Below are 144179 nucleotides of genomic sequence, written 5' to 3' on the forward strand. Positions count from 1 at the left end.
TATGAATGTGTATGCTTTCTGAAAACTCACAAGGCATTTTCAACATTAAATAATCAGGTTCATAACCATGAAGCAAGGAACAGGGATGATTTTCACAGAGACACCCATAAAGGAACACTCTGGCAAACAAGTGTAAACTACCAGCCCAAAATACTTTTTAGTGCATTGCCTTCTACAATAAAGAAAATTAAAGAATTTCATAAATTTGATGTAGGTCTTAAACAATTTTTACTAACACAGTTTTTATAACATTGAACAATATCTGAATTTGAAAAAGTAATATTATTTGTATATATTAATATAAAATATTTGTATTTATTATCCAAGTTCTTGAAACAAATTAAATATAAGAAACTATACTGTAATTGACTCTCATCCATACAATGTATATTGTTAACGGATGAATTTAATTTTCAGAGTTCTTCTGTAACACTACATCTCAAATGATGTGATTCTTTTTTTTCCATTATTACCACGGTCCACAATTCACTTCCAAACATACATGCTAATGTGCTTCTTACATTCTCCTTGCTTCTTCTGTCATGTATCATTATGCATCCAAGGTAACACAATTCCTTTACTTGATCTACTATGTGGCCCACAATTTCATATTTATCACTCATTCATTTTTGATACTTCTTGATACTTTGACCTTTCTTTGGTTGACTCTCATTCCACACTCTAATCTCAACTGACTGTCCATCCCATTGTGTGGGACCTGTGTTTCTTCCTCATTTTAATAGAGGCCAGGAATGTCATCAGTGACTCTTGTCATTGATGTTCTTCCACCCTGAATTTTAATCCCACTTCTGAAATTTTCTTTTCATTCCAGAAGAAAACAGGAAAGAAAGATTGTTTAAGAATTGACCACGATGTGTATGGGAGTTCTCCTACCCTAAGTGTTTGTATTTTCATCTTGGTCCATGTTCGAAAACACATGATGTTGTCACACTGTAGTATTATCATCTAGAAATGATTGCTACCAAATGGATATCTATCACTAACATAGTTTGTGTCACAACACTGTGCTTTGTTCACACAGCTGAGAGCTACAGAGCTTGCTCATTTTCAGCAAGAGTGTTCTTCCTACTACTGTGCCACTGTATTGTAGTATCTCAAAAGTATATGATTTCTCTAAATGCATCTGATTTTTTTGTTGACTAAGGACTGGAAGAAGACATGATGGTGGAGGGAGCAAACAAAAAGTTTGAGTGGGATACGTGATTTGCTTGCCCCTCCAACCACTACTTTTGCTGCTCAAGATTTAACTGATATGATCTGCCTTGTAAATTAAAAATAGTTTAAGAATAAGCTTTGAATGCCTGATTAATAATATTACAGGAGTTGATACTTATTGTGCCTCTAGACAGCTCTGCTCTGTTCATCTATGTTGAATCCTTATGTAAATCTATGGTCTGTCAGTGGTCATCGGCTGCATTTCTCAAGCTGTTAAGCTTGATTTTGGACTTCAGTGACATAATCAGTGAGTTTGATTCACTCAAAACAAGGGAATCCAAGTAAAATTGCAATAAAAATACAATTCCTCATAGTTATAGCAGTTTTATTCCTAATTAATAAGTTTTGCAGTATTAATAATTTATGAGGAGTGCATTATAATCTGTTATTTTTTGTGTCTCATTTATACAATAGTTGCTGTAAATAACAAGATATAAATTTTGTTTTTAATTTCACTTTCTTTAGGAAGTTTGGCCAGTTTGTAATTTATTTAATACAATGCTATGTTTAATACGATGTGTGCAATACTTTTCATCAACATTGTTTCTTTATGTATTATTTTTTAATAACACTTCATTTCTCTTAACCTTAATTATAAAATTATAATATTTGCTATATCTGCTAACAAATAATTGCAAAATGGTCATTTTATTGTGGAGAAGCAGCTTTGGCATTTATCATAGTGGCTCAGGAGCATCTTGAAAATGCTCTGCCTTATGCCCTTTGTAATGCAAGCACATATTTCCATGTTCATTATTCCTTCTTGGTTCTCATATACATTGCATATTACATTCCCTTTTCTGTAGTGTGTGCCCCTACGTATTTTCTGGTTATTTCAAACATCTTTCACCACCTGATTTTGTCATAAGCTTTGTCTAGGACAATATATTCTACAAAAGTGTCTTTATTTTTCTCAAATCTTGCTCCCATTATCAAGTATAACATGAGAACTGTCTCTCTGATGCCCTTACATTTCCCAAAGCTAATTTAATTGTCCTCAATTTTATTTTCCATTCTTCTGTACAGTTTTTTGTCAGCAATTTGAAAGCATGAGCTGTCAAGATGTGTGTATGATAATTCTCAAATTTCTCTGCCCTCGTTATCTTTGGATTTTCTATAAGTCATATGGGATGTCTCCAGACCTATAGATCCTACATATTAAATTTAAACATTTGGCTGCCACTTTCCACAATGATTGCTGAAATTCTGAATGTATGCTATTTATGTATCCTGTATTATTTGACTATAAGTCTTCCAGGCTCTTTCATTCTCTGACTCTACTCCTGTACATGCTCCAAATTGACTCTCATTTCATCTTCTACTGTGCCATTAGATTATGTCTCCTTCTCACTGTAGGTACTCTTTCCACTTATCTTCAAACTCCTTTTTGTTTAAGATGGAAATCACTTTTGGACTCTCATTGTTGGCACATTTACCTATATACTCTCCAAAAGCTGTAGTTGTAATGATGGAACAAAAATACCCTCAGGAATCTCCAGAAGTTAATTTGGCTTTTCTATATCCAGGATTTGTTCTTCTGACAACCTTTTCCTTGTCAATTTGACATGTTTTTAGCACTCATTTTGCTTTGACAGCCGCACTCTTCCAATTGCTTTTTTTTCCTAAGTGATGTATATTGCTGTATTAGTTTCTTTTCCTGAGTATTTGTGTAATTCCTTCTTTTTCTGATCAGTTGAAGTATTTCTCCTAAGCTCAACTACTTAGTGTGATATTCAGCATTGTGATAAGCACAGCCTCACACAACTTTATGCACACATCATTACTTAGTACTTTAGTTCAACACACAAGCTGCCAAAGTGGCATCAACTAAAAGCACTTGCATCAGGAGACTGATCTACCCAATGGGAGGTTCTAGCCACAAACATGTAAGTATGGCAATATCCCACTTCATCATATATTATTCAGATGATTCTCTTAAACTTTGCCCTTAAACTTCGTCATTGCTAAATTGTTATATGCCCTTGATAAGCCTAACAACTGAGTATCTGTTTTTTTTTATCTCTGCCTTACCATGGAGTATGCCAGCTGGTTTCTTGCAGTGTCACTTGGCCTTTTTCAATTACACTGCTTCCTCTCATAAATTTTGAACACAATATTTTATATTGTAACTGAAATTTATTACAGAACTCAAGGGATCTTATTCCTCTGTCATTCCTGTCACTGAGCCAACATTCTTCTATAACTCTGCTTTCTGTTCATTCCTCTACTACAATGATGCAATCCCTCACAATTATTAGATTTTTATCTCCCTTTATATTTGAAGCACTAGTGTCCCCAAACCACTGAGATGTGGACTTTTCCTCCAACATATCCTCTCATTCTGCACTGTCCCTCCTCCTTTCCCAGTTTCTGTTAGCATTTATCCCACCTAACTTTTATATATGGCACCTGTTGAAATGATAACAATTACTTGTTTATATACCTTTCTTTCTGCCTTTTTTATGTTTCTCTTCCACTTCTCTTTCTATTCCTTAATTACATTATTTATTTCCACGTTTTATTTGCCCTTCCTCTTGAACACTGCTTTACTTCTAACTCTGCCTGTTCTATCACCTGCAAACTGAAGCTGACACTGTGCTTTTATCTACTTACTCTTACTGATACTTTTTCATTTATTCTTGCCTCTCTGCCTCCACATAACCTCCTCTGAATCACATGACCTCTCACCCCATTGCAACCTCAACAAAACAATACCTTTTACCTCTCTGAAGAAAGAAAATACTGTTCTGATATTTAGAGCAGTTCGGTATTTGAAGTGTTTCTACTGGAAGTTGTTCCTACTGAAAACAATTTTTTGCAGGTTTCTAGAAATATAATTTGCAAGATATGGGCTAGATCTTATCTTTTAAAAATCAGCTGTGTGTAACTGAAATGTCAAGGAAGTCCAAGTATTCTTAACTGTATAATTTTATTTTGCTTTGGGAAAATGCAGAAAACAGTTGAAAATTATTGATTAAATATAAAATATGGCTATTTTTAGGGAGCCTTCCATCATTTCCTAAGGATAACCTATTATGTTACAGTGCTGCTAATGTGAGTACAAATGTAGGTTGATAGCCATGCTTTCCTTGTGCAGATTTTATAGTAGTTATGTGAATTAATTTGTTTTCTTCCTATGTTGTTTTCATTTTACTATTATGTACACTTGTTTTTTAGTTATACTGGAGGTAAATTTATACCAGTGTCACACATTGTTGCTGAAAGTGAATTGAAGATACTGAAAATTGAAGTTAGTTCATGAGAGTATGATCTTTAAATACAATCTGTTTTTGTGTTCAGATGGTACTTAAGAAAAACTGAGTACAGAGTGTGCATGTGCCTATGAGAACGTAGAGCTCATCAACCATTTGTCAGCATTAAATTTCACATTTTCCTTATCTTCTTAGATGCAAGGCAGATAAGAATGGGTCTTATCTGAAGGGCAAATCTGCTGTTGCCCTATCAGCAGGCACTATCTCTGCAACTGGTCAGTAGCTGCTCAGCTGTTGTGTAGAGCAGTCAGTTCTGTTGCCAGCACACAGCGATCCACTCCTTCCCACCATGGAGTGCACAATACCACCGCCAGACAGGCTCTGCAAACCACTGATTATCCCATACAAGTATATGATGAGTGCTGGCCCTGCAAACTGCACTCCACGTGTCCTTCATGCTCTCTCTCAGGCTACAATTGGTCCTCTTCATAAGGAAGCATATGAGGTAAGTGTAATGTACAACACAGTAAAATTAGGCAGTAGAATTGCTTATTATAGAGTAGAGTTCATGCAAATAGTATATTGTAGCTTTTTGAAACATGTAACTGATAAGTAATTTAAAACTGCATCACTTTTGCTCAGTATGTCTTTTTCCATATGTTTGACTCATTTTTAAAATGATGATAATAATCTTCATTTTCCCATAATAATATGTACAATCTTGCACTTTATCATCTTTTTTGTATATTTATGTTAGTTAAATGTAAAAAAATACCACATTACATACCATTAAATAAATATTTACTACCAGTAATGTACTGTAACTGAATAAAATGCAAAATTAGTACTTTAGAAATGAAGTTAAGAAATCTTGGAGAAATTATAAAAATCTATTAATTAATAACTATTTCAATTTGTCCTTAAATACTTCTCTGGTGTTGCTTTGTATCATTAGGCCACCTGTTAAAGAAATGTCTTGCAGAAACAAGTGGGCTGTGATTTCTAGCTTTTTCATAACTCTGATATATTATGATGATCATATCTTGTTCATGTATTGTGATAATTAATGTTACTATTCATTTTTTATGTGATACATTCTCTTTTACAAACATATTTATCCTAAAAACATATAAATAGTACACAGTTTGTAAATTACACTTAATCGAATAGTTCTTAGCAATTCTAACAACCATCTTTTGGGGCTTGAGACAGTAGACTGCCAGTGCCCTACCTCAAATCTTAGTCTCAAATTGCAAATGTAAGTGTGTTCTTTGGCAGTAGATTTGTTTTTGGACAGGAAGAATTATTATGGTTGTCAGACATTTTAATAAGTAAATATTGCAGCTGATATTTTTACAGGTGCTCTGTTCATTTACTGTATGATGTCAATCATTGCAATGCCTAGAAATGTATGTCAATAATTTTTTCGAAGAGGATGATTTGATATTTACACACACTTGGGAGGGATTATAATGTAAAATTTATTTAATCAGAGATGTTGTATCCTTATTCAGTGTGAATTTATTCATGGTAAAATATACTGTGATTGGACCAAAGGTTTCTTTACTGTTTTGAATTGCTAACTGTTCAGTACAGTTCTAAGTATGAAAGAAGATATTATCAGCATAGTTTATTAATTTTGAGTTTTGTGGCTTTGTCACATCACTAATACTAATACTAATGGCAATGGCTCAAGAAAGCTCTCATATGGGACTGTATAAATGAAAAACTGAATATTGATTTCACTGTTCAGTTATACTTTTAAGTTTTATAAATATCACATATCTGGGTAGAATGTAAATAAATTAGCAGTAAATATGACCACTCACCAAATAGCAGAAATGCTAAATTGTGGACATGCACACAAAAAAGAATGAAAACTTCACTAGCTTTCTGATGAATCCTTTTTCAAGCTAGAGGTAGAGGTTACATCCCACTGTATGAGTTATTAGGGTTCCTTCTTATTCCATTCACTTCCATTCACATACAGAGTGCAGGAGGAATGATTTTTTGAATGTCTGTGTGTGCAGCAATTAATCTAATCTTATCCTCATGATCCCTTTGTGAGCAATTAGGGGATTATAGTATATTCCTAGAGTCATCATTTAAAGCTGGTTCTTAAAACTTTATTAACAGACTTTTTTGTGATACTTTATGTCCTATCTTCAAGAGTCTTCCAATTCAGTTCCACACACTCAAGCAATATTCTAGAACCAGTCATATGAATGATTTCTAACCAATCTACTTTGTGGACTCATTGCACTTCCCCAGTATTCTACCAATAAACCAAATTCTGCCACCTGACTTACCCATGACTTAGCCTATGTGATCAGTCCACTTCATATCCCTACAAACTGTTACACTCATGTATCTGTATGAGTTGGCCGATTCCAACAGTGACTCATTGATATTATAGTCATCTTCGAGAGTCTGCCAGTTCAGTTTCTTCAGCATCTCTGTGAAACTCTCCTGTGTGTCAAACAAATCTGAATATATTTGTGCTGCCCTTCTCTGTATTTTATCAATACTCCTTGTTAGTACTATTTGACACATGTCCCGAACACTTGAATAATATCACAGGTTGGGTTGCATGAGTGGTTTTTAGGCACTCTCCTTTGTAGAATGATTGCATTTCCATAGTATTCCACCAATAAACTGAAGTCTGCCACCTGCTGTTTTGTGACTGAGCCTATGTAATTGCTCCACTTCATATCCCTAACCCAGGTGTTTTTATGAGTTGGCTGATAACAGCTGTGAGTTGTTGATACCAAATTACACATTTTTATGTTCGTGAAAAGTTAAAGTAAGTTGCCAATCCTTGCACCACTTTGAAATCTTATGAAGGTATGAATGAATAAGTATGCAGCTTTTCTTAGATAATAGGCTACTTCATTATAGAAAACTCCTGCATGTTACTATTAATGTTGTCCACAAAATCACTGATATACAATATGAACAGCAAGGATCCCAGCACACTTCCCTGGGCCACACTGGAAGTTACTTCTCCATCCGTTGATGATTTCCCATCCAAGATAACATGCTGCATCACCCCTGACAAAAAATCCAGTCACCAATTTTGCTTGCTACCTCATATGACCATACTTTCAATAACAAGTGTAGATGGGGGTATTCTGTCAAATGCTGTTTGAAAACTGAGAAATATTGCATCTACTTGATTGTCTTGGTCCATGGTATTCAGGTTGTAATGAGAAAAATATGAGTTGTGTGTCACAAGATCTTTGTTTTTGTAATCTATGCTGGCTGGTATGAAGATCATTTTGTTCAAGACATCTCATGACATTTGACCTCAGAATTTGTTCTAAGATTCTACAACAAATGGATGTCAAGGACAATGTACAGTAGCTTTGTGAATCACTTCTACTACCCTTTTTGTATACTGGAGTGACTTGTGCTTTCTTCCCACTACTAGGCACAGGTTTTTGTTTGAGGGATCTACAGAGGATATGGTTAAAAGGAGAGATAACTCAGCTTCAAATCTGATAGTGAGCCAGTCAAATCACGGATATTTGTTTAGTTTTAATGATTTCTACTGTTTCTCAACACCATTGGCACTAATCTCTATGTCATTCACCTTTTCAGAGGTGTGTGAATTAAACTGGGGCAATATCCTTGGATTTTCATTTGTAAAGAAACACTTGAAAACAGAGTTAGGCATTTCTGCTTTTTATTTTCTACCTTCAGTTTCAGTCCCTCTCTTGCCCATGATGTGTCTGGACATCAAATCTGCCACAACGAATAGCTTTTACAAACAACCACAATTTTTTGGGTTTTGTGAAAGAGATCCTTCAATAATATTCCACTATGGTAGTCATTGAAGGCTTCATGCATTGCTTTCATGGCAGCCAAATGTGTTTCATTTGGCGTCTCCCTATGTCATGATTTACATCTATTCTGTAGTAGCCTCTCCTTCTTTAGAATTTTCTTTGCAGTGTATATCATGAACTATTCTGTTAGGTACATATCAATCAAGTGCATGTTCAACTACTTTTCTAAATCTGATCCATGGTTCTACTACATGATAAGTGTTGTGATTTTCTTGCTGGCAGATAAACTGGTACTCCTCCCACATCTAGTTTGTTGAAAATATGAATCCTTCTATTTGTTTTAGTTGCTTTTCATACCTTTGTAATCATTACCGCTACAACTGCATCATGCTCACTGATGCCAGATACACGTGGAAATCCACAAAGAGGTCAGGTCTATGTGTTGCTATTAGATAAAATACATGAACTGTGGCAATTAAATAATGAGACTGATGTCAGGAGATAAAATACATGAACTGTGGCAGTTAAATAATGAGACTGATGTCAGGAATGTGACATATTGCAAACAGATTTACAATTAGCTTTTATCTTCTTTGACATACACCATTGTGCTATCTATAAACTGCTGCATACATCTCTTCCATTGTTCAAAGCAATGCTGTAGGTCATCCATTCTCACTCCCTTTGACAACTCTACTATTTTTGTTTTTGCCTATTCAACAAAATGAAAATGCATTCTCTTCAATGCACTTTTCATTTTTCGGAACAGATAAACGTCACAGGTGTATCTGGTGGATACACAGGATGTCTGAGCACAGGAATACACTTGTCTGCTAAAAACTGTTCCACAGATATGGCACTATGGGCTGGTGTGTGGTCCTGATTCAGAATGCAAGCCTTATTCTTCCACAAATCTGGACTTTCTACTTCTACATCTACATCTACATAGATACTCCGCAAGCCACGGTACAGTGTGTAGCAAAGTGTACCCTGTACCCTTACTTTTCATTTCCTTTCCTGTTTCCCTCGTGAATAGAGCAAGGGAAAAATGACTGTCTGTATGCCTCCATATGAGCCCTAATTTCTCAATCTTATCTTCATGGTCCTTACCCACAATGTACGTTGGCAGCAGTAAAATCATTTGGCAATCAGCTTCAGATGACAGGTCTCTAAATTTTCTCAATAATGTTTCTCAAAACGTTGTTTACCTTCCCTCCAGGGATTCCCTTTTGAGTTCCTAAAGCATCTCTATAACACTTACACGTTGTTCTTACCTGCTGGTAACAAATCTAGCTGCGCACTTCTGGACTGTTTCGATGTTTTCCTTCAATCAGACCTGGTATGAGCCCCAAACACTCAAGCAATACTCAAGAATAGGTTGCACCAGTGTTCCATATGTGGTCTCCTTTACAGGTGAACTACTCTTTCCTAAAATTCTCCCAATAAACCAAAGTTGAGCATTCACCTTCACCTACCATAGTTCTCACATGCTTGTTTCATCTGATATCACTTTGCAGTGTTATGCACAGATATTTGAATGACTTGACTGTGTCAAGCACGTCACTAGTGATACTGTATCCAAACATTATATGTTTGATCTTCCTACTCATTCACATTAACTTACATTTTTCCACATTTAGGGCTGGCTGCCATTCATCACACCAACTGGAAATTTGGTCTAAGTTATCTTGTACCTTCCTGCAGTCACTCAGCTTCAACACCTTATTGTACACCATGGCATCATCATCAAACAATCACAGATTGCTGCCCATCCTATCTGCCAAATCATTTATGTATACAGAGACAACAGCAGTCCTACCACAGTTCCCTGGGGCACCCCTGACAATGGCCTTGTCTCTGTGTTAGGACTTCCTAGTAGTATTTCTGATTAATGGTTTGACCTCAGGCACCCATTCAATCATGATAACTTTCCTGATATAAGAAAAAACTACCAGCATTGCCTTAGTTTCAAGTTGCTCATCTGTGCTTTTTTCATTCTTGGCAATGTGGGAGTCTTCCAATGCATTGATTGACACTTTGTTTCTGGGACATACTGGAAGATCCATGTTTCATTACATATCATGACATGTGTGAGCATGTCTACCACCTGGGAGTAGGTTGGTATTGGAATGCAGTTGACCTTGAACCTTCAAGCTCAATCACCATCTGTTTCATCTTTATATTTGATTTAGTTTGCTTTTGAGCCTTGTTTGTATAGGATGTTGTTTTGTAGTAGTCTGTGAGAATGGTGAACTTAAAAACTGAACAGTGCATTAACTTCAAATGTGCATGTCTACTTCTCCATTGAACTATTCTGTGACACCAGAGCAAATATTCTTCTAATAGTAGTCTTTTTGTTCCTGATAAAGGTTTTTCAGAACCAATTTTGTGCAAACTTTTGTCATGTGTGATTCATCATACAAAATTGGTCTTGCTGTGTCTTTGATTTTGTTCAGCAGGTCCACAATCATCTGAATGCTCAGATGTCAGTCATTCCACAGAATTTCATTAGTTTTATGAACATTTGCTACAGTTCTTGAACTCTCAGATTGAATGGAATGTTTATCATCTTTCAATCCCTCCGCAACCTTGTGAAAATCATTTGTGCAATTCAAAAACCCAAGGATTATTACCAAACACCTCCTTTAAAATAGAAAACATACTGCTGGTGACTTATAATTTCATGAGGAATTTGAAGTTAATGCACTGTTCAGTTTTTAAGTTCACCATTCTCACAGACTACTACAAAACAACATCCTATACAAACAAGGCTCAAAAGCAAACTAAATCAAATATAAAGATGAAACAGATGGTGATTGAGCTTGAAGGTTCAAGGTCAACTGCATTCCAATACCAACCTACTCCCAGGTGGTTACATTATTGGAAGTGGGAAATTTTGTTATTTAATTGCCACTTCTTGTTTTTCCATCAAGAGTGGGCTTTTAACACTTTCTTGATGGAACCCGAGTGTGACTTGGGCTTATTGGTAATGCTGAGTGTCCAGAGCCCAAGTGTGACTCGGATGGCAGTCAGCTGCAGAATTTTCACTGCCTTCTAATTTGGTAGAGTTCCCATTGCACGTTATTGTGTTCATTGAGCTTCCTGAATCATGTGCTGCCATCTGTTGAGTGTTTCTTACACTTTTTGCATGCGTGTAGCATGAATTTTGACCTCAAAAGTTCCTGCATTTTTCGCATTTGTATCTACAAATACAAATGCAAATGTTTTATTCCACTGTTGAGCATACTTACATGCAATTAGTGTCATCAGTATTAACATACTTATATTAACAATAATAATAATATAAACTTTGACATGACAAATGTTATTAACTGTAATATAATAATCCAAGATGGATACAATACATATTTGTGAAAATGTCAATAACAACAAGAAGTTTCCTAGTAGATCAATTACAAGATAAATGAACCACAGAGTTCAGTGAATGGCAAATAAATAATCAAACAGATAATTAATAATAAGTACATGAAACAGTAATAAAATAGTTGCACAGTGTGGCATATGTATAGTTTGCAGTTAATTTATAGTTCATTCTCATAAGGAAAGTGGGCTATTTGTCACATACTCAAGGAACTCTTGAGCAGAGTAAATTACTTTACTTTTGATCCACCTCAAAAAACTACTTTTAAGTTTATTTAGTGGCACTGTATAGGCATTTTCAGGTAATTTTTTGAAGTAGACAGGACGAAGATATTTGTAACTGTTATGTGTCTTTGCAAGCCTACCATATGGCATATTAATTGTATGTCCACTTCTTATGGTCATGAATTGTTCTGCTTAAGTCAAATTTACTCAGATTCTCTTTAACGAAGACAAGGCAGTTGCAAATATGCAGGCTAGGCACTGTCATTACATTTAGTTTCTTAAAATAATCTCGACATGATTCATATGGGCTAAGTTCTGCTATGCATCTTATGGTTTTCTTTTGCCATTTAAACACTAATTTTGAGGTTATGGAAATGCCCCATAATAGTATATGAATGCAAGAATGCAAAATATGCATATACCATAACAGAAGTTCTTTACTGACACTGCTCCTCAACTTGTACAGAGTATATATGTCATGTGCCAATTTGCCATGTATCTTCCCTGTGTGGGTATCCCAGCTGAGCTTTTGATCTATCTGAAAACCTAATAATTTTACTGTTTCATTATCATGACTGGGAACATTCAGATTGAATACAATAGTTTCAGTTTTGGTTCAAATGGCTCTGAGCACTATGGGACTCAACATCTTAGGTCATAAGTCCCCTAGAACTTAGAACTACTTAAACCTAACTAACCTAAGGACATCACACACACCCATGCCCGAGGCAGGATTTGAACCTGCGGCCGTAGCAGTCCCGCAGTTCCGGACTGCAGCGCCAGAACCGCTAGACCACCGCGGCCGGCAGTTTCAGTTTTACTATCATTCTTCTGCAGTACATTTGCCTCAAACCAAGTAGTGCACCTCACCATTGCCACTGCCATGATGTGTTGCACATTTTCAGGATTTGTATCACATGTGATGAGTGTTGTGTCATCAGCATATAGCACTGCATCACCTGGTACAACTGCAGGTAAATCATTTATATAAATAATGAAAAGGAAAGGTCCAAGAACAGATCCTTGAGTTATGCCCTTTACAACTGGGAGACATTCTTACATTTGATTATTTACCTTAACTAACTGTTTTCTGTTATCCAAGTATGACTACATTAGGCATAGAGCATTCTCTCTCACTCCGTAGTGGTAGAGTTTTTCTATGAGAATATTGTGAGAGACCATGTCAAAAAGCTTTCCTTAGGTTCAATGGTGTTGCACAGATAATATCTTTATTTTCAAAACAATTGTATATTTTTGCTACCATTATCTCAACTGCTTTGACTGTAGAAATGCTGTATCTGAAACCATACTGTGAGGAGGTGAGTATATCATTATGTTCAAAGTATTGACTCATCTGTTTATGCATGCAGTATTCTATTATTTTTGATGTCATGGATATAAGTGATATTGGTCAATATTTATCTGGTGATGCTATATCTCCTTTTTTATGTACTGGTTTAACTACAGATATTTTTAAATATTCTCGATAATTACCTTCATTTAAAATTTTGTTGATTATTTTAGTCAGTGGTGTTACAATATGGTTTCTGTAATTTGAAAGACAATAGTAACCCTCTGCTCTAGAATTACTGAGCTTAGCTGTTGATTCATTGACAATCTTCTCAATTACACAAGTCCAGTGAAAGCTGTTTGTCTGCTTATTGTTCATTTCTGGCAGCAGTGCCTCTGCCTTACTCACATTCTCCATTATGCTGTTACCTGATTGAGGACTGACAAAATGAACATTTAGAATATCAGGTGGAATTGATGTCAAATCTCAAAATTGGTTCAAATGGTTCAAATGGCTCTGAGCACTATGGGACTTAACTTCTGTGGTCATCAGTCCCCTAGAACTTAGAACTAATTAAACCTAACTAACCTAAGGACATCACACACATCCATGCCCGAGGCAGGATTCGAACCTGCGGCCGTAGCAGTCCCGCGGCTCCGGACTGCGCGCCTAGAACCACTAGACCACCGCGGCCGGCTCAAAATTGGTAATAACTACATCTCTCAAATAAAAGAATTTAAATATTTAGGAGAATGGATTGCAGAAAATTGTAATGAAAAGAAATCTGTCACATCAAGAGACCAGAAAATGGAGATGGCATTTCAGTTAACAAAAAACATTTACAACAAAAGAGTCTCTTGTGGAACTGCAAAATACAATACTACACAACAGTAATTAAACCCAAAGCTCTCTACACATCTGAGACACTAAAACTTCAACACAGAACACTAAAAGGGGAATTAGAAGTGAAATAATGTAAAATAATGAGGAAAATCCTAGGACCGAGAACTAAAGATGGTGTGCATTATCCAAAAACCAATGTAGAAATATATAAAATTATCTCCAAAATAACAGACACAATGTGCATGAGAAGAATCCAATTCATGGGGCATTTAGAAAGAATGGACTCAAACAAGTTAACACACAAAATCCATACATTTTTAAAGAACAAAACTACAAGACCAAACTGGTACAAACAGATGGAAAAAGACCTGAGAGATCTACATGACAGAAATGAAATCAGAAAAATCACAAACATACGGGGTTTTGAGGAAGAAGAGAGAAAAACTAACCGACATACGTGGTCTACGCAATGAAAGCTAGCCCATTCGTTGCTTATGAAGGAATACTGGATGAAAAGGAAGGCCAACAAATGTTGATTACGCGTTGTCCTAAGTGATCCATCCATGAAGAAGAAGAAGAAGAAATCAATCAAAACTGAAACTAATAGATATGCAACAAGTATCTTCAATAAAATGAGAAGAAATAACTCTTTAAATACTAACAGTTTATTTGCTAAGTGGCAGCCTGTGAAGCTGAATGACATTTATTCTTTTCTTGCCATTATTTTACACATCTTTCTTGTGAAAAAGTCATCATTGCATGATTACATGCTTTCTTCATCCTTTGTTCCTAGCATAATGAGCATGGACAGATTCAAAGCAATTCTGTCACACTTGCACTTGAACCACAATGAAAATTACAAACCCAAAGGGCAACAGAATTATGACCCACTATTCAAAATTAGAATGTTTTATGACAGTATGGTTCGATCATGTCAGTTATCATATGCTTCCTTCCAACAATTGACTATTGATTAAGGTATGTGCGGGTTCAGAGGAAGAGAGTTTATATGAGAAATAAACCTGATAACTAGGGTGTGAAATTATTTATGGTATGTGATGCAAAGACTGGCTATTGCTTGAACTTATAAGTGTACATGGGAAAAGGATCTGAAGAGAGTGGTGTTATACCACTCTTAGACAGACTACTTTCAAAATATTTCGGTAAAGGCCATACTGTCTTCAAGGACAGATATTAACTCTCCTGCAGTACTTGAACACCTGTGGAACAAGAATATCACTGCAGTGGGGACATAGATGCCTAACAGGACAGACCTTCCCAAAGATACCATTGTTAAAAAGAAGATAAAGAGAGGGGAAATGATTTTTATGAGGCGAGAACACTTAACTTTGCTTGAAGTGGAAATATACAAGGGATGTGTTGATGCTTTCAACTTGTCACAAAGCCATGATGTCAGAAGTGTCAGTGCATACTAAACAGGGCTGCATCAACAAAATGAAACCAGATGTAGTGTTGGACTACAATACTTACAAAACAGAAGTGGATCAATCCGATCAGATGGTTGCTTACTATCCATTTGGCAGGAAGCAGTTCAAATGGTGGAAAAAGTTGTTTTTTGACTTGTTTGTGATGTGTCTCACAAATGCTTATGTATTGTACCAGCAGACAAGAAATGCTGAAGACAGGAAAAAAAAATGTAGTCTGAAGATATTTCTTCTTCAGGTTGGCAAGTCTCTTGTGAAAAGAGCACACAAGGAAACTGAGCCTGTAAATAGTCCAATCAATGACAGACTGTAGGGAAGGCATTTTGTATAGAAGATCCCAGTGATGGAGAAGAAAGCAAATCCTGCACAGGTTTGTAAAATTTGTTCAGAAGGGATCAAAGCGCAGACTGACAAGTGAGAAAGGAAAGAGCCATGTTGGTGGTGTCAAGCGGGTAATATCACTTGATGTATACCAGAGTGTTTCAGGGAATACCACACAAAAACACATTATGTGTCTTACATTCAATGTTTGACATTTTTCAAAATCTGAAAATATATAGTAATATTTTTTGGTATCAAAAATTTGTTTCTTTCTTTTGCCTGCCACAACCTATTTCTTCAAAAAGATGACACATTAGTCTGTAAAAGGATAAAAAGTTTTTGCCTCTAGCATTACAGCTTAAAAATTATTGGATTCTAAAAATAATGAAAAATGCTCAGCTTGCTGGGCACACGGGTCTGCATTGGGCTCAGGTGTGAAAGTGTTAAACAATCTGTTCTAGGTAGTTCTCAGAGAAATCATTCAATAATGGTTTACATGACATATTGCCATTCCCACTACTTACAAAATTGTAATTTTTTCAGTTAATTGTTTGATGATTAAAGTTTCCTCCCATGATGACAGTATGATTGGGGAACTAACTTACTAGTGAACCTAGTTTCCCTCTAAAGTTTTTGGTTACATCTGGAACTGAGTCTGCTGGTCAATAAGAAGTTTTGACTATAAGTGTATGACCACTCTTGATGCTAAGTGTGCATGCCATTTCAATTTCAGTTTTGGTAGATTTGAGATTCTCATTTACTGCAAGAAAAATACCACCTCCATTTACCATTTACCATTAGCCATTTCAATATACACTTAAATTTTCCCCCAAAATCTCACTGCTTTCAATTTTGGATTCCAAATATCTTTTTGTAGTTAGTATAATGTGAGCTTCATAGTTTTTCAGGGCACTTCAAATTCTGACACTTTTGCAAATGCTTAGGCAGTTAATCAGTAGAATTTTAATGCTCTGCCCTGTAGGGGACTTTTCTTTGCACTTTGCACTTATACATCCTGGTCCTCTGCTGATATTATTATCTGGACTGGAATGAGAGTCACCTATTCTAAAAAGCCCTTGTGTACACCTCATACAAAGTGAGCTATCTGGGTAGCATTACTGTCATCTATCACTAAGGAAAGAATATAAGAACCCAGTGCTATTTCTCTGATGCCATGAGTATCTTCATTGCATAAGAGTACTGAACGATTCATAGAATCAAAGATTTTAGACAGATCTAAAAAAGTGCCAATAACTTTGTTTACCATACGTGATCTGTTCAAAGTTGCCACTGCTGTTTCTGTAGATCACTGTTTTCGGAAATCATGTTACAAGTTGTTTACTATGCAACATTTACAGAATATAGGTTCCATTTGCTCAAGAATTTTGCTTTCAACTAACCTGCCAAATGTTGACTTCATTTAAATTGGTCTCCAATTCTTTGTGTTTGTAGTTTCTCTCCCTTTATTCACTGGTCACATATTAATGATTTTTAAGAGGTCAAGGAAAGTTTTCTGGGCAATTGAACTGTTTGTTAAATGTGATAATTGTTTTTTTTCTTCATTTACTTATTGTTTAAGAAATGTAGATCACATGCTGTGATGGTGATTCGTTCATTTCTTCCCTGCATACCTTGCTAAATAGTTCTATGCATTCATTCATTCTCTCTAGAACCCCTAGGAGGTGAAAAGAATGATGTCATACATTAACAGACAGAAACAGTCACTGCAGGCAACTTCTGTAAAGATTACAAGAAACAGATTCAGAGTAGTGCTAGTCTACTCACTGATAATTATGAGAATTGCTTTACACATGTTTATGTATAATATGTGGAAACAGACACTGTGAAGAAGAAAAAGGCACTGTTCCTCTTTCTTTAACACTCAGCTGCAGTTTTTATCAAATAATTCAAATAAAATATTAATGTAGCTGTATATAGGACACTATCAACTATCTGTGTTGAGGTCTTCAGTCCAGAGATTGGTTTGATGCAATTCTCCATGCTATTCTATACTCTGGAAGAGTCTTCATCTCCAAATAACTACTGCAACCTACATCCTTTTGAATCTGCTTATTGTATTCATCTCTATGATTTTTACCCTCCATGCTTCCCTCCAATACTAATTTGGTGATCCCTTGATGCCTCAGAATGTGTCCTACAAATCAATCCCTTCTTTTAGTCAGCTTAAGCCACAAATTCCTCTTCTCCCCAATTCTATTCAGTACCTCCTCATTATTTATGAGATCTACCCATCTATTCTTCAGCATTCTTCTGTAGCACCATATTTCAAAAGCTTCTATTCTCTTCTTGTCTAAACTGTTTATTGTCATGTTTCAATCCCATACATGGCTACACTCCATACAAGTGCTTTCAGAGAAGACTTCCTGACACTTAAATCTATACTTGGTGTTAACAAATTTCTCTTCTTCAGAAACACTTTCCTTGCCATTGCCAGTCTACATTTTATATCCTCTCTACTTCAACAATCATCAGTTATTTTGCTCCCCAAATAGCAAAACTCCTTTACTACTTTAAGTTTCTCATTTCCTAATCTAATTTCCTCAGCATCACCCGACTTAATTCGACTACATTCCATGATCCTCGTTTTACTTTTGTTGATGTTCAGCTTATATCCTCCTTCCAAGACACTGTCCTTTCCGCTTAGCTGCTCTTCCAGGCCCTTTGCTGTCTCAGACAGAATTAATATGTCATTGGCAAACCTCAAAGTTTTTATTTCTTCTCCATGGGTTTTAATTCCTACTCCAAATTTTTTGTTTGTTTCATTTACAGCTTGCTCAATATACAAACTGAATACCATCAGGGATAGGCTACAAGCCTGTCTCACTCCCTTCTCAATCAATACTTCCCTTTCATGCCCCTTGACTCTTATAACTGCCACCTAGTTTCTGAACAAATTGTAAATAGCCTTTTACTCCCTGTATTTTACCCATGCTACCTTCAAAATTTGAAAGAGAGTATTCCAGTTGACATTGTCCAAAGCTATCTCTAAGTCTACAAATGTGAGAACTATAGGTTTGCCTTTCCTTAATCTATTTTCTAAGATATGTTGTAGGGCCATTATTGCCTCATGTGTACCAACATTTCTACAGAATCCAAACTGATCTTCCATGAGGTCAGCTTCTACCAGTTTTTCCATTCACCTGTAAAGAATTTGTGTTAGTATCTTGCAGCCATGACTTATTAAGCTTATAGTTCAGTGATGTTCATACCTGTTGACACCTGTTTTCTTTAGGATTGGAATTATTATATTCTTCTTGAAGTCTTAAGGTATTTTGCCTGCCTCATACATCTTGCTCATCAGATGGTAGAGTTTTGTTGTGGCAATCTTTCTCAAGGCTATCAGTTGTTCTAACGAGACGTTGTCTCTCCCGGGGCCTCGTCTTGACTTAGGTCTTTCAGTGCTCTGTCAAACTCTTCACGTTGTATCATATCTCCCATTTTATCTTCATCTACGTCCTCTTCCATAATATTACCCTCAAGTACATCACCCTAGTATAGAATCTCTATATACTCCTTCCACCTTTCTACTTTCCCTTCTTTGCTCAGGACTGGTTTTCCATCTGAGCTCTTGATATTCATAAAGGTTGTTCTCTTTTCTCCAAAGGTCTCTATAATTTTCCTGTAGGCAATATCTATCTTACCCCTAATGATATATACCTCTACATCTTTACATTTGTCCTCGAGCCATCCTTGCCTAGCCATTTTGCACATCCTGTCGATCTCATTTTTGAGACTTTGTCTTTTCACCTGCTTCATTTACTGCATTTTTATGTTTTCTCCTTTCATCAATTAAATTCAATATCTCTTCTGACCCAAGGATTTCTACTAGCCCTCTTCTTTTTACCTACTTGATCCTCTGCTGCCTTCACTATTGCATCTCTCAAAGCTATCCATTCTTCTTCTACTGTATTTCTTTCCCCTGTATTTGTCAATCATTCACTTATGCTCTCTCTGAAACTTTCTACAACCTCTGGTTCTTTGAGTTTATCCAGGTCCCATCTCCTTAAATTCCTAGATTTTTGTAGTTTCTTCAGTTTTAATCTACAGTTCATAACCAATAGATTGTGGTTGAGTCCACATCTTATTCCTAAATCTCTGTCTTACCATTATATAATCTGTCTGGAACCTGTCAGTATTTCCAGGCTTCTTTCATGTGTATGACCTTCTTTTATGATTCTTGAACCAAGTGTTAGTTATGATTAAGTTATGCTCTGCACAAAATTCTCCCAGGCAGTTTCCTCTTTCATTCCTTACCCCCCCAGCCCACATTCACCTACTACTTTTCCTTCTCTTCCTTTTCCTACCATCAAATTCCAGTCCCTCATTACTATCTGAATAATTTTTTTATCACATCATACATTTCTTCAATCTCTTCATCATCTGCAGAGCTAGTTGGCATATAAACTTGTACTGCTGTGGTAGGCGTGGGCTTCATGTATATCTTGACTACAGTAATGCATTCACTATGCTGTTCATAGTAGCTTATCTGCACTCCTGTTTGTTTATTCATTATTAAATCTACTCCTGCATTACTCCTATTGGATTTTGTAATTGTAATCCTGTATTCCCCTGACCAGAGGTCTTGTTCCTCCTGCCACTGAACTTCACTAATTCCCACTATATCTAACTTTAACCTGTCCATTTCCCTTTTTAAATTTTCTAACCTACCTGCCAGATTATGGGATCTGCCATTCACATTCCAATCTGTAGAATGCCAGTTTTGTTTCTCCTGCTAATGATGTCCTCCTGAGTAATCCCCACCCAGAGGTCCAAATGAGGGACTATTTTACCTCTGGAATATTTTACTCAAGAAGATGCCATCATCATTTAACATACAGTAAAGCTGCATGCCCTTGGGAAAAATTATGGCTGTAGTTTCCCTTGCTTTCAGCTGTTTGCAATACCAGCATAGCAAAACTGTTTTGGTTAATGTTACAAGGCCAGATCAGTCAACCATCCAGACTATTGCCCCTGCAACTGCTGAAAAGGCTGTTGTCCCTCTTCAGGAACCACATGTTTGTCTGGTGTCTCAACAGATACCCTTCAATTTAGGTTGCACATACAGTACTGCTATCTGTATCATTCCACTTGGGAACTGTGGAAGGTAAATTAGCTTATTTGTTTCAGTTGTAAGTATTTGTCATGTATTATTATTTTTCTGACATGTTCTACATCATGGACGACCTCCTCACGACGGATCAATTGGAATGAAAGTGAATCTAATCTAATCTAGTCCTTTGTACACCGGTACATGTTCTACATCCTGGAGGACCTCCTCACTATGGATCAATTGGAATGAAAGTAAATATAATTTAATCTAATCTAGTCCTTTGTACACTGGTAGACTCTGCTGCCAGAACCGCATCATAGTCACTGATATCATTTTCATTGTGGATGTCCTCAAAGAGATCAGATCTTTCTATTGCCACTAGATCTAATGTATCTCCATCATGAGTGGGGTTCATAACTGTTCTAGGTAGTTTTCAGAGAAGGTATTTAGTAAAGTTTCACATGATGTCTTATCACACCTGCCACTAACAAAACTGATTTCCCCAATTAACTGTTGGATGGTTAAAGTTTCTGTTATATCCTAGCCAGTAATGCCAACCGAGCCCGCTGCCAAAAGGTTGGCAGCATCAAAGTCCGGACGCCGTCCGCATAAGCAGTGCCAGCGATACAGGAAATCACCGGAAGTCTGCGCGCGCCACCGCTGGCTTCTGGCTTCTTAAGCACTGGAGTCGCGAGCACTAGGACAGTTCTGTATTCACCACTCAGTTGTATACTCGCCACCGATTTGTGTACTTGCTAGTCAGTTGTGTTTTCATCGCAGCAGAGTTGTTGTTTGTCGTCAGCCAACGCTGACCTAGCCGCTCCGACTCGAACTAGACAGATTTCTGTAGACACGGAGTTCACTACTGTGTTTCTGTATCTTCGTTAATAAAGATAAGTACCAACTTTTATTTAATCAGAGTGTTTGGGTTTTCATCTTTCTGTTCGCTGTTCCACCGGACCGGTCGGTCCGCTATTAAAAGTGTGGCGGTGACTTCGTAAGCCGTTTCTACAGCGAAGTGTTTGTCGCTATGAACGCCGCCACAAAAGTTTCTACCAATGATTGCAGTATGATTGGGAAACTTTCATAAAGTGAACTGAGGTTTTCTTTAAAGTTTTTGGTTACATCAGGAGATGAGTCTGGTGGGCGATAGAAAGATCAAATTATCACTTTATGCCCACCTCTGATACTGAGTTTTGCCAAAACAATCTCATATGCAGCTTCAATCTGTACCTTGGTGGATCTGAGTTTCTTGTCTACTGTGACAATTGCACCCATTTGCCTGTCCTTTCCATATACACTTAAATTTTCCCCAAAAAGGTCACTTGTATCAATTTCAGGTTTCAGTCAGCTTTTTATAACTAGATTTATGTGTATACTTTAAAGTAGGCTAACAACCAATCACAAATAGTGCTAATCTACTCACTTTGATAATTATATGTCTTTCTTGCAGATTACTTTATTAACATACGAATTACTTCAAACTAAGCATTTATGTAATTTTACATAAAACGCAATCACTGTTAAACACTAACATTACTTTTAATCAGAATTTACATCCCTGAGTCCAAATATTCTGATACATTACAAAAGGAATGATATAAAGATACCCTTTTACTTTAGTTTTGAATGTCTGGTGATTTCCCACTTCCTGTTTGATTTCATGTAGCAGTTTCTTAATGACTTTTGTGCCAGAATACAGAATTTCCTTCTGGATCCTAGAGAAGAATGTATAGTTCATATGGAAATTATTTTTATTTCTAGTATTGTGTGCTGGTGAATACGGCAGTTCATCCTAAATTCACCCTTAATGTTAACTACTGATACAGTTAGGGAGTAAATTATTGATATATTAGCATAAGATTCAAAAGTTCCTACAAAAGGCTTCTGCAAGATGTTCCTGCATTGCACTTTTGTAGAATAAACACTACTATGACCTGCATTGCGTCAGAAGATTATGCCATAACACTGTACTGAGTGAAAAAAAATGCAAATTACGCCAACAATTCTGCCTGTAACTTAACATTTAGATTGCTAACTAGTGCAAAGCAGGCAGAACTGAGCTGTTCAGTTAATTTACCTACCTTCTCTGCCCCTCAGTATGTTAACTATCCATGTAAATGACTAGAAACTTCACATGTGAAATGTCATAAAATATTTGCTCATTGACTGCTTGTGAAACCTATAAGTTATTTTGGTTTGTTTGGAATTGCATACTACGAGTCGTTATAAGAAGAATAAGAGTTAAGCTGTTTTGGTGTGAACCTATTTCAGTCTGTCCCTGACCATATCTGGTGTGAATTCATTTTGGTCCTTTACCAATATATTTCTAGAATTAGAAAGTATCATGGTCTTTTAGAGAACTCTTCAATACATTTGGTAAATCATTTGTGTAGTTTGTAAGATAATGTGGATGCTGGCCAATATATTTCTAGAATTAGAAAGTATCACTGTCTTTTGGAGAATTTTCAATACATTTGATAATCATTTGTGTAGTTTATAAGATAGTGTGGGTGCTGGTGAGTTGTCAGCTGAAGCAGAATTACTGAAATACAAGTGTCACCACGGCTGGGGTTGAGATGAGGCAGGCTATGCTGGAAACTATTCAAGGGCTGGGCAGCTGCAGTTGCTGGTGAGAGGCAAGTGGAAATGAATGGTCTGAAAGCACAGATAGAGTGAGAAAATATATGTTGTATTTGTGAACTGTATATATTTTTAATGGTGGTCCATTTTCTATATTTTGCGATCTTTCTAAAAATGTAGTGGCATACAAGGATGTGCAAATGGCAGCTCCTGATAATTCTGCTCCAGGCTGTCATTCTATTCCAGGCAGTCATTGGGGAAATTTTAATGTTGGAGAAGGACTTGGAACTTGTAAAGTGATAGGTTCTAGGTAGCAAGTGACCATGCAAATACTTTAACTTTTGTTCAAACTTAGGAGAAAAGCAAGCTAAGTTGAACTTATAACCTGTGAGATTGTTGGGGCTTTAACATTTCAAAAGTGTCTGGTGACATGCAGCTTTGGACAGCGAGTTTTTTTTTTCTTTTTGGTTGCATTTTAGTATCGTTATTGGTTAGACTATTAATATATGTATGATTACATGCATTTAGATATGTTAGTTGCTATATTGAAATCTAATTATTTCTGGCTTGTGAACTGTTTAGTAAAATGGGACTTAGTATTTGAGGACCACAGATGTTTCATTAACTTATGGATATGCATGTATCCAATCTTTTCTACTACTATTTATTATTGTTATTTTGTTTCATGGCCGCACACACATTTGCAGGACCACCATTTCCATTGTTTATGCATTTTAACTAATGAATAAATCATTTGTTACTTAAATCTGAATTCTTTGGTGTTGTCTACTGTCAGTTATCTTAGATTAGATTAGATTAGATTTACTTTCATTCCAATTGATCCATAGTGAGGAGGTCCTCTAGGATGTGGAACATGTCAGAAAACCAACAATACATGACAAATATTTACAACTAAAACAAATAAGCTAATGTATCATTCCACAGGTCCCAAGTGGAATGATCGTCATTTTTTAATGAACACTAAGAGTCATTTTACAAATACTAATGCACTGAATTTAAAATAAAAAAGTTTTTTATTTATTTATAAGGTAATAAACATGTAATACAACTACTGTAATACTTATTTACAATGAACACATTACTGCACTGAAATGGTGCAGAAGTTAGATTATACTTACACACACACACACACACACACACACACACACACACACACACACACACACACACAAATTTTCAATGAACACATTACTGCACTGAAATTGTGCAGAAGTTATGTTGTACTTATATACAAATCAGTTGGTTTTACTAAGAAATTCATCAATGGAGTAGAAGGAGTTGGCCACCAATAAATCCTTTAGGCTTCTCTTAAACTGAATTTCATTGGTTGTTAAGCTTTTTATGGCTGCTGGCAAGTTATTGAAAATGGGTGTTCCTGAATAATGCACACCTTTTTGTACAAGACTAAGTGACTTTAAATCCTTGTGAAGATTATTCTTATTTCTAGTATTAATTCCATGAATTGAGCTGTTGGTTTGAAAAAGTGATATATTTTTACTGACAAATTTCATTAAGGAATAAATATATTGGGAAGCAGTAGTTAGTATCCCTAGTTCCCTAAACAGGCTTCTGCAGGATGTTCTTGAGTTCACACCACATATAACTCTTACTGCACGTTTTTGTGGCCGGAAAACTTTAGCTTGGCTTGATGAATTACCCCAAAAAATAATCCCATATGACATTATGGAATGAAAGTAAGTATAGTATGCCAGCTTTTTCATTTTTATATCCCCTATGTCTGACAAAATTCGCATTGCAAACAGAGATTTGTTAAGACGCTTCAGCAGTTCTGTGGTGTGATCCTCCCAGTTGAATTTATTATCAAGCTGTAATCCCAAGAATTTAACACTGTCCACTTCTTCTATCTTCTTGTCATTGTATGTTAGACGTATACTCTTGGGACACCCCTTACAAGTTCTGAACTGCATGTAGTGTGTTTTTTCAAAGTTTAGCGACAAAGAATTGGCTAGGAACCAGTGATTAATGTTCATAAATATTGGCTGATCTTTCTAAGACTACACTTGATTTGCTATTTATTGCAATGTTTGTATCATCGGCAAACAAAACAAACTTGGCATCTGGTAATGTTACTGATGAAAGATCATTGATATACACAAGAAAAAGTAAGGGCCCCAAAATGGAACCTTGTGGGACCCCACATGTAATTAGTTCCCAGTTGGATGATGCCTGATAGTTTGATACATGTCTCTTTCCTAATAACACCCTTTGTTTCCTGCCAGAGATATAAGATTTGAACCATTTTGCAGTATTTCCTGTTACACTATAATATTCTAGTTTACTTAAAAGGATATTGTGATTTACACAGTCAAATGCCTTTGACAGATCACAAAATATGCCAGTTACCTGCAATTTTTTGTCTAATGAATTAAGCACATTTTCACTGTAAGTGTAGATAGCCTTCTCAATATCAGAACCTTTTAGAAATCCAAACTGTGACTTTGACAGTATGTTATTTGAGATAAGATGGTTATAAAGATGACTGTACATTACTTTTTCGAAAATTTTTGAGAATGCTGGCAACAGTGAAATTGGACGGAAATTTGAAGCTATTTCTTTATCTCCCTTCTTAAACAGTGGCTTAACTTCAGCATATTTCAGCCATTCAGGAAATATTCCACTGATAAACGACTGGTTACACAGATAGCTTAATATGTTACTTAGCTCAGAATCACATTCTTTAATTAACTTTGTTGATATTTCATCATACCCACTAGATGTTTTTGATTTTAAAGATTTTATGATGGACATTATTTCTGTTGGGGTAGTGAGGGTCAAATTCATATTATGGAAGTTACTTGAAATGTCTGGCTGAAGGTAATCCATAGCAGCATCTACCGAACCTGACAACCCCATCTTTTCAGTAACAGTTATAAAATGTTTGTTAAAAAGTTCTGCAACACTATACACATCCGTCACCAATGTATCATTTACTCTTATGCTATTTGTTCCTCTTCACGTCTGGTTCTACCGGTCTCCTCCTTCACTATATCCCAAATTGTCTTTATTTTGTTATCTGATATGACTATCTTTTCCTTGTAATATATTTGCTTTGACATCCGTATTACAGTCTTTAATATTTGGCAGTATTTCTTATAATCTACATCTACATCTACATCTACATTTATACTCTGCAAGCCACCCAACGGTGTGTGGCGGAGGGCACTTTACATGCCACTGTCATTACCTCCCTTTCCTGTTCCAGTCGCATATGGTTCGCGGGAAAAACTACTGTCTGAAAGCCTCCGTGCGCGCTCTAATCTCTCTAATTTTACATTCGTGATCTCCTCGGGAGGTATAAGTAGGGGGAAGCAATACATTCGATACCTCATCCAGAAACGCACCCTCTCAAAACCTGGCGAGCAAGCTACACCGCGATGCAGAGCGCCTCTCTTGCAGAGTCTGCCACTTGAGTTTGTTAAACATCTCCATAACGCTATCACGATTACCAAATAACCCTGTGACGAAACGCGCCGCTCTTCTTTGGATCTTCTCTATCTCCTCCGTCAACCCGATCTGGTATGGATCCCACACTGAAGAGCAATACTCAAGTATAGGTCGAACGAGTGTTTTGTAAGCCACCTCCTTTGTTGATGGACTACATTTTCTAAGGACTCTCCCAATGAATCTCAACCTGGTACCCGCCTTACCAACAATTAATTTTGTATGATCATTCCACTTCAAATCGTTCCGCACGCATACTCCCAGATATTTTACAGAAGTAACTGCTACCAGTGTTTGTTCCACTATCATATAATCATACAATAAAGGATCCTTCTTTCTATGTATTCACAATACATTACATTTGTCTATGTTAAGGGTCAGTTGCCACTCCCTGCACCAAGTGCCTATCCGCTGCAGATCTTCCGTCATTTCGCTACAATTTTCTAATGCTGCAACTTCTCTGTATATTACAGCATCATCCACGAAAAGCCGCATGGAACTTCCAACACTATCTACTAGGTCATTTATATATATTGTGAAAAGCAATGCTCCCATAACACTCCCCTGTGGCACGCCAGAGGTTACTTTAATGTCTGTAGACGTCTCTCCATTTATAACAACATGCTGTGTTCTGTTTGCTAAAAACTCTTCAATCCAGCCACACAGCTGGTCTGATATTCCGTAGATCTTACTTTGTTTATCAGGCAACAGTGCAGAACTGTATCGAATGCCTTCCGGAAGTCAAGAAAAATAGCATCTACCTGGGAGCCTGTATGTAATATTTTCTGGGCCTCATGAACAAATAAAGCGAGTTGGTTGCACATCTGCTCGACAACCCTTCTTGAAAACTGGAACTACCTGTGCTCTTTTCCAATCATTTGGAACCTTCCGTTCCTCTAGAGACTTGCGGTACATGGCTGTTAGAAGGGGGGCAAGTTCTTTCGTGTACTCTGTGTAGAATCGAATTGGTATCCCGTCAGGTCCAGTGGACTTTCCTCTGTTGAGTGATTCCAGTTGCTTTTCTATTCCTTGGACACTTATTTTGATGTCAGCCATTTTTTCTTTTGTGCGAGAATTTAGAGAAGGAACTGCAGAGCGGTCCTCCTCTGTGAAACAGCTTTGGAAAAAGGTGTTTAGTATTTCAGCTTTACGCGTGTCATCCTCCGTTTCAATGCCTTCATCATCCCGGAGTGTCTAGATATGCTGTTTCGAGCCACTTACTGATTTAACGTAAGACCAGAACTTCCTAGGATTTTCTGTCAAGTCGGTACATAGAATTGTACTTTCGAATTCACTGAACGCTTCACACATAACCCTCCTTATGCTAACTTTGACATCGTTTAGCTTCTGTTTATCTGAGAGGTTTTGGCTGCATTTAAACTTGGAGTGAAGCTCTCTTTGCTTTTGCAGTAGTTTCCTAACTTTGTTGTTGTACCATGGTGGGTTTTTCCTGTCCCTCACAGTTTTACTCAGCACGTACCTGTCTAAAACGCATTTTACGATTGCCTTGAACTTTTTCCATAAACACTCAACATTGTCAGTGTCGGAACAGAAATTTTCATTTTGATCTGTTAGGTAGTCTGAAATCTGCCTTCTATTACTCTTGCTAAACAGATAAACCTTCCTCCCTTTTTTTATATTCCTATTTTCTTCCATATTCAGGGATGCTGCAACGGCCTTATGATCACTGATTCCCTGTTCCGCACATACAGAGTCGAAAAGTTCGGGTCTGTTTGTTATCAGTAGGTCCAAGATGTTATCTCCACGAGTCGGTTCCCTGTTTAATTGCTCGAGGTAATAGTGCGCTCAGTATAATGTCACTCGATGCTCTGCCCCTACCACCTATCCTAAACATCTGAGTGTTCCATTCTATATCTGGTAAATTGAAATCTCCACCTAAGACTATAACATGCTGAGAAAATTTATGTGAAATGTATTCCAAATTTTCTCTCAGTTGTTCTGCCACTAATGCTGCTGAGTCGGGAGGTCAGTAAAAGGAGCCAATTATTATAATGTGCTATAGCATCAACATTGGAAATGTTTCGGATTGACAGATACAGTTTTCTTTTTGTTTTACAAGATACCCCTATTCCTCGAGTAATCCATGGCTTCTTTGTAGACTTTGCTCTAACCTTGGTAAGTTTTGGGGGAAAGCAGTGTTCAAATAAGGTAAGCACTTTATTAGCAAAAATGTTATATTTTTCATTCATGCCATGAGCACTGTAAACATCAGTCCAGTGAATGTCTCTGAGGAGTGTCCTAAAATAATCAATTTTTGGCTTACTGATTACCCTCTTGAGCTCAGATTTAACAGATTTTATATCCTGTTCAGTATTAACATTTAACAGAAGGAACTGCATGTCATGGTCTGAGAGGCCATTGACTATTGGTTTTGTAATATAATTTTGTTCATTGGACTTTTCTATAAATATATTATCAATGGCTGTTTGTGAGCAAGTGGCTATCCTAGTGGGGAACTTTACAGTGGGAATTAAGTTGAATGATAGTGTTACTAACTCAAATAAGTTCTTATTGGGAGAGTCTTTAAGGAAATCTACATTGAAATCACCAGCAACCATCATTTCTTTGTTTTTGGTTGTTAAATGGGCCAGTACAGCTTCAAGGTGGTTTACAAACAGATTAAAGTTGCCAGCAGGTGCTCAATATACACTTAATATTATGAAGGATTTTTTGTGAAATTCTAATTCTGTTGCACATGCTTCCATATGCTGTTCTAGACAAAATTTATGAATGTCTACGTTCTTAAATTTATGACAGTTCCTGATGAATGTGGCAACTCCTCCTTTCTCCATTTCTGATCTACAAAAGTGAGATGCTAACCTAAACCCTGTAACACTTAAAAGTTCTATACCAGTGGTCACATGATGTTCAGAGAGGCAGATTATGTCAGCTGGGTTTGAAGACTCTAATTCATCTATGCAGATAGTTAATTCATTAATTTTATTTCTCAGTCCTCGAATATTTTGATGCAATAAAGATAGATGACATTTCACATTGACTGAGTCAACATTGGGTGGAATTAAAATATCTGCTGACAGTTGAAAATTCTTAACCAATGGCTGTTTATGCTGATGTATGCTGTTTATGCTGATGTATCTGAAAGGATAAAACATTTAATCAATTATTTTCTCTGTTTGTTTCACCCTACTTTTGGGTACAATGAATCAATCAATTTTTGATGTTCTGTACTTTTCTGTTGATGCATTATTGTTTCATTCTTTCTGATCTTGCTTTCCTTTCCTCTTCAGAGATTTAGATTGTTTGTTTGGTTTTCATTTTGAATTGGAACCTCTCTTTCTTGTCTTAAGTTTTTTTTTTCAGTTTTATCTATGAGCATATTTTCTATGACTTGGGGCTCTCTTAAGTCCTTCTCCATTGCCTTAAACTGATTTGGTTTTTTTTCCCTAAGAGGAAGTAGTCAAAATTATTTACTGATCTATCTGGGTTCATACCAAGGACGTACCCATAAAAATCAGTTCTCCTTTTCCTCAATGCATCTAAAAGTTTATTGGTCATGTGGTAAGGGCTTCATATTTGGCAACTTGGAAGACCAGTTCAATTTTACTTTTGCTAGATTTCATTGCTTTTTCTTAAGGGCATTCCAGCTGATCCATTCTCCAAGATATTTGAATTCTTTGACAATGTCTGTTATTTGTTCTCCCACTTTACAATGTTTTGCTGTTTTTTATGTTTGTCATTATCTTGGTCTTTTGATGCGAGATTTTGAGACCTATTGTTACAGCTTGTTTTCAAAGTTTGAGTATCTGTTCTTTGGTTTCTTCTCAGGTCTTGGCTAGAAGGGTGCAATGCCCCACTAGCTCTACCCTTATATGGATCAGTTTTTGCCTATAAATCACTGTGGTTGGCGATTGGACTTGTAATTATAATGGGCAGACACTTGCATGCAAGATCTCTGTGTTCACTAATTGCTCTAAGCACTGCAGAGCTAAACTCTTACCACAATCTCTAATTTTGAATAATTGGAACTGATGTAATAACTTAATGAGGAAACAAGGGGGAGGAGAGCACACAATATGTCATAATCACTTTAAAATAGCAACATACCCTGGATATGGACAGTATGGATCCTACACATGTATTATTTTCTTTACCACACCAAAAGACACTTTCATCAGAACAGAATAAATCTATTTTAAACTTGATACAACTTCATGTAAAATAACACTGAAATGTTGAGTGAAAAGACCCTGCTAAGCTTTGAAGATGCATAGCTACTGTGGTGTTATTATTTGTGATTTTTGTAACTAGTAAACATCTTTCTTTAACATTTTCTTTACACAGAATTGACCACTGACTGAAAATGAGTTTTTACACTGATTTTTCCTGATAATTTTCAATGTGAAGAATTTTTGAACTGATAGTACCTCAATGCAACATAACAAAAACACTTTCCTGCACTTTAGTTGATACATAATTTAGTTTGTCACATGCTATGAATCAATAAAATCATATGCCCTGAACACCACAGTAATAATCTTTTTTGTAGTACTGAAAATGCATTCAATACCTTTTGTTGTCTTCCGCAACTGCTTTCATTACGCTTGTCAATGTAATAAAAGAGCTGGTACTATATAGGCCTACATATAAACAGCTTATGCTCTGAAAATGTTGCTGATTAAATATCACAGTATGTGAAAAGGACACACTAAGTATGTACTGAAATAACAACAGTGTGATAAAGTTTGTTGCTTTTAAACACATAACTTGTACAAGGAGACAATGAGGACAATGAGTCATGACTCTCACACTGTGAGAAATAGAATATACTGAACTTCACCATGGAAATAAATACTTCAGTCCTTTTGTGGTGTTGAGCAGCATACTGCGGCCTCTTGTGAGATTTTGCTACTGATCGATGGTTTAGCAGCTTTTACAAAGTAGCTTCAAAGTTATAATTCCCATCGTAATATTTGGCCAGTGCAGCGGGTAATGCTGCAATATAATGTCTGCCTCCTTCCCAGCAAACAATTACTTTCCTCCAGCCCTTGTAATAACATTGCCACTTCTATATCTTGCTTTGTTGACAAATAGCTGCATAATACAGTAGAATTATGTGTAGCAATAATATCCCATCCACACGAGGCTGTTTAACAATGATCATGCTCATTATAATCACCACACAATACAGTATGTGGGCATTGCACCACACACTACTACACCACCCTTCTGACTCACAAAGAGAACTGTTCTGGAACTTCCTGTTGCAATATTTCTTCCACCTTACCCCCACCCCCCCTCCCACCCACCGCAGGGAAGACCCTTAACATTTTAACTTAAGCCTAAAGCCATGACTCCTTACAGCTTTAATTATGAAGGTTCGTAATTCTTTTAAAACTAAGATCTGCTTAACAATATATAGAGATTAATACAAAGAACATTATTTACAGCTATACATTTAAAATACAGTTAGAGATTATTGGTTGCATACTTCACAGCAAGATGGCAGCACTTTACAGTTGCAAGCTGTCTTACTTTACCCTGTTGCCGTTAGATGGCATATGCACCCTCAGTGTTCTATCATCTCACTGCTTGCTTTATACAGGTTCTTTATAACTACCATGCTACTGATCATATTTTTTAAATTATGAGAGAGAGTAATGAAGTAACTTCTATGAAATGAAATAGAACAATTCCTACACTGTGTGATGTATACTTGTGTTGTCACAAGGACCATATCATCTGCAAAGCCTAGACAATTCGCTTTGATGCCTTTGTCTTTTGGTCTCAACCAGATTCCACAACAGATCTTCATGTTCCACTCTCTGACTACTTTTTCTAGGGCACAGTTAAATAGCAGTGGAGAGAATCCATCACCTTCATATACACTAGTTTTTATATCAAAAGGGTTGGAGAATTCTCCTGTGAATATGACTTTGGAGGAGCATTTGTGCTACAGCAGCACACTGGCAAGATATTACTTCTTTATTGAACATGTAATTTTCATGTCCATTAAAGAGTGAAAACCACCTAAGGGAGACTGTAAGTAGTTATAAGACCATATGAAGCTATGGCATAGCCATTTCACAGAGCTTAGAGTCACTAATGAGTAAAAACAATATCTCCTTGCTTGGCATGCTCTACACCATAACAGAAATGATCTTGGTGTCTGCTTCAATGCACTGGTATACGGGCAGGTCCTCATAGGTGGGCCATTTGCACTTTTTTGCCATCACTAATATGGTCTTAACTTATATTTATAACCACTGTTGCTATCTAAATTCTTTTCACTCTCATCCCTTCCTTTCATTTCTCACATAATTTCACTTTCTACTGTTCATATGTTTATTTGGTGCTCTCTTTTACCTTTTCTTACCTTGGAAGCATATTCACCAGTATCCTATTCTTTCATTTTTCTCTGATACTGCTCGTTTTCCATCATTTTTGCATCTATTTCCCATATGGTCTAATTTATGCCTGATTTGTTGACTAAACTCTACTTCATTTCTTGCTTCCCTTCTCTTCAAATTGTGCTTTTTCACTCTTTTCAAAGTTGACTCTGCTCTATTATGATCTGTCGTATCTTCCCTGTCATAATATCCTGCATGACTATACTACTTATATTCTGAACAGACTTATTTATTTCAGATACTTTTTCTCTTTTGTCTGGTATATGAAAACTTGTTCTGAAGTTAATGGTTGTGTCAACTTTTGTATGTGATTCTACCCTCAATGACTTTATTTTATTATGGTGGTCATTTCTTTACAGGCATTTTAACAAAAATGCAGACAGTATATTTACTGTAATTTATCCTCATTTTAGTATGAACAGTACCCATAATACTACAATAATTTTTCACCATCTCAAAGAGCAGATTTTTTTAGTATAGAATTACGTACATTTCTGAGCATGACATATAATTTAATAGATCTGTTGTTCTAATTTAGGTGCTGGATGATATAAAGGCTGGTTTGCAGTATGTCTTCCAGACAAAAAATGAGATGACTTTTGCAATGTGTGGGTCAGGTACTCTGGGAATGGAGGCAGCTTTATTAAATTTGTATGAACCAGGAGATACAGTTCTTGTTGCCTGTAATGGTATATGGAGTGAAAGGGCAGCACAAGCTTCTGAAAGACATGGTAAGAATAATAATTATTCCTAGCTTATAAAATACTTGTCAAAATATTCCTTCAATCTGCTCATTGCCTTCCCAATGGTAAACCATTTTTGCTAAACTAAATGACTCCGATTTCCCCTTAAGTAGAAATAGAAAAGTCCAGTTTATTACAGCAGTAATTGTTTGAGAAGTTACTGAAAGATTTGGAAATTAAAAAACCCATTCAGTATTCTCTACCATATCCTCATTAATTTCTTGATTAAATGAGTGCTAATATTAACTTGTAGTCATAATAACCCCTCTCTACAGGGTTTAATGTTAGTAGCTAACATTTTTAATTCTAGTCTCAAAAGCTTAAATATTACATGCACATAAAATTACCTGGTCATGCTATGGTAAGTGGGGGGATTTCAGCTTGCTAGCTATAGAGAGGAAGCCTTACATGATTAAAACAAATTCCAAGAATAGTCATTCATGTGAGAGTGTTCTAAATAGATTTATCTGAAAATGGCCTTGAGCAATTACCAAGGGAACCAACTCATGAGAGTAAAGTCTTACTGTCTGGTGATTAACAGACCCAAAGGGAATCTGTAGTCATAAAGCTGTTATAAAATCAATAATCTCAAGCCACAACTGGAATGTTAAGGAAGATAGGCAAATGTCCTCCTTAAGAAATCCGATGGGGGACAGACTGTAAATTACCTGAGCGGTAAACATTTAACATTCATCTCCAGGGATGAAGATATAGTGTATCAATGGACACACTTCAGGACGATTGTGCAGTACACCTTAGACATAAAGGAACTCAGATAAGGATGGGTGTAGGATACACAATAGACAAACCATATGTAGATTAATAAAAAAATTATTGACAAAAAAATGTACAAATCATCTGGACATGATAAAGGCACAACAAGACTGAACAGTCAGAGTCTGCACAGTTGCCCCAGCTGCTACAAAAACAAAAAGGGATTCTTCACAGATTTAAATAAAGGTAAAGACATTATTGACAAACAAAAACTGGTTGAGACCAAAATGAACATAATAAGGGCAATGCAAAAAGCAGTTCAATAAATTCCATAAAAAAAATTTATCCTACAAACCTAATGAAAAATCCTAATTAGTTTGGTTTTACATAAGCACACAATCACAGATCAGAAGCACCCACACAGTCATGCAGTAATTGAGATGACAATGAAATGAATGACAGACAGAAGGCTGAATTATTGAATTACATTTTTCAAAATATTTTCACAATAGAAGATCATAACATAGATCCTCCTTACAATCAATGCATGAATTTTAAATAGATAGATATTGAGATAAATGATTGTGGAACAGAAGATTAACTAAATTCACTCAATACAGGAAATGTAATTGCACATGATGAGGCATGTGAATGTGGTATATATATTATGTTTAAGAACGCGTTTAAGTCAACTGAATCTAACAGCTTAATATTTAGTCTATATGTGACAATTTCAAGCCAAAAATTGGGAATATTGTAAAATTATTTTCACACTAAATAATCTGTAAGGACTTTTTGAATTGTCTCCTCTCTCACACTGCCTCACAGGCTCTTTGGCAGCCACTTCTGTAACTGTACACCTGAGTATTGAGGACCTTCTTCAACATCTATCTGTGTGGTTGCAACTGATTTTTACTTCTTATATCTTGTTTAAGGACATTAGAATTTTTACTAGTAATGTCCTGTCTTTTACTAATGAAGCTCTTGTTCTGTATGTCAGCATAGATGAAAATATCATTCCTTTTGGGTTTAGGAAGAGAGCACTGCATGAATCAGTCTGTTTTTTATTCAGAATGATTATAAAGTCCTTCTGGTGATACAAAAATTATTTTTCTATTGTTGCTGTTGGTGTTTCCTTAATCTGTAGTTTCATACTGTCAGTATGATTCAAGCACCCAGCACACTGGACACTTAATATGTTTGTTGGCATAATGTACAAGCTGTTTCATAATAAAGAACACAGTGTTTAACATTGTCTATATGTTGTCTCATTTGCAGCTAATTTTCAAACACAATTCCCAAAAAAATTACTGATTCAACTTCTTCCAGTCTTTTTTCTTTTTTAAATTTACCTATGTGTTCTTTCTTTTCTTTGTTAGTGAACACCATGAAGATCATCATTTTTTGACTTATAATTAAGTTTCTTTGTATGAACCACTGCATACTGTTATTTGTTGAAATAATTTCACTTCTTTTAAGAGTTTCCATACTTTTTTCTATATATAATAATGTCCCATTATCAGCATAGAGCATTTTTTTGCTCCTTCTCGTCGACTTTGATATTATTTATAAAGAAGTTGAATAAATACAGATACACCACATTTAATGATTTTAATTTCAGATCTGCCTCCAGTTTCTGTAGTCACATATTGCCTTTTGTTGCCAATGTACCATATGATTTTACCCATTCCACAGCATGTCTACATAGGCCACTCCTTTGACATTTAATTCCATTAGAGCTGCATAGGTAATTGTGTCAGAAGTTTTAAACAGACCCAGAAACATAGTGATGCCAAATTTCTTTTGCGTAATGCATCTATAACAGATTCTGTTGCATTAGAGATAGAAGCATATGTAGGTTTCCCTTCGAATACTGTGTTAGGCTGGACTCAAAATACTGCAGGTCGCTGCTGTTTAAATCAGTCTGTTGTGAATTAGGATCTGTAATATTTCTGATACAGCATATACTACTTTTGAATTATTTACATGACATTTGTCACTTTTCTTGCACATTTGCATTACTTTCTTTATTTTTAATTTTCTGGAAATACTTCTCCTCTAAATGACGTATTTCCTATATCCAACAGTGGTTCAGTAATTTCCTAAATCACATGCTTTATTAGTTGATTTTATATTGCATCATACCCTGAAGATATCTTGGATTTTATACTTTAAATGATTTGTATGAGCTTCTTTTTGTGTCCCTAGTTCCAGGAACATTAAATGGGATTATTGTCCATGTGTTCTAGGATGTTTAGGCCCCTGATTATTTCTTTCAATATATTCAATTTTGAGTGAATTAATCTACAGTATTTATGAAACTGTTGTTGAGTATATTAGCAGTCTTAAGTCTGTATGTGAATATGGTGTTCTCTGTTTTCATTGACTTAATAACGTTTCTGATATTTGCACTCTTTTTGCTATATCTTTCAGTGCTGTTTCACTTTTATGTTTTGAATTTCTTGTGACTCCATTTATTTATCTGTCCTTTGCATCTCTTATAAATTTCTCATATTCCTTCAGGTACTGTTTATATGTCCCCAAATTTTCTGTTTGTATGACATCCCATAGTCTAGTCCAAAATATCATTATTCATTTGCTGTCGACGTACTGGTTGAAAAATTAGGGATGTAAGTGCAACTACTGTCTACTGTAAATGATGTAGCCGACAGAGGCACAGTTGCAATTCACAGCAGTTTACTTTCACTTTTCACAACTCCTCATATACACATTTAATATATGGCCTGTACACTACTGTTTAAATTTTCAATAATTCTCATTAATAGTTTGCACATGAACATCCACATATTGCTACAATAATTAACTAGCAGTAAAAGCCTAAGCACACAGTTCACAGTCTTTCAAATAAATTGAAAAGACACTGTCATTGCTTTAACACATGGCCTATTGGTATAACACTTATTTCACTTGTGGCATCTCTGGTGCTGAGTGCCCTATTTTTGTGGCTTTTGCGTCTTTGGACTGCTTTGTTCTAGTGTTAACTTTTGGCACATAACATGTTCAACTGCCATGTTTGTTTTGTTGTTGTTGTGGTCTTCAGTCCTGAGACTGGTTTGATGCAGCTCTCCATGCTACTCTATCCTGTGCAAGCTTCTTCATCGCCCAGTACCTACTGCAACCTACATCCTTCTGTATCTGATTAGTGTATTATCTCTTGGTCTCCCTCTACAAATTTTACCCTCCACGCTGCCCTCCGATACTAAATTTACTAAATTGGTGATCCCTTGATGCCTCAGAGCATGTCCCACCAACCGATCCCTTCTTCTAGTCAAGTTGTGCCACAAACTTCTCTTTTCCCCAATCCTATTCAATACCTCCTCATTAGTTATGTGATCTACCCATCTAATCTTCAGCACTCTTCTGTAGTACCACATTTCAAAAGCTTCTATTCTCTTCTTGTCCAAAATATTTATCATCCATGTTTCACTTCCATACATGGCTACACCCCATACAAATACTTTCAGAAACGACTTACTGGCACATAAATCTATACTCAATGTTAACAAATTTCTCTTCTTCAGAAATGCTTTCCTTGCCATTGCCAGCCTACATTTTATATCCTCTCTACTTTTTCCATCATCAGTTATTTTGCTCCCCAAATAGCAAAACTCCTTTACTACTTTGTGTCTCATTTCCTAATCTAATTCCCTCAGCATCACCCGACTTAATTCGACTACATTCCATTATCCTCATTTTGCTTTTTTTGATGTTCATCTTATATCCTCCTTTCAAGACACCATCCATTCCGTTCAACAGCTCTTCCAAGTCCTTTGCTGTCTCTGACAGAATCAGAATGTCATTGGCGAACCTCAAAGTTTTTATTTCTTCTCCGTGAATTTTAATACCCACTCCAAATTTTTCTTTTGTTTCCTTCACTGCTTGCTCAATATACAGATTGAATAACATCAGGGATAGGCTACAACCCTGTCTTACTCCCTTCCCCACCACTGCTTCCCTTTCATGGCCCTCAACTCTTTTAACTGCCATCTGGTTTCTGTACAAATTGTAAATAGCCTTTCGCTCCCTGTATTTTACCCCTGCCACCTTCAGAATTTGAAAGAGAGTATTCCAGTCAACATTGTCAAAAGCTTTCTCTAAGTCTACAAATGCTAGAAATGTAGGTTTGCCTTTCCTTAATCTAGCTTCTAAAATATGTTGTAGGGTCAGTATTGCCTCACGTGTTCCAATATTTCTACGGAATCCAAAATGATCTTCCCCAAGGTCGGCTTCTACTAGTTTTTCCCTTTGTCTGTAAAGAATTGACGTTAGTATTTTGCAGCCATGACTTATTAAAACTGATAGTTCGGTAATTTTCACATCTGTCTGCACCTGCTTTCTTTGGGATGGAATTATTATATTCTTCTTGAAGTCTGAGGGTATTTCGCCTGTCTCATACATCTTGCTCACCAGATGGTAAGAGTTTTGTGAGGATTGGCTCTCCCAAGGCTGTGAGTAGTTCTACTGGAATATTGTCTACCCCTGGGCCTTGTTTTGACTCAGGTCTTTCAGTGCTCTGTCAAACTCTTCACGCAGTATCATATCTTCAGTTTCATCTTCATCTACATCCTCTTCCATTTCTATAATATTGTCCTCAAGCACATCACCCTTGTATAGACCCTCTATATACTCTTTCACCTTTCTGCTTTCCCTTCTTTGCTTAGAACTGGGTTTCCATCTGAGCTCTTGATATTCATACAAGTGGATGGTGATGATGTCCCACACTTCAGCTGCATAGTCTTGATCTAACTGTCTACTGTGTTTTGTTTACTGTCTACTGTCTTTCGCAGTTCTTCCAAAGCTGTCATTTTGCTTCAGCTCCTAGTACATGACGGTTTTTCACATACTCACTCTTTGCACATGAGGCCATAAGTGGTAGATAAGTTACTGTTCTGTGTCATTCACATCAATGAATGTTTGTCACCACATATTTTGCATAGTGATCATGTTGAGGTCAGCAGAGAAGTAGAAATGTGTGGGTATCACCGGTTACATGACAGTTGTGCAGTGAGCTATCTTTACTTTTGTACCCAGGCACTTTGTTCAGGATGTAGGCTATGGTGATGGTGTGGTAATGGAAACTTGCCAAAAATGTATTTATTCTGCCAGATGAGTAAATTAACAAGTGATAAAAAATGAAATCAGATCAGAATGTCCACTAACTGGCGATTGCAATAATTGTGTTTTTATAACAGTTCCACTTGAACATTGATCCCAGAGGGTGTACACTCCTCAGTGATAAGCTCACCATCCAGTCATGTGACCACAGGAGAACAGGTGGATGCGTGTCCAGAATGAAATGAACATCTTTCTCGGGGTGGCGTGTATTTCGAAGATGCAATGAAGCGAAGGCGGAAATGGATGGAGAGTATCAAACAAACTTCTGTATGCGTCTGTGGGGAGCATGCATTAAGCTCAACTCATGTAGTCCATGGATTGAAGTTACAGACTCTTGAAAAATGTGTCTGTACTGAACGGTGGTTCATTTTGCACTGCCATTGCTTTTTTTGCTGACCTGCATGCATGCAAGCCAAACGCTGCCAGAATTTTGGTTATTGCTAGGTTTACATGTCAATGGATATCCGAAACAGCTAACTTAGGCTGCCCATGAATGGCCCTGGCTCATTCATACATTTTTGTGGCTCAGCTGCCACAATTATTAAGCTACCATTGTAATCAGTCAATGATTCAGGATATATTTCCTGACAGATTTAAATATGAAAAAATTGCAGATAATTGAACTGCTTCTAATTTCAGGCCCACTTGATGCCTTCCATAATTTTTCAAAAGTTTTGAGGTAGTAATCTACTATAGAACACAGACTCATTCATCTGGCAGAGTTTCTTAACTAGTTTCAGTTTAGCTTTTTTGAAGTATTCTCCACAGAGAAAGCAATACAGGACCTCAGAACTGAAATCTTACTACAACTAAACAAAATAAGTTAGCATTATGGTGTATTTTGTACCTTGCAAAAGCCTTTGACTAGGTGGGTCACAAAATTCTAGATGTAAACAACAGTAAGTAGAGAGTCACATTGACAAAATGTAAATCCAACAAGGGATCAGTACAGAGCCTGCTCTTGTTCTTAACCTAAATAAATGATTTACCAATGAATTTAAAGGGTGGTTCAAAAACTCTCATGTTTGACGGAGACACAACCCAATAATCAATGATCCAAACTCAACCTTACTAGATACATCTCAGATGATACATAACAGGTTTAAAAATATTGTAATCTAAGACTGATTTAAAGCAAGTGGTTTAAAGTTTAATCTCAAAAAGAGATCAACATTCTCATAAGTGTCATTATTTTCCTAAAGGATGGTATTTGTATACTCTAAGAGCTTTAAATTTTTATTACGTTAAAAAATACTTCCAATAGTTGTTAAATGAACAAAGTGTTTCCTAAGAAAGGCCTTTTCAAAGACTTTTCTGGTCCGTTAAGAAGCCTCTTCACCATGTTTTTTCACTTTTTTGTACACTGAGGTACCTTCTTCTGCCAGCTTGGCTAATAGTAGTCTGATAGAACAGTGGTTTTGATCTTCTTCTTGTACACTTTCAACCACTTGCTACCTGTGGATCACATCTGTCATCTGTCCTATATCTAGTGCATATTTATCTTATCAATACTGATGGTTAAGTAATTTTTATTTGATTTGACCTTTAGACTGCTTGGTCCTGTGATAAATTTTATACTGTGAATATTTCTAATCTTACATTTGCAATTTAAGTGTTGCCAACTTTATACTGCTAGATAGTTTACTGTAGTCTTCAGATCCAACAATCACAGCACAAATATGTTTATATTATAAGCATCTCTCTGGGACTGTTCAAAGAGTTACTATGTAATATATTCAAGTACATATAGTTGTATATACATGTTAATTCTATTTATGATTTCCGTTTCTGATGTTTTACTATCCTCCTTTTCTCTTCTTTGTAAGCATAGTATCTGATGATGAACTGGTAATAAGTTGCAGCCCACCTTTGTGTGAGCTGACTTTATTAGTTAATTAGTTTCATGGTCCATGGGTTGTTTTTATGAAAAATTGTAATGATATGGAATGAGTCATATTGCATTCAAACAACAAATTAATTTGTAGTTATGGCTACATGCTGAATATTTATAAGTTTTTTAATACATAATAAAAAAATTACATTATGGTCACTGTGTTTCCAAGGCAGTTCACCGAGCCTACCTGACTGCTTTAGAAAAATTAGCACATGAATCTTCTCTTCTTGTAGCATATATTGTTTTACACCACCAGTGCCCAGAAGTAAATATATGTGATGATCACGAGCTCCATGTCATTGAACATTACAAAGAAAACTGTTTGAATCATTAGACTGTACACAGTCCCATGTGTTGTGTCTCATTAAGTAACTCTCATTGATTGATGTGTTAGATGACAATCAATTTGGCTTTAGGAAAGGTGAAGGGGCCAAGGAGACAATTCTGATATTGTGGTTGATAGTGGAAGCAATACTAAAGAAAAATCAAGATTGTTCTTAGGTTTTGCTGACCTGATTTGACAATGTCAAATGATGCATGATGTTCGAAATTCTGAAGAAAGTAGGGTTAAGCTATAGGGAGAGATGGCTGATATACACATGTACAAGAGCCAAGAGGACTAATAAGAGTAGAAGACCAAGAATGAAGTGCTCAGATTAAAATGTGTGTAAAACAGGGATGTAGTCTTTAGCCCCTACCCTCCAATCTATACATTGAAGAAGCAATGATGGAAATAAATGAAGGTTCAGGAGTGAAATTAAAATTTGAGGTGAAATGATATCAATGATATGATTCGCTGATGACATTGCTATCCTGAGTAAAAGGGAAGAAGAATTAGGTACATGACCTGCTGAATGGAATGAAGAATCTAATGAGCACACAATATGGATTGGGAGTAAATTGAAGAAAGATGAAAGTAATGAGAAGTAACAGAAATGAGAAAAGCAAGGAACTTAACATCAGGATTGATAGTCACAAAGTAGATGAAGTTAGGAATTCTACAGCCTATGCAGCAAAATAACCAATGACAGATGGAGAAAGGAGGACATAAAAATCAGACTAGCACTGGCAGAAAAGGTGTTGCTGACTGAGATAAATTTGTTAGTATCAAACATAGGCATTAATTTGAGGAAGAAATTTCTGAAAATGTGTGTTTGGTGCACAGCATTATATGATAGTGAAACATAGACTGTAGGAAAACCGGAACAGAAGAGAATTGAAGCATTTGAGATGTGGTGCTACAGGTGAATGTTGAAAATTAGGTGGACTGATAAGGCAAGGAATGAGGAGGTTCTGTGCAGAATCAGAGAGGAAAGGAATATGTGGGAAATGCTGACAAGAAGAAGGGACGGAATGATATGACATCTTATAAGACATCGGTGAATAACTTCCATGGTACTAGACGGAGCTGTAGACAGTAAAAACTGTAGAGGGAGATAGAGACTGGGTTACATCCAGCAAATAACTGAGGAAGTAGGTTGCAAGTGCTATGCTGAGATGATGTGGTTGGAAAATCATACCAGTCAGAAGACCGATGAAAAAAAAAAAAAAACTCTTCATCCAACTCCCTCACAACTCTGTTCACAAGATCTCATTGCAAACAATTTACTTAATGTAATAATTACAGATTTTTCTGTAGGATATTGAATCATTTGAACAAATATATTTATTAGCTTACTGCATACAAAATACAAGTATTAAAATGATAACACAACTTTTGAAGTAGGAAAGTCACTGCTCTGGGAAATAGCCATTAGGGCAATACCTTTACAAAAGGTGGCTGCTGCCTGGGAAGGAGAGGCACCAAGTGAATGAGATAGAAATATTGCACTGATGAGCTCACTCTGACAGTGGCAAGGAATGTTGCATGTGGCACACACTAGAGGGATTGAGCAGGGTGGGGGCAATAGAGCAGAGTAGGAGAATGATTTTGGAGTATAAGAGTAGAATGAGTGAAGTGGTGGCACCAGTACAGAAGTGGAGGTGGGTGTGGGACAGTGGAGACTGAGGCTGAGAGGCTTTCAGGAGGGAGAGGTATGTTGCAATGACAATTTTTGCCTGTTTAATTCAGACACTGTCACTGCGGAAGGGGGAGGATCCAGATGGCATAGGTTGTGAAGCAGCCACTGAAGTTGAGCATGTTGTGCTCAGTATTGTGTTCCACTAATGGGTGGACAAATCTGCTTATAGCAACACTCTGACATTGGCCATTCACTAGGGCAGACAATTTGTTGGTGATCATGCCCACAAAAAAGGTTGTTCAAAAGTTACATCAGATGTGGAAATGAGTATCTTACCTGCAATCCTTCCTCTCACAAAGTGGCATGTCACTGCTGACCCAATATACAAAATTCCCATGTCCGTCTGTACACCCAACTCCCCTATTCTCTCAATCCCCAACCGTATGTGCCATACACCCATGGAGATCAGATGCAATACCTGTCCTATGCATCCACCAGCTCATCCTATTCCAGCCCATCAAAAAGAGCTACATGTGAAAGCAATAATATTGCGTACCTGAACTGCTGTACTTGATCTATAAGTTATTGCAATTTTGGGACAGAGTTGTGAATTGTGCTTAATACTAATGTTCATTAAACTGGTGTTTAACTTTTCCTGGATGTAGACAAATGCTAATGGTTTCTGAAATAAGTTAATTTACAAAAATGCTTAATAATGAGTAGTTTATAAGAACAGCAGCAGCACGTTGTAACAGGAGAAGCAGCAGCTTACTTGAAAATATGTGATTTTCTTCTATTGCACATATACACACCAGTCCACAAGTAATCCCTATAATTATCAACTTGATTAGCACTAATCATAGCCCTTTGTTAGTATGCCTTAAAGAAGTAATCTCCTCTGACTGCTTCCATGTGCTGATGTACAATGTGGATACTTTAAGAAGAGTAAAGGAGAAGACTCACCAAGTAGCAAAAGTACTGAGTCATCGACAAGCACCCAAAAAGGACAAAGAATATTTGCTAGCTTTCAGAAGAAATCCTTTGTCAAGTTAGAGTACAAATACACACACACACACACACACACACACACACACATACACACACACACCTGTGCCCTGCATTGTCATATTCTCAATACACCATGCTGAAACTACATTTTGGCAGATGTGTGGGGTGCGTTGGGCAGAGGAAGAGAGAGGCAGAAAGCAGGAAAAGGGGTTGGGAGTGGGTAGCTATCAGCTCAGAGGAGGGAGCAGGTTTGCTGAGTAGGAATGAAGGACAGGGGGATGGTAGGTGCACAGGCTGGCATGTGATGCATGGGTCCCACAGCCAGTGGGGTGTGGTACACTATGAAAGTGAGATGGAGATGTGGACTGAGAGGAAGTGGCAGGGCAGAGGAAGGAGAACCTGTTGTGTGGAGAATGCAGGGTGAGTGAGTTAATGGAGACTGAAGCCAGAATGGTTACAGGAGTTAAGGATGTATTGCAAGGATAACCCCTGTTTGTTTAGTCAGAAAAGTTGCTTGGAGGGAAGACAACAGATGGCCTGGGTTGTGAAGCAACCATTGAAATTGAGGATGTTGTGCCATGGGTTGGTCAGCTCTGTTGTTGGCCACTGTTTGGTGGTGGTCATTCATTCTGCTAGAAAGCTGATTATTTGTCATATTGACATAAAAAGCTGAGCAGTGATTGCAGCAGAGTTGGTTTATGACATGACTGTTTTCACAGATGGCCCTGCTTCTGATGGTGTAGGATAAACCTGTGACAGGAAAGGACTAGGAAATACTGGGTAGATGAACTGGGCAGGTCTTCCATGTAGGTCTTCCACAGGGATATGATCTCTGTGACAAGGGATTGGGAGATGGAGTGGCATGGGATTGGACCAAGATTTACAGTAGGTGGACAATAGAATACTACTTTAGATTGGGTGGGAAGGATTTTAGGTGGGGTGTCCCTCATTTTTGAGCATGATAATAGATAATCAAAGCCCTGGTGAAGGGTATGGTTCATTTTTCTAGTCCAGTGTGACATCGGATGATAAGGCAGCACACCTTTGTAACTGATTCTTGTAGGTAGTGGGAGGATTAGGTTTGTGAGGATATGGCACAGAAAATCTGTTTGTGGCCTAGGTTTCTCTATGAAGGCCTTTGCAAGACCTTCAGCATTCTGGGCCATGAAGTTCTTGTCACTGCAGATAAACTGATCATGGGTGGCCAGGCTGTATGGGAGCTACTTTTTTGGTGTGGAAGGAATGACAGCTTTTGAAATGCAGGTACTGTTGGTGGGTAGTGGTTAAAGAGGTGTATGTCAAAATTCAAGAAGATGGCACATTTGGTTGAGGAGGGCCAGGCGAAGCAGGTGGGGGAGAAGATGACAAGGTTGTGGCAGAATGAGGATAGGACGTCTGGACCTTGGGTCTGCATTGTGAAGATACCATCATTGAACCTGAACCAGATAAAGATTTGAGATTTTGAGAGATTAGGAAGGTTTTTCTAATGGCTCATAAAAAGGCTGGCATACGAGGGTAGCATGTGGGTGGCCATGTTGTTTATATACCTTTCTCTCAAAGGAGAAGTAGGTGCATGTCAGGAGCTTGATCCATTCCTCATCCTTTAAGGCTCTTCTTTATGGTGAGATTTACAGAACACAACGTGTAAATTATTAAAATGAATTAATTAATGAATGCTAGCACATAGTGGCTGTATTATTACTATGATTGACCCAATTTACATTGCCTGGCAAGTTTTAATTTGTATTCAGTATCTTAAAAACTTTCTTGGTTTCCTGTAAAATGTTTCTGTTGGTCACAGTCGTGATTCATCATTTATGAATGAGTGAACATGACTGTAGTTTCAGCAAGGTTACTCACTTCTGATTCAACATAGTTTGTAGACTTAAAGTTTCAAATTCATTTAGAATTTTCAGTGTTTCTAAATATAATTTTAACTGTAAAATTATTATAATTATTTTAAGTTTTTCCATTTTAAAAAGAATTGTTACTGACTATATTTTGCAGGGGCAACTGTACATATAATAGAAACAACTCATGGGAAGACATTCACTTTGAATGAGATTGAGGAAGCATTACAAAAGTATAAACCACAGATATTTTTCATAGTACAGGCAGAGAGCTCAATTGGAGTTCTTCAGGATGTGCAGCATATTGGACCACTGTGTCATAAGTATGTGCTTGATACATCCATTTCTTTCAGTTATATGAAATACACAAGAAGCTAAAAACAAGAGTAATGGTGAATACTAAAATAAGTATTTATTACTCCTGTCATTGTTACTGTTCCACTGCAGTTGCATCATTTCCATTGCTAACTGTGGCATATATGTTTTGAATACTGCTGTTAATTTATTTTAATATGCAATTGCTATTCAGAGAATGTGTAACAATCATGTTGACATACACATTTTTGACACATAACTTGATCTGTGGTAACAGTACAGGAAAACAGGACAGAAGGATGGAGTGTATTCTCTAGATGGTAGTTAATAATTAAAAAAAATGTACAGCAGTCTTTGAAAAAGTTACAGAAATGTATGATAAGGTACACAACATGATATTATCCTATAACTTCAAGATGCCACAAATAATATGTTTCATCATAGGGCCATAACAGTGACATTTGGTGGAACACATATGGAAAAACAAGGATACAACCATTTTGTTTGAATTTGGCAAACATTGTATGTTTTCTGGTCTTCTGAGGTGTAGACTACAATTTCAATGTTTTTTTCTGACATTGCATACCTTTTCAGTTTATACACTGCATCACTTAATTCTCATCTTGCATCCTACACAATCTCACAAAAAAAGCTTCATTAGAGGGCATCTGATTTTGGGAGTCACTCATTTACACCCTCTCAGAGCTAGTTTACATCAGCAAGATTGTGTCCTCAGTTCTGTACTAAGTCATGACTTTGCTAACAATCCTGCACTCCTCAGTAAGATGGAATGGGTTGACAAGGAGGAGGTAACAACAGTGCCACCATTCTCAGCCTCATCACACTTGTGGAATTGTAGTGGTTAAGAAGGAGGCCAGTATAGCACTGGCATAACATGGCTCCTTGATTTCAAATGTATGCAAACCTCAGACATGACTCACACTTGCTCCATTTCTGATCTCTAATGTCTGCTCTTTTCTTCCATCATCCCTTTAACTATGGCTACAGTTTTCAGCAAGCACTTGTGATATTACGTATGTCCTATCCTTCTTTCTCTTTGATACATAATGTTCTTTATTAGGCACTGTTTTTTGTTAATCTGTTGCAGAACATATTCATTTCTTACACACTCAACTCACCTGACCATCAAGCGTCTCTGGTAGAACCACATTTTGAAGGTACTAATTGTGTCATTTCTGTCCACTTTATGCACACACAATCATGCTACAAAAACAGCTTTTTATTGATATTTTCCTGATCTCTTGGATTATGTTTCATTTTACAGAAAGCCTTTATTCTTATGCCGCTGTGCTGCTACAATTTTCTTGGATCTTATTTCTTTATCTATTCAATTTCCAAGACAGCACTATTCAAACTCCTCTTTTACAGCCTCTAGCCTAAGTTCAGTATTTGGCCATCCACCACACCCATCTACAGCACACTCTGTTACCTTAATTTTTTTAAAATTTATACACTTATTACACCCATAAGGTAGCACATATTTCATTTCATAAAATAATTCACTCAGTTCCTGTCCATTAGCAACTGCTACTGTGTTATCCGCAGACCATATCATGCTGATTTCCTGTCTGTGACAAACAGCTACTGCTATGAGATAATCCTTTACATCCCTCACAGACTCTTCAAATGCCAATCAAATACTAATGGTGACACTGGGAAAATATATCCCACAACTTTCCTGGTTTTGACATCATTTGTCATTCTGTCAGTGCTGACTACTCCAGTTTCCTATGCTTAAAGAAAATATATTACTATTCTATCCTTGTAGTTGATTCCTCATTTACAAACAATGGAAAACATTTTGAGAAGGCATTTGTTAATGTGGATGAAACAGATTCCATTCAAATTAACAAAAACCTTCTCAAAATCCATGAATGCATTGTACACCCTATCCTTCCTTTTTTTTAATATACATTTTTCCTTCTGTTTTCAGCCACAAAGGTAAATTTCTCCCATCAGTCTCCCATTGTTGCTGAAACAAAAATGATCCTCTCCTATTGTTTTACAATTCTCCCTATTGTTCTTCAATAAATTAGTTGTATGGTTATTTTTGAAGACACATAATAGTAGACTGATTGTGCATTAATTTTCTCATGCATTAATCCTTGCTTGCCTTGTAAGTATAAAAGCTACATTCTTTTCAAAATTTCATGAAACTTTCCTAGTTTCTTTTATTTCACTCTTTGATCTGATGGCTTTAGAGTTATTGTGCCTTATTTTCAACTACCTCATTTCTATAGAGGTTCTCCAAGTATTGTTCCCATCTGCTTCTTATTTATGCTGCCCAGTCACCTCCTTCATCTCTTATCACTGAGCCCCTTGTCCAATACTTCCAAAGTTATTTTTTGTTAGCCTGTGTGCAGGATTTAAATCACTGTGTACAGTTTTGTGTCCATTCTTCGCTGAATATCCTGCATTCTTGGTTACTTTTACATAAAATAGAATAGAAACTTTATTGTCACATAACATGTCATATACAAACAGATGATTGGGACATAGGCGACATGTCAGTTTAAAGCTATTTCTAATTGTAAGTATACAGAATAATTACAGGTATTTTGTAATTTTAAGTACCACAAAATGATTTAAAATAATCATGTTGAAAATAAAGTAAAATTAAGAATGAGTATTTACTTAAAGTACTTTTTTAGCATGGGAGAATAAAATGTAACATCAGGCACAGTTACTTGTGACAGTCAGTCATAACTTCTTCTACACTGTAATAATATTTACTTGCTAGGTATTTTTTAAATGATGTCCAAATTCTTCTGGTTCATAATTTTTAAATTTTTCTCAGACTTTAATTCCCAGTCTCATACCAATATAGTATGTTTTAGCAATTTTAGCCTATGAGTTTGTGACTTATACTGATTTTTGTTTCTTATTTCATAATCATGATTAAACAGGTTATCCTCAAAAAGTTGTGTTTTGTTTAGAAAACTTAATTGTCTCATAGCTATAGAGGCCAGGAACAGTCATAAGATCAAGGGTCTTGAACAGAGGTCTGCACGATTATCTTTTTTCTGCACCTGCCATGGCTCTAATGATTTTTTTCTGTAGCCTAAAGACTCTATGTAAATTTGTTTTCTCTAGCACAAAACAAGCTGTACAGGATATATTAGAAATACCATGTGAGGACAATCATGGTATAATTTTTTGGGGATCAAAGTGAATGATTTGTGTCTTTCTTAGATTTAATTTCAGGCCATTATTTCTCACCCAGGTCTCAATTTCAGCCAGAAACTGCTGTAGATGACTAATTAAATTTCATATGAATGAGCCTTATTTCTGCTGTTCACTTTCAACAGTTTTACATGTTTGATGTTACTTTATGATTTCAGTGTATCATCTATTATCCATGCCTGTCACTTTTCTGCTACTTTCAGTCCTATTATTTTTCTGCTGCCTGTACTATATCTCTTTTAAAGTTATACAAGTGACTATATTAAGTAACAATATTTTTTTGTCATATACTCTTTCAAGGCAGTCTGAATTTTTAGTTTCTTCACTTTTTAGGTTACAATGTTTCAGTTGATTTCACTGTAATTTCTTGGTTTTCAGTTGGCATTTCATATGACCATTAACAATAAATTATAGGTATATGGAACTTGAAACTTCCTAGCAGATTAAAACTGTGTGCTGGACTGAGACTCGAACTCCGGACCTTTGCCTTTCACGGGCAAGTGCTCTACCAACTGAGCGACCCAAGCACAACTCACGTCCTGTCCACACAGCTTTACATCTGCCAGTACCTCGTCTCCTACTTCTTTGTGCAACTAATATATATGTTTCTGCAATCTGTTATCCACATAATTACTTGTCAACTACTTTCTCAGATTCCATTCTTCACTGTGTTTCTGAAGCAATGCACATTACACATTGATCTAATTTTCAGATACAACTGCCTTCTGATTGTGGATGCAGTAGTAGGATTAGGTGGAGTTCCAATATTTGTTGACAAATGGGACATTGATGTTGCTTTTGCTGGGTCACAGAAAGCACTTGGAGCACCATCTGGTACTGCACCAATTACGTTTGGTCCTCGTGCAGTGTAAGTGATTACTGTATTTTCTTTATATTTCATTTTCCTTTTTATTTCAGTAGACATGTACATTGAATGCAGAAAACCTCGTCTGGAAGCTTAAAATCAACATTGTTGGAGATGGACATAAACTGTTCTTCTTGTATGAGAATGCAAGGGAAACTGGCTGTTGTCAGGAAACAGCTAAAAGTTGCATTGGCCACACCCAGCCTCATAATATGGAGGGCAACTGCAATGGGGGGAGGGGGCACCTACATTTAAAGATGTGGCACCTCTGATATCTTGTACTTATAGCTTAAAATATGAAACTCACTAGAAATGAGACTGGTGACAGTTGTACTCACATTTTGTTATGTAATATTTGCTGCTGTTTAGGGGCAACATACCAAAAATCCTTGAGCACCATGGGTCTTCTGCAACTTGCAGGTCTTCCTTTTGGCTGTGTTGTAGTGCTCTCCACAGCAGTTATTGGTGAGGCTGGATCACCAGCTGCCAGCAAAGGGTCTCCTTCTACTGCTGGTGACTGATCTACGACTTCCAGTGCAAGGTCCTCAGCTGTCAGTGAAGAGTCTCTCACTGCCAGTGAACTGAGACCCCACAAGTGGTGAAATATTCTCTGTTGATGGTGAGATGTCCTCCAAAGCAGATACAAGATCCTCCACTGCCAATGTAAAGTGCATTGATGCAAATGGCTTTGATGATGAAAGCAAAGGAAAAAAATACTCCTTGATCAGGCCCAAATGCCCACATGATGCTGACCAGCATCCATGCCATCCTCTGCCTTATGGTGGTGTTTTGATGTTGCAGGGAGAGGCCTGTGATCAGTATACCACTCTTTCAGTTATTGTCAGGGTTTCAGATCTTGGAGTCACTAGTTTTCATTCATGTAGCACCTCACATGGTCTCATGAGGTTGAGTACACATAATTTCACTCTGCCCACTAAGAAAACATCTCGTGCTGTACCGTAACTCAACATAAGTCCCCCACATGGCAGCCAGACGTGATGACCACTAAGCTTTGGAGGTGGAGTAATGGTTAGAGCAATTTCAGTATTCTTAAGACGTGTTCTTGGAGTCCATTCAGCAACTGAACTGTGAACTCCTTGGCTGTAGACATTGTTTAATCATGAACATTAAACTCAATAAAGTCTAAATACAATTTTCAAAAGTCAGAGAAAATGATATATTTAAACAGAGGAAAACCTCCATTTCTACAGTTCATTCTATTTATTCCGAAATTACATCTTCTTTCTTCAATTTTATGTTTCCCTTATGGACTCTTCAGTGTTTGTTAAATGTACATGGATAGTGACATAATCTGTTTGTTCATTTCAGGCAGCTTCTTCATCTAAGGTATTAAGGACCTGCAGTGCCCTTTGTCTCTTTGGTCTTCCATCTAAATATTGGAAACAAAGAACTACTATGCAAACTCTGCATGTACACATAACAATGGATCCTGAATAGGGTTGCATCAACTATGATTCCCTTGGGGTCAGCCTCTCAAACCTATGCAAATAATCTATGTCAGTAATTCATCAATGATAGTTACCTTTGTCATTGGTACCACCATTCCATCAGTGCCCCCAACCTACAGTCTGCATGTTTCCATTATACAGCTGATGCTTCCAGTGTTTTACCCTTCTGATGGTCAACTACAGCTACCTCATCCCCTGCACTATTCGGCACCAATGCTCTGCCGGTTATTATTTGTTGATGACTTCCCCTCTTCATGGGATGGATTCTGTGACTACAGACACTGGGGGCATCTTCATGTGACACTACTAACCATCTGAAGATGCTGCTTTAACGCAGTGAAAGCAGTCATTAACAAACCATCACTTAACAGCTATTTGCAATTTATTCAAGTTAAATTTACCATGAATTTCAATGGTTGTGACTTTTCATATTATAAAGTTGTATGTTTTCATTATAAATGTGGGCTGAAATCAATTGAGGAGTGGATGTCTATACCACATTCAGAACTGTAAAAATTAGATGTTTGAACCCTTGAAAAAAACAAAATAGGCTGGTATCTATGGGGCATCCCTGTGCATTACAATACTGAGAACTCACAAGTATTTCAGAATACATTATTTGTCACATGTCATCATTGTAACTTTATGATACATGATTAATCAGTGTACCTCTGAGTCAATAACATGAGTAAAAATGAAAAGAGTGCTTCTCTGTACAAAAAATGAAACTTTTTCCCACATTTAAAAGAAAGTTGTCTTTGCAGTTTACATTAACTCCAAAACAGTTTGAATGTGTAAAGGTCCAGCACTCTACTAATACATTTCTTGTGAGACATGAACAACATAAATGTGTAATTTGACAATAATTCAAACACACGCAACTGTGGGTGCATACCATAAGAAAAGTGCTAAAAGACTATATGTTTCTTTTTCAGAAAGAAGATGATGAATCGTAAGACCAAAGTCCAGTGTTTCTATATGGATGCTTTGGAGTATGCTAGGAACTGGAAGAGCTTGGGGCCTGATGTTCCCAGGGGGTATATAAATAATTTGAAATATTTTACTTTTATTTTATTCCAACTTGTTAAGGTTTTACTCAAGAATGTTTTGAACAATGAAATGCAATTACTTCATGATTGTGTCACAGACATATGTTATGTTTATTCAGCTTAAAAAATTCCCTTTTTTCACTACTTTCTGACACATATTCATTGTTGACAAGTGTCTTGGGATGACATTTCAATATAATATATATCTACACAAATGATTAGTAAATTCAATGAAAGCACCGTTTTTCACACAGAGTTCTCAGCAGAAACGACAATTTTTCCTCCTCCTTCCCTCTCCCTCCATCGCCACCCTCCCCCTCCCCCCACCCCCCTCTCTCTCTTACAATTACTGAGTATAGTACTTCCTTTCCAAAGTTTTTAATGTTGTGATTTGAGAGAATTAGAACAGCTTTGGATGAAGTGTATAAGTCTAAAAGGAGACTATGTTGAAAAACAAAAAAGGTTTACCCCAAACACGTACATGGTTTTTATTTTTGCACGGACTTTTCAAACGCCCCTAGTAAGTACATAAACAAAACAAAATCATACAGATAACGCAACAAATTCTAAGTTAACATTTTATCTGGTGACACATGGCTATGTGTAACTTAATTTATGGATGTCCTCAAATTCATAAAATTTATGTACCCATCAACACTGTAAAAACTTTCATTTATAAATATTTTCTTAAGCTCATGTTTAAAAATGTGCAGCTCTGGTATCTTTTTAACTCTCAAGGGAAGGACACTAAAAAGAATTTTGGGATGATATATTACACTTTTTTGATACAAGGCTTTCGTATGTACTTCTCTGTGGAAGTCAATTCTGTGTCTAGTTTCATAGTCATGGTTTATTTATTTAGCGTATGGCTAATACAGACATATCATAAAATTAAATTACATGTACATATTTACACAAAAGAAACTTAAGTTTGACTTTACAACTGAATACTCAGTCCTTCAATCCAGCGCACTGCATCTGGAATCGCTAGCAGGAAGTCCTCTTCAGCACCTTGAAAGGATTGAATTCTGCATTCACTGACAATGTGGTGAACAGTCTGGCATGGAGCTCTGCAGTCACAGGCTGGAATAGGCAGCTTCTTCCACTTAAAGAGAGTATCCCTGCATTGGCCATGTCCAGTACAGATTCTGTTGAAAGTAGTCCAGGTCTTGCGTGGTAGGTCGAATCCACTTGGAAGTTTAGCACCTGAGAAGATGTTATGCAGGCTCACATCTGTCACTGCTTCCCACCGACCTTCAAGGGGTTTGAAATCCTATACAACCATGTCAGCAGCATCATACAGAGATGGATGGCGTGATTTCAGTCTCCTACGATTTAAAAGTGGCAGTTTGCTATGCACAGGTAGATTAGAATTCCTGGAGATCTTGCAGAATTCCCTCATAAGGGCAGTACATCTGTATAGATCAAGAGGTATTATACCGGTTAACAGTGGAAGCCAATAAACTGGAGTAGACCTGATTGCGCCAGATATTATGCACATTGTCGTATTCATCTGGGTGTCAGCAAGCCTTGTGTGATGACTGTTCATCCAAACAGGTGCACAGTACTTAGCACTTGAGTACACGAAGCCCAGAGCTGAAGATCGTAGGGTGGTTGCTGAAGATTGGCAGGTAGTTCCACATAGCTTATGGAGGATGTTGTTTCAAGTCCTCAACTTTTGAACCAAGTTAAGAAGGTGTTATTTGAAGCATAGTGTATGGTCCAGAATGACACCAAGATAATTTGGTTTCCAATTATGATGAAGAATTCTGCCTCTGAAACTTACTTCCAGTTTTACATTCACCAACTGATTATTTAAATGGAAGCAACACACTTCTGTTTTACTCACACTCAGTTGGAGTCTCCAGATTTTGAAGTAATTATCTAATACAGACAGGTCATTGGTTAGAATCTCTTCTGTTGTCTTCATTTCCTGGTGTTGTACGGCTAGAGCCAGGTCATTGGTATAGCAGAATTTTCTGGATGAAGTGTCAGTTATATCAGATAGATATAGATTGAACAGTAATGGTGAGAGAACTGACCCTTGTGGCAATCCATTGTTTAGCTTCCTCTCCTTACTTATGTTGCTTCCAGTGATTACCTGGAACTTCCAATTGCTTAGCATGCTGTTAATCAGACCAGCCAGTGTTCTACAGGGTATGATGCAGAGAAATTTGTAGATAAGGCCTTCCCTCCACACAGTGTCGAAGGGGGCAGTTAGATCAACAAATGCCACAGATGTTTTCTGCTTCATTTGCTATCCTGACTCTATGAAGGATGTGAGAGACACTACTTGGTTGCAACAGTTACACCCTGGTCTGAAGCCTGCTTGATCAACTGGAACAATCACTAGGATAGCACTACATATTCTATTATATACTATCCTTTGAAAAAGCTTGTAGCAGCAGCTAAGTAGGGCAATGGGGCAATAGCTTTCTACCATGTTGCTGGGTTTGCCATCTTTCAGAACAGATATTATCTTTGCCTTTTTAAACTCCAATGGAAGTCGACCAGTCAGCATAATGTCAGTGAAGAATTCATAGTCATGGTAATCACTGTTCAAAGAAAAGAGCTGGGGATGGGATTTAAAAAAGCCGACTACTAACTGGAGCATGAATTTTTAATGCTTACGACTACCACAATCCATGTTTACAAATATGTATAGAACAGTGACATACCAAAAACAGCCTTGATCACCTCCTTTGGCGGTGTCAATTGCATCAGACAGTTACACTTCAGGGCATTAAACCAGAGAATGATCAAAGAATATATCCCACAACCTCTCAAGTTGAGTTCTCCACCATCATGGGATGACCCTGGACCTACACATACCACACCTCCGCCTGTGCACCAACCAGATCTTGTGTGTTTTGAGCATATGCGCATCAGTCACTAATTGGTTGTGTGTAATGACCCCCCTCCCTTGTCTCACTGAGGCTCTGTGTGTGATGATCTCCTGCCTCAGGTTCAGCCACACATTGCTTGTGACATTACAGCATTGCAAGTGCTGTTACCTGCTGTTCCCCCAGTGTGTACTTGTGTTTCTCCTAAACTACAATATCCCCCTCCCCCATCTCCTACAATGCCAGTTATGACTACTATTGATGAGCTCAGCTTTTCTATCAACACTTCTGGGCATCCTTGCAATGAGCTTTCCTTCACTCTTTGTCCTTCATGCGAGGAAGGCTCTGCACAAGGCCACATCCACTTCACATGTAACCATCCTGGGCACAGTCCCCATTCAAGATGAGATGGATGCAGCTAGAATAACAGTGACACTCAGCATCAACGGTATGCTCAAGATGCATGTCCCCCTCTTCTGCCATTCCCCAAACATTGCCAACTTCTGTGCTGGTCCTGTTCACACATATAGGTTGACCCGTCCATCCTCCTTACTGGATGGTGGACTGTATCTTCTCTAGCCAACCCTGCATGAACCTCCCTGACTCTGTGAGAAATGGTCCTCCCATGCCTTCCATGGACCAACCATGGCATGATCAACTGGCACCCGGTGAGCAGCCTACATTACACCTGTATTCGACAATGCCCCTTTCCTCTCCCCATTGCTGCACATTCCCGGGGGGGGGGGGGGGGGGGGCTGAGCTTTGGGAAACATTGTCACTTTTGTTGTTTCAGATTATGTTCTATATTTTCATGTGATCATGCATGAATAAAGAGTGGTTTACTATAAATTTTGGTTATTTCTGCCCAGTGACTTGACACCATCAATAGAAAACTCTCAATGCTAATACATCAGTTTTGCACTTTAAAGCATAGTTTGTATGAAATTGTGTTTCCATGTCTTATTTTACTCACTTTTGAACACATTCTACACACAGTGAGTACTTGATTTTCTCACTAGGGGTAAGATAGATACTGGCTAAAGGAAAATTAAAGAGACCTTTGGAGAAAAGAGAACCGCTTGTATGAATATCAAGAGCTCAGATGGAAACCCAGCTCTAACCAAAGAAGGGAAAGCAGAAAGGTGGAATGAGTATATAGAGGGTCTATACAAGGGCGATGTACTTGAGGACAATATTATAGAAATGAAAGAGAATGTAGATGAAGATGAAATGGGAGATACAATACTGCGTGAAGAGTTTGACAGAGCACTGAAAGATCTGAGCCAAACAAGGCCCCGGGAGTAGACAACATTCCATTAGAACTACTGACGGCCTTGGGAGAGCCAGTCCTGACAAAACTCTAGCATTTGGTGAGCAAGATGTATGAGACAGGTGAAGTACCCTCAGACTTCAAGAAGAATATAATAATTCCTATCCCAAAGAAAGCAGGTGTTGACAGATGTGAAAATTACCGGACTATCAGTTTAATAAGTCACAGCTGCAAAATACTAACATGAAGTCTTTACAGACGAATGGAAATACTGGTAGAAGCCAACCTCAGGGAAGATCAGTTTGGATTCCGTAGAAATATTGGAACACGTGAGGCAATACTGACCTTACGACTTATCTTAGAAGAAAGATTAAGGAAAGGCAAACCTACGTTTCTAGCATTTGTAGACTTGGAGAAAGCTTTTGACAATGTTGACTGGAATACTCTCTTTCAAATTCTGGAGGTGTCAGCGGTAAAATACAGGGAGCGAAAGGCTAGTTAGTAGAGAAGATATAAAATGTAGACTGGCAATGGCAAGGAAAGCGTTTCTGAAGAAGAGAAATTTGTTAACATCGAGTATAGATTTAAGCGTCAGAAAGTCGTTTCTGAAAGTATTTGTATGGAGTGTAGCCATGTATGGAAGTGAAACATGGACGATAAATAGTTTGGACAGGAAGAGAATAGAAGCTTTAGAAATGTGGTGCTACAGAAGACTGCTGAAGATTAGATGGGTAGATCACATAACTAATGAGGAGGTATTGAATAGAATTGGGGAGGAGAGGAGTTTGTGGTACAACTTGATGAGAAGAAGGGACCGGTTGGTAGGACATGTTCTGAGGCATCAAGGGATCACAAATTTAGCATTGGAGGGCAGCGTGGAGGGTAAAAATCGTAGAGGGAGACCAAGAGATGAATTCACTAAGCAGGTTCAGAAGGATGTAGGTTGCAGTAGGTACATGGAGATGAAGAAACTTGCACAGGATAGGGTAGCATGGAGAGCTGCATCAAACCAGTCTCAGGACAGAAGACCACAACAACAACAACAACAACAACAACAACTTACTTGATTTATAAATCAGTTAATAAATGGGATACTAACACACTTTGATGCAACATGCAGAAAGGTACAGCATTTTATATTTGAATATTTGCTTTTAATATCACAATATAAAGAAGTGGAATATGGGAACTGTTTTTCTTTGTATATATGTTTATAATTTGATGTTGTGTTTCAGAAGATATGAGGTTCAGGGGAAGGCGGGAGTTAGACCCTCTCAATCTGTAGCAATTTTTGGTTAAAGATATGATAGCTGTAGCTGTATGGATGATATGGGACTTTCATCAGTAGCACTAAAATAAGATATTTGATTTCTGACAGATCAAGTTGATGTGAACCTGACATTTTGTGTATTTCATTCTGAAATTTCATTTGGTCCAGTCTTTTGCTGTGCATATTTGGTAAATATTCACTCTTGTTTTTGTTTCAGGTATCACTATACTTTGGCTATGAATCTTCTTTTTGGATTACGTGAAGCTCTAGCTGAAATTGTAGAGGAAGGGTTAGAAAACAGATGGAAGAGGCATCATGAAAATGCTGAGAGAGTCCGTGCTGGTGTTCGTAAGCTTGGTCTTGAATTTTTTCCTTGTGAGGGAGAAACGCTCCTAGACTGTGTGACAACAGTCCGTGCAAAGCCAGGAATTGACTGGAGGAAAGTAAGACACTACGCAATGGACGTGTGAGTATTCATTTTCTTTTCTAGCATTATTATCAGAAAGGGAAGAGGAACTGTGATTATTACCATTAAAGATGACATGTAAAATGTTTCCCTGTACCCATACACATGATTACACATATTGAAATATTAGATCATTACAGGGTTCCAGTCTAATACTGACAAATAATAATTCTCCATTTAAATTTCATTAATTAATATATATTTGAGAACAATCCTCAAGCTTAGGCTTAATTGAAGGAAAACTAGCTTTATTGAAAATGAAGCAAGTGAATATAATTTTCTCCTTTCCTCAGACTTTGTAAGTGATTCATAGCTGGAAGGATTTCTTGTATTATGTGAAACTGAGACATGATGTATACCTATGAGCATTGCCAAGTGTGAACTTGACACCAGTGGAATTTATGATCCTCTTTTTTCATCCTGATGGCATGACTGTATTAGCCACCCACATGTTATTTACATTTCTATAGCCGACAATACTCATTACATGGTTGATTGACTCTGGCATTATCATTACTGACAAGATGTTAAAACTTAACTTCTTTAAACTGTCATTTGGTGTTCACCTTACAAACTTGCCACTTGTTTTATTTTACAAATATTCACATCACCAAGTGCAAATTATCTTCAGAAGTTCCTGAAACTGTTATTAGATTAATTTTTTCTAGGTATGTAAATGTAATAATAATTACTGGGGAACTTAAATGGAAAGCCTTACAAGAAAGACAATGTAGCTCTCACAAAACTCTGTTGGGTAAACTTAGAGAATCTGTATTTGAAGAAGACTATGCTATCATTATTCTGCCACCAATGAATATATAGGATAGGGTCATAAGTATAAAATAGAAGAAATTAAGGCAGATGTAGATGTTTATAGATGAACATTATTCCCCCCCCCCCCCCCCCAATATCTAAAGAGAATGGGAAAGAAAATTGATAATTTTGGTGTGAAGTACCCACCACCATGTATTGTACAGTGGCTTGTGGATTATATATAGATGTCCTACTCTAAAAGTCTACATAATGTCAACAGCTAATTTTCATGAAAAAAAGTTACTAGATATCAACAGTGTAGGAAAGACAGGTTGATACTTACCATAAAGAAGACATATCAAGCTCCAGATAGGCACAATTAAGACACTTACATAAAGCACTTGGCCGCAGCTGCCATCAGTAAAAGAAAGACATACACCATTCACACACACAAGCAAGCACACCTCATGCACACATGACTGCCAACTCCAGCATCTCAGACCAGAATGCAAATATCACGTCGTATGCAAGCAGCAATCTGGAGAGGGCAGAAAGGGAAAGGGATAGTAGAGTATGAGTGGGAATAGAGGCCAATGCTTTCTGGTGTAGTATATAGGGACTAGACAGCCAACAGACACAATGTTAGGAGGTTATGGGAAAGTGAGGTGAAGAAAAAGGAGCAGAAAAGGAGAGGAGCTGGGAAAGATGGGTGAGGGCTGTGGGGACAGTATGTTACTGTAGGTTTAGGCCAAGATAATTATGGTAGTGCAGAATGTGTTTAAAGGACAATTTCCATTTGTGTAATTCAGAAAAGCTGCATTTTTTTGACAGCTGACATCCCTTTCACACCAAAGCATCCCTGTCATACTGCCTGGCCATCTCGGGGCAGCATAGCAGTGACAAAAACTCCCTTACACAGTATGCTGAGGATCTCACCAAGGCCTTCACAGACAGGGACAACCCTCCAGATGTAGTCCACAACAGATCTCCCATGCCATTTCCCCTCACATCTCCAATCTTCCCACCACCCCGAACAACCAGCCACAAAGGAGTGTCCCCTTCCCAGTAGCACTCTGGACTGGAACATCCCAACCACATCCTTTGCCAGGCTTTGATTACCTATCATGGTGCCCTGAAGTCAGGGACATCCTACCAAAGATACTTCCCACCCCTCCCAAAATGGTGTTCCATTGCCCACCCAACCTCCACAACATCCAAGTCCATCACTATGTCAGTCTCAGTCCCAGCCCCTTGCCACAAGGGTCATATCCCTGTGGAAGACCCAGGTGCAAAACCTGCTCAGTCCACCCACCCAGCACCTCCTATTCCAGTCTTGTCATAGGTTTATCCAACCCCATCAGGGGATGGGCCACCTGTGAAAACAATAATGTCATTAACTAACTCTGCTGCAATCATTGCACAGCTTTTTATATTAGTATGACTGACAACCAGCTGTCCACCAGGATGAATACCACCAAACCTGTGACCCAGAACAAAGAAGACCACCTTGTGGCACAACATGAAGCTGAACATAACACACTTTATTTCAATGGCTGCTTCACTACCTGAACTATGTCGATCCTTCCTTCCACCACCAGCTTTCCTGAACTGCACAAGTGTGTGTTATCCTTACAATACATTCTCTGCTCACATAGTTATCCTGGCCTAAACCTATGGTAATATACTGCCCCCACACTCTCCACCCAACAGTTTCCACCCCCTCTGTCTCCTGTTGACAGTCTAGTCCCTGCACACTCCACCAGACAGCGTTCATCTCTCTTCCCATCTGTACACTACTATCCCTTTCCCTTCCCCACCCCCTCCAGATTGCTTGCATCCCATGTGATAGTTGCATTGCAGCTGGAGATGCTAGAGTTGGCAGTCACGTGTGCATGAGGTGTGCTTGCTTGTGTGTATGAATGGTGTATGTCTCTCTTTTACTGATGGAGGCTGTGGCAGAAAGCTTTATGTAAGTGTCTTTTAATTGCATCTGTCTGCAGCCTGATGTGTCTTCTTTAGGGAAAGAAGCAATCTGTCTTTTCTTGTATTCTTGATATTCTTATCTGTTGTTTACATTGTTTGGTTACCAGATATATATCATTTGAATTAATTTCAATCTAATTTACTTCCATCTCTCCTAAAATAAGTACTGGAAATCAGAGTGAAGAAATGCTTTTAGTATAAGAGATGTAGTCACATGAATAACTTTCTTTGAGTAAGATGTAACACAACTGGGCTACATAGGGGTAAAGCAGATACAGGAGGTAGGATACAAAACCCCCATTCAGCTAATATTTGAATATTGCTCATCCATCTGAGATCAATACCAGATGCAGGAAGTAGAGAGTATCTGAAGAAGAGCAGCACATTTTGTCACAGGTTCATTTAACACACAGTGAAGTGTCACTGGGATGCTCAGCCAACTCACGCAGTGGGTGCTATGACAGAGGCATTATGCATCATGGTGTAGTTTAGTGTTAAAATTCTGAGAGCATACATTCATAGCAGAATCAACCACTATATTCCAGAATGAATTTGCCATATTGCAGCAGAGTGTGTGCAGATATGGAATTTGCTGGTAGACGAAAACTGCATATCAAATCAGGACCGATACCTTTGCCTTCTGTGGGCACATGCTCTACCAACTGAGCTACCTTAGTGTGGCTCACAACCTGCCTTCACTGCTGGGGAGATGAGTGCTAGCAGACGTAAAACTGTAAGAATGAGTCGTGAGTCACACTTGGGTAGGTCAATTAGTAGAGTACTTGACTACAAAAGGCAAGGATCCCAGTTTTGAGCCTTGGTCTTGCACACAGTTTTAATCTACTGGGAAGTTTCCATCAACATATTGCTTTCCTCTATGTAAATCTCCTGAAAAGAACATGAAGGTAAAAACTGGGACATTTGAGCACACATGGAGGCTTACCAACAATTGATCTTCCCCCCGACTACCCACAAGTGGAACAGGAAAAGTGGGAAATGGCAGTGGTAGACAAAGTACCCTTACTACTCACCATATGATGGCTTGCAGAGTATAGATGTAGATATAGATGTGGTCTACTCAGTTTCAGATAATCTATAGTGTCTTTCCTAAAACTATATCCAAATTCATGCCCCGAAATGACTCAGGTGTAGTATAATAGTTTTATGGACCTGGGAAATAAAGGAACGTCAGATTTCAGTTCTCACCCATATTAATCAAAACAAGCCAAAGTTTTCTGAGCCCAAAAATAAGTAACATGAAATATTTGTAATAGACTGCATAGGTCTGATCAAGAAAATGAGGATACTAACTACTGCTTCCCAATACATTTATTCCTTAATGAAATAAATGATATATCTCTTTCTCAGATAAATAGCTGAGCATTGATACTAGAAATAAGAACAGACTACTTAGAGATTTGAAGTCACTTTCACTGGTCCAAAAGTATGTTCATTACTCAGAAACACATTTTCATTAACTTCTCAGCAGTCACAAAAAGTTTAGCTACTAACAAAGTTCTGTTTAAGAGGAAAATACAGGATTTATTAGTGACCAATGCCTATTCCATTGACAAATTTCTTAACAGAACCAGTTAATGTGTATATTATTAATAATATCACATAAAATGGCGTATAAAATCGGATTTCTCCATGTCTTCTGTATAGTAATGTGATAAATATCAATAAGTAATCAACTGCTTTCTGTTTAACGACGCATGGCTACAACAGCCTAAGAATTATTTTATGTACTGCAGTGTATATACATTTATATGTTTATTAGTATTACTACTGGAATGAAAATATATTTCAGATTTAATACTTTTATATCTTCAAATTTAACACATATGTCGGACAACAACACATATAAGTCACCGAGTAAGTTGACCTGTGTACAAGTCGGCATTCGATTAAACACTGAGTCTCCGTCTAGCAGCCGCTGCTTGGCTGGCTGCTTAGGTGGCGCAGCTGCTGCGTGGCTGGCAGACAGCGCCGCACATAGAGGACGTGCGTAATTGCGCGGCGGCACTTTGAATAATCGGCGAGTCACAACACTTTTCCCCCCTTTGAAATTGTTGCACTGGTCTTGATGGAGGTGTCCTGGAGATGGCTAACGTCCATAGGCGTTGTTTGACTCGCCGTAAAGTCTCGAGGAGGAGGCTTCCCGTACGGACGGAAGTGTCCCCGATGATAACGGGTTGAGATGACAGGAGACGTAGGGGTTGAATCTGCTGGGGCCCCCTGCACCAATCTGCCCGTTGCAGCAAGTCCAGTTGATATGACACGAGACATGGGCGATGTGTCGGCGTCTGTTGGAGGAGGAGGCGAGTAGATGTACTCTGACAGAGGACGGTCCTCTGGTTCCTGCATGGGCACGTCTCCTGGTGGCGTCCGTTCTGGTGCTGGCATCGCGATGACGGTGAGAGGGCTGTGTTGTGAGTATTGAGAGATGCCAAGATCCCGAGCATCAGGTAGAGCCAAAGGTGGTGTGGCAGCATTCGGAACAGGCGTTGCTGGCACCCGAGGCCGAAGCTGGTCCGAATGACGCACTGCAATGCCCGTGTCCGTCTGGATTTCATACAGGCGTCTGCCACGGTGTCGTAAGATGCGGCCTGGGCTCCATTTTGGCCGCCTGCCATATCCCCGCACCCAGACGAGGTCGTCGGCGGTGAACCAGCCAAGTGAAGGCACCCGCGGCCGTGAGGTGGGAGGCCGCAGAAGATGAAGTAGCGTGCGGGGCTGTCGGCCATGTAAGAGCTCAGCCGGGCTGTGATCGCCCATGGGGGTGAAACGGTAAGACGCCAGGAACTGGAGAAGCGCGTCATCAGCAGCAGAAGAAGTCAGAAGTTTCCGCATCTTAGCCTTAAATGTGCGGACCAGTCGTTCAGCCTCACCGTTGGATTGTGGATGGAACGGCGGGGCCGTGACATGCGTAACGCCGTGACGAGCACAAAAATCCGCAAAGTCGGAAGAGGCAAATTGCGGACCATTATCAGTAACAAGAGTAGAGGGGAGGCCTTCCAAAGAAAAAATGCGGGCCAGAGCACTGGTGGTTGCCGCGGTGGTAGGCGACGTGCAACGGACAATGAAAGGAAAGTTAGAATAGGCGTCAATCACGAGGAGCCAATAAGTACCTATAAAGGGTCCCGCAAAGTCAGCATGAATGCGCTCCCAGGGCTTCTCAGGCGAAGGCCACGGTGACAAAGATGACTTCGGGGCAGCGGCCTGTGACGCACAAGGGCCGCAGGCAGCGACCATGTGTGCGATGTCAGAGTCGATGCCAGGCCAGTACACATGACGGCGTGCCAGAGATTTTGTGCGAGACACACCCCAGTGCCCCTGGTGAAGGAGGTGCAAGACCGAAGCACGCAAAGACGCAGGTACCACAACACGCGGCGAAGCATTGTCAGTGGAGAGGAGGATAACACCATCCCTAGCCGTGAGGCGGTAGCGCAAAGTGTAGTAGTTCCGCAACGGATCAGAAGTCTTAGCGGACGGGCGATCTGGCCAACCCTTTTGAATACAGCGTAAAACCCGGGAGAGGGTAGGGTCAGAACCCGTAGCAGCCGCCAGCCTGTCCCCAGTGATGGGGAACCTGTCCACAACCCGCTGCTCGGCAACATCCAGGTGGAAACACAAACGTTCGTCCCTATCGAATGCCTGATCAGGACCCATGGGAAGGCGAGACAAAGCATCAGCATTTGCATGTTGAGCCGTTGGCCGGAAGTGAATCTCATAATTGAAACGGGACAAGTAAAGAGCCCAACGCTGGAGGCGGTGTGCAGCCTTGTCGGGAAGTGATGTTGATGGGTGAAACAAGGAAACAAGCGGTTTGCGATCCGTAACAAGATTAAACTTTGAGCCATAGAGAAAAACACCAAACTTATGAAGAGCATAAATGATGGCCAAAGCTTCTTTCTCAATTTGAGAATACTTTTGTTGGGCATCCGTGAGCGTTTTGGAGGCATAAGCGATGGGTTGTTCCGAACCGTCAGAAAAACGGTGCGCAGGGACTGCACCGACCCCGTATTGGGAGGCGTCTGTGGCAAGAACAAGATGTTGGCCAGGTCGATAAGTAGCCAGGCACGGGGCCTGTTTCAGCATAGCCTTTAATTTCTGGAAAGCCGCGTCACATGACGCGGACCAGTGAAAAGGCACGTTTTTATGCAACAGGCGATGCAACTGTTGAGCCACCGACGCCGCAGATGGTAAAAACTTGTGATAGTATGCTATTTTCCCCAAGAAAGCCTGCAGTTCCTTAACAGATGTAGGGCGAGGAAGGGCATCGATCACAGCAACAGTGTGTTGAAGCGGACGAATACAGAGAGTTGAAACCCCAAATACGTGATAGATGCCTGAAAAAATTGTGATTTCTGAAGATTACACTTAAGACCGGCAGTCTGTAAGACATTAAAAAGTGCGCGGAGATTTTGAAGATGTTCTTCAGTGGTGGAGCCAGTGACAACAATATCGTCCATGTAATTGATACACCCCGGGACAGGGAGCAATAATTGTTCCAAGAATCGCTGAAAGAGAGCAGGGGCGCTAGCAACCCCGAATGGCAAGCGTTGGTATTGATAGAGGCCGAAAGGCGTGTTAAGGACCAGAAACTGCCGGGAAGCAGCGTTGAGAGGAAGTTGATGATAAGCTTCCGACAGGTCAATTTTAGAAAAATACTGTCCTCCAGCGAGTTTAGTGAACAGTTCTTCAGGACGGGGCATAGGGTAAGTGTCGATGAGGCATTGAGCATTTACAGTGGCTTTGAAATCGCCACAGAGACGAATATCACCATTGGGCTTAGCAACTACAACGACAGGAGAGGACCACTCACTGGAAGTGACAGGAAGCAAGACCCCTGAAGCAGTGAGACGATCCAACTCCCGTTTTACCCGATCACGAAGGGCCACAGGAATGGGCCGGGCCCAAAAAAACTTAGGCCGAGCAGTGGGTTTGAGCATGATATGAGCTCTAAAGTCGTTTGCACGGCCTAACCCAGGAGAAAAAAGGGACGAAAATGTCGTCGACAAGGAATCCAGTTGAGCATAAGGAATAGCGTCAGAGACAATATTGACAGAGTCACCTATGGAGAACCCAAAAACGCGAAAGGCATCGAAACCAAAAAGATTTTCTGCGGTGCTCTGGTCGACCACAAATATGGGGACAGTGTGAATGACGGATTTGTAAGATACCTCAGCATTAAACTGTCCCAAGAGAGAAATCTTCTGTTTATTGTACGTCCGTAATTGCCGAGTGACAGGGGACAGGAGTGGAGAACCCAGCTGAAGATACGTCTGAGAATAAATTATAGTGGCAGCAGAACCGGTATCCACTTGCATGCGAACATCTCGACCAAGGATTTGGACAGTGAGGAATAAATTCCCTGAAAGGGAAGAAGTGCAATTGACAGACAACATAGAATCAGAATCGGCGTCATGTTCATGAACATCATGTATGCGTCGGATTTACAAACGGAAGACACATGACCTTTCTTTTTGCAAGTGTGACACACAGCCCAACGTTGGGGACAATCCTCACGTGAATGTTTCGTAAAACACCGCGGACATGAAGGAAGTTGCCGGGGATTTTGCTGCAGTTTCTTAGTGGGTTGTTTATGGCGAGGCCGAGGCTGTGCGTGGGAGCGCACTGCGGCCACGTCGGCCGGCGGGGACGCGCCGCACGCGTCGTCAACAGCGCACAGAGGTTGTACACGCCTAGAAATGGAAAAAAGAACACATTGACACCGGTGTGTCAGACCCACCATACTTGCTCCGGACACTGCAAGAGGGCTGTACAAGCAATGATCACACGCATGGCACAGCGGACACACCAGGAACCACGGTGTTGGCCGTCGAATGGCGCTAGCTGCGCAGCATTTGTGCACCGCCGCCGTCAGTGTCAGCCAGTTTGCCGTGGCATACGGAGCTCCATCGCAGTCTTTAACACTGGTAACATGCCGCGACAGCATGGACGTGAACCGTATGTGCAGTTGACGGACTTTGAGTGAGGGCGTATAGTGGGCATGCGGGAGGCCGGGTGGACGTACCGCCAAATTGCTCAACACGTGGGGCGTGAGGTCTCCACAGTACATCGATGTTGTCGCCAGTGGTCGGCGGAAGGTGCACGTGCCCGTCGACCTGGGACCGGATCGCAGCGACGCACAGATGCACGCCAAGACCGTAGGATCCTACGCAGTGCCGTAGGGGACCGCACCGCCACTTCCCAGCAAATTAGGGACACTGTTGCTCCCGGGGTATCGGCGAGGACCATTCGCAACCATCTCCATGAAGCTGGGCTACGGTCCCGCACACCGTTAGGCCATCTTCCGCTCACGCCCCAACATCGTGCAGCCCGTCTCCAGTGGTGTCGCGACAGGCGTGAATGGAGGGACGAATGGAGACGTGTCGTCTTCAGCGATGAGAGTCGCTTCTGCCTTGGTGCCAATGATGGTCATATGCGTGTTTGGTGCCATGCAGGTGAGCTCCACAATCAGGACTGCATACAACCGAGGCACACAGGGCCAACACCCGGCATCATGGTGTGGGGAGCGATCTCCTACACTGGCCGTACACCACTGGTGATCGTCGAGGGGACACTGAATAGTGCACGGTACATCCAAACCGTCATCGAACCCATCGTTCTACCATTCCTAGACCGGCAAGGGAACTTGCTGTTCCAACAGGACAATGCACGTCCGCATGTATCCCGTGCCACCCAACGTGCTCTAGAAGGTGTAAGTCAACTACCCTGGCCAGCAAGATCTCCGGATCTGTCCCCCATTGAGCATGTTTGGGACTGGATGAAGCGTCGTCTCACGCGGTCTGCACGTCCAGCACGAACGCTGGTCCAACTGAGGCGCCAGGTGGAAATGGCATGGCAAGCCTTTCCACAGGACTACATCCAGCATCTCTACGATCATCTCCATTGGAGAATAGCAGCCTGCATTGCTGCGAAAGGTGGATATACACTGTACTAGTGCCGACATTGTGAATGCTCTGTTGCCTGTGTCTATGTGCCTGTGGTTCTGTCAGTGTGATCATGTGATGTATCTGACCCCAGGAATGTGTCAATAAAGTTTCCTCTTCCTGGGACAATGAATTTACGGTGTTCTTATTTCAATTTCCAGGGGTGTATGTCACCCCACGCTTCTATTTGCGCCCCAGCGGCGCGAGAAATTTCAAAAGACTGCGCAATGGAGAGAACTTCTTCTAGAGTCGGATTCGCCAACTGAAGGGCACGTTGCCGAACTTCTTTGTTGGGCGCCGACCGGATAATAGCATCCCGTACCATGGAATCGGCATAGGATTCTTTGTGAACGTCAGTAACAAATTGACACTTTCGACTGTGGCCGTGAAGTTCAGCAGCCCAAGCGCGATAGGACTGATTTGGTTGTTTTTGACAACGATAAAAGGCAACACGAGAGGCTACCACATGCGTTTGCTTTTGAAAATAGACAGACAGAAGGGAGCACATTTCAGCAAAGGACAAAGACTCAGGATCCTTCAAAGGAGCCAATTGCGACAACAACCGATACAATTGAGGTGAAATCCAGTAAATGAACAGAGACTTACATGGTTGTTCGTCTGTGACATGAAATGCCAAGAAGTGCTGTCGAAGACGTTTTTCATAATCAGACCAGTCTTCCACCGTCTCGTCGTAAGGTGGAAAAGGAGGTACAGCCAACGACGAGAAACGCCCCGCATTTGATGCTGCGACGAAATCGTGAATCGCCACTGTTAGAAGCGTTTGCTGATCACGAATTGCCGTCGTTAGAAGCATTTGCTGTTCAAGGAGATTTTGCAAGAGCTGCTCGACAGTAGCCATGGAACCCTGTGAGTCAACGGTGAAAAGGAAAAATCCACTACCTCGTCGCCAATTTTTATATCTTCAAATTTAACACATATGTCGGACAACAACACATATAAGTCACTGAGTAAGTTGACCTGTGTACAAGTCGGCATTCGATTAAACATTGAGTCTCAGTCTAGCGGCCGCTGCTCGGCTGGCCGCTTAGGTGGCGCAGCTGCTGCGTGGCTGGCAGACAGCGCCGCACGTAGAGGACGTGCGTAATTGCGCGGCGGCACTTTGAATAATCGGCGAGTCACAACAAATACTTATTACATATGCTCTGTTCATGAACATGTCTGTCTCAAATAACATCTACCCATTCTTTCTGGTGATGTTACTGATTTGAAATCGAACGTGACAAACTCAAAGCAATGTACACTAGTTCAACTGTTATATGAATAACTTTGCCTCCATTGTAGACCAAAATTTAATACGGGGTAACCCAACAGGTGTCAGTCCATGCACCTTCATAGGATCATAGCTTGTGGAAGCAAACACAATCAAGCGGCTAAGCATGCCCGAAGCAATCTGTATCATGACTTTGAATCCATGAAAATAATAGTTATACACAAGCAGGTTACTTTTCAGTTCAGACACTTACAATAAATTTGAAAAAGGGTGTGCCAATTATGCTTTCCATTCAACAAATGCAACATACAATTACCATGTTCATCTCTCCTTCACTCGTAATAATAATAGAAAACTGCATAAATTCCTGCAAAACAGGCAGCACGGTGAACATAGGGCCCCAGAAAGTAAAAATGTGTAAGGTTGTCAATTACCCAACAGCAAAGCCCTACCTGCATCTTGTAATGTCTCCCCCTCCATCCTATTTCCAACTGTTGTCCATAATAAGCAAAGTCGTTTCTGAAGATTTGAGATGAGTAAGAATACAATAAACTTTTTAGTTTACCTAGTTTGTGTAGTCATTAACAAAGCCGAAATTACATTGTCCACCCAAAATACAAAAATACGTCTGATCACATCAGAGGTACACTTACTACTCCTTCACTCTGTGGTCATAACAATATTCCAGAGGTTTACAATTTTTCTTGACAAATTAATTTCTATTAAGTTCAATTACTATTTCATAAATGAGTCCCAAAATAAACATAATAAATAGTACTAGATTGCATAATTAATAATAAAAATTTTCATTGTGTCAAATAATTCGTAATTTCAAATGTTTCTAAAAACAATAATTTTAACTGTACATTCAGAGCTAGTTCTTATCTACTGTAACATAAAAAATAAAGTAATTGCTTTTCATAAATTTTAGCTGAAATATAACATATTGTGTACAAAATTATATAAAAATTTTCTGAAAAGCTACTGAGAAAATACTGACCTGTCCAAAACTCGAAAAATAATTCTGGTATCAACATCTACTGTTGAGGAACAGTAATGCTAGAAGGGGATGTCTCGTTACAGAATCCCCTCATATAACTTGGAAACAAAGTGTTTGCAATATTTTGTGACCTATTATAAGGTTTGCCAAATGGTGTACAAAATGATGTCAAAAGATACAATACAGATGCATAGAAGTATTTCATACATAACATATTACAGAAAACACAAGAAAAATATCTACTATTCAAGTCATATTGTTGTTGTTGTGGTCTTCAGTCCTGAGACTGGTTTGATGCAGCTTTCCATGCTACTCTATCCTGTGCAAGCTTCTTCATCCCCCAGTACCTACTGCAACCTACATCCTTCTGAATCTGTTTAGTGTATTCGTCTCCCTCTATGATTTTTACCCTCCACGATGCCCTCCAATACTAAATTGGTGATCCCTTCATGCCTCAGAATATATCCTACCAAGTGATCCCTTCTCCTAGTCAAGTTGTGCCACAAATATGTCTTCTCCCCAATTCTATTCAATACCTCCTCATTAGTTACGTGATTTACACATCTAATCTTCAGCATTCTTCTGTAGTACCACATTTCGAAGGCTTCTATTCTCTTCTTGTCTAAACTATTTATTGTCCACATTTCAGTTCCATACATGGCTACTCTCCATATAAATACTTTCAGAAACGACTTCCTGACACTTAAATTTATACTTGATGTTAACAAATTTCTCTTCTTCAGAAACACTTTCCTTGCCATTGCTAGTCTACATTTTATATCCTCTCTACTTGGACCATCATCAGTTATTTTGCTCCCCAAACAGCAAAATTCATTTGCTACTTTAAGCATGTCATTTCCTAATCTAATTCCCTCAGCATCACTCGATTTAATTTGACAACATTCCATTATCCTTGTCTTGATTTTGTTGATGTTTATCTTATGTCCTCCTTTCAAGACACTGCCAATTCTGTTCAGCTGCTCTTCCAGCTCCTTTGCCGCCTCTGACAGAATTACAATGTCATCGGCGAACCTCAAAGTTTTTATTTCTTCTCCATGGATTTTAATCCCTACTCCAAATTTTTCTTTTGTTTCCTTTACAGCTTGCTCAATTTACAGATTGAATAACAGCAGGGTTAGGCTACAACCCTGTCTCACTGCCTTCCCAACCACTGCTTCCTTTTCATGCCTCTCGACTATTATAACTGCCATCTGGTTTCTGTGTAAATTGTAAATAGCCTTTCGCTCCCTGTATTTTACCCCTGCCACCTTCAGAATTTGAAAGAGAGTATTCCAGTCAACATTGTCAAAAGCTTTCTCTAAGTCTACAAATGCTATAAACATAGGTTTGTCTTTCTTTAATGTATTTTCTAAGATAAGACATAGGGTCAGTATTGCCGCACATATTCCAACATTTCTATGGAATCCAAATTGACCTTCCGCAAGGTCAGCTTCTACCAGTTTTTCCACTTGTCTGTAAAGAATTCATGTTAGTATTTTGCAGCCATGGCTTATTAAACTGATAGTTCAGTAATTTCCATGTCTGTCAACACCTGCTTTCTATGGGGCTGGAATTATTACATTCTTCTTGAAGTCTGATTGTATTTCACCTGACTCATAAATCTTCCTCACCAGAGGGTAGAGTTTCATCATGGCTGGCTCTTCCAAGGCTATCAGTAGCTCTAATGGAATGTTGTCTACTCCTGGTGCCTTGTTTTTTGACTTAGGTCTTTCAGTGCTCTGTCAAAGTCTTCACGCAGTATCATATCTCCCATTTCATCTTCATCTACATCCTCTTCCATTTCCATAATATTGTCCTAAAGAACATCGCCCTTATAAAGACCCTGTATATATTCCTTCCACCTTTCGGCTTTCCCTTCTTTGCTTAGAACTGGGTTTCCATCTGAGCTCTTGATATTCATGCAAGTAGTTCTCTTATCTCCAAAGGTCACTTTAATTTTCCTGTAGACAGTATCTATCTTACCGCTAGTAATATACGCATCTACATCCTTACATTTGTCCTCTAGCCATCCGTGCTTAGCCATTTTGCACTGCCTGTCAATCTCGTTTTTGAGATGTTTGTATTCCTTTTTGCCTGCTTCATTTACTGCATTTTTGTATTTTCTCCTTTCATCAATTAAATTTTATATCTCTTCTATTACCCAAGGATTTCTATTAGCCCTCGTATTTTTACCTACTTGATCCTCTGCTGCCTTCACTATTTCATTTCTCAAAGTTACCCATTCTTCTTCTACTGTATTTCTTTCCCCCATTCTTGTTGACAGTTCCCTAATGCTCTCCCTGAAACTCTCCACAACCTCTGGTTCTGTCAGTTTATCCAAGTCTCATCTCCTTAAATTCCCACATTTTTGCAGTTTCTTCAGTTTTAATCTACAGTACATAACCAATAGATTGTGGTCAGAGTCCACATCTGCCCCTGGAAATCTCTAACAATTTAAAACCTGGTTCCTAAGTCTCTGTCTTACCATTATATAATCTATATGAAACCTGTCAGTATCTCCAGGCTTCTTCCATATATACACCCTTCTTTCATGATTTTTGAACCAAGTGTTAGCTATGATTAAGTTATGCTCTGTGCAAAAGTCTACCAGGCAGCTTCCTCTTTCATTCCTTACCCACTTTCCATATTCACTTACTACGTTTCCCTCTCTTCCTTTTCCTACTATTGAGTTCCAGTCACCCATGACTATTAAATTTTCGTCTCCCTTCACTATCTGAATAATTTCTTTTATCTCCTCATACATTTCATCAATCTCTTCATCATATAGTTGGCATATAAACTTGTACTGCTGTGGTGGGTGTGGGCTTCATATCTATCTTGGCTACAATAATTCATTCACTAAGCTGTTTGTAGTAGCTTACCCGCATTCCTATTTTTTTTATTCATTATAGAAACCGACTCCTGCACTACCCCTATTTGATTTTATATTTATAACCCTGTATTCACTTGAGAAATCTTGTTCGTCCTACCACCAAACTTCACTAATTCCCACTATATCTAACTTTAACCTATCCATTTCCCTTTTTAAATTTTCTAACCTACCTGCTCGATTAAGGGATCTGACATTCCACTGTCTGACCCGTTGAACGCCAGTTTTCTTTCTCCTGATAACAATGTCCTCCTGAGTAGTCCCCACCCAGAGATCCAAATGGGGGACTATTTTACCTATGGAATATTTTACCCAAGGGGACGCCATCATCATTTAACCATACAATAAAGCTGCATGCCCTTGGGATAAATTATGGCTGTAGTTTCCCCTTGCTTTAAGCCTTTCGCAGTACCAGCACAGGAAGGCCGTATTGGTTAGTGTTACAAGGCCAGATCATTCAATCATCCAGACTGTTGCCACTGCAGCTACTGAAAAGCCTGGTGCCCCTATTCAGGAGCCACACGTTTGTCTGGCCTCTCAACAGATACCCCTCCATTGTCGTTGCACCTATGGTATGGCTATCCATATCGCTGACGCACGCGGGATTCAATCCTAATCTATACATATATGAGAACATGGCATTTAGATTTTCAGTTATGTGTAACATTCTGTCTCATGAGAAGTGATACAAAATCAAAACTACAATATTACAACACTAAGCTATAGAGATAAGTGAAGAAGCAATGTAAATTATTAGAATTACAAATTGCTAGTTTACATCTATACAGTCACACCTTCAAAATCACTAAAAGAGAAATAAAAATATTCAGAGCCTATCTGTACAATGAGTGGACAGACTCAAGAAACTCACAATGATGGGTACAGACCAGAAGAATATACTCAATCACAAGTAGGAGTATATCACAAAATCAATCAGCTACATTAATCAGAGTATGTAAGGATATACTGACTCATGAAAGGAGAAAATAATGAAAAAATATTAGGGCTTATGCTTATGATGTGGGGACCATCCCATGAATCGAAACACACTGGGTACACACCAATAGAAATGTTCTGACACAAGAAAATGAATAAAGTTCATAATCATTTATCAGTAAGTTCAATCATATGTAAAGAATAATTAGAGGAAGCATCTAGCCTCAATCATCAATCAGTAATTGCGCACTCTCCTTGAGTACACACAGACACACACACACACACACACACACACACACACACACACACACACACACAGTCACGATGACCAGGAGTACCTAAAACAGAGTTAAGTAAGAGTTTGCACACAATTCAGTTTTCAATGAGATACAATAATGCAGTACTCAGGATGAATACAGGTAATCAGAGCCATAAATAGCTTTGAATGATGACATAATCAATTAGCTTTAGGACCAAAACCAGTGTGTGAAGTCACAAATATATACATGTTGTTATACAGTCTATACATGATTTATGATCACAATTGTAAGGGTCTTCCATGCTATTTGCTAATTGTACATACCACCTAACCTATGTACATAAAACCCTAGAAGATTCATTTACAATTGATTAAAAAAATACATACTCAGTGTTGAGATAAGAAAATTCTTTGAAATGTATGACTACTAACCTAACAGAGCCTAATTTTATCAGATTCTGATAATTATTTACAACATGATTCATAGAATGTACTCTTGAATTTTTTAAGTTTTCACATATCAACGTCCTATGGCATTATTTAAAGTTACATGATGTATTGGAAAGTTAATCCCCATACTTGAAAAAACATAGATTTATGTTGAATAAGACTGTCCAGAGTAGTGACTACTTTTCTAAACAAATAGTTCCACGAATTTTTCTTATAGTGTAATTCTCAGCTAACAGTTTACAAATTTCAGTCTGCTGTAGTTGACAGATGTTTGAGTACGTTACCCAGCACCTATGATCTCTTGTAAGTTGACTGGACCAACAAGGGTGCAGCCATACAGGAATGTAGAAATGGATCCACCCACATCTTTCAGTTTCCTTCATAGATTTCTCATCACATGCTCCAACAAAAAGGTAACTTCCTCCATAGATTTCACATTGAATCCTGAAACACTGTTTTGTGTACTAAGTATGCTGTTCAACACCTCCCTCACATCACATGGCATTTGTTTTGCCTATCTATATTGCAAAATAAGTACACAGGGTTCACGCCAGAATGGATTAAAAAGTGTTCACATATTTGGTATGTGGCCTTGATAGGTGATATCGACCATGAAAACATGATCTTTAACTGAGATCGGACATTCGAGCCACCATGTATTTTCTAAGAGTCTGCATTGATGTCTCTTGCTGTGTACTGTGTACGACTACTGTGGAAATATATATTTATGTGCAGATATTTGTGGGACAGTTTGTTCAGTATACCTCTACATGCACCTCGTTCCCACACTGGTGACCCCGAAGTTTGCATGTCTTCCGCGACTACTGCACCAGGTGTTGTGGCATCAACAGGTTATGTGCACGCCACCATGCACTCAACGCTTTGTTTGAAGATTTGGAAGCTCAACAATGATTGCTGGACCTCTTCATTCCTTCGCCAATGACCAGTTCTACATTAATTCACAGCAATTCATGATCTCCAGCCATGTTAACCTCAAGCTTTGTTGCTTTACAATGGTCAAGTGCTACACCACTAACATAAACAATGGACTCAGGTTCCATGTTGCCAGACTGTGCTCACCAATGTGTCAAGTTTGAAGTGAAAAATATTCAGAACTATGTACCTACTGATCTATTGTATAATGCTCAAAGCGATCTGCACCTGTACACGTACTTTGACTCTCAACGGGCCGCAACAACAGTTACTGTGGTGCCATGTGCAGTGCCGCTATTACCGTAAAATGCACCCGGCCACTATCAAGCACGACCTGGTCCAGTATTGCCTCATTTGCAAACTAATCAAGGACATTTTAGTGCACAAAACTCTCCATACTCACCCCCCAAACTGGTCGCTCAAGTTTTCGACCATGTCGAGTCGAATGCATCATTTGGTGTTTCGCCTTCCAATGGCGTCGTACCACACTGAAGTAACTTTCTGCAAGTTCCACCAGTCGTTTACAGTCTGACCTCATGGGGTGTATCTTCAACGTGCGCGGAGAACTCAAACTTTTGTCATACGAATTACCAACGCACTCCCTCCTGTCCCCCCTCCCCCCCCCCCTCCCTCTTCCCCCAGCACTCGCAGGGGGCCCTGGTTCCGGCTGCTCAGCTGCTCGCCAGCCCCACAGCACTGCCTGTGTCTGCTGTGCTGGCCTCCCGCATTATTTTCGAGGTGCATCAATTCAAATCAGTGCCTGTAGCCTATGGCCCAGTTTACGGGATCCCAACACCTGCACAGCTGCCCGTTCCCACAGTACTGATCGTGTCAGCAGTGTGGTGTTTACGCAACACATCAAGGACAATGCAGCCCGTAGCTGGTACGGACATTTTTGCCAGAAACACACCTGCGCCTACCATGCCGGCCTGCTCTATAGCCTCTCCTGTCACAGACCAGATGGTTATCCAAGAGACACCAAAGCCGCCTTCGTCCCCACATCCAAGTCGTCTGCCAAAGCTGCCGCCCTTATACAAGTACAAACCAGTGTATGTATTGTGCTTGTCGAGCATCTTTTCGAGTTGCATCCCTTACCCTACGACAACTCTAAATTCCTGTGTCTCGTCATGCACCTCTTTGATCTTTCAGACGTAACTTGCGATCTACTCCTCTCGCCACTGCCTCCACCAAAATACGAGTTTGCGAAGAAGTTAATCATTGAATGACTCGCCTGCTCACCACAAGAATTAATCATCAAGATCTTGTACAAGGAACACCTGGGGAACTGAACCCCATCACAATTCTGGCTCCACCTTCGGTTACTTGTGAGAGAGCATACTGTGCTGGATGTCACTCTGTGGGCAGTGTGGTCTGCCAAGCCGCCTACTGACCTACAGATCCACCTGCTACCACACTCCTTCAAGTCAATTGGCTCTCATCTCTGCAGCACAGGTCAACTGTATTCATTGCTATGACAACACCAGCCAGCTCACCACTCACCGTCAGTTGGCACAACTGCTCCCACTTACCGGCTGTCTGCTGGCAGAGGCATGGCTCCCTCTGTCTCCATGCCTTCTACATCACCTGGCAGCATCCACTCACGCTCTCCACCATCCGAACACTCCAGCATCGCCCACGCACCATATGTGCTGGTATACAATCCAGAACAAATCGACAAGGACAAGCCTCCTCCGCTGCCGTAGTCACCACCACCACCACATCCAGCTCATCCATACAGCTGGTACCACAAGGTTTTTGGCAAGGATGCTAAGAAGTGCCGGTTACTTTGCCAGCACCCAAACGCCGAACTGCAGGACCTAAAAGACTCCGAGTCCTGTGGGGAACTTAACGGGCATCCTCGTACATTGCACTCTGTCCACTCGTCCGCCCTGCTGAGGGGTCGTTTTTATGTGACTGACATTTCGTCATGGCTCACTTTCCTAGATGACACTGGTTCTGATGTGTCTATCATACCTACATCAATGGCTCCCCCTGTTTTCCCACCAATGAGGTCACTTCTATGAGCTGTCAACACATCAACATTACAATACTCAGGTGCTGTCAAAGCTACAGTGCACCTATCTCATTCTCTGTGTTTTACATGGACTTTCTACATTGCCGACATTGATGAACAAGTTCTCAGTACGGATTTTTTGTCCCATTACAAGCTCTCTCTGAACGTAGTTCAGGGCTCAGTGTTACACCATCCCACTAACACTCAGATACTGTGCTCCCACACTTATGTTCCCCACTCTGCTTCTCTCATGACATGTGAGTTAGTATGTGAGTGCTTCACCCTCACGATGACATTGTGACCTGTGTAACTAATCTGCTGTCTGAATATGACTTGGAGGCACAACTCTGCCGGGACAATGATGAGCTGAAACAATGCATTGCACACATCTACAACGAGCTCGTCACAGCTTGTAACTCACTGCTAAAACTGCAGTCCACAGTTCCACCACCTAATCGAGCTCCTCCGGCTGACACCGGCCACGGCACTCATCAGGTTAGTCCAAACACACTAATCATGTGTGATGATTCGCGTCCGGTAGACTCTGCACCCCTGACATGCTCACCATTTTCAGTGCCTTGTGTTTCAAACAGTGCTTCTAATGTCTAATGACAGTCACATGCATGACGCGACCACACACACTGCGCAAGCAACCGCCCTGCGTGTTTATGAACATTTCCACTCTCTCGCGTGCCAGCCACGTGACTCAGAGACCATCTCTGTTCCACACGCGATGCCAATGCCGCTCTCATCTGTGCCGGTTATCAAGTGCAACATTGACAGCAGACATTCACTGCTCTTTCCAACACACACTGCACTGCGCACACAGGTGCCCTCTCCACACAAGCACACAGCGCATTCAAGTACTAGGCATGTGACTTTTGGGCTGCTCTTTCCCACTTGCACTAACAGCTATGCTTTGTAGCGTCCTACTCATCCAAAAACTTCGCATGAGGACAATGATCAGTCTCATGTGCAGTCCTCAGTTTCTTCTGTCACTGACAGAATGACACACAAGATAGTTACCACTATCAGCTCTCCTATTAGGCACAAGGTTAAATGCCTCAACCCTATTAAGTTGCCCGCGGCCCAGCAGCAAATGAATGAACGTTTGGAGGTAGGTATCGTGCAACCATCAGACAGCAAATGGTCTTCACCGATTCACCTCACCCTCAAACAGATGGTTCTTTCCACATGTGCGGTGATTACAGATGTCTAAACGCTCATACCCTCATGGACAATTACCCTGTGCCTAACATAGATGATTTCACTCATATGTTATCGGGCTCTACAATCTTCAGTGTTATTGACTCTAAAAGCACCTACCATGAGATTCCTGTAGCGCCAGAAGACATCCCTAAAACAGCTATTATCACACCTCTTGGTTTGTTCCAATACAACTTCATGCCATTCAGCTGAAAAACGCGGTGCAAACATGGCAGTGGTTCATTGACTCCATCTTACGACAGTTCAAGATTTTCTTTGCATATCTGGATGACACCCTCATTTTCAGCAAGTCAGATGAAGAACATAAAAATCATTTATCCATGGTCCTCCAGACCTTGAACTCCAATGGCGTCGAGGTCAACAAAAACAAATTCCAATTGCACCAGCCTTCCGTCACTTTCCTGGGTTACACCATCTTCACTAACAGAATACAGCCTCCAAAATCTCACGTGCGGCCCATCACATCAATGCCGCCCCCTTATACTTACAAAGAACTCTGACATTTCCTGGGCACAATAAATTACTACTGCTGTCACCTGCCCTCTTCCACCACCGTGCAGGCCCCACTGAAAGATTCACTGTCTGGTAAAGAGACTTCAGGAGTCAAACCCATTCACTGGGCTGCATCTATGCTGGAGGCCTTCAGTGCACTAAAGACTTTTTTAGCTCATGCCATGTGCTCGCCTACCCTGACCCCTCGGCTGAGTTGTTCATCACCGCGGATGCCAGTGACGTTGCAGTGGGAGCGACACTACAGCAATGCAAGGCAGACATGGTTTCCTTTCTTCATTTCTTCTCTAAAAAAACTATCAACAGCTCAGAAGAAATACTCCACTTTCGATAGAGAATTCCTTGCGGTCTACATGGCTGTCAAACCCTTCTGCCTCAATGTAGAGGGTCGCTCGTGCTTCATCCTCGCAGATCACGAACCACTCACAGACACTTTATGCAACCCCCCCCCCCTCCCCCCTGAGGACCCACCCCCTCGGTGTTTCCACCACTTTGATCTAGTCTCCCAATTCACAACTGACGTTTGCTACATCAGAGGCATGGATAACATTGCCAAAGATTTTTTCTCGTGGATCAATACTATTTTGTACATCATAAACCTATCCAACCTGGTCACCCTACAAGCCTCTGACGAAGAATCTCAAGCTCTCCTCACAGACCCTCAAACATCCCTTGTGTTTACCAAAGCTAAATTCCCCAGAATTGTGGACAAGGTGTGGTGTGACTCTTCTACCAGTACTCTATGCCCGTTGCTCCCGCCCCCCACTGCACCAGTAGGCCTTCGACATGTTGCATAACCTCACTCACCCTGGTGTCCACACCAGTACAGAGCTCGTCTCCAAGCATTTCATTTGGAAAAATATAAAATGGGACTGTCAGACCTGAGTACACAGCTGCATTCCCTGTCAACGAAACAATATTGGACACCACAGCACCCCACCACTGGGCAGCTTTGACATTCCCCCAGGACAATTTCTCCATGTACATATCAATCTTATCAGTCCTTTTCTACCATCGGAGGGCCACAGATACATTCTATCCACAATTGACCACATGTCCTGCTGGGTAGAGGCAGTTCCTTTACCTAACATCACGGCCGAGACTGTGACCAAGGGTTTCATCTACTCATGGATTGCTAGGTTCGGATGTCCGACCACTATCACTACTGACCAGGGTCTGACCATGGTCGGCAGTTTGAGTCTTCCTTGTTCGCCATTTTACGTGACATCTGTGGCATAAAGAAAATTCATACCATAGCCTACCACCCACAAAGCAACGGGCTGGTAGAACAATGGAACTGCAGTCCGAAAATTACCCTCTGGTGCCACGACTGCCTCTGGTCCAAAGCCCTTCCATGGGTGCTCCTCAGCCTCTGCTCAACTTTCAAGCCTGACTTACAGTGAACTATATCAGAATTCACTTTTGGGGAGAATCCTGTCCTACCAGGGAAACTCATTCAGCCTCAGGTACCTGAAGATTTCCTCCCCCACCCTGATTTTGTAAGTCGCATGCGCACTCTCTTCAAACATGCGTGCCTATACCCACCTATCAGCCACTCCCCGCTGGACACTTACATGCCAACCGCTCTCAACACTTGCTTCCATGTAATGCTGAGAAATGATTCAATCCTACAACCTCTGCAACCACCTTACCTCGGCCACTTTAAAGTCCTCTGACAGGGCAATACAACTTTCGACATCATCAAAGACTCTCCCCAAACTGTTTCGTTACACTGACTCAAACCAGCATTCATGGACCCCGACGCCCCCCTACTGGCTCATTCAGATTCTTCTAACAACTCTCCTGCCAGTCTCTCTCCCACTGTGGAGTCCCACAATGTTTCTCCTTGGGCCACCACACTGATTTTTTCACCTCACGCCTCCCCGTCCCCATTCGCGGGTTTCTCGGATACTTCAACCTCTACCCCATGTGCAGGGTTCGATGCTACCTCACCTGCTACAGAGACACCTTCTCCCATAGTCACTCTGCTCTGCAACGTACCCCCACACTGCATGGATGACATTTCAATCATAACTCTTGACGACCAAGTTCTCATTCTACTCTCAGACACTGTGACCTTGCCACCCAACGACCAGCTGAACTTCAGTGTTGCGCATAGCCTCACCCTCCCTTGTGAGTGCGACACGATGACAGTCCACACCTTCATCTCACCGGATGGCTTGGTTAGCATCCGGACTTGCCACACCTACACTCCACCATCTGCTGTTCTGTCCGCCTGCTCAGGGGCCAGCCGCCACATCGTCCACCCTCTCTGGCTCAACGACTTCGAGGTGGACCTGCCTCCCGTTGCTCCGCTTCTGCACCCTGCCTCGGTTGAGGTGGAGGTCCCGGTTGTGCGTCTACCATCTCGTACTTCCACCAACAGCATCAATGCCCACACTGTCTCCAGACAAGACTCACCTTTGATACTCCGTAATGCGGTGGGGGGCTGTGTGTCGTCAATAGGTCATATCAACCATGAACAACATAATCTTTGACTGAGATCGGACATTCGAGCCACCATGTATTTTCAAAGAGTCTGCATTGATGTCTCTTGCTGTGCACATGTGTACGCCTACTGTGGAAATACATATTTATGTGCAGATATTTGTGGGACAGTTTGTTCAGTATACCTCTACATGCATCTTGTTCCCATAGGTACATTAATAAACAGAACTAAATACAATGAAAAAAATGAACTAGTAAGGTAATATACACAGATATACTAAAAATGTCTCAAAGTAACATTTACTTAGCAATTAGCACATTAGACAAAATTATGTACATAAGCAAGAGAAGTTGGACTGTACTGATGCAGCGTCCAACAAATGCCTACAAAATGAGGCATGGACCATAGTCCACAATGTACCGACATAAGAATTCTGTGTTTCACATACATATGTGTTTGGTTTGCACATATGAAACTTTAAGATACTATTCCTAATATTTACAGTACACATGAATAAAACGAGTCTTCTTCACTCGCTTTATCACAACACCCATGACTTTACCCAAAAGAGTTCATGACAATTAAATTTAATTATTTTCTGCAAAGTACACAGGAATAATAATAATATTTAACACTAAAAGCATTCTAAAATAAGAAATTTATTACTAGGTATTTAATGGCATTTTCCTATTTCAAAACTGTGAATGGATCTACCCATTTAGTCACAAGGTACATATGTATAAAATTATAAAGCACAAATCTATTATAAAACAGAATTACATAGTTGTATGAACTTGCAAATGTATTGTGGCATAGATTTAAACTCAGCCTGTAGATAAGACAGAACTTAAGAAATCACACCACCTTACATACTACAATCCTGACAAGAGAGAAAGAAAAAAAAAAAAAAAAAATATGAACCATGTCTATAAGCATTCAATTCAGTGATATTGTGTAATCCAGCCAACTTCTTAAATTTAGACTACACAAATCTGTATGCATTAGGATGCAGAGATTCAAGAATTTCAAATAGTCCTATATAAATATTGAAAAATTTATTTATCTCAGATATCAACACTTTAGATTTTTCTTTGGTGTTCACTATTGCAATATCTGCCTTTACCATCATGTCTCTGCTTTCTTCTAACCCCCTGCTTGTTCATCATATCCCTGACACACTCTTCTCTCTCTTGCAGTGATAGAATTTTACATGGTGGAAACTCAACATTCTCAGAAATAAAGTTAGCTGGTCGTGATTTCAAACAGTGAAAAACCTGTTGAAGAATGTTGTAAGTTGTTCATAATATCCTCAAAATCACTGACATAATCTATCCAACTGGTATGATTCTTACTAAAATATGTTCTAAACAGTCTTCGAATTTCTCTCATATATCTTTCTGCAGGATTACTCAATGGATGGTACACAGAGATTAGAACATACCTTATTTTTGCATGATCAGCAAAATCTTTCCGAGCTTCTGATGTAAACTGAGAACCATTGTCAGATAAAATTGTTTTACGAATATCACCTGATGAAAATATGTGTTCTCAAACTTAGAAATGATTTGCTTACTGGTAGATTTCTTAAGAGGAAACAGCCTTATGAACTTAAAACATATATCAATGACCACAAAAATATAACAAAATCCATTGCTAGACTCAGGCAAAGGTCCATAAATGTACACAGACACAAAATCTGTGTTACTATTAGACAGTGTGTTTTGCATTTAACCTCTACTTGTTTGATTACTTACCTTCACTCTTTGACATCTGTCACAGCTGGCATTCTTCTTCTTGACTCTCCTTCCTGTATTATAAAAATAGATGTTTTTCTGAATCTTTTGTGTACAGCTGGTTGATCCTCAATGAACAAAACTCTCATGTGTATAAGTAATTAAAGTATCAATACATTGTTCCGACCAACATAGTTTCCAGTCATCTGAGTCAGTCTTGTGCTTCTGAATAAAATACCTTTGTGTATCTTACAAATTGTTCTGTCTTTTCCTCCTTTCTTAACCAACAGGTCTTAACCAATTGCCAGTTTTGATCATGATTTTGATACTTGCGCATGCCTTCACAAATTTTAAAGTTCCCTTTTTCCTCTTTCACTCCTCTCAAGTACATAATTTTAAACTCTTTCTCTCCTTCTCCAAAGTTGTTTGATGATTCACTCCCTAAAGGTAGCCTAGACAAAGCATCGGCAACTGCATTGTGCCCTTAGTGTATCTGATTTCATAATTGAACTGCTGTAAAAACAATGCCCAGCAAGTAATTCTATTATAGTACAGCTTACACACCTGGAGATAAAATAATGCTTTGTGATCAGCACAGATGAAGACTTTGTGACCTAGTAAATAATTCTGAAACTTGAATGCACAGTGTACAGCGAAAAGTTCTTTCACAGTTACAGTGTATGTCTTTTCATGTTTCTGCAAAACTCAACTAGCCAATGCAAGAGATCTATGCTCAAAAATACCTTCAACTTCAAGCTCCTGAAATAATGAGTAGCCAAACCAACATCACTACTGTCTGTTATAACACAAAAAGGAAGGGGCAAATCTGGTCTGAACAATATCTGACTTTGACATAACTGTCCTTTGATCTCATCAAGAGCGTCCTGCCATTGGTGATTCCAATCCCAAACAGTATTCTTCTTCAAAAGTTCACACAGGCATGAAGCATTCAAAGCTTTGCTGCTATAACATTTTCTGTAGGATCCCTTTAATCAAAAACTAGATTGTGTAATTAAATTTTAAGCATGCTAAATAATTTGTAGATTCAAATGTTTCTAAAAAAAAAAAAAAAATAATTACAGTACATTCAGTTATCGATTGTAACATCAAAACTAAATTAATTCTTTTTCATAAATTTTAACTTGAAATATACCATATTGTGTAAAAGATTCTATGAAATTTTTCAGAAAAGCAGCTGAGATAATATTGACCTGACCAAAATTCTAAAAATAATACTGGCATTGACAATTACTGTTGAGGAAAAGTAGTGCTAGAGGAGGGTGTCTCATTAGACTCTGTAGCATAGGTCACCAACAAATGCCTGTGTTGCAGTGCTCAGCTCAGAAATAAACTCGTTTGAATCCTGGTGGTAGATGAAGTTTTCACTGCCAGTATTTGGCTGGTGGAGGGGGAGAGGTAGTGACATAAAGTTCCTGATCACCAATCTTTTCACCAATATCCTGGATTAAATTCCAAACTTCTCTGCAGTGTCTCATGAAGTGAGAGCATGTCTACAACCACTTGACCTCTGCACTTCACAATCAAGTGCCTGGCAGACAGTCTGATGTGATAGGTTGATAGGACGAGGTTCTTAAGTTTGGCAGCCCTGTTGGTGCTATTCAAGAGGTGTAGGCTATGTGCTGGCACCAGGTTTCACTCTCTCTCCTCTCTCATCTCCATCATACAACACAAACATAATACTGCACTATCACACATTGATTAAATTCACATACACTCTATGGTTATGTACACAATGCAGCTCTCACATATCCACAAGGAAACAGGCCAATGTGCGCAGGGGAAGAAAACTCTTTCTGACAGTTGGCTGAACACACCTTATGTGATATCCCAGGCTACAGTGAAATATGACATATAATACATTTACACATATACCTTTTGTTTATCCAATGATGCAAACATTTGCAGTTATATAATAACTTCCAAAAAAATGCATGAAATTATTAACTTTCATTAGACAGATGTAACATTTAGTTTTTTAGATGGGAAATTAGTAACTGTCTTCATCATAATCTAGTTACATATCTGATTGCAATAGTAGTGTTTGGAACTTAGTCTAATGCAATTTGGTATTTGTTGTTATCTCTTAACTGTGTGGTTCCATAAGTAAAGAAGTAGTTGTACCATTCACATCTCACTGCTTAACCATTTTAGACCTGGATTTTTTCTGAAGGAAAGAAAATTTTTCTTTATGTGGTGATGCTGCATTGACTTGCTGATATAGTGCACTGGACCCTGACTCTGGAGCTCCTGGGAATACAGGGTAAATGTGGGCATTTTTTCTCATTCCAATCTCTACACAATAGTCCCAGGTTCACTCAGCCTGCTGTAAATATGACTACCGAATATCATCAACACCATCAACATTTGTCTTCAAATAACAGCCACAGTCTCCAAGCATGTCATCATATGACAAAATTGCATACCAAATATCATTTCTGGGGCTAATAGGCTGCTGCGCTGAAGGATTCATCACCTCTCTCCTCCTAGTGCTACAGTGAATAGTCAGGACAACAATCCAGTCATGGGCTTTTGCCACAGATTTTATCTTTATTACTGTTTCAATGAATTTCTCATTTACACTACCACAGTCATTGGCAATGGGTTGTACCTTCTGTACAAGGAAGAGATGAGCCACATGCTCTATCATATATCAAGGGTTCAGACAGTTTTGAAGGATTAACTCCAGACTGGAATGTTCTCTGCATAACTCAACAGTTTAAATCAAATACGAAAGAAAATTTTGTTATAATACTGAAACAAGGACAAGAAACTTACTGTCTGTGGAATGATCCTTGGCCTTAATTAACCTAGCGTTCACACTCTTCTGCTATCTCACATTAAAGGTTTTTCATTATATAGACACACACTGAAGTGGAAAAGAAACTGGTATAGGCACGCATATTCAAGATGTAAACAGGCAGAATATGGCACTGTGGTTGGCAACACCTATATAAGACAACAAGTGTCTGGCACAGTTGTTAGATCGGTTACTGCTAGGTCATCAAGATTTAAGTGAATATGAATGTGGTGCTATAGGCGGTATGCAGGCAATGGGACACAGCATCTCTGAGGTAGTGATGATGTTGGGACCGTTTCAAGAGCATACTGTGAATATTAGGAATCCAATAAAACATCAAATCTCTGAAATCGCTGCTGCTGGAGAAAGATCCTGGAAGAACAGGACCAATGACAATTGAATATAATCATCCAGAATGATAGGAGTGCAACCCTTCAGCAAATTGCTGCAGATTTCAATGCTGGGCCATCAACAAGTGTCAGTATGTGAACCATTCAACAGAAAATCATCGATAAGGGCATCCTGAGCCGAAGGCCTACTTGTGTGCCATTGATGACACAAAGCTTTATGCCTCGCATGGGCCTGTCAACACCAACATTGACTGGAAACACGTTGCCTGTTTGGACAAGTCTCGATTCAAATTACGTCGAGCGGATGGGCGCATACAGGTATGGAGACAACCTCATAAATCTGTGGATCCTGCATGTCAGCAGGCTGTTGAGGCTGGTGGAGGCTCTGTAATGGTGAGGGACTTGTGCAGTTGTAGTGATATGGGACCCCTGATATGTCTAGAAATGAGTCTGACAGGTGACTTGTACTTTAGCATCCTGTCTGATCACCTGCATCCATTCATGTTCATTGTGGATTCTGAAGGACTTGGGCAATTCCAGCAGGGCAATGCAGCACCCCACAAGTCCAGAATTGCTACAGAGTGGCTTCAGGAACACTCTTCTGAATTTAAACACTTCTGCTGGCCACCAGACTCCCCAGACATGAACATTATTGAGCATATTTGGGATGCCTTGCAACATGCTGTTCAGAAGAGATCTCCACCCTCTCATACTCTTACGGATTTATGGACAGCCCTGCAGGATTCATGGTGTCAGTTCCCTACAGCACTACTTCAGACATTAGTCAAGTCCATACCATGTCATGTTGTGGCACTTCTGCATGCTCTGTGGGTCCCTACACGATATTAGGCAGGTGTACCAATTTCTTTGGTTCTGTGTGTGTGTGTGTGTGTGTGTGTGTGTGTGTGTGTGTGTGTGTGTGTGTGTTTGTGTGTGTGTGTGTGTGTGTGTGTGTGTGTGTGTGTGTGTGTATACTTTTCTTTTTGTTCCCTTAGTAGTAACAGTCATCCATATTTATAAGAATGTAAAAGTCTTACATCATTTTTTTGTTGTGTTACAGTTATAAAATGGATCTGCCTGGAGGAGCTGGGAAAACTGCAAGACAGCTACACAGAATTGGTCATATGGGAAGCAATGCAAACTCATACACTGCTGATTTCACTCTGGAAGTCCTGAAGGATGCAATAGAACATTGCAAAATAAATGAATGATTTCAGCAACAAAAGCCTTCTTGGGGGCAAGAGCCTTTTCACATGCCAGTTTCAAATGATATCAGTGCAACAGCATGCATTTTTGCCCACACTTTGCATCCATCTTCCTGACAGTAAAATAATGCAAATGCAAACACACAGTTCCAAGCAGCAATTGATGAGTGCCAAAATCGAAGAGAGATCTGTCTAGCAAGTTTAATGTTTACATGCAAAAATGAATGAAAGTGGAATCATTCAAGTAAATTATTTTGAAAAGCATTTACTTAACTTTTCCCTAGCTATTTACATCAAAAAATGTGTAAAAAAGCTGTTTGCTACCAAAGGAAAGACTTAACCAGAACACTAAAATTATTTGATTCCCATCATAATGTTGTGGAGCAATTTTCAATCTTCGAGATTATTCCTCATTTGTTTAGGCATGATATTAAAATAGAATGCTGTAGTTAAAAATAAAAAAAAATCAAATAAATAATTTTACAAAAAATATTCATCTCTTTGAAATACAAAAAATCCTCTACTGCCCCTACCATGATATAATTGCAGAGTTGGATCAGTGAAATGATCTAACTTTGAAAAATGAACATATTAATTGTAATGGACACTGAATGAAACTATTTATGTTACTAGCATGACAGCTGGACTAGAGAACTTGTGCAAGGTAGATCATGCCACCTATTTCAAAAAGTATTTACTGTTGCCATGTTGTAAACATGATAGTTGTATTCATATCTGGACTGGAAGATATTGAGTTAGTTACCTGTTAAAAATGGAAACTCCAGGATGAAATAACAAGTATATGAATAGGATATGCTGCAACTCATCTCTTAGTGTAGGTTATGAGTGGCAGACAGGCACACTGAGAAAGACTACTAGATGTTATAAAACAAAATTGACGCACACTCACAGAAGCACAATTCGTGACAACAGTATGAGAGGGTAGATTGCTAATTCCAACATAGAGGAAGGCTGAATAGCAGATAAGCAAAACAACAATGTGAGGAAGATGCCTGTGCTTGTGTGAATGTGTGTGAGTTTTGTTCTCTGTATGTCTGATGAAGGATTTTGTCTGATAGCTAAATAATATTACCATAACCTGTGGTTATGTTGTTTAGCATAGTGGTCAACATGGCTGGCTGTTGTGCTGTGGATCACTGTATCATATCCAGCAAACAGAAATTATTTGTTATTTACAATTTATGATTTCTAGAATGTGCTTAACACATCCTTAGCTTCTAAAGTTTGTATATTCTGGAATATTCAATGTCTGCATAAATAATGACATTCTCGAATATTCAGAGATTGTACAAGTAGCTATATTCTCCACCCAGGAGATCAGTCAAGTTCTGGCTCTGCAATGGTGTCAGTAACAAACATGATTTCAGCATTAAGTGCTGAACTTCACTGATGACCCTGCCTTCAGATTTGGATTGATTGTGGTTTACATATGACATTGGTGGTGACACTGCGTATTTCAAAACCATGAACGTCTCGATCTATACATATGACATTGGTGGAGACACTGCGTATTTCAAAACCACGAACGTCTCGATCTATACAGTGTAGGTTAAAACAGTCTCCAACTAACACTGCATGATCAGGGTGTTTCTACACTACTGTGAGTAGACTTTCTTCGAATGATTTTAAAACTTGCTGGCAGCAACTTCAACAGCGCCAATTGAAACAGCTGAGATGAAATACTATAATGGAAATGATTGTTCATGGGGGATTGGGGGGGGGGGGGGGCTAATAAGTGACTCCGAATGGTTTCAAAAATAGTTCAAATGGCTTTAAGCACTATGGGACTTAACATCTGAGGTCATCAGTCCCCTAGATTTAGAAGTACGTAAACCTAACTAACCTAAGGTCATCATACACATCCATGCCCGAGGCAGGATTCAAACCTGCGACCGTAGCAGCAGTTCAGTTCTGGACTGAAGCCCCTAGAAACGCTCGGCCACAGCAGCCGGCTCCAATTTGATTCCAGTGATCTTCTAGGTATGTATTTAGGCTGATTTTTTCCCCATGATTTTGTCTACTCGTCGTAGCTTTCATCAACTCTTGTTCTTCCTCTGCTGTGGATGTGATCGACATGTGCAGACTCAGGGCTATGCCTGCAACAACCACACCGCAATCTGACAAGACTATGATATGTTCGTCACCCTAGCCCAGCTCGTCGACAATGTATTTCCTACACCTGCAAACATCATCATAGTCTGGTCCGTCATCATTTCTGTGGTATGCGCTGATCACACCAGCTCGTTTACTGACACAGCTGCACGCTGGATTGTCTCACAATTGTCGCCATATGACACCGCTTCAACACAACTCTGGGCCTAACAGCAGCAGTACCCTTGTCCGCTGTTACTGTGGTTGCTGATACTTTTGAAAACAGGATTTCACCAGCCCTTATCGACACCACGAATGTGAGCTGCCAAGATCCTGTCACTTTCCTTGATACGTCATGGTGTTTTTTTTTTTTTTTTTTTTGTTTTTTTTGGGGGGGGGGGTGGGTTGCTCCACAGAATCGTTACCAACTCGCAGTATTAAGTGTAACACACCTCTATATTGTGATCTCACGTCCCCCTTCCCCAACCCCCGCCCCCAAAACAAGGCAGTGACCCTGGCAAAGAAAAGAGCATCGTCGAAAGTTGAGGGATACCTGGTCCGAAATCGCAGGGCGATTCAATCGTGGAGTGGCATGGAAATTCTGTCAAAAGTGTCATATTCGGCCATTTTTCCGACATGCAGGAAAGTGAGTTGGTTAAGGCCATCAGCCGTTTATCCCACTTAGATGTGTGCTCACATGTCTACGATTCACTTAATGAGTGTCCAGTTTCATCTCTCTGTCAAAAGATATTGCCACTAGACAGTCACGTACTAATGTCTGGAATCTCTATGAGAAGATTTATATGACACTGCATCATCACTTCTGGCTAGGGATAGAATTACCCAAAGCATGGCCAGTGTACAAGTAAATACGAAACATCTGATGTCCAAGGGCATTACAATTTCCAAGGCATCTCGTTCCCCATAAAACTCTAAGACATACCAAAATTCGAGAAGCAGAAACCTGATTATTTAGTTCCTGTATACACGCTGGATGATGATTATAGCAAACCATAAGAAGATAACCTTGAGCACACTGTGCGGATCAAAGAAGTTACGCATAAAGTAGATGGAGACCTCCGATTTTCAAAATTAGTGTGTCACTACCCGAAACAGGTAGATCTGTTTGCTATCCTCCAAGGGTGAGAAGCAACATTACTTGTGGATCAAAAGAATGTCCCGGCTATTTTCCGACCAATAAAAAAAAAGTTATTTACGTTTAAGAATGCCCACCACCAGGAGCGATGTCCCTTCCATGTATACGCCGACTTCGAGTACCTCCTAGCTCCTGTGGCGCGTTGTGAAGACAACCGCCAATGCCTCCCTTTCAAAGACAACATGCACGGTATGTGGCAGTGCATCAACTTCTACCCTCATGTGACTACAGTCACCATAAATTCGAATTATATGTTTGGGATAACCCTACGAGATGGTCGCTCTCTGAGCTCGAAAAACGTATTTGGGAAGTTGATCGGATTTGTCACAATAACACCCCCATGACCATCCGGCAAGAGAATGGTGCATTTTGATCAAATTTATAGGATCCCGTTCGATAGAAAAGCGGAAAACCCACATAAAGACTATTTTCATATGATGGGGACATTGTGTGGCGCAGCTCACAACGCTTGCTACTTGAAGTACCAACAGCCACAGGGGGCAAATGCCTTCTTTGACAATTTGAAAGGGTATGGTGTACACTTTCTTTTTGAGAATGTGGGTGATTTTGGCTTGAAATATGATAAGGCCAATGTCATTACTGATACCACTGAAAAGCACATTTCTTTTTCCTAACTAATCACACTAAAAATACTGTTCCGCTTCCTGGCTTCACTATGTTTCATGCACATATCTCTTCAGAAGCTTGCTGAGAGAATGCATCAGGAGGACCACCAGAGCCGCATACCTTGAGTTTCAGCTCAGGATGAAGAAGAGGGTCTTTCCATATGAACACCCGGATTTGATGGAGAGACTCCATAAAACCACATTGCCTGACATAACCGCATTCTCCAGTAAACTGACACGCACTGGCGTAATGGAAGCTGAGTATGAGAACACGGGGAATGTTTGGCAAAACTGACACGCACTGGTGTAATGGAAGTTGAGTATGAGAACATGGTGAATGTTTAGCAGGAGTTCGATATCTCTGATTTAGGAGAATATGATAAGATTAGGCAGGAAGACTGATGTGCATCTTCTTGCAGACACTGTTTTTGAGAAATTTAGGAGTGAAAGCCTGGGACATACTCCCTGGATCCTGCCTACTATTACAGCATGTCAGGAGATTCGTGGGACAGGAAAGTGTTAGTTTCAGGAAAGGGTTTGGGTAATCAGTGGCAGGAAGAGGGGAGAAGGGGGGAGGGATGAACTAAGTCGACAGGTAGATGTGTGTGTTCTTAATGTTGACGTGATTTTCGTATTCTTGCTATTCATGTAAATTGTAACTGAGGTAGAAACGCTTATCAAGCCAACCAGTGGCTAGAAAAGAATGGGTAACCTCCTGAATATCACATTGACACAGTGGTGCTGACTAACAGAGCCGGCCGGTGTGGCCGATCGGTTCTAGGCGCTTCAGTCTGGAACCGCGCGACCACTAAGGTCGCAGGTTCGAATCCTGCCTCGGGCATGGATGTGTGTGATGTCCTTACGTTAGTTAGCTTTAAGTAATTCTAAGTTCTAGGTGACTGATGACCTCAGATGTTAAGTCCCATAGTGCTCAGAGCCACTTGAACCTTTTGACTAACAGAAACAACTTGCAATGACCTGATTCGAATAGAGACAATATTCGCCTCCATGTTCTGGATTCTGACACGTTGCGGCATAGGAATTTTTTGAGGTTAACAATTTTCTTATTGCGAGGGATCACTAAGTTAGAGATGTCATCAATTTATTAGGACAAAAACTAAAAACCAAACTCTGTGGATGCGAATATGGAGAGACATGTGGTCAGCACACTGCTCTCCCGGGCGTATTCAGTTTACAAGACCGGAGCCGCTACTTCTCAGTCAAGTGGCTCCTCAGTTTGCCTCATAAGAGCAGAGTGCACCCCGCTGGCCAACAGCGTTCGGCAGACCAGATGGTCACCCATCCAAGTGCTAGCCCAGCCCGACAGCGCTTAACTTCGTTGATTTGGGCCAAGTAAGTGATAATCCTTGCGATGTCAAAGGAGTTTAGAAGAGCAACTGTGATGGGTAGTTTTAATGACCGGTATAACGTTTATTATGTCAGTCAGGTAACAGTTAAAATATATATTTGCTTAAATCAGTAAAATAAAATATTGTAAGACATTATCTTCACATATTACGTGGAAGAAAAAATCGTACATGTAAAAAACTACTTGTACATGTTGCTAAATGAACTTCACCTGAGACACTAAGGTTTTACAGGACAAGATGAAAACTTTATGAAGAAATGTACGAACACTATTTAAGTGATCAATGAGGTATATGCACAATATCTGTGTTTTTAATGTTCTAAATTGCCACATAAGCATGTGAGCTTCCAAAACTTCCTCACCATACTAAACCGATATAAAAGTTTCTCAGTTTAGTTGCAGTTCCATAGAAAGCGGTACAGGTGACGTACAGTATAATTGGAAATGCCTTCCCAACCGAGACTACGCTAATTTCGCTAATTCTTTTGTGGAGTATCTTAATGGATCGGCGCATACGATTTTTTTTTTCTGTTAACCTCTCTTAGGTGTAGAGCCTCGAAGCAGCTCTTGTAGGTTGCTGCATTCTTCAGAAGATGCAAGGAGGCTGCCTGTGATTATAAGTGGACGAGCAGATAGATAATATACCTGAAATAAGTCCTGGATGCCATTATGATAGGTGTATTAACAAATATCATCAAACAGTAACAATTTAATAGTTCCAAAGAGTCCTCTCAAAAAGCCAACACTCGAAAGAGTCTAGAGGATGGTGTGACCGATTATCACACAAGAACAGGGTCTGAGTACACCCTATCGCCGATTGGCGAGATTGGTGTGCAGCTGAAATTTATTGCTTACATGGTAACACTTCGTAGCTCTTTGTACATCTTCGTTGAGTTAATAATATTCATTAGTCTACTGAATTAACTGGTAACTGCATATTGACGTTATGGCATTAAAGCCCTGATGACCTATACACTCCTCCTAGTATTTGCTATGTCAAAAATATTAATCCCTATATATAAAAAGCAATGTCCTGACTGACTGATTCACTCATCATCGCTCAGCCCAAACCGCTAAGGATAAAACAAGTAGGGATTTTTTTAAATTCCAACTGTAAGAGTTGAAATAGGAGATGAAGTGTTTTTTTGAAAAAATGTTTCTATTAAGGCAGTTTTGAAGCTAGACCTACGAAAAGTGCTATTTGTTTCTCGGTCAGAAATAAAGAAATATAGGTTTCAACATTTTTGGAAATTTAACGCTGTGGGGGTGAAGTAGTGGCTGAAAGCCTTTTTTTTAAAAATTATGTTATTATTAAAGGACTGATACAGAATTTTTAAAGCTACATCTAAGAACAGTGGTATTTGACTTCTCGGTTACAAATAAAAAAAATACATGTTTCAGTGTATTTAGGAATTAAACCCCTGAGGGAGTGAATTAAAGAATGAGATTTTTATGAAATATTTTATTATCAAAGCTTTTTTAAGCTAAATCTATGAACATTTAAATTTGGCTTCTCAGTTAGAAATTAAAAAATACATACGAGGGTTGTTTTTAAGTAAGGGCCGTTCGCGCGTATAGTCCCGTAGTTCGCGCGGACGCCGAAACAAGCCACCGCGCCACTTGCCGGCATCCTTCCCGTTCACACTGATGCAAGTTGCAGCTCTGTAGCTGACGTGTACGCATCGCTGTGCTACTTTATAATGTTTACGATTATTGAATCGCCCGCCGCGTGCGAGATACGGTCAGTGATAAGTTTTTTCACCGCGAGAAGCCTATCAGCTGCAGAAATTCATCGTCAGTTAACAGAAGTTTATGGCTTGAATGCAATGAGTGAAGGTAAAGTGCGTCAATGGGTTAGAGAGTTTAGAAATGGCCGTCAAAACGTCTATGACGAAGAACGCTCAGGCCGGCCCTCTGTGATCACTGATGATTTGGTGGCTGCAGTCGAAACAAAGATTCGTGAGGACAGAAGATTCACAATTTTCACTCTTTCTTTGGAATTTCCAGAAGTTTCAAGATCGGTTTTGTACAAAATTGTGTCTGAAAACCTAAACTTTAAGAAACTGTGTTCTCGGTGGGTACCCAGACTCCTCACAGAGGACCACAAAGGGAAGAGATTTGCCACTTCATTGGACTTTTTGATTCATTACGAGGAAGAAGGGGATGACATGTTGAGTCAAATTGTCACTGGAGATGAAACATGGGTATCCCATATCACTCCCAAAAGCAAGCGACAATCGATGGAATGGCGACACACAACCTCACCCGTCAAGGTCAAAGCCAAACAGACGCTGTCAAAGCGCAAGATTATGGCAACTGTGTTCTGGGACCGGCACGGTGTTTTGCTAGTGGATTTTATGCCACGAGGAACGACAATCAACTCAGATGCCTACTGTGCAACTCTAAAGAAGCTCCGCAGAGCAATTCAAAACAAAAGGCGCGGAATTCTGACAAAAGGAGTTTTGCTCCTGCACGATAACGCTAGACCTCACACGTCTCAAAAGACTCGGGATTTGATTGATTCTTTTGGCTGGGAAGTTTTGGACCATGCACCATACAGCCCCGACCTTGCTCCTAGCGATTTTCACCTTTTCCGGTACCTGAAACACCATCTTGGCGGGCAGCGCTTCAATGACGACGATGAAGTGCAAGCGGCCATGAACTCTTGGCTGTCGGAGGAGGCGGCCGAATTCTTTGAAGCGGGAATTAAAAACTTAGTTGTACGGTATGACAAGGGCTTAAATAAACAAGGCAACTATGTAGAAAAACAGGTAAAAGTGTGTAGAATCAGAAAATAAAAGTTTTTTTACAAAAGTATTTGTATCTTTTTTTAAAAATAAAAACGGACCTTACTTAAAAAACAACCCTCGTATTTCACTGTTTTTGTAAATTCAACCCTAATGGGAGTGAAACGGGGGACGAAAGTTTTTATGGAAATATTTCATTGTGCAAACGTTTTTGAAGCTAAATGCATGAAAACTTGCATTTGGCTTCTCTATTAGAAATAAAACGTATACATGTCATTATTTTTGGAAATTCAGCCCCTAAAGGGGTGAAACAGGGAGTGAAACGATATATAAAAATATTTCACTGCGAAAGAAATTTTTAAGTTAGATCTCTGCAAATTGGTGTTTGGCTTCTCGGTTAGAGATGATGGAATACATATTTCACTGTTTTTAGAAATTCAACCCCTAAGAGGTGAAATAGGGTAAGACTGATGCACTGGCACACCATCGCCCAGCCCAAACCGCTGAGGACAGAAACCTCAATTTGGAAAGGATGTGGATCTTATATTGTAGGCATCATTTAAGAAGGGGTTGTCCGAAATTCCACTCGTAAGGAGGTGAAACAGGGGATGAAAGACTTTTTGAATGAATGTCGCTAGTAAGCGAATTATGAAGCTAGAACTACGAAAACTGATATTGGTTTCTAAGCCAGAAAATAAAAAAAAGGCGTTTCTGCATTTTTGGAATTCAACCACAAAGGGAGCAAAATAGTGGCTGTAAGTTCTTTTTGAAAGTAAATTGTTACTCAAGAGCTATTAAAGGATTTTAAGATCTATGACAATTGGTATTTGACCTCTCCGTTATAAATAAAAAAAATAGGTGTTCAGCGTTTCTGGGAATTCGACCCCTAATGAAGTCCAATAGGGGATGACAATTTTTAAGAAAATATTTCGTTACATTACAGAAATTTTAAAGTAAAATTTATAAAAATTGGTATTTCACTTCTCGGCTAGATATAAAGAAATATTCGTTAACCGTTTTGGGACGCGAGGCCCGTGTACATGGACCGACGCGCCAGTCTATATGGGACGCCAGGCCCATATACGTGGCCTGATCGTCGCGTCACACACCCAGCGCTGTATCTAGGAACTGGCTTGGAGTATCGATACGAGAGGGGGGTATCCCGACGAAAGGGAAATTGTTCTGGCAATTTCAGATGGGGATCGTCAAAGCTTTCTTGCTATATGTCATCATACAAAGAAAAGAGAAGAGACACTGAAGAGTCATTTGCAGTTTCGGAAGAGTCTCGTCAAGGAGCTTGTGGGCGACGTCAGAGCTCAACCAACCCATCGAGGAGGAAGCCACGCTCTGAGCATGGTGACCTACACAGGATGGACGGCCTATATCATGCTATCACAAAAATAGAGCCCGGAAAATAGGGTGACTGTGTCGTTTGCAGTGATCTCTCCAAGCCAGGAGGGCGAAAATGGTACCCCTTTTTTTGCGAGACCTGTCCGTCCAACCCTTCTCTTCATGTGCCTGAGTGCTTCAACAGGTATCACAATGTAGGAAAGTACCGAGAGGACTTGTAAAATATTGTTGCCTATCGAAAAATCGATATACCAAAGTTGTAAAGTTTGTTTTAAGCAAATTTTATGAAATTTTGTAGTTTATTGACATAAATTTCCTCGCACGTCCCATAAGAGATAAAATTGTATTTTATATGTCGTTTTAAAGCTAAACCAACTAATTTTAATATGTCTAATCCAATGCTTTAACTCTCAATTAAAAAAAAAGTAACAAAAAATCAATTTTTTCATGTTTTTCTATTTTAACACCACCGCCAAGTCAAAAAGTGCGCGATATGGAATAATGAGAATAGTATGCCAGTAAAGAGCGTGTTTTAAGCTTCATTTATAAAAAAATTTGCCGATAAGTCAAAAATTGTAGATTCTATAAGCGATGAAAGAAACCTAAGGGATATGGAACCCGCACAGCGACGCCGAATTCCTCCGCTTTGGGGAAACGCGCTCCGTCCCGAAAGGGTTAAGGGATGAAAGTTGTCATGGAAATAGCTCCACAAGAACGCAAATGACACTTTTAGTTAAAAACTTTGGACTCCAGCTAACAGAATCGCTTTTTGGTCAGAAGTACATTCGGAAAAGACCATGTTTCTGTGGGCTTAATTAGCTTGAAAAGCTTAGAAGGCGTTGCAGTTTGAGAACAAAATAAAAATCCGATTAAATAAAAACAAAAAAATCTCTGCAAGCCTACAAGCAGCGGACACTTAGCTATGTAGTATTTAATCAAGAAAAATCTGAGTTTCGTGCCAGAGTACTGCTCTGGGCATTGACTGCCGAAAAGATTCGCTCTCAAGGCTCGCGTACTTCTCCTCGCTACCACGATTCACTACCGCGCTATATGGGGTGCTCTCGTCACCACTACCTTCGTGGGAAGCAACTTCCTACTCGCTGCCATCGTGCTCTGCAGCACTGCTTGAGGCGGCGAATTACTTCGGCTATCTACCGAGTTGAAATAAAAGTTTAAATTTAGAAAGTAAAATGCTTTCCAAAACAGGGGGAACCTCACAACTTTCATTGTAATTTAATTGTTGTTCTCCCAATTTCAAAAGAATATTTTACTTATTTTTGCCGCTTCTTCACTTTTATCCTACCGGAATGTAACGTCGAATCCTCATACACATACTACCTTGAGACGTATTTCTTCCAACAATGACCCTGTACCCCAACAAGGTAAAATTGTCACTCGAACTATGCACTATTATTGAGAGAAATATTAGAAATTAGAATAATTCCAGAGTCAGGCAGCACTATCATTTTGAATTTATTTTGTAAACACCAATAATTGTTCTTTGAAGTTCGAACTCATAGCCAACCCGCCAGGGTAGGCGAGCGCGCTAACGCGCTGCTTCCTGGACTCGGGTAGGCGCGCCAGCCCCGGATCGACTCCGCCTGGCGGATTAACGACGAGGACCGGTGTGCGGGCCAGCCTGGATGTGGTTTTTAGGCGGTTTTCCACATCCTGCTAGGTAAATACCAGGCTGGTCCCCACGTTCCGTCTCAGTTACAGGACTCGCAGACATCTGAACACGTTCGCACTTTTCCATGACTTACACTAGACGCAGACAGCAGGGGTACACTAATTCCATCCCGGGGGGTACGGGGTGGCGGCAGGTAGGGCATCCGGCCATCCCTTTCGACTAACCTTGCCAAATCCGTTCCTAACAATGCCGACCCTGCGTCAGCGTGGTCGTGGCGCCAGTGAAAGAAAGAAAGAAGTTCGAAGTCATCGCCGGGATTCATTTATATTTTAAATTACCTTGTTGTGTTTAAAGCGTTATTCGCATTGTGGTTATTGTAATATTGATTTTCAGATAGCCAAAATAATTGTGAAATCTATAGAGTTCCTCTGGGGGCAACATTATAACGTTTATCAAGTTCAAACGTTTGCATCGCTAAAAATTTACTTCAGTAAGGGTGAATCGTTGGACGAATTCTGTAAAAAATTGCTATAGGAAAATTTGTAAAGTGGAGTAAAATATGGGCTGGCCAATTAACATTTATGTTGTGTTCAAAGCCATAGCAAGCCACTTATCCGATGCATGGAGGATGTCAGCTCTTTGCCTTATGGCTACCGCAGTAAATAATTTTCTATGTGTGCGTCCAGACGACCGGTCGCGTGTTCATGTAACTCATAAACTGGATACCTTTGCCGAGTTCGATAAGGCAGTGGTGAGTATAAAAAACATCTGTTTTTTCGATGAAAGGCGTGACCTTAGCGGATGTAGCTTGGAAGCCTTTGTGGCTAAGAACACACCCCCAGCCTTTTTTTTTCGGGGTGGGGGGTCATCAGTCTTCTGACTGGTTAGATACGGCCCGCCACGAATTCCCCTCCTGTCCCTCCTGTATCAACCTCTTCATCTCAGCGAAGCACTTGCAACCTACGTCTTCAGTTATTTTCTGCGTGTATTCCAATCTCTGTATTCCTTTACAGTCTTCACCCTACACAGCTCACTCTAGTACTATGAAAGTTATTCCGTGACGTCTTAACAGGTATCCTACCATTCCGTCTCTTCTTCTAGTCAGTGTTTTCCGCATATTCCTTTCCTCGCCGATTCTGCGGAGAACCTCCTCATTCCTCACCTTAACAGTCCAACCAATTTTCAACATTCTTCTGTAACACCACATCACAAATGCTTTGATTCTCTTCTTTTCTGGTTTTTGTTTCACAACCATACAACGCTGTGCTCAAAACGAACATTCTAAGAATTTTTTTTTCTCAAATTAAGGCCTACGTTTGATATTAGTAGACTTCTCACGATCAGGAATGCTCTTTTTGCCAGTGCTAGCTGCTTTTTATGCCCTCCTTGCTGCCTAGATAGCAAAATTCCTTTACTTAATCTATTTCGTGATCACCAAGCTTGACGTTAAATTTCTCGCTGTTCTTACTTCTGCTACTTGTCATTACTTTCGTCTTTCTCCGATCTGCTCTCACTCCATATTCTGCACTCATTACTGTTCATTCCATTCAGCAGATCCTGTAATTCTTCTCCACTTTCACTGAGGACAGTAATGTCATCGTTGTTGTTGTTGTCGTCTTCAGTCCTGAGACTGGTTTGATTCAGCTCTCCATGCTACTCTATCCCGTGCAAGCTTCTTCATCAACCAGTACCTACTACAACCTACATCCTTCTGAATCTGCTTAGTGTATTCATCTCTTGGTCTCCCTCTACGATTTTACCCTCCACGCTGCCCTCCAATACTAAATTGGTGATGCCTTGATGCCTCAGAACATGTAGTACCAACCAATCTTCTAGTCAAGTTGTGCCACAAATTCCTCTTCTCCCCAGTTCTATTCAGTACTTCCTCATTAGTTACGTGATCTACCCATCTTCAGCATTCTTCTGTAGCACCACATTTCGAAAGCTTCTATTCTTTTTTTGTATGAACTATTTATCGTCCGTGTTTCACTTCCATACATGGCTACACTGCATCCAAATATTTTCAGAAACGACTTCCTGACACTTAAATCTATACTCGATGTTAACAAATTTCTCTTCTTCAGAAACGCTTTCCTTGCCATTGCCAATCTGCAGTTTAGATCCTCTCTACTTCGACCATCATCAGTTATTTTGCTCCCCAAATAGCAAAACTCCTTTATTACTTTAAGTGTCTCATTTCCTAATCTAATTCCCTCGGCATCACCCAACTTAATTCGACTACATTCCATTAACCTCGTTTTGCTTTTGTTGATGTTAATCTTATATCCTCCTTTCAAGACACTGTCCATTCCGTTCAACTGCTCTTCCAAGTCCTTTGCTGTCTCTGACAGAATTACAATGTCATCGGCGAACCTCAAAGTTTTTATTTCTTCTCCATGGATTTTAATCCCTACTCCGAATTTTTCTTTTGTTTCCTTTACTGCTTGCTCAATATACAGATTGAATGACATCGGGGAGAGGCTACAACCCTGTCTCACTCCCTTCCCAACCAATGCTTCCCTTTCATACCCCTCGACTCTTATAACTGCTATCTGGTTTCTCAACGAATGTAATTATTGATATTCTTTCACCTTGAAGTTTAATTCCTCTGTTAAACTACTATTTCCGTAATTCTTCGATGTACAGATTGAAGAGTAGGGGAGAAAGACTACATATTGTCTTATCTCTAGGTAATAAATGCAAAAGGCGACTTCTGATAGGAGAAGATGTTTCCAGTACAATCAGTCATGTTCTCTAGTGTAAGACCGTCGGGTACCCTGAGACAGGGTAAAACGCTACTGATGGCAGCGGGTGGCGGCTCAAAGTAAGAAGTGCTGGGGACCGCTCAACGTAAAGGCCATATCAAGCTCAATTTACCGGTTTTTTTTGTATCACCTTAAAACATAAACAAATATGCGCTTTGGCTGACTCAGGAAGTAATCTCCCTTCGCTTGATTATCGTTGGTATAGGAAGCATCTTTACATTTGTAAACTTCATCCTCTACAGGAAGTTATCAAACAGTGTCATATGGTCAATGGCGAGTTGTTGCCTGTGCTGGACGAGATCCGTGATAATTTAGGGATTCGTGGGTTCTCACGGCAAGTAAGTTTTACTATTGTCAATGGTTAGTCGCCTAATGTATTGCTTGGCTGTAATTTTTTAAGAAGACAGGGTGCATTTAAGATTATGTAAGTACAGACTTCCTTTTCAAGTTTCAGCTTAACAAAAGGTATTTGCTGTGTGACCATAACTATATTCAAAGGGTGTGCAATGTTCCGACAGATTTTTCCCTTGTAATGTTGCTCATCTGAGCAAAATTGAGCCCCAGCAATCGCCTGAACTACTTAGTGAATTTTTTGACGTCCTGACTGAGTAACTAGGAGCACGGATAAAACTGAGTGCAAAACTCAGCTCACCAATCAAATTTCTGCAGCTGTATAAGATTATCAGTCAGCTTTTGACGGATGGTGTTATTATTCTATCAGTGTCGCAATATGCCTCGCCTGTTTTTCTTGTTCGTAAGCTCAGCGGAAATGGTTATCGACCAATGGTTAACTACAGCTCCCATAACGAAAAGGTGGTATTAGAATTGGCGCCATAACCCGATCTTCATGCCTGTTTTACTTGGTTTTCAGGAGATCGGTATTTTACCAGTCTTACTCACGCCTATCGTAAGGTGTCATTCCCCCCTCTCTTTCCTTTAAAGGAAAATGGGGGGGGGGGACGGGGGGGGGGGGAAAGGAGTTGAACCATGCATGTGCACTCATATTGATTCTTTTGTTCGCAGAATTTTTTTGGGTTCTGTTAACCAGCTGTCGGCTCTCTGGTGTCTCAATAGGTGGCAGCCTTGTAGCACATGCACAGCTCATACTTGGGGCCTGCCGGGGGTTGGCTGTTAGTGAAGGAGTTTGTCTGGATGGTGGCTTGAACTTGCTAGCCGTGCAAGTCCGTTCGCTGCATTTGGATGGCGGATGTGTACTTTTGGGAAGCGTGATTGCGCCTACTGGAGAGTCACCGCTTCCCTGCGCATTAGCGGTACTGTATGCTACTTTGGAGTGTACTAAAACTGTTTCTTGCTGCCGTGGTTGGTGGGCATAGCCACTTACACCATCCTTAATTCTCCCAGGCGCAACACAGGAATTTAAGCACCGTGTGCGGTGAAGAGACTGTCACAGTTCGTGAATGGCCCTGTGCTTTTGCTACTGAGTTTATTTCGACGTCATTACCGTAAGCTGGCCTGGCTTATACAGCTGACCCTTATTTTGACCAATGCTCTTAAAATGGAGCAGCATCCAGGTAATAAGAAGATGCCAGAATCACACAGCAACTCAGTTGTAAGAGGGCTTCGTTTTACCTAGTTCTGTTCTGTGAATACCTGAACTAGAAGGATTAGCTTTTATCTGCACTACTGGTGTTTGTACTTTCCAGGTTTAGATATTGTTAATATTTTTCATTATCAGTTAATTTTAAGACTTGAGGGTCAAATAGACTCAGTTATTTCCTTTGGGTCCTCAGTCAGGATTAAAAGGCCTATGTGCGTGTTGTAATTTATTTTGTTATGTAAACTTTATTCTGTTAATCTTAAATACTTGCAGGTTAAATAGACTCAGTGTCTGCCCGAATTTTCTCTCTCATGGATGGAGGTCTATGTGCTCTTTGCCATTTATTTGTTATGAAAATTTAATGCATATTCTATATGCGTGTTTTAGAATCTGCACTGAATCAAGCAACCATCAGGGGCATGGGCCAGGCTCCAGTTGATTACCGAACATTGCCTAATCCATGTGTTTCAGTCCCTCTACTTGCCTTGTATTGTGGTTACTGATATTTTGATTTTCAAGTAGCCAAAGTAATTGTTAAATCCCTTGAGCGCCTCTGTGGTGCTCCGCTGCTAGTCTAGGGCAGGTTTGCTGGCGTACGGAGTATGAGGGGTGTCGAAGGAGTTGCTTGCCGTCAGGCGCTAGAACGGCAGCAGAGAGTGCCTCTTAGCGAATGGTTGTCGAAGTCTCTGTACAGGTACATTTTTAATGTGGTCAACAAAGAAGCATGTCGTAACAATGTTTTTTTTATTTTTTTTAATTTTTTTTTTTTTTTTTTTTAGAAGGGGGACCCTTTGCCGTTTAATTCACACACTTGTCAATGTTGTAGCCCTCCCCCCACCCCTCTCCAACCCGCGCGACCACGATACGGGAAGGCTGAAAAAGCTCACACACCCTTTGTTGCTTCGAATTACGTCGGAATTTCGTCGAATGGTTTTGAACTGTCCCTAGGGATTCCACCCCGTATACCAGAGAGAAAATTGCAATCGGACAAGAGTCCAAAGGGGTCATATCATTTTCGATGGGACTGCAGCTCTACAATATGGTTAGAGAAGAGTTTAAACGTCCGAGGTGTGTCATCAGTGTTGAACGTTGTCAAGAACGTAGTCCTTTTGCTCATAACACTGCGAACGTTTGTTTCTAGCTGCGAAATGTATGGGGATCAACGCCCCAAGCGTATTGGTGGTTTCTTTGACTCCTTTTAAGCTACCTCTTGATACCTTTTCGTGTCAATTCTGAGCGGCGGGCCGTCTGAAAGAAGAAAAGGGCGTGGTTTGAACGCTGCGCGTCGCGGTTCTGATCTCCATCGCTGAGGGTTCAAAGGAAAGGGTGAAATGTGGGTGAAAATTGTGTTGCGAACAGGGTCGGTAGTACAGAAGCAATAAATCGAAACGTCATGTCTCACGCTGAAGTTTACCTGCATGAACAGCGAAACTACAGTAAGCGATAAGCCTCTTTCGTTTCGTTATCTTGTGTGTGTGTGTGGGGGGGGGGGGGGAGGGGGGGGGGTCAGCCAGAAAATGTTTCGTAAGAGTTTGGAATTGTGTGTAAAATTTACTGAATGTCACTAACTGTTATCAATCTCAAATACTGGATGAACGCAGTCTGGGTATCGGCACACTGTCAGTTACGCTGCACACAGTTTATTGTGTCAAACTTTTAACGTAAGATTATACCTCTTTAATGGATATGTTACCACAGCAGTTTAAAGTTGTACTTTCGGTCAATATTTACGCGAAATACCGAAAATAAAATTTTTGTTGTCCCTTGGAATCCGCTAGATGACCCATCTGTAACTGGTACTTGGTTCCAGATTGCGGGATAGTCGCTTAGTAATATAGGCACTTGGAATAAGTATGTGAACAAAGAAGAACAAGATTAAAACTAAATAATGGAACCATAACAATTTTAAAGAAAAAAATAAGAATAATAATATATTATATTCAGACTATGAAGTTCTAAACCGGAAGCAAAACAAAATACTTGAAAAAAGGGTAATGAAATGACCTTGAAGCAAAAACATTGGTTAAATTTGTAACAAATAAATGGTTACTGACTACCTCGTTCATTCATTTATTCGTTAATATGTAGTGATCCGTTAAACTTTTCAGGATGGAAAGTATTCAGGGATGTGGAACGAGTCAGTTTACATTAAAATTCAGGAGCTGTTTCTGTGAAATATACTAACAACTACCAGCGACAAGTGGAAATCTACTCTGTTAACTATGGGAATTACTCGTATGTGTATAAAGAGCTGCCTAAAGTTCGAAAGTTGGTTTGTGAACTGAACACTATTATGTTTTAGTAGGTGCGGACCTATTGCTATGCTACTGCCTTCCTCTTATCACTGAGCTGCCGTAACAAGACACTTTTAGGGAGACATACAGCTTAATTTTGACTCCGAACCAAGGTGTATCCTTTCTAGGCGCTCTACTCAGCCTCAGGATTAGCTGTAACTGTCACCAAATGGCCCACTAGAATCTGAGTGCGCCGCGATCACGTTGAAGTCGCCAGAAGTACGGGGTACTGGAGTGGAGGCTGTGGGGCGAAGCACAGGATAGCTCGGCTGCAGAGAGTTTCTGCGACAATCTGTAAACATTTTATTTTCCTTTGCCTCAGGCAATACAGGTGTTCCGTCGTCCCGCACACCTTGTTCGGTGGTTTGGTCGCTCTGCTTTGTTGAGCAGTCGCGTTGCCCGTGGCCCAGTTGCGACAGCCGCGGTGAGGCACGCTGACCCCAGCAACGGACTCTACGATGACGGCCGCGCGTCGGTCTCCGGTGACAAGTGACACTCGCGCCACGCCGACCTGGTCCCCGCGAAGTTAGATACTGGTGGGTGGATGTCCTCTGCAGCAGCCGGGACGCGACCCCCTCGCCTCCGGGCAGGAGTCGACTGTGTTGCTGGAAGGCCTGGTCTGGCCCGCTGCTATCTGGCTCCGAGTCCTTTGCATACTGAGGGGATCGAACCCGTGCCCCGCCACAGTCTGGAACTGTGATACTTCGTCGGAAGCTTCATGTGGTCGCCCGTGTAGCACAGGACCGCCGTCCAAGAGAGCCGTGACGCTGCGGACTCGTATTACTAGACTGTCCCCTACTTATGCTCGACACTGCACATATGTTTTGCAAATGCGCCACTTCAAGTCACGTACTGATACATATTAGAACAGCGTCAGTGCACAGGTTTCGATGGCGGTTTGCTGCATGAGTTACTGCTGAGCCCGCCGTTTCGGCAATTCTTGCGCCCATATCGGCCAGACATACTTTGTTACTTCACGTTGCACAATATTACTATCAACAAGTCCGCGGCCGGCCGGAGTGGCCGAGCGGTTCTAGGCGCTACAGACTGGAACCGCGAGACCGCTACAGTCGCAGGTTCGAATCCTGCCTCGGGCATGGATGTGTGTGATGTCCTTAGGTTGGTTAGGTTTAAGTAGTTCCAAGTTCTAGGGGACTATGGACCTCAGAAGTTAAGTCGCATAGTGCTCAGAGCCATTTCTATTTTTTGAACAAGTCCGCGCTTGACTTACGAGCACGGCTGCAATCCACTGTGGCAAATGCACACTAAAACTACCTTATACGGTGACGCCGCTACAACGTTATCGTCTCTGGGAAATACCATTCGTTATGGTCTTAAATTAACCCATCCAAAATTATTGTCGCTCTTAAATTGCAGTCAGGCCCTGAAATAATTATCAGAATTTGGCTAATTGGAAGAAAGCTGGTATGGTAGGAGCTATGAAGGCGTGGTAAGGTGCCGGGCTAACATTAATTCAGACATCCTTTAACACAAATTTGTTAACGAACAGTTCTTACTCATCAGTCTTTTAAGACATATTGTCCTACCCCTTGCGACCGAACCGCCGAATCTTTCCATCAGTAAATGGGGTATGTTCTCAACTGATTCGGTTGTTTTAACCCCCTCCACTGACGGAATGACCCGCTTCCTAATTCCGTATGTATAAAACCAATACGGACTTGTAGCTGTCACGCCTTTGCGCTTACTGCTACGTATTTTAACTGTAAATAGCTCAGTCCTAATGGTAAGAGGTAGTAGTGAATTCACGTTGTTAATATTTGAATACAGCACAGCTGCCACAAGCTCAGCTCACTTTTACTCCACTCCTACCCTCACCATTGCACCACATTAACTAGGTGCTATGTGGACCTTGCTAAATTCACTTGCGTATACATTTTTGACCGTTACTCGCCAGTATTTACCTAATGATTAGTACACTCCTAACCGGACTATTTCCCTAAGAGCTGTGATGATTGCACGGGTTCGATCCACGGCCTACAGTGCCCTACAGTTCACACGGTAACACTGCCTACCTGACCCACTTAACTTGGTAGTGAGCTTATGTATCCAATCACCACTGCTAGCAGCAGTGGATAATCCTATCAGCACGACGAGAGCAGCAGACTTACCGTCGAATCCTCCTGAAAATACTTATAACTATGGTCGCCAGCTCTGAAGGAGCAAAAGAATAAATCAATTTTTGGCTCGTTTCAAAGTGAAATGGCTTGAATTGAATTTAAACTTAATTATGAATATTACTATTTCTGATCATTCTAGATGATTCTACAAAGCAAATACTCTCTCAATTTCTGTGAGTTGGCTTGGTAATTACTACCAAGACAGTTTATGCAACTTGGGTTAACAAAATTCTATCCTTCAACTTATTTAATGATTTTGGATATTACTCTTTGGACAATTGATACAGAATTAGTTAAGTGACTTTACTTGAAAGGTTCCTCAGAAAATTTTAAGTAAGTATAAATAGGCGACTCTTTCTGGTGTGACCATTGCTCTTTTCAACATTCTTATACGCTAAAGTATCCTACAACCAAAAGAATTGTAAATGAAAGAGACGATGGTGGCCTCAGTCTGATTTCACTATACTATGTTTGAGGTTACTACACTTTACAATGAACAACATGCGTCGTAATTTTACTCATTACTATATTCTGTCCTCTGCACTTGCATAAAAGAAAACTGGTATTCTCCTTTTACATGTATACAAAGTTCGACTTAACAATTGCAAGCAGTCTTGCCTTGGGTAGACGTGTCAGTGCTGGTGGTGAGATGCATGTGGCTAACGCAGCTCTTCACGCCTCATGCCCTTAATGGCGGCTGGAACTACGAGCTGTAGCACTCGTATAAGCTACTGCACGTCCGCCATAAAATCTGGGCGCAGGAACTCTTACAATCAGCCCCAGTGGCATAGAGGCGGCTTCAACAACCATTCGTCGCGTTTCACTCCAAAAACGGCGACGATATTCGCCTCTTCTCTGTTGCACAATCACTTTTGCGTGAGCACAGTTACGCACGTCCGATCACGTCAACACTCCCCAGGCCATTGCATTGTTCAGTCCCTGTGTCTCCAGCTACCTCTAGCTACGCTCGTATCACCAAGAGTGGGGGTGTTCCCCTACCACCTCTTCACCGAAATCATTTAGTATTTAAGAATATTTATATTTATTACCCTGGAGTTCATACCAGTCATAATAATTTACTACTAGCGCTTTACAACATTAAATTATACAGTAATAACTTATAATTACCAAGAAAAAGAATACATTTGACTCCGAGAGCTTAGTGCATTGTCTGACAGGTAGCGCTAATTCCCAGTTTCGCCAATAGATGGCATCAGGGTGCACTCCCTGGCAGTCTCACACAATTACTTAACTCAAGAACAAATCCACAGCATTAGAATTCGTCCGTTGCTACCTCAGCAGGTTTACAGAGCCGTAATCTTCCAATCTTATTTTATTTCACAAGTCAGTTTTACGCACAGTTCCTGGCAATACATTACATATGTCATTAACTTGGTGTGATAAGACCTGAAACATAAATCAGTTATTACTGCATAGAAAATAATGGCCTCCCACCAGGGCAATCTCAATGAGTGTGCTCCCTGCCGCCGTTGGATAAGCAGCTGCAGCAGCAAGTCGTATACTCCTAGCTCACTCATTTGTTACATAGTTTAATTCTTAATTTCTTTGCGTGTTTTTGGTACTTGCATTGTTTAATTCATAAATTTCGGGCGTATTATAGTATTTGAGAGTTGTAGCATCGCGTTTTAGTACCTGAATAGTGTAAATTCGCGTAGTCGTCTGTCAACTGTTTTTGTTTTGAACGGCCAGTGTCGGTTGGTCACAGTCAGTGTGCTCCCTGCCGCCGTTGGATAAGCAGCTGCAGCAGCAAGTCGTATACTCCTAGCTCACTCATTTGTTACATAGTTTAATTCTTAATTTCTTTGCGTGTTTTTGGTACTTGCATTGTTTAATTCATAAATTTCGGGCGTATTATAGTATTTGAGAGTTGTAGCATCGCGTTTTAGTACCTGAATAGTGTAAATTCGCGTAGTCGTCTATCAACTGTTTTTGTTTTGAACGGCCAGTGTCGGTTGGTCACAGTCAGTGTGCTCCCTGCCGCCGTTGGATAAGCAGCTGCAGCAGCAAGTCGTATACTCCTAGCTCACTCATTTGTTACATAGTTTAATTCTTAATTTCTTTGCGTGTTTTTGGTACTTGCATTGTTTAATTCATAAATTTCGGGCGTATTATAGTATTTGAGAGTTGTAGCATCACGTTTTAGTACTCGAATAGTGTTAAATCGCGTAGTCTCCTTCCGCAGCCGAGCAGTGTGTCAGCAGTGCACAAGTGGCAGCATTACTGCATTTACTAGGCAATCTTGTATTTTAATAACCGCTTCAATTTTGTGTCGTTTTGTTTGCGCTCTCTGTAGATTAGTTCAGACGTTCTTTGCACAAGTTTTTAGCATGGATAGGGACTGCAACTGCTGTGTTCGGATGCAGGCTGAGTTGGCATCCCTTCGCTCCCAGCTTCAGGCAGTGTTGGCTTCGGTCACACAGCTTGAGGCTGTTGCCAATGGGCATCACTGTGGGGGTCCGGATGGGGGTTTGTCGGGGACGGCCAGCTCGTCCCACGCATCCCCCGATCGGACTACGACTGTGGTTGCCCGGGATACTGCCCGCATTGAGGCTGATCCCTCACCTGTGGTAGAGTGGGAGGTCGTCTCAAGGTGTGGCAGGGGGCGAAAGACATTCCGGAGGGCTGAACGGAAGGCCTCTCCAGTTTGTCTGACGAACCGGTTTCAGGCTCTGTCTCAGGCTGATACTGATCTTCAGCCTGACATGGCTGCTTGTCCTGTTCCAGAGGTTGCCCCTCAGTCTGCAAGATCCGGGCAGTCGCAGAGGGTGGGCTTACTGGTAGTTGGGAGCTCCAACGTCAGGCGCGTAATGGGGCCCCTTAGGGATATGGCAGCAAGGGAGGGGAAGAAAACCAAAGTGCACTCCGTGTGCATACCGGGGGGAGTCATTCCAGATGTGGAAAGGGTCCTTCCGGATGCCATGAAGGGTACAGGGTGCACCCATCTGCAGGTGGTCGCTCATGTCGGCACCAATGATGTGTGTCGCTATGGATCGGAGGAAATCCTCTCTGGCTTCCGGCGGCTATCTGATTTGGTGAAGACTGCCAGTCTCGCTAGCGGGATGAAAGCAGAGCTCACCATCTGCAGCATCGTCGACAGGACTGACTGCGGACCTTTGGTACAGAGCCGAGTGGAGGGTCTGAATCAGAGGTTGAGACGGTTCTGCGACCGTGTGGGCTGCAGATTCCTCGACTTGCGCCATAGGGTGGTGGGGTTTCGGGTTCCGCTGGATAGGTCAGGAGTCCACTACACGCAACAAGCGGCTACACGGGTAGCAGGGGTTGTGTGGCGTGGGCTGGGCGGTTTTTTAGGTTAGATGGCCTCGGGCAAGTGCAGAAAGGGCAACAGCCTCAACGGGTGCGGGGCAAAGTCAGGACATGCGGGGACCAAGCAGCAATCGGTATTGTAATTGTAAACTGTCGAAGCTGCGTTGGTAAAGTACCGGAACTTCAAGCGCTGATAGAAAGCACCGAAGCTGAAATCGTTATAGGTACAGAAAGCTGGCTGAAGCCAGAGATAAATTCTGCCGAAATTTTTACAAAGGCACAGACGGTGTTTAGAAAGGATAGATTGCATGCAACCGGTGGCGGAGTGTTCGTCGCTGTTAGTAGTAGTTTATCCTGTAGTGAAGTAGAAGTGGATAGTTCCTGTGAATTATTATGGGTGGAGGTTACACTCAACAACCGAGCAAGGTTAATAATTGGCTCCTTTTACCGACCCCCCGACTCAGCAGCATTAGTGGCAGAACAACTGAGAGAAAATTTGGAATACATTTCACATAAATTTTCTCAGCATGTTATGGTCTTAGGTGGAGATTTCAATTTACCAGATATAGACTGGGACACTCAGATGTTTAGGACGGGTGGTAGGGACAGAGCATCGAGTGACATTATACTGAGTGCACTATCCGAAAATTACCTCGAGCAATTAAACAGAGAACCGACTCGTGGAGATAACATCTTGGACCTACTGATAACAAACAGACCCGAACTTTTCGACTCTGTAAGTGCAGAACAGGGAATCAGTGATCATAAGGCCGTTGCAGCATCCCTGAATATGGAAGTTAATAGGAATATAAAAAAAGGGAGGAAGATTTATCTGTTTAGCAAGAGTAATAGAAGGCAGATTTCAGACTACCTAACAGATCAAAACGAAAATTTCTGTTCAGATACTGACAATGTTGAGTGTTTATGGAAAAAGTTCAAGGCAATCGTAAAATGCGTTTTAGACAGGTACGTGCCGAGCAAAACTGTGAGGGACGGGAAAAACCCACCGTGGTACAACAACAAAGTTAGGAAACTACTGCGAAAGCAAAGAGAGCTTCACTCCAAGTTTAAACGCAGCCAAAACCTCTCAGACAAACAGAAGCTAAACGATGTCAAAGTTAGCGTAAGGAGGGCTATGCGTGAAGCGTTCAGTGAATTCGAAAGTAAAATACTAGGTACCGACTTGACAGAAAATCCTAGGAAGTTCTGGTCTTACGTTAAATCAGTAAGTGGCTCGAAACATCATGTCCAGACACTCCGGGATGATGATGGCATTGAAACAGAGGATGACAAGCGTAAAGCTGAAATACTAAACACCTTTTTCCAAAGCTGTTTCACAGAGGAAGACCGCACTGCAGTTCCTTCTCTAAATCCTCGCACCAACGAAAAAATGGCTGACATTGAAATAAGTGTCCAAGGAATAGAAAAGCAACTGGAATCACTCAACAGAGGAAAGTCCACTGGACCTGACGGGATACCAATTCGATTCTACACAGAGTACGCGAAAGAACTTGCCCCCCTTCTAACAGCTGTGTACCGCAAGTCTCTAGAGGAACAGAAGGTTCCAAATGATTGGAAAAGAGCACAGGTAGTCCCAGTCTTCAAGAAGGGTCGTCGAGCAGATGCGCAAAACTATAGACCTATCTCTCTGACGTCGATCTGTTGTAGAATTTTAGAACATGTCATTTGCTCGAGTATCATGTCGTTTTTGGAAACTCAGAATCTACTATGTAGGAATCAACATGGATTCCGGAAACAGCGATCGTGTGAAACCCAACTCGCATTATTTGTTCATGAAACCCAGAAAATATTAGATACAGGCTCCCAGGTAGATGCCATTTTCCTTGACTTCCGGAAGGCGTTCGATACAGTTCCGCACTGTCGCCTGATAAACAAAGTAAGAGCCTACGGAATATCAGACCAGCTGTGTGGCTGGATTGAAGAGTTTTTAGCAAACAGAACACAGCATGTTGTTCTCAATGGAGAGACATCTACAGACGTTAAAGTAACCTCTGGCGTGCCACAGGGGAGTGTTATGGGACCATTGCTTTTCACAATATATATAAATGACCTAGTAGATAGTGTCGGAAGTTCCATGCGGCTTTTCGCGGATGATGCTGTAGTATACAGAGAAGTTGCAGCATTAGAAAATTGTAGCGAAATGCAGGAAGATCTGCAGCGGATAGGCACTTGGTGCAGGGAGTGGCAACTGACCCTTAACATAGACAAATGTAATGTATTGCGAATACATAGAAAGAAGGATCCTTTATTGTATGATTATATGATAGCGGAACAAACACTGGTAGCAGTTACTTCTGTAAAATATCTGGGAGTATGCGTGCGGAACGATTTGAAGTGGAATGATCATATAAAATTAATTGTTGGTAAGGCGGGTACCAGGTTGAGATTCATTGGGAGAGTCCTTAGAAAATGTAGTCCATCAACAAAGGAGGTGGCTTACAAAACACTCGTTCGACCTATACTTGAGTATTGCTCATCAGTGTGGGATCCGTACCAGATCGGGTTGACGGAGGAGATAGAGAAGATCCAAAGAAGAGCGGCGCGTTTCGTCACAGGGTTATTTGGTAACCGTGATAGCGTTACGGAGATGTTTAACAAACTCAAGTGGCAGACTCTGCAAGAGAGGCGCTCTGCATCGCGGTGTAGCTTGCTCGCCAGGTTTCGAGAGGGTGCGTTTCTGGATGAGGTATCGAATATATTGCTTCCCCCTACTTATACCTCCCGAGGAGATCACGAATGTAAAATTAGAGAGATTAGAGCGCGCACAGAGGCTTTCAGACAGTCGTTCTTCCCGCGAACCATACGCGACTGGAACAGGAAAGGGAGATAATGACAGTGGCACGTAAAGTGCCCTCCGCCACACACCGTTGGGTGGCTTGCGGAGTATAAATGTAGATGTAGATGTAGAAAACCTTGTAACATGAGCATCTAAAACGAACAGATGAACAGTCACGAAATAGTGGAACTAATGGCGCCCCACAAGGGCAGACTCAGCTACAATTTTGCAAGACGAACAACTAAGACACGCCGATGGACTATTACTCAATAATAAAGTTACTCAGCTTCGCGTGGAGTTACCCATTACTCGTGTATAATGCAACCAGGGTGCAATGACGATATGGCGATGGCTGTACAGACCTCCAACCGTTGTTGTAGCTGCCGATCTTCTTCGGACAACACCAGTATTGTGCAACCGAAGCGCTCTTGCATGCAAAACTTTTCTCCTAACTATTTTCTCCGAATTAAATACCTTTCTTTCCAGGCAATAAAACTTTAACATAAACTCAGACAGCACTCATCATCATCATTTTTCTGTCCTGGGGCAGGTCTTTACATGTAGCTTTCCATACAATCCTCTCATCTGCTACCCTCTTTGTTTCCGATCCTTATACTACCCAACATCTGGTATCTTCTGCGTCCTCTTCTTATTCATCCATTCACGTTCCTTCCATAGCATCCATTAGTAAACAATTTCTTCTCATCCAATGTCCAGGCCAACTGTGTTTTCTCTTCCTGATTACCTTTAAAATTACTCTAGCTTTCCCCACTCTCCCGTCGGAGGCTCGAGCCCTCCCTCGGGCATGGGTGCGTGTGTTGTCCATCCGATGAAATTTTGTACAGGTGTGTTGGGCAGTGTCTCTAGTATGCCCGTCGATCGCGTTACGTGGTTCTTTTTAGTTCTGAGCACACAGATAGCATATAAAGATACCTAGAACAATAGTGACTCCCGCCAAGTACAAGGGCCTGGTGAGAAATTTCGCCTGAAGCTATGCAGCCAATATTAAATAACTGTCATGAGTTTTCTTCTTCAAGGCAATCATTTATAGAAGCATAAAATTTCAAATACAGTTAATATTGGGCGAAGTAACAGACCTCAACATGGACTTAGCAGTTTCCGACTCACGAAAAAGGAATTATAATGACTAGCACACCACTTGAAATGTTCGGCACTCTTTCTTAGTGGATATAATTACTAACAATTAAAACTAGCATAGGAGATCGCAGCACTAATAACAGTGCTACATATCTGTTGTCTAGGACGTTATACAATCAAGGGTGCGTGTTGGTGTGCCAGTTGTAAAAGTGTTACCTCTTCCTCATTGATTATTAAATCACTTGAGTTAAACTTCCGTATATTGAAAGAGTATCAATGTATTTCAATAAGGGAACATGGAAAGGGAAGTACTGTTGATGTACTTGGACGACAATGAATGCACGCCCATAGCGTGGGTAGTGTGCTGAACGACGCACTTGATTAGCGTACTATGAAGAAGGAAGGAAGGAACATGTTATTATTAAAACTAGGGATTGTTTGTTCAGGATGCTATCGCTGAAATGATCGTCGAATAGACGATTTACGCCTACAACAATTGGTTTCCAGGAACGTTTGTGGCGGATTAAAGGAAATAAACGAGCTGCAAGTTAAATAAATTTAGCCAGTGACAATAAAATTGTGAACGGTTTCGCTAATTAAATATTTTTGTTACAGAAATTTAATGAAGAGTGAAACTAACAGTAGATCGAACATTAAACAAATATCATTTTCGAGCAGTTTTTTGTGTGACGATTTATAGTATCTAAATGATCAACAGCCACATGTTATTGGTTTCCGTTTAGGGATTATTGTCTTGGTGTTTGAACAAAAATCGAAAAAAAATCTAATATTTAAAACAACTTTTAACTATCGAATTTAGTCTTGTCATATTAAATCTAAGCAACAATACAGATGTGTGCATTAGGATCAAATTACGCGGTATCAATTGGTGTTGTACATGAACTATAATAAGTCTCCACTCTTCAAATTTAATATGATGTGTGTCAGACAGTGGGTCAACACACGGCCCTCAATGGCACTAAGGCAGAACCAGCTTTCATCAGAAAACAAAACAGACCTCCATCCTACCCTCCAATGAGCTCTCGCTTGACTCCACTGAAGTCGCAAATGGCGGTGGTTTGGCGACGTCCGGATCCCGGTATTCTTGGAACCGTGCATTCTCGTGACAACCGCTGCCACCGATCACGTACAGTGGCTACATTCCTGCTAAGTTTTTCTGCAGTATCGCGGAAGGAACATCCAACAGCTCGCAGTCTTATTACACGACCTCGTTCAAACTCAGCGAGCTGTTGACAATGGCGCCTTTGTCACCTTAAACGCATTCTTGTCTAACATCTACTGACCACGTCCAGTCTCAAAGGTAGCTACCGCTAACAACCGTTACATCGTGTATTTAATGCAAACCTGATTTTCATCGTCATAGTGGCGCTACTAGCGCCATTCTTATGCGACTAATGCGAAATTCGAATAGACATCATATTTCAGATGTAGAAACACACCTAGCAACTTTCGTTTATGTCACATAACACCTGCTTGATGTTGCAATTCTTTTCCGTCAGTGCATATACTACCTGGTTCGTGACAGTGACGTGCCCAGTTTGTGTCAAGCTACGACATAAAATTTACCACCCAGCTACAACTACGTTTATCGCTCATAAATCTGCGACATCTCTAGATTTTAGAGTGTCTAGTAAATTATTTCTTCTCACAGTTTGACAAATTTGGCTTTTCCAGCTTTAATCTTTCATATCACCAATTGCCAATCAAAAATGTACACTGGGGCCATTAAAATTACAACAGCAGAAAAAGGTAGCAAATAAGGAAATTTTATTTATTGTGCATATGAAGGTTAGGTTAGGTTAGGTTGGGTTAGGTTAGGTTAGGTTAGGCATGGCAGGAACAATACGTGATTGAACCTGTAGATGTTTCTGGAGTACAGGGTGAAAAGTATTTAAACCGACAAACTCTGGGAAGTTGTAGGGGACATCAAAACAAATATTTTCCCTAATGTCATTTTTTCCTATGAGGATTATTTAAACCGGTGGAGGACATATTACGCTCTTCAGTTGTTAGAGGCAGTATTACGATCTTCAGTTGTTGGAGGGCGTATTACGCTCTTCAGTTGTAGGCAACTGCTGTCCACCAGTGTAGTAGTGCATTGTCTCTGTTTACTAATGGAGCGATACACCTGGAGTGAGTACACTGATATGGTTGGTGCGTACTACATAGCGCACCACAACGGACGAGCTGCACAGCGGGCTTATCACCAACAATATCCTAATCGCCGTATCCCGCATCATACGACCTTTGCTGCTGTGTACCAAGGTCTGCGTGAGACCGGATCATTTAGCATATTACCTGGACAGGGACGCCGTTGCACGGTAAGAACGCTGCAATTTGAGGAAGCTGTCTTGCAGCATGTGGAGCGGGATCCTTCTATCAGCACTCGTGAAAGGGACGAATCAGACGAATGTAAGAAGAGTCCTTCGAGGGCAATTGTTACGTCCATTTCACTTACAGCGTGTCCACAACCTGGAAACAGTTGATTATTCACTCAGAGCCCAGTTTTCGCAGTGGTACCTGGAACAGTGCGAAATGCATCCTACATTTCCATCCTCTGTGTTGTTTACCGATGAAGCAACGTTCGGGCGTCGGGAGTCTTCAACATGCACAATTCGCATGTTTGGAGTGAGGATAACCCACATGCCACAGTTACATCAAGTGCGGTTCTTCGTTAATGTGTGGGTCGGTGTTGTTGGGGACTGTTTAATTGGGCCGTATCTGCTACCTAGGCCATTAAATGGCAGGCAATATTACAATTTTCTCGCCAGAGCATTGCCAGAATTGCTGGAAGGCGTCCCACTCCCTACAAGACAACGCATGTGGTTCCAACATGACGGGGTGCCGGCACATTTCAGTCGTCATGTGCGTCGATTCCTGGACCGACAGTTCCCAGAAACGCGGATTGGCAGAGGTGGTCCTGTACCATGGCCTGCTCGACCCCCAGATATGTCCCCTGTGGACTTTTTTGTGTGGGGAGAGATGTGCAACCTTGTTGACGCAACTCCTGTTGCATCAGAAGAGGATCTGGTTGCTCGGATAGTAGCAGCAGCAGGAACAATTCAGGATACTCCTGGGGTCTTTGCCCGTATCAGACAGAACATGATCCGACAGTGTAACCTTTGTTTAAGTGTCAATGGAAGCATTTTTGAAAATCTACTGTTATTAAAATTGGGTTGTGTTAATGTGTTGCCTCTTGGTCATAAAAAAATGGAAAAGTCTTTGTTGGTTTAATTAATTTGCCGCCAGAGAAATCTTCCTCCACCAGTTTAAATACTCCTCATAGGAAAAAATGACATTGGGGAAAAATATTTGTTTTGACGTCCCCTACAACATCCCAGAGTTTGTCGGTTTAAATACTTTTCACCCTGTATACAGAATTGCCATCCATGACAGCAGCAATAGCTCTAATACGGTTGCGAATCGAGAGATGTGAGCTCGGGCGCCAGCTAAATGTTCGTCATTTCATGTTATTTCAAGTCTCTACCATGGTTCATGAACTGTGGTCGCTGATGAGTGGTGGCGTGTTCTTGGTAACCACGACCACATATTTTCAATGGTTTAGAGATCCTGAGTACGTGTTGACCTGGTCAAACGAACACTTTCCTCATTATGACAGGTCACGACAGAACCAGCAACATGTAGTATTACGTTGAAAGACATCATCACGGAGACCTCGAAGATAGGCACTGACATGTCACATATGTAAAGGTGTTGCCCATATTATCTGGTATGCGTAACTGAGATTGCGTGTAGATTGACTGATATATAGAAGACAATAGCAACCAGCCACTTTTTGAGATGCTATTTATTTAAATAGCGTCGCTAGCGGTTTCGAACTTCACAAGTTCATCATCGGACGGCTATTTCACGCTAAGATACATTTAACATTAGCTTTCACAGTTTTTTTGTTTTCCCAAATGATGAAATTCCCTTGAGGTGGTGGTGCCCTACAACTAAAATAAGATATGTTACAATGTCTTTTTAAGAGTTAAGATATAAATAGCGTTGTAAATAGTGGTTGGTTGCTGTTACCTTCTATGTACGAGTCAATCTACACTCCTGGAAATGGAAAAAAGAACACATTGACACCGGTGTGTCAGACCCACCATACTTGCTCCGGACACTGCGAGAGGGCTGTACAAGCAATGATCACACGCACGGCACAGCGGACACACCAGGAACCGCGGTGTTGGCCGTCGAATGGCGCTAGCTGCGCAGCATTTGTGCACCGCCGCCGTCAGTGTCAGCCAGTTTGCCGTGGCATACGGAGCTCCATCGCAGTCTTTAACACTGGTAGCATGCCGCGACAGCGTGGACGTGAACCGTATGTACAGTTGACGGACTTTGAGCGAGGGCGTATAGTGGGCATGCGGGAGGCCGGGTGGACGTACCGCCGAATTGCTCAACACGTGGGGCGTGAGGTCTCCACAGTACATCGATGTTGTCGCCAGTGGTCGGCGGAAGGTGCACGTGCCCGTCGACCTGGGACCGGAACGCAGCGACGCACGGATGCACGCCAAGACCGTAGGATCCTACGCAGTGCCGTAGGGGACCGCACCACCACTTCCCAGAAAATTAGGGACACTGTTGCTCCTGGGGTATCGGCGAGGACCATTCGCAACCGTCTCCATGAAGCTGGGCTACGGTCCCGCACACCGTTAGGCCGTCTTCCGCTCACGCCCCAACATCGTGCAGCCCGCCTCCAGTGGTGTCGCGACAGGCGTGAATGGAGGGACGAATGGAGACGTGTCGTCTTCAGCGATGAGAGTCGCTTCTGCCTTGGTGCCAATGATGGTCGTATGCGTGTTTGGCGCCGTGCAGGTGAGCGCCACAATCAGGACTGCATACGACCGTGGCACACAGGGCCAACACCCGGCATCATGGTGTGGGGAGCGATCTCCTACACTGGCCGTACACCACTGGTGATCGTCGAGGGGACACTGAACAGTGCACGGTACATCCAAACCGTCATCGAACCCATCGTTCTACCATTCCTAGACCGGCAAGGGAACTTGCTGTTCCAACAGGACAATGCACGCTCGCATGTATCCCGTGCCACCCAACGTGCTCTAGAAGGTGTAAGTCAACTACCCTGGCCAGCAAGATCTCCGGATCTGTCCCCCATTGAGCATGTTTGGGACTGGATGAAGCGTCGTCTCACGCGGTCTGCACGTCCAGCACGAACGCTGGTCCAACTGAGGCGCCAGGTGGAAATGGCATGGCAAGCCGTTCCACAGGACTACATCCAGCATCTCTACGATCGTCTCCATGGGAGAATAGCAGCCTGCATTGCTGCGAAAGGTGGATATACACTGTACTAGTGCCGACATTGTGCATGCTCTGTTGCCTGTGCCTATGTGCCTGTGGTTCTGTCAGTGTGATCATGTGATGTATCTGACCCCAGGAATGTGTCAATAAAGTTTCAGCTTCCTGGGACAATGAATTCACGGTGTTCTTATTTCAATTTCCAGGAGTGTATATTCTATACATAGCCACGGGCTCAGAATGTCGATTTCCGACAAAATAGCATTGAGATGATCGTGCTGGGTATTCAAAGTTTTGGGCCCACATGACGATGACGAATGCAAAGCTTCCACACACAGATGGGTCCGTCACGACAGTGTAAGCAGAATCGGGACTCATCTGAAAAGACGACGCTGTCGAACTCCTGTGTTGCCATTGACCATACCGCGTCGTTATACGAACGTTACTGGGATCTCTTAGGATTCACGCTGCTAAAAATGGTAAACGTGTTAGGATACGCCGAAAACAACAGATTGGATTCGAAGAGATGGTATCATCGTGCCGATAATTAAGGAGGGCAGCAGCAAGATTATTAATAAAATGATGTCCATCACTCTCTTAAATGCGGACTAGGTCATGGCTACTGCGGGTGAACTGCGAATACAACCAGTGTTAACGAAAGTCACATGTAGTGGAAACGATGAAGGAGAAGGAAGAGATTAAAAGGAAAAATAAGAAGAAAGGGGAGGAAGAGGAGGAGGAGGAGGAGGATGGAGGAAAACAATAAGAAGTTGGAGGAGATGGAGGCGGAGGAAAACATGAAGAAGAAGAAAAGGAAGAAGAAGGGGAAGAAAAAGAAGACAGACAAGGGAAAAAGGAAGCTGCAACTATGGTCGGTTAAGACTAAAGCATTCCAAACCGGCAAGATTTACTCATATGTTGGAAGAAGCACTAGATATCACACAAGGCAAATTTTGTGTTATATTTCTAAATGTTAATTTTTGTTTAATATCGTTATGAATAAGAATTTTGAAAAGTAAATTTCATTCTCTGAAAAGATAATGGAAGTTCAAGAATTATCACAATGCTGACAGTCCATCGCACTGCCGACGTGAATACTTGTCTTGCTGCGAACAATCCCACTTCCAGACTCAAGGTACGATCCTACTTGGTCGAGCAAGAGGTGTTAGAGGTATATGCGCCCACTTCAGCGTGTTAGTTGCTTTGTCTGTGCGTCTAACAGCATTCCTATAAACACCTTGCATAATTTGCTACCTGACGTTTTCTGCACAGTCGTAAATACACCACTAAATGGACTATACCTGTCAGTATAGACTAACCGTTTTGCGTCCACGTGTCTGCACTTCAACATCTGACTTGCCGTCCAGGGGAAAGTAAGCATTAATGGCTTGCTCTTGCCACGTGTGCTTGGGGGCAGTAACCAATCTCAAAACACACTTCTCCTAATAGCTATAATTATTAGTCTGCAGATTAAGTAAATACTGTTGTGGTGTTGTTCAGTACATTATCCCCAGTCACCAATAAAAGTATATGTACTTATACCACTGACATCGTATACCTGTCCTCTGAGGCGTCAAACGTGTGGGGCCATGGAGGTCCTGCATGACGCAGACTGTGGCTCTCCTGAACACACACCGTTTCCATACTGGGATGACGATTGTGTGATCCCGACCAACGCATGCTACAAAACAAAAGAGCAATAATGTGGTTGCGAAAGGTTACAGTTCTACAACTGTCGAATTTCGAAAAACACTGGTAGACGTCTCTCGTGCTCACATGAAGAACAACATGATGTTCTCTTAAATAATTAACATAAAGATGCTATTTGTGGCCGGCCGTTGTGGCCGAGCGGTTCTAGGCGCTTCAGTCTGGAAACGAGCGACCGCTACGGTCGCAGGTTCGAATCCTGCCTCGGGCATGGATGCGTGTGATGTCGTTAGGTTAGTTAGGTTTAAGTAGTTCTAAGTTCTAGGGGACTGATGACCTCAGCTATTAAGTCCCATAGTGCTCACAGCCATTTGAACAATTTTTTCGCTATTTGTGAATGAGAAACCCACTGCGTAATCTTTCCTTATACACTGAATCTAGATGATGTTACTACAACTTTGCGCTGTTATGCTGAAATTCTAGTCATCTGCATATCGAATCACGTAGTGCACTTTATGACAGTTTGAGGTTTATTGCATGCTGCGATGATGGTGTTGCAACATTGTAGTTGTGTGCTTCCGATAGATGACTCAAGTGGGTTGCCCATTTGACTTAAATTTTGTGTCATTCTCTCTTCATTTTTCAGATGTTTTGCTTATTTATCTGCGTCATGGGAGGCAGCACTTATTGCGCCATGACGGTGATGTTAATAACAAGCATTCTCAGGGACGCTTTTTTCAGGAAATAGATTAACTGTCATTAGTCATTTTCTCTCGAAACGATCACCTGCCTGTGGACCTCAGTGGGTGGGTCGAGGCGTTTCGGAATGCAGGTAAACGACAACGTGGGACTTGTGCTCTGGCTGCCTGGTTATCTGGCGCACCCCATTCCGCCGCCCCCGCCGCCGCCGCCGCCGCCACCGCCTCTTCATTTTCTCGGCCGCTCCCCTCCTGAGAACAATGACGCGCCGGGCCGCCCCGCGTAACGACCCGACGCCGGAATGAAAATGTCAGTCACGACGCGAGTAATCAGCTGTAATAGGCCCCAGAGACGTCTGAAATGTGATCTTAAAGGTTAGGTTCCGCGCCGCGCTCCGCACTACCAACTTCGGCATCGGCAGCTGCCAGACTCTGCGCCCGACCCACAATCAAATTAAGCGCTGCGGCACTGAATCGGAGCTGACCAAGAAAAATAATTTAGGTAGCACTTCTGTAGTCGAAAAGATAGTGTCCTTTATATGCATTTTCCAGTTTATTTCCATTCGTTGTACCCAACTAAGGGGTGTGTTTGAACTCATTTTGTGCTTTTTCTTCTTTTTCTCCCTGTATCTCTTCATTCCTTCATTTTTTATTTTCATATTCTTCTCTCCATTCTCAATTTCGTCACGTATGCCTCTCAGTAAATTTGTATTCGACAAGGATTCTAAATTTCGTTCTATCTTGAATGATTTCCTCATGAATTTCAATTTCATTTAGATCTCCATTAACTTATGTCAACCATTTGTTGTGGTTTACATCAATTAGGTTAACAAAGGGGCCGCGCTTCTAGTCGTCACTTATTTCGTCCAAATTTGTGGCATTTGTAGGGTTTGGCCAGGGATGATAGTGACAGGATTGAGAGCTCCAGATGACAAAGAATTTAGAAAAAAAGCGTTTTATGTGTGGATCAGGCGTGGCATCTGACCTTTATGTTAGCCTAACCTGCAGACAGCGGTTAGCGCAGTGGGTAGAGTATAGAACGCTAACCCGACGAAATAACGTTCAATATGTTGCATTTCTTAAGATTTTTCATAAAAGGCTTGAAAAGAAAAGCCAAAGGAAAATTTGGAATTGCAAATAAATTTCCGAGAGAGGACTCCCCTCAAATGTACTCTACTAGTGCAATACTGCGATGGTAAAGAATTTGATCAGCAGGCTTAATACCTTCTCTTATCTCATCGAGAGCGAAAAATAAAAGCGCATCTCGAGAAGGCTATATCAAAATACATTCTGTTGTACATCAGCAGCTATCCTCGCCAATATTTAGTAAATGTAACTCCATCTAGGGGTCAGGAGCGTGGGACAGCTGCTGGTCGATGAAATATAATAATACCGTACCAACAGCCATTATTCTGATGTTGTTTAATTAGGCAACCAGTTTCGACGTTCAAATCACGTCAGCTTCAGGGCAGCCCCATGAATGACACGAGTACCATTCGCGCATGTACAAAACAACGCACCAATATTCGTATCTGGTTCCGTAGATATCCGAACTTTATGAGCACGTGTACTCCTCACACATTTGACAAATACGAATATTGGTGCCTTGTCTTATCATGCACGATTGGTACATAGTGCCATTCATGCAACAGATCTAAGGATGACGTGAACGTCGAAGGTTGCCTAATAAAACAATATCAAAATAACGGCTGTTGGTACAGTATTACTACTTTTCGCCAATATTTGGTGAAACGATGCGATACGCATGGTTTTCCGCCAAACTGTTCGACGAGAGAGAACCATCTGTGAAAGTAAATTATTTTGGTTTTCCATAGAAATTTTAAAACGATCATCTAATTGCGAAAATGCAGCATTTATGATACTTTCAAGATGCCGAAAAAATTACTGATTCTCCTGTTTTACGATAATATCACCCCAGCACGTGTAAATAACCAAATGTAAAAGAAAAAAAGTATCTTATTTCATATAAGAAGTTCTCGTGTATGCCTTGCAGTCCCTCCCTGGAAATTTATATGCAATCCTTAATTATCCCTTGCTTTTCATTTTCATGGTTTTTATGAAAATCATCGTAAACACGATGTATTGAGCGTTATTTCGATTTATTTGCTGTGCAAGTAACAAATATTGAAAAGAAGAAGAGTTACTGCATAGGGACTCGAACCCATGCCCCTCAGATTACCTTCCTGTATTCATGCCGGTGCCGTTATCGCAGCGGAGAGTGTGTCTAACGTAAACGACTGATGCCTCGCCCGACCCTCGCCAAAAATGCCATTTTTCTTTTCTAAACGCTTGGCCATCTCGAGCTCCTACTTCTGTCACTTTCATTTCTGATCAGGCCCATAACTGTGGACGTAATCGGTGATAATGAGTAGGCGCTCTCCCTTGTAAATTTAAAATTTATGTTGTGAGACTGCTACTGCCCTTTCTAGGCACACGAAGCGAAATGTTAGTCACATCCATAAAAGAGCACATTGAGCGCTTAGGACCACAGTGGAAGATGTTGGACTCTTGTCAGGCGGTTGTGTTGACATCCACAGCTGACGTAAATTACGATAGTGAAGTTGTGTTTGTCTGCCAGTCGTTTGTATGGAATCAAGACAGTCAGATACAAGGCGTAGAATGAAGCTGCCCGATTTGTTGGTATATCAACGCAGACAGTTCGAGTGACTACAGTGAGTGGTGTACCAACCGCAGCCATATAAGAATGGCAGTATAAGAACGTTGATCGTAAAAAGATGCTAACCGACTGAAACTGGAGGCGAATGACTGACCATGCCAATGACATCGGCTTGTATCCCGACAGGAACTGCTGCTGTCTGTGGATGTAGGTCCATTAAAACCGGTTTGCGAGAGAACATTCCGCTGGGAACTGAACGCAATGATTCTTTTGGAGTCCCCTCGAAAATAGCATTACACACAGCGACACATTAACCTGTGCCTCTTCAATGGATCTCACAACACAGAGTAACTAACTGGGGGCATGTCGTACTGTGCGACAAGTTCACTTCACCACAGGTCTGTAAGTCTACGCTCCTGGTCTGATGACACGTTATGTATCCTTTCGCACCACGAATGTCCACCTAAATCACAAGATTTTAATCCCACAGAAAATGGAAAAAATAGAAGTCGACGGGCCTTATTTTGAGGCAGAAATTTCTGAGAATGTTTTACGTCTGGAGTACAGCATTGTATGGTAATGAATCATGGATAGTAGAAAAACTAAACAGAAGAGAATGGAAGCGTTTGAGATGTGGTCCTATTGACATATGTTGAGAATTAGGCGGACTTGAATTTGACTACTTGGGAAATTTTAACGAATTCTGTGGTTAAATGTGTAACATCCCCTTAGAAAAATTTATGAATGACAGTGCTGGAAAACCTCTACGTTATTTGATTTTCAAATAGCTGAGCAAAACTGAACATACTCAGACATTTCTCTCTTTACTTTTTCTGATCGACACTAACCTGACACACCGAGCGGGGTGGCGCAGTGGTTAGACACTGGACTCGCATTCGGGAGGACGCCGGTTCAATCCCGCGTCCGGCCATCCTGATTTAGGTTTTCCGTGATTTCCCTAAATCGCTCCAGGCAAATGCCGGGATGGTTCCTCTGAAAGGGCACGGCCGACTTCCTTCCCAATCCTTCCCTAATCCGATGAGACCGATGACCACGCTGTCTGGTCTCCTTCCCCAAACCTACCAACCAACTAAACTGACACACAATATTTTTAGCGCAACGCAATCTGACTTTCAATAATCCCTACAAAAGAATGGTCCTGACTAACAATAACCTATACCTAGCATGAATCACTTACCTCACAAAAGTCGTCGTTACTCAAACTACTGTAATACAGCGAGCGCCAATATTGATAGCTAAATAAAAGATTCTAACTACTGAAGGCACTAACTACTGATAGGCATAGTTAGCAAATGAAAGATTTTGATGAAGAACAAGTAATGTATTTACCTAAGTAGTGTTCAAAAGTCATAATATATATATCAGTTCATGACACCCAGTCTTACAAATTTCCTTTTTCTGACGGACACACGTCCAGATCATCCGCTCTCAAAACTCTGCCATCTCTCTCCCCACATCCACCACTACTGGCGGCTCACCTCCAACTGCGCAATGCTACGCGCTGTTTCCATCCAACTGCCCAAAACTACAATAGCAAATATTCCAACAATGCAAACCAGCCACAGACTACACACAGCACAGTCAGTGATTTTCATACAGAGCGCTACGTGGCGTTACCAACATAAAAACCTAAACAGCCTACTTACAAATGATGATGTTGAAATATTTATGTGATCTTTTCCATATCATTGAGGAAGTTCTCCACAGAATCTGCGAGGAAAGGAACAAGTGGGAAACACTGACAAGAAGAAGGGACAGAATGATACGACTTGTGTTAGGACATTAACGAATAATATCCATGGTACTAGAAGGTGCTGTAGCGCGTGAATATTGTGGGAGAAGACCGAGATTGCAACATATCCAACAAATAATTATCCAACAAATAATTGAGGTCATAGGGTGCAACTGCTTTTCTGAGGTGAGGAGTCTAGCGCAGGACAGGAACAAAACATGTCTGCGAGTATTTGGAACGGCAGGTGATACATAGCACTGAGCGTCTTAGCAATTTGGTGATCTGGTCATCCACGGACTGCTTAAGCTGAATGTAGAGTGAGTAGACTTGTAGATTCTCTTCCTCGCTAAATTGTGCCCATTACTAAAGTTTGAGACAGTGTTTCGTGGTATTACCATGATATCTCGTTAGAAGTGACTAATTATTTCTTCGGTGTGCTTATATAGGTGACGGTAAAACCGTAGTCACTGTTTCCTGATGGTGTCAGATTTTTTCCTGTAACTTGATAGTTAACTTGTGATTTCTTCTTCATTCGAATTTCATTTTTTCATTTTATTTCTAAGATTATTCTGAAAACTTTCTTTAATTTTTTTTCAAAGACTTTTTATTTGGGATCTGTCAGCAGTTTTCGTGGTTTCAGATGTGTGAAGAGCTTCTATTTTAACAACTGGTGTTTAATGTTCCCTTCTGTGATATAGAGTTTTTATTGTGTCTCTTCCAGGTGACTTTGTAAGCTCTCTGTTAGCTTCACGCTCTGTCGTTTCAATAACTTTTCCTACATACTTGAATTTGACTACTTGGGAAATTTTGACGAATTCTGTGGTTAAATGTTGATTGTTGAAATATTTATCTCATCTTTTCCATATAATGTGTCTCTCACATGAAAGGTAGACCACAATTTTTGCTACCGATCCATGGAATTTCTCTACAGATTGTATTGCTCCTACATTGTACATTGTTACTGGAATAAATTGGAATGTCATCAACAGTTGCTAGACAATGAAGATGAATCTGATTTTGGAGATTTTAACTGAAAGAGTGGGGAGCCTGTTTACACCAAAACACATAGTAAATACCCTTGAAAAAGTTCCGAAATGTTGTTTGTTTAGTTCAGGTTCAAGCTGGTTAGGTCTGAAATATTGGTCTGGAACAGAGGATTAAGATTATTAAACAATATACTAGGATCGTTCCGAAAACAATACCTCTTATTTTTATTAATGGAAACTACAGAAAATACATAAATCTCGACAGCACAGCTAAATAGAGCAATATTTCAGCTACAGACTGTCAGTTTTCCACATAGGCACACCATTCTTTGCTCACCTTTGCCAATGATGAACCAGAGTCTGCATGTCGCTCTTGTAAAAATCACAACCAGCTGAGGCTAACCACTTCCTTACAGCTTTGACAACAGTATCCGAGTATTGAAAATATTGGCCACGTAGTCCCTCTTTCAGAGGCCTAAAGAGATGGAAGTCTGAAGGTGGGACTGTACGGTGGATTTGTTAACACAATCCAGCCAAATTCTGCAATGATTTGCTTGGTCACAAAACTGGTGTGGGCTATAATATTGTGCCCTGCTCACGACATAACAACATACTATTTTCTTTTTCTATCGGAATATTGAGGTTTAAAGATATAATTTAACCATTGAGTCAATGAACTACGCTGCAAGTCAGCGAACATGTACATGCAGAATAATGAGAGCGGCGTATCATTATCATCTGTATTTTGTTCTATATAAGAATGATCGTTCGTCTTTTTTTTCTCTTCTCTAATCACGCGCCTTTCCAACAGCATCTTACGCTGTCATACTCCTATTTTCTTTCACTCTGTTCGAATGAATTAAACTTTTATTCCTGCTGGGAATTTATTTAATCATTCTATTATTGTCACCAATTGCGAGTACTAATATGTGAATATACCGTAAGCTTTGGTTACATCCTTCGTAATTTACGCTAGCCGAAGCATAGTTTTCCACAATTTCATAATAATATTCATCCATATTTATAAAATATACCATAGTCATAAAGATTTAACATATTTGGCGCTCAAAACGAGTGGCCGCAACGTAAGAATAAGTGTACGTAAAAAAAATTAAATTCCAATTTCTAATATAAAATTTGTATTTCTATTTCATTTATCAATCCGACGTGCTGTATCAAGACGTGGAAAAAGGTCAGCCAATCCTGTTTACGGGAAATTGTACATCTCTAAGGTAAAAACTCATTGAAATGAGTTTTTTTGCTCTATCAAGATCGTAACTTTCTTCTATAACACTTTTTCCCTTTGATTCTCTACAAAAAGTAAAATCGTAGTTGGTTGTAGTTTAGCTCAGTGATTTTAGAAGGGTGTATTAAGAAAAATCCAATTTTGCAAAAATCGACGTAAGATTGTTTCGTGTATGAAGATAGAGAACACAAAGTGGCCGATTTGGCCGCACAATGATAAAAGAGCATCGAAGCCAGGAAAATTATTTAATGTATTAACATTATTTATTGTTATTTATATATGTTTGTTACTGTTAAATATTAACATTCGTGTGACAAATTTTTCCTAATTTTCCGCAATTTAATATTATGGTCAAAGTCGGTAAAAAAGAGAATTTACCAACTGAAACAATGGCTTCACCATCAGATTTCGAAAATGAAGCGCTAAATCTAAATGTATCACTCATAGATTTCACTGCAAATGAGTTAGAAAATCAAACCCCGGACTTGAACAAACATGTCCACCGCGAATTCTGAGATCGCACAAAATAACGAAAATGGTCGTCCGACCACTGCAGTTAATAAAACTGCAGCGGGTACGGATCAATTTAATGAGACGACGGAAGACAGTATTGCGCTTGACCCGCTTACTGCTTTCTTGGAAAAGTTGGAATTACGCGATCGAGAACGCGATCAGCGGGAAAAAGAGAAGGAAGCTTTACGCGATCAGTGGCAGAAGAAACAGGAACAAAGAAACAAAGAATAAAAATGAAATAAAAACCGAATTAGCCAACATCAGATGCGAGCTAATGAATATGAAGCAAGCGTATGCAACAATTTTGAGCCAAGTCATTAAACTGGACTTCGCATTACGCAATAAAGGCCGGCCGTTATGACCGTGCGGTTCTAGGCGCTTCAGTCCGGAATCGCGCGACTGCTACGGTCGCAGGTTCGAATCCTGCCTCGGGAATAGATGTGTGTGATGTCCTTAGGTTAGTTGGGTTTAAATAGTTGTAAGTTCTAGGGGACTGATGACCTCAGATGTTAAGTCCCATAGTGCTCAGAGACATTTGAACCATTTTTTTCCGCAATGAAGTTGAATGTGAAACACTTATCTGCCGTTACGAATCTCAATATAAATGACCAAGGGATTCTGGATGAACAGCTAGAATCTCACAAAAGGCAAATAAATATTGTAATATACAATTGGATAACCACTGCAGAGACGGAATTTGAAGCAAAAGTTAATGTTGCCGTCGACAACGCTGTGCAGCGCGTGTGGGAAGAAATATGTTCTGCAGTACAAGCGAATTCACAATGCGCGAGGCGAACAAAAAGAACCAAACGATGAAATGCGTATGTGGAGGCGGGAAATGAACACTCGTGTCCTAAATTTGGAGAAAGTCGTTTCGACGGACAGCAGAACGGAAATGAATTTTCCTATGTAACCGACAATGCACGAAAGAAAACATTCTGGAATGATAGAATTTTCCAAACGTCCGACTTGTCGCTAGCAAAATGTAATTACGAAGACGAACGTATAACGAATTCAGTGAAAATTGAGCAAAGTCTACTTAAGCATCGCCATTTTTAAACATTTGCAAATGATAAGAAGTCCATTCATCCAATTGTACTTATACGAGCATTCAGGAATGTCTTACCCAGATACTCGTCTGAATATCAAAAAATTCAGTTCGTGATGTCACACATGTCACTATGGGCCAGCGAAACAGCCGAACTATGTAATACGCTCGCTGAATTCGAGAAAGCTTTCCTTGCAAAATATTGGTCCACAGGAATCCAAGAACGTTTGCCCAAAGAAGTTTATACCCCGGAACTGTAGAATCCGAAGAAAGGGAGCTTGCGCAAGCATTTTGAACGATGCATTGCGAAAACGAGATATTGGTCTGAGCCTATCTCACACAAAGAAGTACTAGCCATATTAAAGACAAAATTACGATCAACCTTAGGGAGAAGTTAATAAACGTACCAGATGAAGATTTGGAGCATTTCCTTTCGGTGATCGACTCCTTAGACGTAATACAAAAATACGCAAAGTCCTACCATTCATTCACGAATAACTGAAACAATTGTCACAGTGTTGATATACCGAGTAGTAATAAACAGAGTAAACGTAATCAGCTCAGAAAATGTCAATACGACAAAACGAATGTGCCTCGTTACAATAATAATCCAAACCATGCTTTGAATGACGCGAATACCGGTTACTTAGCCAGTAAACAGAATTTTGGCGACAGTAACTCGGGAAACGGTACGAATCATAAGCGCAAATTCGGAGATGGAAATAATTACCATGACGCTAACCGCGATAAAAAGGCACCGTGGAAAAGGCGGAATGGAAATCAATGGACCATCAAAAACAATCATCCGAATCGGTCAAACACAAATGAAAAGAATAAGAACCAATATCCGAATAGTAATAATGGCACTCAGTGTTCAAAACAGCAACCAATTTTATGGTTCGGTAAACAGACGCCGAATATAATCCAAGCTGTGCCCGTCATTCCAAACACGTAAAGTCAAAATCATACCGACAATAGTCGTTCTACTGCAGCGCGAGTATGCGAAGTCGTAGAACAATCCGGCTAACACCAAAAGTCAAACTAGAGCCGACCGTTCTGAACGGTCTCCCGTGTATGGTCGAATGTATAAGTGGAGGCAACCCCACAATCAAACTGAAAGAACTACGTTACAACGACGATGTTGACATCAGGGATCAATTATTAGAAGAAGCTAATGTCTGTAAACATGACAAGCTTCAATTATGGTCACTATTAATGGTGTTAGTGTGGAAGCAGTCATTGATACTGGTGCCACTACAAGTGTCATAAGTCAGACCTAGTTTGACCAAATTAATCGCATAAAGAAATTCCCTATATTGCCCGTGCAAAATTGCCGAGTTTCTGGCGCAATAGGCGTGGCCTCACAAATAGTTAAGCAACAGGTGCAGGCCAATCTCTATGTTCAAGACGAGCAACGTACGTGCCACTTCTTACTAATTAAAAATTTATCGGTTATTTGCATCCTGAGATGGGATTTTCTATGTGGTAGAGATGCAAAGATTGATCTACCTGCGGGAAAATGCGTGGCTACAAACAAAGGCAAAATAATTGCACTACGGTTAATTAGGACTCCAAATACACATAACAGATACTGTCGTAATGTTATTGTTAAATTGGTAGGCCCAAGAATACTCCACCTTTCTAAGGATTTCAAGACGTCAGAATTTCTACACTCGGAAGATAATAACGCAGCAGTACTTAACAATTCAGCATCAATTGCAGCAAAAGTATCAGAGTCGACCTATCTGAACCAAACACAGAAGGTAGGGCTTACAAATCTCATTGAAAATTATATGCCAATATTTGCTAATAAACCTAGCATCATAAAGGATTTGGTGTATAATATGGAGGTTGCCTCATACGAAACTTTTTGTAGGGCATCATATGCCATGCCGTGGAGTAAAAAGGAAGCTGTAAAGATGGAAATATGTAAGTTGTTAGTCTGGGGAATTATCGAACCATCGGACTCCCCATATTCTAGTCCCCTTTTAGCGGTATCCAAACCGTGGGGCAAGATAAGGTTATTGCTTGATGCCCGGAACATAAACAAAATTATCATACCAGTCCAAACCAGACCGGAAAATTTAGAAAAACTTTTGCAACGTTTTCATGGCACTTATTTCCTCTCAAGCCTTGACCTCCGATAATCGTACTGTCAAATCCTATTGATTGAAAAGTCAAGAAAATACATAGCATTCATTTTGCGGACGCAGTTATCAGTTCCGCGTTCTGCCCTTTGGCTTGAACGTCAGTATGGGAGATTTCATACAGCATTAGACAAGGTTCTGGGCCCCGTGCTACTTGACAAAGTCACAGCATATGTAGAATATTTGTTAATGGCCACTGCTACGTGGGATGAACATTTTGAGATACTGCAGACAATTTTCCGAAAATTCAACGAAGCAGGAATAACTGTCAACCTAGCCAAATCCAAATTTGGGAGGTCAGAGATAAAATGTATTGGGCTCATTATCTCGCCTGAAGGAATAATACCTGAGCCAGGAAAATAGATGCTATTGAACACCTAACTGTGCCAACAACCAAAAAACAGCTAAAGTCTTTTCTCGGAGCCGTTTCGTTTTTCCGACATTTCAGACCCAATCAATTACTTAACAATGAAAATCTTTTATCACTTCTATGGAAGAATAATGCTTGGATCTGGAATGATCAAAGTCAAATTGCATTCGACAAGATAAAAGCAGCACTCGTAAATGCAAAGTTATTGTATCATCTGGACATGCTTCAGGATTTTTGCATTGCAACTGACGCTTCTTTTTGCGGTTTGGGGGTGTGTCTGTTCCAAACCGCTAAAACCGAAGAAAAGACCGATATAAAAATAACTGCATTTGCAACCAGAACTTTGTCAGCATGCGAAAGGGCATACATGGTAACTGAACTTGAGACTCTTGCTGTTGTATGGGCCTTAAAGAAGTTTCACTATTACATATACAGGAAACGTATATGAATATATTGCGACAATCAGGCACTTAGCTTTCTGTTATCATGTAGATTGTTACACGCACGACTCGCCTGGTGGGCGCTAGTTTTACAAGAGTATCGTCTGGAAGTAATGCATGTTAAAGGCAATGAAAACGCGATTGCAGATGTTTTGTCAAGACCTCCCACAAGGCCTCACTGAATTTTCCAACTGGACTGAAAAAGCTGAGGAATTTAGAATCTTAAAAATAGACACGAAACATTATCACAACCGGTTTCTCCATCTCTGTAAAAATATAAGAACATTACAGGATTCTGACCCCTAGCGGGGAGAGATACTGCGAACTTTTCAACAAACTCCAAATAATGATTTTAATAGCCACTTCTCAATACAAAATGACTTACTTACTCACCGCAATGGTGAAAATTCTAATAACTGGTGTATTTGTATACCTGACAGTCATATAATAGATCTAATTTGTTATACTCACAGCATTTGGGGATATTACGGAGCCGAAAAGCGTGTCAGACGGCTCCAAATGTATTGTTATTACCCTAATTTACATCGTGTTGCCTTGGACGTTGTGAAAAAATGTACGACATGTCAAAAGAGCACACCAAGCAACATTAGCAATCAGATGTTTTTGCAACCCATCCTACCAACTAAACCATTACAAACCGTCTCACTGAACCTTACAGGCCCTCTACCAACTGGTAGGGGAGGTGTTAAATATCTTATTGCTTTATATGACATTTATTCGAGATATTTAAAACTGTGTCCTGTTTGAACTTCAACCTCAAAGGCGATCAGCACAAAAATAGCAAATGATTACATTCCCAATGTTGGCAAACCCAACACCATAGTTTCTGATAATGAGATATATTTTACGTCGTTCTACTAGACAAATTTCTTACAGGAAAACGGAATTACCACCCACAATCCAACCCAGTGGAAAGAATTTTCGGTGAATTTAACAGATTTATAAGTACCTACATCTCTCATCAACAGGCGAAATGGATAGATTACGTAAAACCCTTTGAGCAAATATATAATAACATACCACACTCATTGACACATTTTAGGCCACATGAATTAATGCTTATTGAACTTACAGTCAAGAGCTGGATGAAACCTTTACCAGTAATTCACCATCCAAGGGTATCTTATAAAGATAAAATTAGTCAAGCTTTGAAAAACTTACAAAAACATGCCATACAACGTAAGAAATGTCACGATTCGTGTGTGCACAATGTTATCGAATTCCAAATTGGTGAGAAAGTTCTAGTTAAGAATCATCGTAAATCATCACTCATTAAGAAACTGAATAAAAAATGGCAGAGGCTATACATTGGATCTTTCGTAATATCAGAAATTCCTCATGAAGGAAGCTATTTATTGAAAATACCGTTCAGTGATAAAGTCAAGGGACTATACAACCAGATAGATTTAAAAAAGTATTATGGATGACCAAACATTAGTAGACAAACTGCTACTTGCCCACTTGAAGCAATGACCTTTATTTAAGGAGTACAAGTGTTTTTATGTGAACAACCTTACCATATATGTGACCTGTATATAGGTTTCATGACGTATGTGTAACAAATGTGAATTTTTTTTTCAGTATTTAGCTTATACGTTTCTCCTTCTGGATTAGTTAAGTAGATAACTTCTTTCAATAATCAAGGATAATTTTTGAAACAGAACTTTTGCCAACGTTATTTATTGCTTCTATGGATATGAATAAATAGTCATGTCATAAATGAAGTTGATAAAACTTTTTGGACTTTCTTTACAAAGTCAATGAGTAAACACAAACTTTGAATCGCTTGATGAATAGTAAATTCCATTTTTCTCATTATGCAATAATTTATATTTTTGTTCTTATGTGTTATTTGCAATGTATGTTACAAAACACTAAGATAGACATCTCTAGAGAATCAAAGGTGTTACCTTGCTTAAACCATTAGATTACACATCCTTCTGATGTATATGTGGTAGTCTTTTGGCTAAATTTCGTTGCAATTTTAAATTCGTAAGTAGGACACAGAATCGCGTGATTTTCTCTACTTGGCCGAGCAACGAGTATCATTTGAATGAGAAAATAAGTCATGCTTTCTGTCCTGTGAATATGTAAATGATTACGAGTAACTGAATTTTGGGTAGCTTATACTTCTAATTTCATTGTAATTCTTTATGGACAGTAATGATGATCCTCTGGTCAGTGACCGTTACTGTGAAATCCAGTATGTGGACCTCCAACGCGACTATAAATAAATGTACACAGCAATGAACTTTCACAGAACTGTGTTTGAAAGAATTCTTAGATATTGTAATTATAAAACTTGTCCACGGTGAATACGTTGATTGAGACTTTTAAAATAAAGCGTCATCGTATTTTTCACTGAACAGTGCAACATATATAAAAACCGAAGGTTGTCACAACAAACTGTCTTTAAAATAATCTTATTTAAAGAACAGTGATACCACGTCAGGTTTTGTGAGGCGATTTTTCTCCAAGATATGACAATTGGTGACATTTCCCCATACATCACTGCGTGTGAACTGTGTGAAGTGCTTCATTCAGTGATCATTAACTGCGACCAGACAGAAAGTGATATCTGAATTTTGTGCTTTACTGCAACCAAAACCGAAAACAAGTGAGATCAATAGGACAGTATCCGCCCGGGAACTGAAAATCTGATCGACTTGTTAAAGACTATGCTTCGTATGTGTTGTCGGAACATTGAGTCAACGTTCTTGCATTGGCATGAACATTTCCTCGCCAGCCGCCGCTAGCGTCGTCTCAACCATTGTTGAAAAAGTTTACGTAGTGCCGTGAGACGCCAGCTAACGTTTGCCGAACCGCCTGTAGAGAGACTTCGCTGGCAACGGCTATTAAGCGCGCTCCACGTACAGTGAAATATTATGAAAGAACGGCAAGATTCAGGACTCGGCACCTGCCTAATAAAACAACTTACCTTACAGGGCGATAAAGTAGCATCTACAAATACAGCTATTACAATATGTACTTGGTTTTTTTTCATGACCACCTACACCGAGCTGCCATCCATTCGTAACGGACCGCGATCCAGAGAAATGCAAGTGCTCCTGCCCGAGAGGAAGGGAGAATGAAAGTTGCAGCCAGCAGCCGTCGGCGAATCATAGCAGGTCCATCCGGACCTAATACATACGGGGGGCGAGAGCTGTTCCTGACATCCCCGCCTACCGCCGTTCCATTGCGACGAAATTTTTGTTCGTCACCTCAACCAACTGTCAATCAAGTCACTCGTCATTTCAGCACATGAAGGTTTAAATAGAAAGCTGTTATGAAAAATAAAAGACCCACAATAATACACTACACACATAGCAACGTTTTAAAGTACGCCGTTATTAAAACCTGGTTAATTTATAGTAACAAAAATTTTTATGCAACCGTATTGTGAAATATTTAAGATTTTTCCTTTTTTCAATTTATGATGTACTGTGTAATCATAATCCAGAGGAATATCCTTTTCCATACTAATATGACGTTAATAACAAAAAGTATATTTATTGTTCTATGATAATGTAATTAATTGAGATTTAAGTTGAAATATTTAAGGATTCATAAGATATCAACATTGTCGAACACTAGTTCGGTCATCCACTGCAGTAGTAGCTCCTGCGCGACCTGAGCGAGGCATGTCATCGATAGTTCCTGTCTCTCTGTATCTTCTCCATGTCCGAACAACATCGCTTTGGTTAACTCCGAGACGCCTGGACATTTCCCTTGTTGAGAGCCCTTCCTTGCACAAAGTAAGAATGCGGACGCGATCGACCCGCCGTCTAGGCATGGTTGAACTACAGAGAACACGAGCTGTGTACCTCCTTCCTTGTGGTATTACTGGAACTGATCGACTGTCGGACCCCCTCCGTCCAATAGGCGCTGCTCATGCATGGTTGTTTACATCTTTGAGCGTGTTCAGTGACATCTCTGAAGAGTCAAAGGGACTGCGTCTGTGATTCAATGTCCACAGTCAACATCTATCTCCAGGAGTTCTGGGAACCGGGGTGATGCAAAACTTTTTTTGATGAATGTATATTTGTGTTCCCAAATTAGACCAGCAAGCTATTGAGCAAGTGGTCATAACTGTTTCGTCCGTCAGCATTCATAGCTAGATCGACTCGTCTAGAGTTCGCAGCTCTTGGTCTAGTGGCTAGCATTGCTGCCTGTAGATTACGGGGTCCCGTGTTTGATCCCCAGCGGGGGACTGGATGGTTGTGTTGTCCTCATCATCGTTCGGGTAGTGGTGAGACTGGAAATGTAAAGATTGGAACTTGTACGGGCGCTGATGACCACGATGTTTAGCACTCCACAAACCAATATCATTATCGTCTAGAGCAGTGGTTCCCAACAGGTGGTCCGCGGACCCCCAGGGGTCCGCGAGCTATGCCAAAGGGGTCCGCAAGATGCTACTAGAATAAAAAATATATTAAATATATTTCGTATGATAACAGATCTTTTGTTTTGGCCGCTTCCTGCATGAGCAGTTTTAATCTCAATATTTTTTCAATAATGAATATGTCAATGTTTTTTCTAAGTACCAAAAATAGAAAACGTATAAAAAGACTCTTAATTTGGCTTTTTTAGGTACTTGATACTGTGATATGACAAGATACAAGTCACGCTCGATGAGGGAGTCCTCGAGAAAATTTTGTTGGGAACCGCTGGTCTAGAGTTTTTACAACTTGTCCCTTAGTGAGATACATTACAAAAGTTACAAAAGCAAACATTTAGCAGCAGTGTTCTTTAATTTGAGATGGAAAAATTTTCCAGAGATTTCGGATTGCATATTCGTAAAAGAAAGCCTATTTGTCACTCCCTAGTGTGGCAGTCGCAGCAGAACAAAATTTTTCTGTAGTGATAGCCACTCTCCATCTCGCTCAACACGCAGTTGATCGAATCATACCGTTCTTCGCTATAGTTTTTGACCAGAATTAGGGAAACAGCTTGTATCAGGAAGAAGACTAAACTTGACTCGCACACAGATGCTCCGGCCGCATCGGTCCCTATGCAAACTTGGCAAGATGGGAGGCGTTCCCTCCCAACGAAATTAGCAAAGAGTAGAGGGGGGGGGGGGACGTGTTGTCGATTCTTTCGCAACGTCGCTCTGAGAGACGAGCGCGACAAAGGGAATTTTAGGACGGAGCAGACGCTGTACGCGCGCCGCAGTAAACAGAGGCTAATTCGCCACCTCCTGGAGGCCCTAATACCTCTGCGTCTGTCCCACCTTTCCGACCACCTCCCCCACACCCCGCACCCCCTCGTCGCGCCGTGTCCTGTTCCTCCTCCTCCTCCTCCTCCTCCTCCTCCTCTTCTTGCTCCACCCTTTTCAACCTAGTTAACAAAGTCTCGTGATTCTAAACTCATTTGCATAAATTAAACATTTCCTTTAATTGCTTCAGCAGTCCGGGAGCTCACGGCTTCTCCCTCCGCTGCAACACCCCTCCCCCCTCCCTCCTCCCGTCGCGCCCTCATTCCCCGCTCCTCGTTGCTCCTCACGGGTGGTGTTCCCGGCTAATTAGGTAACAAATCTTTAACAACTTTCCGGCAATGAAGATCTCCCCACCCGGCCGGGCGCAGCCACTAACGAAACTTGCTCCGCAAGAATAGGAATAATAAAGTATGTGGTTCGAGCGGAATAGAGGAGGAGAAGAATGGCGCGTGTTGGCTTGCGCGCCGGCCGCAGAGCCCCGCAATGGCGCTCCTGCTGCCTCGCCGCCCATCCAAGATGGGAAGCAGCGCTCCCGCCGGTAGCTGTAGGGCGCGGTCACGCCCGAGACCGGTAAGTTGTCGCTTCGGACCCTGCCGATGAAGCTGCTGTGACACTGTTGATTGTTGAACCGGGCGTATCTCATTCCAAACTTTAAATGGATTTCTCATACTGTGTTGCACCTACATCTATGTCCATACCTCGCAAACCACTGTTCATCTAATTCAGTTCACGCATGGATTGTGGGAAGAATGATTACTTGAAAGAAGCATCTTTGCCTGCTGTAATCATTGTCTTCGCAGTGGTACATAGAGGGATCTCCATTAATTATGTGAGGATTTTTGTTTAAAATATGGACTCTGGGCCTTTGGTGAGATGTGATGGCCCGCCCCACCCCAATTTCCCCTTAAATAATCGGGTAAAAATACGTAAAAATGATTTTTAAAAATTTCCTTCAAACATTGATGGAAACACTTTAATAAAACCATGTTTCATTGATAAAGTGTTTGAAAAGTGTTTTCAATACGTGATTTAAAACATTATTTTAAACATGCCAACCCCGACTGTATTTGGATGGGCAAACAGACAGACAGAGGACGGAAGAAATGCTCCACGAATATAGTATTACCTGATCTGACGGATCCCTAAAAAACTGACCTTTTATTGGTGCGCTATATACATTAAATGCCACTGAACCTTTACTTATTTTGCAGATGAAAGACAACATTGTCAGAGGAAAAAAATTAAGGTAATATTAATTCTCCTGTATAAAATGTACTATATTAGTTTTATTGTTTATAATATACCACATAATCTAAAGCCACTTATTTAGTTAAGGAGTTTTATGTGGAGAGTTCAGCACATTCATGTTAAACAATTTCAGTTCTCATTTTTTGATGCCTCTTCCCGTCCTTCATGTCGCTGATAAATTCAAGCCCGCCAGAAGCGTTTGTCATATTGATAAAAATATGGGTGTCCCATAATATCAGCTGCAGGCGATGCGAGCGAAGTCGTAAGGAACACTGAACTAGCTATTGCACTATACCCAACACTTCTAGCGGGTTTTAATTTGTCAGTGACTTGAAGGACGGGGATAGGCTACGGAAAAGCGAAAATAATGTTGTAGACGCAATTTATATCACCTGAGGATTAACCAAAACTGGCGTCGAACTGGTCGTGGTTTAATAAGCTTTCTACAGCCAGAGCGTTGTCTTTTGCCTTCATATATAAATGACGATGTTTGGATGCGCTTGCCCGCAGTTCGAGGTAACATGTACAATTCCAGTTCTTTTTAGTCATATCGGAAATGTAAGCAAAATATAACTAACTTTCACTATGGCAGAACCTGTAGGAAAAATGTAATCTTTCATCAGAGATGTTCTTTCGGATATAAGAAGTGTTTATTCCGTACCCATAAGGACGGCAATCAGAACAACAACAAGCAGAGTAGAAAGTAAGTACACCTAAATAGCAATTCTGCGTTTTTATACAAGCATAGTAGCTAAGAAAAATGGTTATTTTGCTCAGGGAATCTGCAACATCCAATTTGTTGTCGACGTTGTAACTACACTCCTGGAAATTGAAATAAGAACACCGTGAATTCATTGTCCCAGGAAGGGGAAACTTTATTGACACATTCCTGGGGTCAGATACATCACATGATCACACTGACAGAACCACAGGCACATAGACACAGGCAACAGAGCATGCACAATGTCGGCACTAGTACAGTGTATAACCACCTTTCGCAGCAATGCAGGCAGCTATTCTCCCATGGAGACGATCGTAGAGATGCTGGATGTAGTCCTGTGGAACGGCTTGCTATGCCATTTCCACCTGGCGCCTCAGTTGGACCAGCGTTCGTGCTGGACGTGCAGACCGCGTGAGACGACGCTTCATCCAGTCCCAAACATGCTCAATGGGGGACAGATCCGGAGATCTTGCTGGCCAGGGTAGTTGACTTACACCTTCTAGAGCACGTTGGGTGGCACGGGATACATGCGAGCGTGCATTGTCCTGTTGGAACAGCAAGTTCCCTTGCCGGTCTAGGAATGGTAGAACGATGGGTTCGATGACGGTTTGGATGTACCGTGCACTGTTCAGTGTCCCCTCGACGATCACCAGTGGTGTACGGCCAGTGTAGGAGATCGCTCCCCACACCATGATGCCGGGTGTTGGCCCTGTGTGTCTCGGTCGTATGCAGTCCTGATTGTGGCGCTCACCTGCACGGCGCCAAACACGCATACGACCATCATTGGCACCAAGGCAGAAGCGACTCTCATCGCTGAAGACGACACGTCTCCATTCGTCCCTCCATTCACGCCTGTCGCGACACCACTGGAGGCGGGCTGCACGATGTTGGGGCGTGAGCGGATGACGGCCTAACGGTGTGCGGGACCGTAGCCCAGCTTCATGGAGACGGTTGCGGATGGTCCTCGCCGATACCCCAGGAGCAACAGTGTCCCTAATTTGCTGGGAAGTGGCGGTGCGCTCCCCTACGGCACTGCGTAGGATCCTACGGTCTTGGCGTGCATCCGTGCGTCGCTGCGGTCCGGTCCCAGGTCGACGGGCACGTGCACCTTCCGCCGACCCCTGGCGACAACATCGATGTACTGTGGAGACCTCACGCCCCACGTGTTGAGCAATTCGGCGGTACGTCCACCCGGCCTCCCGCATGCCCACTATACGCCCTCGCTCAAAGTCCGTCAACTGCACATACGGTTCACGTCCACGCTGTCGCGGCATGCTACCAGTGTTAAAGACTGCGATGGAGCTCCGTATGCCACGGCAAACTGGCTGACACTGACGGCGGCGGTGCACAAATGCTGCGCAGCTAGCGCCATTCGACGGCCAACACAGCGGTTCCTGGTGTGTCCGCTGTGCCGTGCGTGTGATCATTGCTTGTACAGCCCTCTCGCAGTGTCCGGAGCAAGTATGGTGGGTCTGACACACCGGTGTCAATGTGTTCTTTTTTCCATTTCCAGGAGTGTATGTATTGACTAAAGACTCAAATGCGTATTATGGTACTGAAGATAGGTGACAGCCCGAAATGCGTATTAGCTTAAATAAAAATGCGTAATAAAGTGGCTGGTTATTGTATTTATTAAAATAACAACATTCCTTGTACCTTCCTTTGAATCGTATGAGTTCGCAGTTTTTCAATCTCTTGATTTATGTGACCACTTACAGAACTATTCTCGGTGAATTTCAGCTTAGCGTACTTCCACAAACGGCTAACTTCTTGCTCTCTACATCTACATCTACATTTATACTCCGCAAGCCACCCAACGGTCTGTGGCGGAGGGCACTTTACGTGCCACTGTCATTACCTCCCTTTCCTGTTCCAGTCGTGTATGGTTCGCGGGAAGAACGACTGTCTGAAAGCCTCCGTGCGTGCTCTAATTTCTGTAATTTTACATTCGTGATCTCCTCGGGAGGTATCAGTACGGGGAAGCAATATATTCGATACCTCATCCAGAAACGCACCCTCTCGAAACCTGACGAGCAAGCTACACCGCGATGCAGAGCGCCTCTCTTGCAGAGTCTGCCACTTGAGTTTGTTAAACATCTCCGTAACGCTATCACGGTTACCAAATAACCCTGTCACGAAACGCGCCGCTCTTCTTTGGATCTTCTCTATCTCCTCCGTCAACCCGATCTGGTACGGATCCCACACTGATGAGCAATACTCAAGTATAGGTCGAACGAGTGTTTTGTAAGCCA

At 40.6% G+C, this 144179-nt stretch overlaps 1 protein-coding gene across 1 annotated transcript; it reads left to right on the forward strand.

The window, feature by feature from the left end:
* Positions 1–4747: 4747 nt before the first annotated feature.
* Positions 4748–89443, forward strand: LOC126176739 (alanine--glyoxylate aminotransferase-like). Its single transcript, XM_049923908.1, has 7 exons — positions 4748–4953; positions 33804–33996; positions 46729–46894; positions 50803–50958; positions 53360–53461; positions 59074–59322; positions 88878–89443. The coding sequence occupies exons 1-7, from the start codon at positions 4798–4800 to the stop codon at positions 89026–89028; spliced, it is 1173 nt and encodes a 390-aa protein (XP_049779865.1). The 5' UTR covers positions 4748–4797; the 3' UTR covers positions 89029–89443.
* The last annotated feature ends 54736 nt before the right edge of the window (positions 89444–144179 follow it).

Source organism: Schistocerca cancellata, chromosome 3 (assembly GCF_023864275.1).
Source record: "Schistocerca cancellata isolate TAMUIC-IGC-003103 chromosome 3, iqSchCanc2.1, whole genome shotgun sequence".
In the NCBI taxonomy this organism is placed as follows: Eukaryota; Metazoa; Arthropoda; class Insecta; order Orthoptera; family Acrididae; genus Schistocerca; species Schistocerca cancellata.

Excerpts from the sequence above, each read along its gene's own strand:
- LOC126176739 (XM_049923908.1), top strand. The coding sequence starts at position 4,798 with ATGGAGTGCACAATACCACCGCCAGACAGGCTCTGCAAACCACTGATT. Across the intron at positions 46,895-50,802 it reads ATTGGACCACTGTGTCATAA|ATACAACTGCCTTCTGATTG; the intron begins GTATGTGCTTGA and ends TCTAATTTTCAG. Across the intron at positions 59,323-88,877 it reads AGACACTACGCAATGGACGT|TTATAAAATGGATCTGCCTG; the intron begins GTGAGTATTCAT and ends GTTGTGTTACAG.